The sequence below is a fragment of the Muscardinus avellanarius genome (assembly GCF_963383645.1).
Source record: "Muscardinus avellanarius genome assembly, chromosome: 11".
NCBI classification, from domain to species: Eukaryota; Metazoa; Chordata; class Mammalia; order Rodentia; family Gliridae; genus Muscardinus; species Muscardinus avellanarius.
The window spans coordinates 86,776,790-86,920,968 of NC_137797.1; the positions used below are offsets into that span (position 1 = coordinate 86,776,790).

General features: G+C 41.1%; 1 protein-coding gene across 1 annotated transcript; it reads left to right on the forward strand.

Annotated features, from left to right (window-relative positions):
- Window positions 1-8,608: 8,608 nt before the first annotated feature.
- On the forward strand, window positions 8,609-79,378 carry IPO8 (importin 8; the record flags this gene model as incomplete). Its single annotated transcript, XM_080704934.1, has 25 exons — window positions 8,609-8,868; window positions 16,126-16,207; window positions 25,785-25,941; window positions 31,505-31,663; window positions 33,241-33,397; window positions 37,134-37,223; window positions 39,418-39,512; window positions 40,812-40,896; window positions 42,976-43,110; window positions 44,939-45,038; window positions 49,454-49,530; window positions 49,856-49,972; window positions 51,372-51,461; window positions 51,694-51,859; window positions 53,670-53,830; window positions 55,562-55,687; window positions 59,334-59,400; window positions 60,056-60,181; window positions 60,775-60,872; window positions 65,667-65,762; window positions 66,871-67,091; window positions 70,167-70,372; window positions 72,896-73,114; window positions 77,733-77,849; window positions 79,281-79,378. The coding sequence occupies exons 1-25, from the start codon at window positions 8,785-8,787 to the stop codon at window positions 79,376-79,378; spliced, it is 3,129 nt and encodes a 1,042-aa protein (XP_080561060.1). The 5' UTR covers window positions 8,609-8,784.
- Window positions 79,379-144,179: the final 64,801 nt, after the last annotated feature.

Here is a 144,179-nt window from a genome sequence, read left to right on the forward strand (position 1 = left end):
CTGAAGGTTTATGGCAGCCTTCCACTTCCTTGGGAAATCTTTACACTGAAAAAGGCCCTGAAACTATCTCTGTTGTCTTGCTAATCTCCCTTGATGCCTGGAATCCTGTAGCTCCTTTCTCTGAAGCTCCTGGCTTCTTTACTACCAAAGATATATTTGAAAAATTGAAAATCTTTCCCGATACTGGTACATTAATACATTTTGAAGCCTTTTCCCAATACTGGTACACTTTTGTGAGTACAGATGTGGGTTTCCAGTTGTTCACTGGAAATACCTAGCTGTATAAACTAAAAGCTTTCCTTCAATATGTCCAAAGGCAACCTCAGCTTTCCTCCAAAATCTGTTTTATGTTTTCCCCAGCCCTTTCTCTCTCTTTCTTTCTTTCTTTCTTTCTTTCTCTCTTTCTCTCTTTCTCTCTTTCTTTCCTTCTTTCTTTTTCTTTCTTGTAACAGAGCCAAAACTATAATGGTGTGAGATGGAGCCCCACATTGGGGCTCCAAAAATGTATAGGTACTAAAACTGTAATGGTGTGAGATGGCAAGCGTGGGTTCTTGTTCTTAGCTAATTTAGAAAAAATAGCCAGAACTATACTACTGTAAGCTTAAGCAATTTTTATTATTACAAAGGCAGAAAGAAGGGACAGAATTATTAAAGCACTACATCAGAGAGGGACGTAGTAGAGTGCCTTGAAAATAAGACACTGAAGTTTTGGGATATAGAATAGTGTTTAAAAAGATTAATTATCTTCCATCTTGCTTAACCAGTAGTCTCCCTGACCTGACTAGGTGTGGACCCACCCATTATCTCTGGTACAAGCCTTTTGATATGAGGATTTACTATCTCTCATCCTGCTTGACCAAAAGCACTTCCTCCTGTCCTGATGCAGGTATGGGCCAACTCCTGTCTCTGGTGCAAGACTTTGTTAGGACCAAGATGTGCCCGGTGTGGTGGCGCATGCTTGTAATCCCAGCATTCAGGAGGCTGAGACCAGAGAATCACAGTTCGCGGACAGTCTCAGCTACTTAGTGAGGCCGCCCGCAACTTAGTGAGACCCTGTTTCAAAAATAAAGAATAAAAAATAGGGCAGGGGGTGTATCTTGGAGGTCGAATGCCCCTGGGTTCCGTCCCCAGACCCACAACCCACAATAAATAAATAAATAAATAAATAAACCAAGATGTGTTACTTGGTTTCCAGAGTCAGGGGTCACATGGTATCTGCCCCCTTCAACAAAGGCTTGTACCATCCTCCAATGTCCTTGGGGAATTTTAGCCAAATTAATAATAAATTTTAAATTTATTATTTAAACTTGTCTTTAAAATATGTAGGCCTGGGCTCTTTTGTGTACTTGCTGATCACTTTTGGTGCTGTGAACTCTGCCTCCCCATCCCTGCCTGAGTGTCTGCGCAGCACCCAGGCCCTGACTACTTTTTACATTTTGAAATTAATACCAAAGCAATTTTCTAATACCAGCACATTCCCCTCCCTCCCTTCCTTCCTTCCTTCTTTTCTTTCTTTCTTTCTTTCTTTCTTTCTTTCTTTCTTTCTTTCTTTCTTTCTTTCTTTCTTTCTCTCTCTCCCTCTTTCTCCCTCTTTCTCTCGGCTGAGGCTGGCCGAGAACCCGGATCTTCCTGTCTCAGCCTCTCAAATGCTGGGATTACAAGTGTGTGCCACCATACCTGGCTCCCCCAGCCCTTTCTGACGATTTTTGCTGGTCATCAAAGCTTGGAACCTTAGGATCATCCTTGGCCTCCCTTAGTTACTCTGGGTACCTCTCCACTTGGTCTCATGTTCCCCTGGATTCCACCTGGGAAACGTCTCCTCTCCATTCTCCTACAGGCAACCTGTTTCAGGTCCACCATCTCTCAGGTACACTCACTTGTTTATTCAGTGCTTACTGGTTGCTTTTTTTGTGCCAGGCATGTGGGGCTGTGTCTCATGACTCATCCATTGAAGACAAAATAAGGGTCTTTTCTCTCTTTTTAAATAGACTGCAATAGAAGTAGTCTATTTATTACAGGCATGCCTGTGATCCTAGAACTTGGCAGGTGGAGACAGGAGGATCGCAGGTTTGAGGCCAGCCTCAGCAATTTAGTAAGATATTCAGCAACCTAGCAAGACCCTGTTTCAAAACAACAAAAATAAATAAATAAAAAGGGTAGGTGTAGCCTACCAGGTGTAGCCTGGAGGTAGAATTCCCCTGGGTTCAATCCCCAATATCAGTAAGTAAGTAAATAAACAGAGTACAATAATAGTTCACATTTATTGCCTATGTCCCATAAACAGCATACCTTTCTCATTTAATTCTCATAGCACTCTTAGAAGCAGATAAAGAGTCACCGAGAGGTGAGGCATATATCCAAACCAAGGTAATACAACGGAACAATATAGCTGGTGCAAGCTACCTAAAACAAAGTGAGAGCTTCAGTAATATAGAAATCCTCTCAACAAAGTTAATACAAAAAGAGGAGCTCTTCAATATAGCTTAGGAAAAGCCATTTAAAACACATGTAAAAAGCTGGGTGTGGTGGTGAGTGGGGAGCCATTAAGGTTTTCCCCTAAAGGAATATTTCTGACTTAGCTGACTGTCCTTCGCCCAGTCAACAAGGTTCAAAGTAAAAGGTCTGGGAGAAGATCCGGTGGTGATGGCACGAGGGTATTGATTAACCTACCTGTAATGTATGTGCTTTGGATTGGTCTGTGCTGTATTCCGGTGGCGATAGCAGGAGAGTATTGATTGACCTGCAGCTGTATAAATACCCTAGGAGTAGGAATCAATGAAGAGAGATGATATTGACCCAGAAGTAGGTGTTGGCCAGTAGGTCGGCCCAGTAGAGAATATTGACCCAGGAGCAGTTGTCGGCCCAATAAAGAATACTGACCCAGGAGCAGGGGTCAGCCAGTAGAGATAGGAGGCTGGCGGCCCCCCACGTTAAAATTAAAAAAATTCTTGGAATCAAATTCTTAAGAGTTGAATTCTTCATCCTCACACCTCTCTTTGGAACCCGTACTTTTGCCGGCTGGCTCCGGCAGTGGCGCACACTTGTAATTCCAGTACTTGGGAGGCTGAGACAGGAGGATCATGCAGGTTTGAAACCAGCCTCAGCTACTAAGTGTTTCAAAAAATAAAAAATAAGGCCAGGCGTGGTGGCACACGCTTGTAATCCTTGCCCTTGGGAGGCAGAGACGGGAGGATCACGCAGGTTCAAAGCCAGCCTCACTGGCTTAAGAGACCCTGTTTCCAAATAAAAATATAAAATAGGTCTGGGAGTGTAGCCCAGAGTGTTTCCAGGAACCCCAGTACCAACAACAACAACAAAAAGTAAATAAAAAATAAAAAATAGGGCTGGGGATCAGAGGTAGAATGCCCCTGTGTTCTATCCCCAGTAATGCAAAATAAATAAATAAATAAATAAATAAATATAAAAATAAAAAAATTATATTTTAGCTGGGCTTGGTGGCTTGTAATCCCAGTACTTGGGAGGCTAAGACTGGAGGATCACAGGTTCTCAGCCAGCCTCAGCAACCTTGTGAGGCCCCCACAACTCAGTGAAACCTCGTTTCAAAATAAAAATAAATAAAACAGTCCTGGGAGTGTAGTTTAGAGATAAGATGCTTCTGGGTTAAATCCCAGTACGACACCTACACATATGATAAATTAAAAAATATTTTTTGGTGTTGGGGGCAGGCAGGCCCTCTACCGCCAAGCTATATTCCTAGCCCTTTTCTTATGTTTTTGAGATAACTGAAGGTTCACATTTAGTGACAGAAAATAATACAGATAGATCCCATGTACTGTTTTCCAAGTTTCCTTCATGGTAATATTTTGCAAAACTATAGTACTTCTTACAAACAAGATACTTACATTTAAGATACAGAACATTTCTGTCATTATAAGAAGCCCTAAAGAGTTTCCCTTTCATAGTCACACCCACTTCCTTAACTTTTTAGAAACCAATAACTTCTTATAATTTTTTAATTTTAAGGATTTTATGTAAGTAGAATCAGACCCTATACATTCTTTTGGCTGTGTGTGTGTGTGTGTGTGTGTGTGTGTGTGTGTGTGTGTGGTTAGAGACTGAATCCAAGGCCTTGTACATGCCAGGCAAGTACTCACCACTGAGTGATATCCTCAGCTCAATATAAATCCTCCCGGGATTGGCTTCTTTAATAATTAACTCACCACATTTCTCCGCAGATCGTCCAGATTGTTGCATGTATCATTCTTTTTTGTTTTCCAGTAGTGTTCCATGGCATAAATCGGTATCATGGTTTATTCAACCATTCACCCATCGAAGGACATCTGGATTGTTTTCAGTTTGGGACTGTGATGAATAACATTGCTCTGAACACATACAAGATTTTTTTTTTTTCAGTGCTAGGTCTCTGAGCATCTGCTGTACCACTAAACTATACCCCCAACTGCTGTATTTGTGAATACACTCCTGCCATTTGACAAGGCCCCAGCAGGAGGAATGCCTCCCCAAGGCAGAAGGGTGATTGATGACTGTCCTCATCCGGATGCTGCTGGTTTTATTTTTGATTATTTTGAGCCTTAGTAGATGTTGGTTCCAAAGGATTTAGTGGAGAATGCTGTTCACTCCATCATAGACAAATTTCTAAAATCTTAAATGCTAAAAACATGATTGCTAGGGAGTTCATGGAAAAATCAAGGGCTCTGGAATTGTCTGCTCCACAAGTTACACTATCAGTTCCGCTTAGGATTTTGCCAGGTAAGGGAATTACTAAACTTCCTGAAAGGCTGGTTGTTCCTACTGTTCAGGAAACACCTTGTGTAGCTTACAAAAATTGGTGGCCGTATATGATATCCACCTCAGGGAGCTAGAGCCATGTTTATACCCCCCCTTCTACAGACCCTCCCTTGCCAGATACAGGAGCTTATACAGAGGGGCGATGGATTGTAAATATAAAAGGAAAATGGGTGAGAGCGCAGGCTTTAAGTTTCATGGATAGGTTGGCTAGAGTTGGGCCCCTTCGGTGTTTAAGGAGTATTCATCAGAGAAGTAGTCTTAGGAGGCAGTTAGATACTTATTATAGGAAAATAGGTTGCAGGATTTGTACTAGAGATTATGAGTGTACCGCTTAGCAGTAGGTATTGTTAAGGTTAGGGGCCAGTAAAAGGTTGAAGGAAAATAGAAAGGTTAATGGTCAGCAAAAATAGGCTGCATGGCGTCCAGCACCTGGCCTAAAATTAGTATTTCTTGGTAGCAGCTAATAGACCAAAGGGCTGTGAGACGGGCAGAGCACTCAGAAAAGACACGGGAGGTCATTGTTTAAGCAAAGACTTGCAAAGGTGAGAATGTGTAAAGCCTTATAATTTTCTTTTTGAGGCTTTGGGGATGGAATCCAGGGGCATTTGGCCTCTGAGCTATACCTCCTGCCCTATTTTTTATTCTTTATTTTGAAACAGGGTCTCACTAAGTAGCTGAGGCTGTCCGCGAACTGTGATCCTCCTGTCTCAGCCTCCCGAATGCTGGGATTACAAGTGTGCACCACCATGCCTGGCTCTTAAAATGTTTTATAAAAACTAATCTGATGTTTCGGCCAACATGTCTTGTGCGAACTATACAGTTCTGGAAAAAATGAGATATTCTAAAATGTTAATAAGTTCCACCTGTGTAGAAGGGTCTAAAAATAAACTCAGAGGCATCAAGTGCAGAGACATCAAGCCTCCTGCCTTGCTGAAGAAGCCCGGTGTCTTGTGTCTTCATTCTGCCGACTCCACATCTCCTTCAAGGACCCCTGGCCTGGGTGGACTGACCTCAAACTCATGACCTTCCTGCCTCAGCCTCCCAAGTATTGGGGACTACAGATGCACAATGTCACGCCTGGCTTCCATGCAAATTTTGTACAAGCACAAGCCTTCATTTTTCTGGGATAAATGCTCAGGAGTATAATTGCTGGGCCATACAGTAGTTGTATGTTTAGTTTTTTCTTTTTTTTTTTTTTTTTTTGAGGTACTGGGGATGGAACCAGGGGCATTCTACCTCTGAGCTATACCCCCAGCACTATTTTTTATTCTTTATTTTGAAACAAGGTCTCACTGAGTTGCAAAGGGCGTAAGTAGCTGAGGCTGTCTGCGAACCGCGATCCTTCTGTCTCAGCCTCCCGAATGCTGGGATTACAGGTGTGCACCGCTATGTCCAGCTTATACTACTTTATATTCCAAGTATTAATTCAAATGATCCAGTTTCTCTGCACCCTTGGCAGCATTTGGTGGTGTCACTATTTTTGGTCTTCTTCGAATAACTGCATCAAGTCTATCCCTACTCCAAAGTGTTTTCTTTTCTCTTCTTTTTGAGACAGGATCTTGATAAATTGTTGAGGCTGGCTTCAAATTTGTGATTTTTTTTTTTCCTTTTCGGTTCTGGGGATGGAACCCAGGGGCATTCTACCTTTGAGCTACACTCCTAGCCCTATTTTTTTATTCTTTATTTTCAAACAGGGTCTCACTGAGTTGCAAAGGGCCTCACTAAGTAGTAGCCGAGGCTGTCTGCAAACCTTGATTCTCCTGTCTCAGCCTCTCGAATGCTGGGATTACAAGTGTGCACCACCACTCCCGGCCAAACTTGTGATCCTTCTATCTTGGCCTCCCAAGTACCGGGATTACAGGTGTGCGCCGCCATACCAAGCTCAGAGTTCATTTTTAGGTATATGCCTTTAAAAATTTGGGAGATGGCATACTCTGGTAGAAATGTATTAGGCATTTTGATGCACCTAATTTAACAAAAGAGACTTTGGTTAGAACTTTTGTGAGTTGTCTCTATTAAAGGGATGGTTAAAGATATAAAAATGGATGAAGTGATTCAAGCAGGATACGTGCTCTTGGAAAGATCACATTCCCTAAACTGCACTTTACTCATAGCCATCTTTACTAAGTGTAATTACCACCAGGTGTGCTAGCCTACACTGGTAATCCCAGCATTCAGGAGGCCGAGACAGGAGAATCGAGGTTTGCGAGGTTTGTGGGCAATCTCAGCTACAACTTAATGAGGCCTTTTGCAACTCAGTAAGACCCTGTTTCAAAATAAAGAATAAAAATAGGGCTGGGGGTGTAGCTTGGAGGTAAAATGTTCCTGAGTTCCATCCCCAGTAAGCCCCCACCCACCCCCCTAAAAAAGATGTAATTACCTGGGTGTCGTGGCACATCTTTGTAATCACAGTACTTGGAAGGCTTGGACAGGAGGATCAAAGGTTCAAGGGCAATTTTAAGAAGTAGTTAGACTCTCATCAACTTAGGTGGCGCACACTTGTAATCCCCGCGCTTGGGAGGCTGAGACAGGAGGATCTCACAGGTTCGAAACCAGCCTCAGCTACTTAGTGAGGCTCTCAGCAACTTAGTGAGACCCTGTTTCCAAATAAAGTATAAAATAGGTCTGGGAGTGTAGCCTGGAGGTAGAAAGGCCTTGGGTTCCACCCCCAGTACTACAAAAATAAATAATAAATAAATAAGTGGTTGGAAACAATGTAACTCTTCTCCTTTCATTCTACTTTTATGAGAGGGTGATGAATTTTTCTGAAGTCTCAGGCTTGTAGTCTCTCTGACCTCTGTTTTTCCACACTTCGAAAACACAATTTGTCTCTTTATATTTGTATTTTCTCTCAGCTTGCGAGCTCATCTGTACTAGCCTGCAGAGAATTCTTCTTGTTATAGTGTGATGCCTCAGAGTCCTAGGATTCTGGTTAAAAAAATGTATGTTTAAACTGGGTGTAGTGGCACATGCTTGTAATCCCAGTACTTGAGAGGTTGAGATAAGAGCGCCACAGGTTCAAAGCCAGCCTAAGAAATTTAATAATTTAGGCTCGCAGCAATCTAGAGACATAAAAAATTGGGCTGAGGATGTAGCTGGGAGATAGAATGCTTCTGGGTTCAACCCCCCAGTACACAGTATATAAAAAAAAAGTATGTTTAACAAATGTTCAGTGAGCGCATAAATGAATGAATGGACCACGGCTCCTGCACCCCAGGGAACCCCGACCTCTTGGATGCTGCATGATCTTAAGGCCCCAATAAGCCTATCCTGGAACAGGCTCACTTGTGATGCCCAAACAGTTCTCAGACTAACAAAAAGTGCAACTCCGTCTAGATGCCTTTTCTTTTTGTGCGTCTGTTACTGGGGATTGAACCTACGGTCATTCCGCCTCGGAGCTACACCTCCAGCGAGCCCTATTTGTTTTTAGTTTGAAACAGGGTCTCCCTAAGTTGCAGAAGGCCTAAATTGCTGAGGCTGGCCACAAACCTGCGATCCTCCCGTCTCAGCCTCTCAAGTAGTGGGATTTCAAGCGTACACCACGATGCCCGGCTTCAAATACTCTTAATTTGTAAGTATTTGTAAGGGCCGGCGCAAGTGCTCCCCACTAGTGAAGAAGAGGGAGACTGTTTCCGTACAGCAGCATGGCAGCCGCCTGCAGAGGCTCCGCCGGCGGTTCCCCTCGGGGTCAGACGTCACGGTGCCGTCCGTACAACATCATGGCGCCGCCCAGGGAGCCGGCCGCCGCCTCGCGCCTGGGGGAAGAGGCCGCCGTAAAGGAGTCACCGCTTCCTCTTCTTACTTCTCCCGCCTCCCACCGGCTGTCGTAAAAGGGTGAATGGAGAGCGAGTTGTGGGGGGGAAGGAGGGAGGACGGGGCGCGGAGTCGGAGTGGCGCAGCAAGTGGCTGCAGGTGGCGGCCGCGGCGGGGGCGCGGAGCCGGGGGCCGGGCGGGTCCGAGGAGCCTGCAGCCGCCGTCCGGCCTGCGGTCCGGCGTGCGGAGCCCGCCGGGGCGATGGACCTCAACCGGATCATCCAGGCGCTGAAGGGCACCATCGACCCCAAGCTGCGCATCGCCGCCGAGAGCGAGCTGAACCAGGTGAGGGCGGCGGGCGCACCTGTTGGCCGCCGGCCCCGGGCCCCGGGCCCCCGGATCGGGAGCCCCCCGGCGGCCGGACGAGCAGCCCGAGCCCCAGCCCTCGGGTGCAGCCGCGCGAGACCTGCGGGTCGCCATCCCGCGACCGGCGGCCGTGGTGACCCCGAGCACGGCGCCGCCGAGCCCGCCCGTGCCCCGAGGGCGACCGGGTGCCCGGGCTCGGCGAGCGTGCCGGGGTCTCCGCTGTCCTGACCTTGTTCCAGCGTTGTGCTCAACATTGCAGAATTGGAAGGATCCCCAGCTCTAGCTTATTTATTCCCTCCGTTCCTGTAAGAGTGAACCATACAGCTCTTACTAAAAAAAAAAAAAATCTACCCCTAGGCCGGGCGCGGTGGCACATGGCTGTAATCCTAGTATTTAGGAGGCTGAGACCGGAGGATCGCAGGTTTGAGGCCAGCGTCAGCAACTTAATGAGACCTTGTTTCAAAAGCAAAGCGCTGGGGCTGTACCTTGAAGGTAGGGTATCCCCACTATCCAGAAAGGACCAAATTACCAAAAAGGATCCGCCCTTAAGATGGATGGGATGACTGCTGCTTGGGTTGTACTGATCCCTAAACGCGAGGGAATATTCCTAAATTAGTTGTTCTCTGGACCAGCAGCCTCAACATCCTCTGAGAACTTTTTGGATATGCAAATTATGGGGCTTCGCTCTAGATAGAAAGATTCAGAAACTCTGGGGGTGGGGGCCAAGTGCCTTCAGCGAGCCCCCCAGGTGATAAATTGTGATAAAGACTGCCTTACCTAAGTAAAGGGTTCTGTTGGACTTGACTTTAAGCAGCAGATAAGTGTTGTGGATCTTTGAAAGGGATTATCTTAATGGGAAATCTGTGCGGAGTTTGGACTCCCAGGAGATAAAAGGGAGAGCGAAGACACCTGACGGGGGAGAAGGGGCTGTGTGGAACCGAAGCCCAGGGCGACCATGGTTCTTAAGGAGGACCAGCGCCCAATGCGGGAAAGTGACAGCCAGCACCTGTCCCAGGCGTCTCAGGTCGAGGTTCTGCATGCTGATTGGCTGGAAGAAGAGTAATCCAGGGGCGAGCTAGGAACAACAAAACAAGAGCTGAACGCGCAGTCCACTAGCATGACAGGGCAGTTGGCCTGTTTGTGACCCTTCCCTCTCCGAGGCCAGAAGTTATGTGAGAATGAACAGAGATCAGGTCTTTGTATTGTTACCCTTTCCAGCCCCATCAGCCTCACCTGCCTTGGTTCTGGTGTATCAGTATCAGGTAATTCATCTGTATTTAAGTGCAGTGACGTCTGGCACAGAGGTGCAGAGCCTGCAGAACTCGGAGACATTTAATATTCACTCAAGCTTTTTTTTCTTTTTCCATGTTATTTCAGTCCAAATCCATTCCATTTCACTCTGCTCCGTCCCATATCGCTCCAACTTACCATAGACTGTTTCCTTGCAACTTCTATTAAAAAAAAAAAAATTTTTTTTTAGGTACTTGGGATGAAACCCAGAGGCATTCTACCTCCAAGCTACACCCCCAGCCCTGTTTTTTATTCTTTTTTGAAACAGGGTCTCACGGAGTTGCAAAGGGCCTCACTTAAGTAGCTGAGGCGCTCTGCAAACCGAGATCCTCCTGTTTCAGCCTCTCAAATGCTGGGATTACAAGAGTGCGCCACCACACCTGGCTTTATTTAAAAAATTTTTTTTGTGGTACTGGGAATGGAACCCAGGGGCATTCTACCTCCGAGCTACACCCTAGCCCTATTTTTTATTCTTTATTTTTGAAACAGGGTTTCAGTGAGTTGCAAAGGGTCTCACTACTAAGTGGCTGAGGCTAGCTTCGAACCAAGTACTGGGATTACAAATGCCTGCGCCACCACGCTCAGCTCTGGTATCTTTTTTTTTTTTTTTTTTTTTGCGGGTCTGGGGATGGAACCTGGAGGCATTTGATCTCTGAACTACACCCCCTGCCCAATATTTTATTCTTTATTTTGAAACAGGGTCTCACTGAGTTGCGGAGGGCCTCACTAAGTAGCTGAGGCTGTCCTCGAACCGCGATCCACCAGTCTCAGCCTCCAAAATACTGGGATTACAAGTGTGCGCCACCATGCCTGGCTTCTGATATCTTTTAATAAGCCATCTTCTACATATTTTTAGTAGGGAATAAAGATATTTAATTTCATTGCCAAATTTTGAGATTCCTTTCTATGTAGTTATACTTTTTTTTTGGCAATGGTATGAATCTAACTTGATGTCACACACGCTAGGCAAGTGCTCTACCACCGAGCTAAACTCTAGCCCATACTTTATTTTTGGATAGTACTGGGGATGGAATGTACCCTCAGCCCTATTTTATTTTCTTTTTTTGAAAATAGGGTCTCACCAAGTTGCTGAGGTTGGCTTAGAACCTGTGATCCTACTGTCTCAAGCCTCCCAAGTACTGGGATCACAAGCGTGCACCATCACGCCCATCTCATTCCTTGTTATTTTAGTTTATTATTATTTTTTTAAATAAAAATTTTTTTTTGTGGTACTGTGGGTGGAACCCAGAGGCTTTCTACCTCTGGGCTATACTCCCAGACCTATTTTATATTTTATTTGGAAACAAGTTCTCACTAAGTTGCTGAGAGCCTCACTGAGTAGCTGAGGCTGGCTTTGAACCTGTGCGAGCCTCCTGTCTCAGCCTCCCAAGCGTGGGGATTACAAGCCTGCGCCACCACTCCCGGCTTATTTATTTATTTTTTTTTTGCGGTACTGGGGATGGAACCCAGGGGCATTCTACCTCTGAGCTACACCCTCAGCCCTATTTTTATTCTTTATTTTGAAACAGGGTCTCACTGAGTCGCAAGGGCCTCACTAAGTACCTGAATCTGGCCATGAACCGTGATTCTCCTGTTTCAGCCTCTGAAATGCCTGGATTACAAGCCTGCGCCACCATGCCCAGCTGTTTCTCCTTTGTTAGCACAACTTTTTTTGTTCTTTTTTTTTTTGTAGTACTGGGGATTGAACCCAGGGGGATTCTACCTCCAATCTACACCCCCAGCCCTATTTTTTTTTTTTTTTATCTTTATCTTGAAACAGGGTCTCACTAAGTTGCAGAGGGCCTCACTAAGTAGCTGAGGCTGTCCGCTAACCGCAATCCTTCTGTCTCAGCCTCCCAAATGCTGGGATTCCATGTGTGTGCCACCACGCCCAGTTTATCCCTTGTTATTTTGAGACAAGGTTTTAGTTTTACTAAGTTGCCCAGGCCGGTCTCAATCTTGGGATGATCCTTAAAATACAAGGGGTAAATCAGGCATGGTGGCGCACGCTTGTAACCCAGTACTTGGGAGGCTAGAACAGAAGGATGGCAGCTTTGAAGTCAGCCTCAGCAATTTAGCAAGACTTGTTTCCAAATAAGAACAACAACAACAACAACAACAAATCCGCTGGGGGTATAACTTGGGGGTAGAATGCCTCTGTGTTCAATCCTCAGTAACACACACAAAGTACAAGTGGTAGCAAAAAGAGGCATCCTGAGTATGCACATGGCAACAATGTTGAAATTAAATAACTGCTTTCAAAGAAGTAACATTAATCTAGGTTTAAAGATTATTTTGTATTTATGTGTGTGTGTGGGTGTGTGTGTGTATAATTTTTTTTTTTGCGGTACTGGGGATGGAACCCAGGGGCATTCTACCTTCAACTCCGAGCTACACCCCCAGTCCTATTTTTTAGTCTTTTTATTTTTTGAAACAGAGTCTCAGTGAGTTTCGAAGGGCCTTGCTAACTTGCTGAGACTGTCCGCAAACTGCGATCCTCTGGTCTCTGTCTTCCTAATGCTGGGATTACAAGCATGCACCACCACACCCAGCTTATTTATGTATTAATTTTTGTAGAACTGAGAATTAAACCCAGGAGCCTTCTACTTCTGAGCCCCACCTAAAGCCCTATTTTTATTTTTTATTTTGAAACAGTCTCACTAAGTTACAGAGGGCCTCACTAAATTGCTGAGGCCAGTCAGGAACCTGTGATCCTCCTGTCTCAGTCTTCCAAGTACTGGAATCACAAGTGTGCACTACCATGCCCGGCTATATTGTATTTTTATTTATTTTTATTTGTACTTTTTTTTTTGTGGGTCTGGAGATGGAACCCAGGGGCATTTGACCTCCGAGCTACAGCCCCTGCCCCTTTTTTTTATTCTTTATTTTGAAACCGGGTCTCACTGAGTTGCAGAGGGCCCCACTAAGTAGCTGAGGCTGTCCGCGAACCGTGATCCTCCTGTCTCAGCCTCCCGAATAGTGGGATTACAAGTGTGCGCCACCACGCCCGGCTATATTGTATTTTTAAAATGTTAACTGAAGTCAGTTTTTAAGATAAAATAAGTGATACGGATTTTTTAATCTCAATTTGTTATAAGATCTTACAATATTTAAAAAGCTACAAATTGGAGTTATTTTATAATGTATACAGTGAAGTTGTAGGAGACTGGGCTAAATCTATATTAATTTGCTTCCTGTAATTTAAGCTCCTGAAGACTGCAGGATGAGAAGAAAAATAATTATAAAAAAAATCCAAAATTTTCTTGGAGGATAGGGAAAGATTTGAAAAGCACAATGTTTTTTTTTTTTTTTTTTTTTTCGGGTCTGGGGATGGAACCCAGGGGCATTCGATCTCTGAGCTACACCTCCTGTCCTATTTTTTATTCTTTATTTTGAAACCGGGTCTCCTGCCGGGCGTGGTGGCACACGCTTGTAATCCCACTATTCAGGAGGCTGAGACAGGAGGATCACGGTTCGCGGACAGCCTCAGCTACTTAGTGAGGCCCTCTGCAACTCAGTGAGACCCGGTTTCAAAATAAAGAATAAAAAATAGGGCAGCGAGTGTAGCTCGGAGGTCAGATGCCCTTGTGTTCCATCCCCAGACCCGAAAAAAAGAAAAAAAAAGAAAAAGAAAAAAAAGAAACAGGGTCTCACTGAGTTGTAGAGGGCCTTACTAAGTAGCTGAGGCTGTCTGTGAACTGCGATCCTCCAGTCTTCATCCTCCTGAATGCTGAGATTACAAGCATGCGCCTCCACGCCCGGCTCAAGCACAATGTTCTTTGATAGAAAGGGTCAAAATTTTAAAGATGTCAGTTTTTTTCATACTATTATTATTATTATTAGCGATATTAGAGATTGAACCCAGGGGCATTCTACCTCTGAGTTACATCTCCAGTCCTATTTTTTATTCTTTATTTTGAAACAGGGTCTCACTAAGCTGCGGAGGGCCTCAGTAAGTGACTGAGGCTGGCTGCAAACATGTAATCCTCTGGTCTCAGCCTCCCAAGTACTGGGATGACAAGCATGTACCGCCATGCCTGGCTCCAAATTATTATTATTACTATTTTTTTTTTTTTTTTTTTTTTTGCAGTACCGGGGATGGATGGAACCCAAGGGCATTCTACCTATGAACTACACCCCCCATCTCTATTTTTTAAAATTCTTTATTTTGAAACAGGGTCTCACTGAGTTGCAGAGGGCCTCACTAAGTAGCTGAGGCTGTCCGCGAACCGCGATCCTCCTGTTTTATCCTCCCAAACGCTGGGATTACAAGCATGCACCACCATGCCCGGCCCAAATTATTTTTGAATGAAATATTTACCTTGACATATGCGATTTTATTGCGATAGGAAAGGTGATTAAATAAAAAGTTGTGTGCACAAACCTAGCTGTGTCTTGAAAGGGATGTGCCATAGATCCAGGTCCTAGGATAAGATAGCTGTTCTGACTCGGGAACATTGTCAGTGAGACTCGGCCTCACTGAGAATTTACAAGTCTTTTCAGGGATTGTCAGTGGGCAAGCCGTATGTTGGCTCTGGGATGTGGCAGGGCTAAAGAGTGTCCAGATACTAGATATCGCCATAGGAAATGGCAGGGCGAAAGAGTGTCTAGATACTCAACATTTACCTAGAACTCCTCTGGAAGGAGCTCGCTGCTCTCTAGTTTTTTGATTCTGAGGTCACTGTGGTTACACTCAGGAGCAGATCAAATAGAACCTGTGGGTGAAACGACCCAGGCAGCAGGGTACAGCGGAACTCGACCCGCACAGGCTCCCCTAAGCACTGTCAAGTATAAGCACGCTGCTGCAGCAGAGGGCAGCTGGCGATGGCAGCTCTCAGCCCTGTCTGTGAGTCACGCTCTTCCAATCTGGCCTGGCTCCTCTCCCTAGCGCGTGCATTATTTAACATTGCCTTGTCTGTTTCGCCGTACTGAGCCTCCTGCCTTCTGTAGCTGATGTGCTCTGTTTGTCAAGAATATCCTAAAGAAAATTGAAGTGCAAATGATATGAAGAAACACTTGTGATGACTACTTCAAAATCAAGGTTGAGATTTAACATGCACAGGTATCTCTTAGGTTGATGAAGAAAACATGAAAACCTCTCTGGAAGCAATGGTGCACACCTATAATTCCCAGTACCTGGGAGACGGAGATAGGAGGAGCACAGGTTTGAGGCCAGCATTCAGAAACTTAGACCCTGTTTCAAAATCAGTAAAAAGGGCTGGGGGTGTAGCTTAGAGGGCCTAGGTTCAATGCCCAGCACCACATGCAAGGAAGGAAGGAAGGAAAGGAAGGAGGAATTTGTAGAAGCCAGGAGCCTACAAAAGAGGATAACCCCCCAATCTTGTAAGTAAGAGAGGAAATGAATTTTAAAATATTAAAAAAGGCTTTAGCCAGGCGTGGTGGCGCACGCTTGTAATCCTCGCGCTTGGGAGGCGGAGACAGGAGGATTGCGCAGGTTCGAAGCCAGCCGTGCTGGCTTAAGAGACCCTGTTTCCCAATAAAGTATAAAATTAGGTCGGGGAGTGTAGCCTGGAGGTAGAAGGGCTTCCAGGAACCCCAGTACCACCAAAAAAAAAAAAAAAGAAAAAAAGAAAAAAAAAGGTTTTAAACTTTTAAAGAAATGGTAATACTGTACCTGTATTGGATAGTCACTCACATATTAACTATTGGGGTGCAAATTGGCATTCTCTTCCTGGCTATATATATATATATATATATATATATATATATATATGTATATGTATATATATATATAGTATTTATACCTTTATTCATTAACTCATCCTAAGGAATTTTTTTCCTTTTTACTTGAAGCAGTTTAGTAATTTTCATTTTGCCATGGAGAATTCCTTTAAGAGCTTTTCTTTCATTTGAACAGTAATGTATTCACTAATAGGTGCTAATAGCCATTCATAACGTCCTCTTTTATAAACATTTGTATTTCAGTCCTACAAGATTATCAATTTTGCCCCCAGTTTACTTCGGATTATAGTCTCTGACCATGTGGAATTCCCAGTACGCCAGGCAGGTAAGATGGTTTTTATTCTTAAACCTTTATAAATGTATTTATAGCTTCTTCAGAGCTGACGAGGAACGAGGGCCCTACCTAACCAGCGATCAGAAGGCTCTTGCGGAGTGCCGTAAAGGAGGCTGGGAAGGTTAGGGTTTGTTGGCTGTAGAATCGTCATCCTTTGATGTTAGCCCCTGACAAGAGTAAACCCAACAACAGAGAAGGATTACACAAAGTGCACTGGCCAAGAAAAGGAGAATTGTATTCCACCAAGGTGTTCCAGAGGACCAGGAGCAAATCATCAGAACTCAAGGCAGAACCAGACATGTTATTAATGTGAGAGGGAAGGTCTTGTGATGTGGAAGGTACGCTCTCAGCGTTATCAGGGATGTAAACAACGTTCTGTTCTGACAATTGCTTAGGCTCCTCGTGCTGTAGTTGACATGTCAAGGGCCATTTGGTTTTATGAGAAGGGCTTTTCCATCATTTCCATTTCATTATCAGTGATATGCTGTCGGCTGTGTGCGCGCGCACGCAATATTGGGAATAGAACCTAAAGGATTATAAGTGTGTCACCAAACCTGGCTTATAGCTCTTTTTAAATGTTTACTTTTTGTGTATGTGCGGTACTAGAGATGGAACCAGGCATTCTACCTCTGAGCAACACTCCCAGCCCTGGTTTTTATTCTTTATTTTGAAACAGGGTCTCACTGAGTTGCAAAGGGCCTCACTAAGTAGCTGAGGCTGTCCACGAACCATGTTCCTTCTGTCTCAGCCTCCCAAATGCTTGGGATCACCATGCCCAGCCAGGGTCTGATTTTCCTTAGGCAAAAATCCTCTAAAGACCCTCACCTTTAATCTCCAAAAGGCCCACCATATTACTTCTAATGGCTCACCTTTTCACCTAAAATTTCTGAGATGTTTGGTAAACAAAAGATCCCTAAGGAATATCTGATACTTGGTCAAGCCCAGTTGTCACCCAGCCGCCCACCAATAGGACATCAGGAACCTGAGGATTCTGGAAAACAAACAAACAAACAAACAAACAAACTAAACCCTCTATCCTTGCTGTGCCCTCTACCCTCCCATTCTTCCTTGAACATTTATCCCCCACTTTCCTAAATAAACTTCTTTGTCTCTGAAAAAAATATTTAAGGGTGAATATAGAATGAGGATTTTATTCTCAATATCTGTCATTTTTTGAAAAATTAGGACGCACACATGAAGTATTTCTTTTTTTCCTTTTTACGGTACTGGGAATGGAACCCAGGGACGTTCTACCTCCAAGCGACATCCCCAGCCCTGTTTTTAAAAAGTAAACATATTTAGCTGGTGTGCTGGCGCACACTTGTAATCCCAGCATTTAGGAAGCTGAGACAGGAGGATCAGGGTTCGTGGCCAGCCTCAGCTACTTAGTGAGGTCCTCAGCAACTCAGTGAGACCCTTTTTCAAAATAAAGAATAAAAAACAGGGCTGGGAGTATTGCTCAGAGGTAGAATGCCTGGTTCCATCTCCAGTACCGCACATACACACACACAAAGTAGACATTTAAAAAGCGCTTATAATCCCAGTACTAAGGAAGCTGAGATAGGAAGATTGTAGGTTCGAGGTCAGTGTGTAGTAACTTACTGAGACTCTGTTTCAAAATAAAATAAAATGGGGCAGGGAGTGTAGCTCAGAAGTAAAATGCCCCTGTTTCAATTCTCAGCACCCCCACCGAATCAATCTCTTTCTCTCTCTCTCTCTCCCTTTCCCTCTCCTCCCTCTCCTTTTCTCTCTCTCTGCTTTTCTCTCTCCCCCTCTCACATTCTCTCTCTCTCTCTCTCTCTCTCACACACACACACACACACACATTATATACAGTCATATATGGCTTGATGTTGGAGACATGTTCTAAGAAATGCATAGATCATGCAAACATCCTGGAGTGTACTACTCAACCCTAGATGGAAGGCCTACTATACCCCTAGGCAATGTAGTGAAACTTGTATATGTGATCTGTTGTTGACTGAAATAGCATTATTTGGCAGAAAGCTGTATATGATTTCCTGAAAGAGTGCTTTGTGGTTAAGATAAAAACCTATAGGACAGCATTTAGGTTGGAAATACTACTTACTTTAATAAGGTTTGTAAGAATTCTATTTAGCCAGGTTTGGTAGCACACGCTTTTAATTGAAGCCAGCCTCAACAACTCAATGAGAATGGCAGCGACTTAGATTCTGCTTCAAAATAAAAAATAAAATAGAGCGGAGCGTGGTGATGCACGCTTGTAATCCCAGCATTTGGGAGGCTGAGATGGGAGGATCACAGGTTCATGGCCAGCCTTAGCTACTTATTGGGGCCCTCTGCAACTTAGACCCTGTTTCAAACTAAAGAATAAAAAAATAGGGCTGGGGGTATAGCTCGGAGGGAGAATGCCCCTGGGTTCCATCCCCAGTAACACACACACACACACACATAAAAGCTATGTAATTGTTTTGAAAACTTAATAAAAGAATTCTGTTTAGATTATTTGCAATCAGCTAGGTATGGTGGTGCACACCTGTAATCCCAGCATTTGGGAGGCTGAGACGGGAGGATTGTGGTTCGCGGACAGCTTCACTTACTACTTAGGCCCTTTGCAACTTTGTGAGACCCTGTTTCAAAATAAAGAATAAAAAAATAGGGCAGGGGGTGTAGCTCGGAGATAGAATGCCCCTGGGTTCCATCCCCAGCAACACACACACACACACACACACACACACACACACACACACACACACAAAATTGTTTGCAGCCTTAAATTTCAGTTGTTTAATCTTGTTCTTTTTTGTATATAATATAGAGCTATTTCAAAACATTCTTTTAGGCCGAGCGTGGTGGCACACGCTTGTAATCCCCTCACTTGGGCGCTTGGGAGGTGGAGACAGGAGGATTGAGCGCTGGCTTAAGAGACTCTGTTTCCAAATAAAAAGAAGAGTATAAAAATAGGTACTGGGAGTTTAGCCCGGAGGTAGAAGGGTTTCCAGGAACCCAGTACCACCAAACCAAACAAAATAAAAAAACCCAAAAAACCTATTGTTAAATAGAACTTATTTTAATAATTCTAGTACTTACAGGGCCATTGTGCAGTTCCTATGAAGCTTTTTTTTTTTTTTTGATATTAGGGATTGAATCTAGGGGCTGTCTACTGCTCAGCTTCAGCCTCAGTTCTAGTTTATCTGTCTGTCTGTCTGTCTAGCTAGCTCTCTAGCTATCTGCACTGAGGATTGAATCCAGGAACATTCCACCTCTGAGCTACACCCCCAGCCCTGTTTTATTTTGTTTTACTTATTTTTATTTTTTTGTGGTACTGGGATGGAACCCAGGGGCATTCTATCTCTGAACTACACCCTCAGCTCTATTTTTTATTCTTTATTTTGAAACAGGTGTCTCACTGGCTTGGAAAGGGCCTCACTAAGTAGCTGAGCTGCTGACAGCCTCATTGAATTGTTGTGGCTGGCTTTGAACCCAAGACCCTCCTGTCTCAACCTCCTAAATATGGGATTATAAGTAAGGGCCATTAGCCAGAAACAGAAAGACGGATACCATATTTTCTCACTCATTGATAGAAACTACGACGTCAGCCTCATAGAACAGAATGGAATAGTGGTCTTTAGAGGTTTTGGAAGAACGGAGGAGGAGGAGGAGAAAGAAGTTCAGTAAGGGGCAACAAAGCACAGTGGAGGAATTACTTCTGGTTCTTCTCTAGCTTAGTAGGATGGCTAGCTATAAGTTAAAATTCTCTATGGCATATTTCAGAATGATTAGATAAGTATGAACTTCCCAGCATATAAAAATGTTACCTGGCGTGGTAGTGCAAGTCTGTATCTCAGTACTAGGGAGGCTGAAATGGGAGGATCCCAGGTGTGAGGTCGGCCTCAGTAATTTAGCGAGACTCACAGCAACCTAATTAAACCCTGTTTCAAAATAAATAAAATTGGGCCCAGGGTGTAGCTTGGAGGTGGAACACCCCTGGGTTTCATCCCCACTACCAAAAACAAAACAAAAACCCACCAATGTTTGAATTGTTGGAAATAAGCCAGGCGTGATGGCGCACGCTTGTAATCCCCGCGCTTGGGAGGCTGAGACAGGAGGATCGCACGGGTTCGAAGCCAGCCTCAGCTACTGAGTGAGGCTCTCAGCAACTTAGTGAGACCCTGTTTCCAAATAAGATATAAAATAGGTCTGGGAGTGTAGCCTGGAGGTAGAAAGCCCCTGGGTTCCACCCCTAGTGCCACAAACAAACAAACAAACAAACAAACAAACAAAGAGTTGGATTATTACATGATTTGATTATTACAGATTGCATATGTGTCTTGTATTACTATAATGTATTGCATAATGATGTACAGATATTGTGCTTCAAAAATAAACAAATTTAAACTTAAGATGCATGAAATGTTAAGTGGATTTTGTAGGAAAAATGAAGTCTAATACTTCCCTTATGCATTGTGTTAAGATGATATTAGTGTTGTATACATAAATGACTAAAGGGACGTTTTTAGATTATTAATATGCTTACAGTTACCTTTGGCAGTTTTCCTTCATTATCTTTAGTAATCCTTGGCTATAAGAGAAATTAATATTCTATTTTTAATTAATTAATTTTTGTAGTACTGGGGATTGAACCGGAGGCATTCTACCTCTGAGCCAGCCCAATTTTATTTTTATTTTGAAATGGTCTCACTAGGTTGATGAAAGTCTCACTACTTGCTGAGGCTGTCCTTGAACCTGCAATCCTCCTGTCTCAGCCTCCCAAGTGATATTACCACCATCCCATCTAATATTCTATTTTTATACTCTTGCCTTGAGTTCAATTTTATTTTAACTAAAGTATACATTTATTTAACCTTGTACAAATGATGCCCCATAATAAAACCATTTTTGGTTATAAAATTAGTAGCATTTAGCTGGGCGTGGTGGTGCGCACTTGTAATCCTAGCATTTGGGAGGCTGAGACAGGAGGATCACAGTTTGAGGCCAACCTCAGGTACTTAGTGAGGCCCTCTGCAACTCAATGAGAACCTGTTTCAAAAATAAAGAATAAAAAATAGGGCTCAGAGGTAGAATGCCCCTGGGTTCTTTCCCTAGTACTGCAAAAAAAAAAAAAAATTAATAGCATTTAATTATAAATAAGTTCATGAATTTATCATGCCTTTCTCTTTACTGTCTGAAGATTGGTTTTCTTCATTTTCAAGATTAGTGCTGTAAGCCGGGTGTGGTGGTGCACACTTGTAATCCTAGTACTTGGGAGGCTGACATAGGAGGATCGTGCTTCGTGGACAGCCTCAGCTACTTAGGCCTTGTGCAAGTCAGTGAGACCCTGTTTCAAAATAAAAAACAGGGCTGAGGGTGTAGCTTGGAGGTAGAATGCCCCTGGGTTCCATCCCTGGTACTGCAAAAAAAAAAAAAAAAAAAAAAAATTAGTGTTATATGTTGCGGTTGAAATGGGTTTGGTGTGTGAGGGGAGAAGTAATTCCCCCACCACAATCACACAAACAGGAAAACAGAGAAAAACCGTGGATTCTTGTTCTGAGCTAAGTATAAATACACATTAGCCCGAACTCTTGCTGAGGATTTAAAGAAGTTTATTAAAAGATGGAAATACAGAAAGTAGAAATACAGCCCCATGCCAAAATGGCATGAGGGGATGACTCGAATGAGTACACCAAAGGGATCACACGTGGACTCGGCCTTTTTTATACCCATGACCTCCATCTCGTTCACGCAACCCTGAAAGGTACCTCCCCCAACCAGGTGTGGCAAGGCAGCTCCTTTCCTGAAGGGCAAGATCAAACCCTGCCCTATCCTTCCTAGATCCTCTCTAGATCTCTATGGAAAGCAGAAGTCCTAGCTCTCCTCTATTGACTTGGTAATTATTTTGAGCTAGGTTAATTTACATCGGAAAAACTGTTTTAGAAGAGATCAAGTCCTCGCACAGATCTGCCCCTCACCCATGTCTGCCGCCATTTTGATACAACTATTTTTCAAATATCAATCATCTTCTTTTGAAATATATTAATAATCAGAGCTTTCCCAAATCTTCCTAGGCCGTTCCCAACACTGGTACATTATAGAAATTGAAATAATTTAGTGTATAGTGTGGTTGATTTTTCTTTTTACAAAGATTAATGAAATCAATTTGAGCTATTAATAGGTTGGCCCATATCTATCTTAGTCAGCATTCTCACTGCTATAATCTAAAAGACTTGACCATACGACTTAGAGGAAGGAAGAAAAATTTTTACGCACAGTTTCCTTGGAGATTTTCGGTTCGGTCCATGTGAGGCCAGGGACGGCGGATCTCACTCAGGGCATGGCGGTGGGGAGTGGAGAGAGGGAGCTCAAAGCTCACATGGGGAGGCCAGAAGCAAGGGAGCATTCAGGACATTCAGGGAGCATTCAGGGGCCTTCTCCAGCCACACCCCACCCGCTCTGGTACCACCCAGTGAGTCCATTCATTACACTTAGCCCTGAGATTAGTACTGTCCGTAGCCTAGCTCATTCACTCATGTATTCTGAACTGCCTACACCTTTTCTTCCTCTCTCCCTCCCCCATCCTTCCTTCCTTCCTTCCATCCATCCATCCATCCATCCATCCATCCATCCATCCATCCTTTCAGACTGGGGATGGGACCTAGGAGCTTTCTACCTCCCAGACCTATTTTATACTTTATTTGGAAACAGGCTCACTAGTTGCTGAGAGCCTCCCTGAGTAGCTGAGGCTGGCTTTGAACCTATGCAATCCTCCTGTCTCATCCTCCCAAGCACTGGGATTATAAGCGTGCACCACCTCGCCTGGCTACACATTTTTTTTGAATGTCCACTTTGGCCAAATACAAAAAGGAGTATGTATTAGTTAGCTTTCATTGCTATGACCAAAATGCCTGACAGAAACAACTTGGAGGAGGCAGGTTTACTAAGGCTTACTACAGCTCTGTTGCTCTGGGCCTGAGGCAGGCAGAGAAGGTGTGAGGGAAGGGCAAGGGCTGCTGGGCTCAGCAGAGGGAGCCCCAGGCCACACCCAGTGACCCAGGCTCTAGCCACACCTTCCTGCCTAGAGTGTCTACCTCCTCCCAGTAGCCATTCACAGGATTGATCCATGGAGGAGGTCGGTGCTCTCAGGGTGCTCCTGACCTCTGGATGGACTGCCTGGAGGCCAAGTCTTCAACACAGAGCTTGTGGGACCCTCCGGATCCAGACTCTAACTGAACATAGGATTATACTGGGATAAAATAATTTACTTAGAATTGAGTCAGGTCTAAATTAAAAACTAGTAAGAAAAAACCCCTTAAACAAACAGAAATGCACACATGCACATTTACACACACACACACACACACACACACACACACACACACACACACTCACATTCCTTTCCTCCCTCCCTCCCTCTCTCTCTCATCCCTGAATAATTTTTGTTTTTACCCAAACAAATTGAAATCTTAGGCAGAATAGTTCTTTCAGATCTTGGGTGAATCAAAACTAGTACAAAAGAGCTGGGCATGGTAGCACATACCTGTAATCCTAGTACTTGGGAGGCTGAGACAGGAGAATTGCAGAGTTGAGTCCAGCCTCAGCAACTTAGCGAGGCCCTCAGCAACTTAGCGAGACCCTGTTTTCAAATAAAAAATCTAAAATTAGAGCTGGGTATGTCGGTGCACCCTTGTAATCCTAGTACTTGGTAAGCTGAGACAGGAGAATTGCAGGTTCATGGTCAGCCTAAGCTACTTAGTGAGGGTCTCAGCAACTTAGACCCTGTTTCAAAATAAAAAATAAAAAATAGGGCTGGGGTTGTAGCTTGGAAGCAGACTGTCAGTGAGTTCAGTACTGGGGAAAAAAATCAGTCTGAGCGTGTAGCTCAAGGTAGAATGGCCCTAGCTTCAATCTCCAGCAACACACGCACGCACGCACGCACACGTGAAATAAGAGCTAATAGAACATGTTGGTATGTTCTATTTTTTACCAGCCAGTTTAGATTTTTACCATCCAGTTTAGATTTTTACCAGCCAGTTTAGTTTTATACTAAATATAGGGTGAAGGGAGGGTTAATTGGGGAAGAAGGCAAGGAGAAGTTCAAAGGAAGAAAGCTTTGGCGCTTTAAAGATCACATCTCTTCAGCTGGACATGGTGGCGCACACTTATGATCCCAGCGCTTGGGAGGCTGAGACAGGAGGATCGCACAGGTTCAAAGCCAGCCTCAGCTACTTAGTGAGGCTCTCAGCAACTTAGTGAGACCATAATAAAGTATAAAAAATAATAGGTCTGGGAGTATAGCCTGGAGGTAGAAAAGCCCCTTGGTTCCACCCCCAGTACCACCAAGAAAAAAAAAAAAGATCACATCTTCATATATTTATGATTGAAGATATATGATCTATAAGATAAATGAAAATGTATATATGTATATGCACATATTATTATATATAATACAAATATACATTTATATTTACCATAAGCATTCATCTGGAATAGTTGAAAAGCTTCACATTTCTTCTTAAAATCCTATAGCAGAGCTCAGAGTGGTGGCACATGCCTAGAATTCCAGTGTTTGTGAGGCTGAGACAGGAGGATCACAGGTTTGAGACCAGCCTTAGCAACCTAGGGAGACCCGCAGTAATTTAGTGAGATCCCGTTTCAAAATAAAATATAAGAAAAGGGCTTGTGGTGGAGCTCAGAGGTAGAATGCCTCTGGGTTAAATTCCTAGTACCCCCCACCCCCAAAATAAAAGAAAAGCTTTTTGTTAAAAGCTGAATAGAAATAGCTGGGCATGGTTGTAATCCCAGTACTTGGGAGGCGGAGACAGGAGGATCACAGTTTCTGTAGCCAGCTACTTAGTGAGGCCTTCTGCAACTCACACCCTGTTTCAAAATAAAGAATGAAAAACAGGGCCTGGGGTGTAGCTCAGAAGTAGAATGCCGCTGGGTTCAATCTCTAGTTCTGCCAAGAGAGGGAGAGGGAGAGGGAGAGGGAGAGGGAGGGAGGGAGGGAGAGAGAGAGAGAGAGAGAGAGAGAAACAGATTAAAATATTTCCTGAGATTTTCTAAAAATATTTGAGGGCCAATTCTATTTTCCTATTGGTTATGAAAAATAAATATATCAAAAGGTTAGATAAAAATGACCAGTGCTGTAACAAGCATAAATATTTTAAGATGCTAGTGCAGGAGAGTAGGCCGTGAAAGAAAATAAATAGGAAAAACAAGGGCTTCACCTGTTGCCAACTCGCATTAGGTGTTATGAAAAGTGTGGTTTTATGATCTCAGGGTTTGTTTCATACCGCTCCATTTAGACCCCCTTGTTTAGTCTAAGAGTATATGTACACGACTCTGAGATCATTTTCCCGTATTTTCTTCTTTGGAGCTTGATTTGGCAAGATGTTTTTGGCTTAGATTATCTACAGTGGAACCTTTACGTTCTTACCCATTTGTGCTTCTGAGCTTGGCTATTTATCCCTTAAAACCTTTCCATTTCTGCCGGGTGTCATATTCAGCACTGTAGGGTTTAGCCTTCTGTGCCCTGTACAGCTGAATTAAAGCCAATCTTTCAATACTGTGTGGGCATTTTTCTCACACTCAGCTGCCATCTACCTAAAGAACATGGTGACACAGTACTGGCCAGACCGAGAGCCTCCCCCAGGAGGAGCAGTATTTCCATTCAACATTCATGAAAATGACCGTCAGCAAATACGAGACAACATTGTGGAAGGGATCATCCGGTCTCCAGACTTGGTGAGGTATGTAGCGCTCTGTGTGAATACCAGGAGGCACGAAGTATTTGAATCTGGGAGTGGGAGTCCGTGAATCTAAGTCTTAAGTTCATTTTTAAGGAAGGAAAATAATGAAGATGGACATTCTTTGCCTCAGAATATTTTAGAAAACATTTAGTTGCCATAAGTTGCCTCATAAAAGGTAAGGTAAGTCTGGGTTTGGTGGTGCATGCCTGTAATCCAGTGCTTGAGAGGCAGAGACAGGATCCCAGGTTTGATGCCGGCCTCGGCAGTATGGTGAGAACGTCAGCAACTTAGTGAGACTCTGTTTTCAAATAAAAAATAAAATAGGGATGGGGGTATAGGTGAGAGGTAGAATGCCCCTGGTTAATGAAAAAAAAAAAAGTAAGGTAGAAATTATACTTAACCAAAATGATTGTGTAAGTCCTTGTTAAGAAATAACCTATGTTCTTTGTCATCTTTTGAATTTTTTTTTATACTATTCTGATTTTCTTTTCTTTGGTACAAAGGGGACGATTCTGGGAATTCTAAGCTACCACTTTTCTTAACCCTTTACCTATATTTTTAGTCATTCTTGAAAAATGAACAGTTTCTCTTTGCACAGAGAAGACAGGATGGAGTAAATTTAAACTAGAAGGATTTGCACTGGGTTTTCAAATTCATAGATTAGATGATATACATATAGTAGTACTGTCCAGTAGGAATTTTCTGCAATGCTAAAAATGTCTCTTAACGCTGGGTCCATCCCCAGTACCGCCAAAAAAAAAAAAAAAAAACAAGTTTCTTACCCTGGCTGTCCAATATTTAGCTATGTCTCATCGGTTGCTTTTGAACACTTGAAAACGTGGCTAGAGTAACTGAGGGACTGCATTTCAGATTCTACTTAATTATGATTCATTTTGGTTCATTCACAGTATGTGTGTGTAGCCAGTGGCTGCTTTATTGAACAGTGTAGCTGAAGAGTCATCCAGACTTTGCAGTCTTATGCTGAGTTTTTGTTTGTAGTACTAGGGGTTGAACATTGGGCCTTGTGTATACTGAGCTCTACAACTGAGGACCCTCTGCTCTCTGCCACTGAGCTACTCCCCAGCCCCAAATTTTGCAATCTTAAAACAAATTTGCTTCAGTGTATGAGCCAGCGCTTTTCTTTTGAAAATGGAGGGACAAACCAATGAAGCTGTGCCTGGGGAATGAATTGTTTAGTGGTGAGATTCTTGTTATGACATTAGCTCTGAGTGCCTGCTAAACATTGTGACTTAAGCAGTGGGAAAAGAAGTGTGAGGGGAACGGTAACAGGAAGGACAAACATCGACCTCTCTGTGTAGTTACTCTGTTAGTTAAGAGGAGAGAATAGGCGTGCAGATTGAAGAGAGCCATTTTCATTGGTTGCCAGTCATGACCCCGATAACGCCTGCATTGCCATTCCTGTAGTCATTTCTTCCCGAATGCTCACATTTCCCCAGTCTCCTTGAATCTTCTAATGGTTTTGTACAGACACACACAAAGGACAGCCTTTCATAGTAATCCTCTGGTTGGTTGGAATAAGAAAAGATCAAGAGGTCAACCGAAGATGAGAGGTTTTATTTTTATATGGGGATTGAACCCAGGGATATTCTACTTCTGAGCTTATATATAACAGTCCTTATATATAACAGTCCTTATATATAACATATACATATATATGTATATATATGTATATGTATGTATATGTATATATATGTTATATATATGTGTGTGTTTGTATATATATGTATATATATATATGTGTATGTATTTATTTATTTGTGGTACTCAGGATGGAACTTGGGGGAATTCTACCTTTGAGCTACCCCCCAGCCCTATTTTTTATTCTTTATTTTAATTAATTAATATTTTTCATGGTACTAGGGATGGAACCCAGGAGCATTTTATCTCCAAGCTACACCCCCAGCCCTATTTTTTTATTCCTTATTTTGAAACAGGGTCTCACTGAGTTGCAAAGGGCCTCACCAAGCAGCTGAGGCTGTCCGCGAACCATGATCCTCCAGTCTCAGCCTCCCAAATGCTGGGATTACAAGAGTGCGCCACCACGCCCGGCCTTCATTCTTTATTTTGAAACAGGGTTTCACTGAGTTGCAAAGGGCCTCACTAAGTAGCTGAGGCTGTCCAGAACCATGGTTCTCCTGTCTCAGCCTCCCGAATGCTGGAATTATGAGAGTGTGCCACCACACCTGGCTTATTTTTATTTGTACTTTTTGGTACTAGGGATTGAACCCAGTGGTATTCTACTTTTGAGCTATACCCTCAGTTCTTTTTATTTTTAATTTTGAAGCAGGGTCTCATTAAGTTACTGAGGCTAGACTTAAACCTGTGATCCTCCTGTCTCAGTGTTCCAAGTACTGGGCTCACGGGAATGTGCCACCATGACCATCTTTATTTTTATTTATTTGTGTTTGTGGTGCTGGGGAGGGGACATAGGGCCTTGTTTGTACCAGTCAGGTGCTCAAGCTACACCAGCAGGCTGCCAGGCTATACTCTAAGCCCTGAAGATAAGATTTTTTTTTTTGGAGGGGAAAGTAACTGGGGTTGGAACCCGGGGCGGGGGTCATTGTACCTTCGAGCTATGCCCCAGCCTTATTTTTTATTCTTTATTTTTGAAATAGGGTCTCACTGAGTTGCAAAGGGCCTCACTAAGTAGCTGAGGCTGTCCGCAAACCTGGATCCTCCTATCTCAGCCTCCCAAGTGCTGGGATTACAAATGTGCACCCCCACACCCGGCTGAAGATAAGATTTTAAAAAATGAAAAGCTTCAGGTTTTTTTTTGCATACAAATATGACCTAGTTGTTTAGAGGACACAGAGGAGATGGGTTTTTGTTCTAAAATTTTTTAACTTTGCTCCTTATAACCCTTTAACATTCAACTGTGATCACCCGTGAAGACTTATTTTCTTCCTCTTCTCCAACTTTGTCTAAAAGTATTGCAAGGAAAATTTTCAAATAGATTTGGTAACATAAGAACAAGTCATTATTTTGTTTAATTTTACCAGCTTCTGTGAATCCGAGTTATTCTCTCTTCAACTTAATACTTTCTTTTTATTTCATACTGTGGAATTCTAATTTTGACAGATTAACTTTCTGGCCATCTGCAAGTGAGCATTTAAGGACATATTTGGTAATAATGTTGATAGTTTGTGGAAGAGAAATTTTCCCCTTTAAGTTTCAAGTATAGTTGAAACGATCACTGATCTAAATGTTATAACATCTTTTATCCCTTCATCTTTGTGGTTTTATTAAAGCCGTATTTTCTTTTTCTGTTTTAATCCTGTTACTTGTTTCATTAGTATTCCTCTTTAGAAATTGCCTTGACAATACAGTTCTTAGATTAAAAAAGTGAGATCTTAGCTGCTTTTTTTTTGTGTGTGTGGTTCTAGGGATTGAATCAAGGAGCATTCTGCAATCTCTGAGCTACCCCCAGCCCTGTTTTATTTTTTTGTTTTGAAATAAGGCCTCACCAAGTAGCTAAAGCAGCTACAAACCTGTGTCCCGCCTGTCTGTCTCCCGAGTATTGGGGTTACAGGTGTGGGCCATCATGCTTACCCTTTAAGCTGTTAACAGGTGCTACACATGCTGCTGTCGGGGTACTGATGGGAGGATGGGTTGGGGAGTAGTTAAAAGTTTGGTCCACAGAGGAGCTTCCCACAGTTATGTAGGCCTCTGTTTTACTCTTACCATCTGTGAACTAGGTCTGTGCATTTGAAATGATGAACTGTTTTGCCTCCCCCCCCCCCCTTAGAGTATAGCGGTCAAAATATAAAATATAACAAGCTGTGACACTGCATAGAGCTAGGGTGGATTCACTTTTTATTCTTTTTGTGGTACTGGGGATGTAATACAGGGGCAAACTCTGGGTTACACTCCCAACCTATTTTATATTTTAATTGAAAACAGGGTCTCATTAAGTTTCTGAGAGCCTCACTAAGTAGCTGAAGCTACCTGCACAATTCTCCCATCTCAGCCTCCAAAGTACTAGGATTACAAGCATGTACCACCATGCCTACCTGTAGATTCAATGTTTTGAATTTGATTTTTTTTTTTTTTGTATGTGTAGTATTGGATATTGGAACCAGGGTGCTTGCTCTACCACTGAGCTACTTCCCAAGCCCTTTATGCTTTTTATTTTTGATAGAGTCTCACTAAGTTTCCCAGGCTGACTTTGAACTTGTGATCATCCTGTCTCAACCTCTCAGGTTATAAATCCCAGGATTATAGATGTGCCATACCATGTCTAGCTTTGTTTTGAAAACTTTTAAATAAATTTATAAGTTCATTTTTTTTTCAGTACTGGGGATGGAACATAGGGGTATTGTACCTCTGAGCTACAGCCCCAGCCCTATTTTTTATTCTTTATTTTGAAACAGGGTCTCACTCAGTTGCAAAGGACCTAAGTAGCTGAGGCTGTCCATGAACCACAATCCTCCTTTCTAAGGCCACCAACCCCAGCTATAAATTCTTTTTTTTTTTTTTTTTGGTGGTACTGGGGTTCCTGGAAGCCCTTCTTCCTCCGGGCTACACTCCCAGACCTATTTTTTTTTTTATAATATATTTTTATTTGGAAACAGGGTCTCTTAAGCCAGCGTGGCTGGCTTCGAACCTGCACGATCCTCCTGTCTCCGCCTCCCAAGTGCGGGGATTACAAGCGTGCACCACCACGCCCGGCTATAAATTCATTTTTAAAAAAGCTATTATTAAGCCGGGCATTGTGGCTCATGCTTTTAATCTCAGAGTTTGGGAAGCTGAGACAGGATGATCGCACAGGTTCAAAGCCAGCCTCAGCTATTTAGTAAAACCTTGTTTCCAAATAAAGTATAAAATAGGTCTGGGAGGATAGCCCGGAGGTAGAAGAGCCCCTGGGTTCCACCCCCATTACATACACACAAAACAGCTATCTGTAGAGCCAGGCATGGTGGTGCATGATTGTAATCCCAGCATTTGGGAGGCTGAGACAGGAGGATTTGGGTTCATGGACAGCCTCAGCTACTCAGTGAGGCCCTTTGCAACTCTGTGAGACCCTGTTTCAAAATAAAGAATAAAAAAATAGGGCTGGGGGTGTAGCTTGCAGATAAAATGCTCCTGGGTTCCATCTTTAGTACAGAAAAAAAAAAAAAAACTATCTTTAGGATAAGACACTTTGAAAGATTTTATACAGTTTTAGGATATTCGCTGTTCAGTTTATTTTCAACTAATTGAGAAGGTTTTCTTTAGGACTAGTTTTCTTTTCACCCCCCATACATACAGTCATATGGTTATAACAATAGTTTCAGTCAAACATGTAGACAATGGTGGTTTATAAGGTCATATCAACTAGTTATGTGACCATCTTATTTAATGGAAGTTCACTCAGTATTGCTTGTATAGCTATGAAATTGCATAATGATGCAATTCTCAGAACATTATCCACATTGTGAAGAAATGCATGACTGTGACTATCTTACATAGGCAAATAGGAGTTAGAATATTTTCATATAAAATATCAGAGGTTTTCAGCGCATTATATCTACTGAGATTTTGACCTTTTCCCTGCACCTTATAGAGTCCAGTTAACAATGTGTCTTCGTGTCATCATTAAACACGACTTTCCTGGTCACTGGCCTGCTGTGGTCGACAAGATTGACTATTACTTGCAGTCACAGAACAGTGGAAGTTGGCTTGGCAGTTTACTATGTCTGTATCAACTGGTGAAGACTTATGAGTAAGTTGATTTCTTTGGGCTGAAGAGAGCAGCTTTGTGCTGCATGGAAGGGTCTGTAGGGGGTGTTCTGTAGAATCAGATTGATTTGGAAAATGTTGGATTAAATATAGTTAAACAGGTTTATTTACTGCAGTTATTTAAAGAAACTTTAATTTTCTAACATACATTGCTAATTTCTAAGGCAGAGATAAATGTACAGAGAACCATTTTTTAACAGCTTTCCTTGGAAACTCTAATATAAGGGTACCTTACATTTGTCTTTTTAGTAAGCATATTGTTAAATAAATCAGATACCTTTCTGGATTCAAGATAGACAGTATTAAAGTTTCTTTGCTAGTGAAATTCTTTTCTTTTTTTTTTTTTTTTTTTTTTTTTTTGGTGGTACTGGGGTTCCTGGAAGCCCTTCTACCTCCGGGCTACGCTCCCAGACCTATTTTATATTTTTTGAAACAGGGTCTCTTACGTCAGCACGGCTGGCTTCGAACCTGCGCGATCCTCCTGTCTCCGCCTCCCAAGCGCGGGGCTTACAAGCGTGCGCCACCACGCCTGGCAGTGAAATTCTTTTCTATAAAAGTTATTTTGGAGGTGGGACTAGTATCACACTTAATGATATTTCCTGGTTTCTGAAAAGATAATCTGCTTTTGCATACAAAATCCCGTAGTTTTCCCTCTTAAACTGGTTATTTCAGATTCTTATTTGTAGAATTTTTATAGATATTTCAGATTTATAGTGATTCAAGTAAAAGCAGCTGAATTTGGAAACTATTTGAACTTCTCAATTTAGAGTAATATAAGAAAAATATTTCCCCACATTATTTGCTGTGTAATATGAATATCTTTTTAAACTAGCAATAGTTTTTAAACTATCAATTTGTATTTGGTTGCCGAAAATCAATTTAAATACTAGAAAAAATTATGTGAGAGACCTGCAAAATAGCTATAGATTCTTTTAAACTAGTCTAACTTTTTTTTTTTTTTTTGAGAGATTTAGGTATTCTGCCTAGAAAATGTACTTTGTTTTGTTTTGTTTTGCAGCACTGGGGATTGAACCCAGTAGCATTCTACCATTCTACCAGTGAGCTACATCCTCAGCCTTTTTTATTTTTTCCTTTTATTTATTTATTTTTTTTAGACAAGGTCTTAGTTGCTGAGGCTGATCTTGAACTTGAGATTCTGTCTTAGCCTCTCAGGTACTGGGATTACAGGTGTGTGCTATACTTTTTTCTTTTTTTAATGTGGCACTGGAGATTGAATCTCTGAGCTACATCCCCAGCCCTTTCTACATTTTTGTTTGGAAACAGGGTCTCTCTAGGTTATTGATAGTCTCACTGTGTTGTCGAGGCTGTCCTCAAACCTGTGATCCTCCTGTCTCAGCTTCCCAAGTACTGGGATTACAGTCGTCCACCACCATGCCCAGCTAGGACATGTACTTCCTTAAAGTTTATTCTACCAATCCAGACAAGTGTAAGGCAATGCTCTGCATTCTGTTTTGCATTTTTATATAGTTAAAAATATTTTCCATTCACTGGGGAAGAGGGGAGAAACTGTTCTTCTTTCTTCATGTCTTTGTTATGTAGATATAAGAAAGCGGAAGAAAGAGAACCTCTTATAGCAGCAATGCATATATTTTTGCCGCGCATTCAGCAACAGATCATGCAGCTCCTTCCTGATTCCTCTCATTATTCGGTATTACTGCAGAAGCAGATGCTGAAAATCTTTTATGCACTTGTTCAGGTAGGTGTCTATTGCAGAAGACCAGTATGGGGCCTATCATGAAAGTGCTTAAAAACTGTTGGCTATTATTAAAATTATTATATATTCTCACATATGTTTCCTTAAAAATTCCACATGAGAAACAGGCTCACAGATATTAGCTGCCCACAGTTGTGTGGGTGAGAGAGGTGAGGCTCAGTATCTGTGCCGTCACTCCACTGTCTGAAGGCCTGGGTAAACAAGCACCAAGGTATTACGTATTCTAAAACGTCTACTAGACATAACTGTCCAAAGCATAGTTAGGATTATAAGAGAAGAGGAAAAAGGGGGAGAGAGTTTCTATTTTATTGAGAAATCATCTACATGGTAGTTTCTCTGTCTTCAGCTCACCCTAAAGGTAACAAAGGAGAATTGGTGACTCATATTCCTTGGTTTAAAATGCTTTCTTTTAGCTGAGCATGGTGTCTCAGGCCTATAGTCCAAGTACTTGGGAGGCTGAGACAGGAGGACTGCAGGTTTGATCAGCAATCTAGTGAGACCCTCTTTCAAACCAAAAATTATAAAAAGGTTTGGGGTGTAGCTCAGAAGTAGAACATCCCTGGGTTCAATCCCAAGTACTACATTCACATTCAGAACTACATCAAGAAAATAGTACACCATGAATAAGTAGGCTTCATTCCAGGAATGTAAGGCAGGTTCAACATACGCAAATCAACAAATGTAATCCACCCCAGTAATAGAGCTAAGGACAAAAATCATGTGATCATTCCAATAGATGCAGAAAAAGCATTTGACAGAATCCAGCACCTTTTCTTGACAAAAATGTTGAAGAAAAGCTGGGTGTGGTGGTGCACGCTTGTAATCCAGCATCTTTGAGGCTGAGATTGGAGGATCCGGGTTCACAAACAGACTTAGCTACTTAGTGAGGCCTTTTGCAACTCAGTGAGACCCTGTTTCAAAATAAAGAATAAAAAATAGGGCTGGAGGTAGAATGCCCCTGGGTTCCATCTCCAGTGCTGCAAAAACAAAACAAAACCCTCAACCAAACACACTACAAAGTGATAGTAATAAAAACAGCACAGTATTGGCACAAAACCAGACACATAGTCCAATAGAACAGAATAGAAGCCTCAGAAACGAAGCCTCATATTTATAAACAGTTGCTTTTTTTGATACTTGGAATTGAACTTAAAGGACTTTTACCTCTCTGTGAAATTCCCAGCCCTTTGATTATTTTAGTTTGAAATGGGATCTTGCTATGTTGCTGAGGTTGGCCTGGAACCTGCAATCATCCTGTCTCAGCCTCTTAAGTACTGTAATTATAGGTATGCACTATCACACCTGACTTATTCAGTTGATTTTGGTCAAGGTGCCAAAAGCATACGCTGGAGAAAAGACACTTTTCAACAAATAGTGCTGGGAAAACTGGTTTTCCATATGTAAAAAAATGGAATTAAATCTAAATTTCTCAACCTGCAGAAAAGTCAACTCAAGGTAGACCAAAGACTTTCCTTAGAAGTTAGACCAGAAACTTTGAAACATACTAGAGGGGATTGGACCAACACATAGGTACTGGTAAAAACATTCTCAGTAAGACCCCTAAAAGCTCAATAAATTAAAGGAAGAGTTAATAAATGGGATGACATTAAATTGAAAATATCTGTATAGCAAAAGAAATCCTCAGGAGTCTACAGAGAGGTCCTACAGAATAGAAGATCTTTGCCACCTACCCCTTCTGATAAAGGCCTAATTTCTAGAATATACAAAGAGCTTAAAAAACTTAACACTAAAAAAACCCAAAAAACAACCCAATCACAATGGGCAACTGAACTGAATAGACACTTCTCAAAAGATGAAATAGAAATGGCCAATAAATATGTGAAAAAATGTTCAAAATCATAGCAGTCAGGGAAGATAGATATAGACTGTGCTTAAAAATATAAAAATATTTATCATCAAACTCTTGAAAGACTTGGGTAAATTGTTGATGTTGATTTGGAACAAGAATCATTGTTGTCAGCCTGACTGTTTGATGGTGAGTGGATGAAAACCCCGTTGCATGCTTTTTTGTTTAGAGTGACAGAGGGCTTTGTTGGGCTAGAGAACCAGGATAGTCTGGGTGTGTTCTTGGTACTATTTCAGAATATTTCAGTTCAATGCAGATATATAGTTGTATTAAAGTCTCATCTTTGTACTTTTTTGGTAGTTATTGGGAATTGAACCCAGGACCTCACACATACCTGGCAAGTGCTTTACCACTGGGCTACATACTCAAACCTACATCTTTTAAACGTATAGTAGAGACAGTTTGAGGCTGATTTTACTTTTCAATTCTGCTTTTTTGATGGAAGAAAAGGGAAGGGGGAGGGGCAAATATGAGACAAGAGGAGAAACTAGGATATTAGGAAAATATATCTCCCTTCTTTTTATTTTGATGTAATAGGAAATAGGAGTTTTTTTTTTTAAGTAAAGGGAAGGGAAGATGCATGGTATTTTTATTTATCAAAGCAATATTTAGAAATCTTCCTCAAGAGGATGATTAACTCTGAAGCAAACCTTTTATTCATTGACATGTTTTGCCATTGATTTGGTCAAAACCCATTTATTCAGGGCCAGACTTGCCTTTCCTAATGTGAGAGACATCACTAGGCATCGGGCAGTAAGACAGAGCCTGGCCAAGTAAGTTTCCTAAAGCCTGTTCCTCTACTTGGTTTGTTAAGGGGACAAAATCTCAAATCTTCTCTCTTAACCTGGACAAGTGAAAAACTCCTCAAACAGATATGAAAAACCCTCAACATTTTTAACCATTTGGTAATTTTTTATGTAATTTGGTCCTCTGGAAGCAAAAATTTATAGGATATAAGAGGTGGTTGCAATAATAATGTAAGTAGAACATGGCTGAGGAATTGATTTTACAAGTCTGCATAGTGAGATTGATTTTTGTCTAAGTAGCATTTCTTTGTACAGGGCAGTTGTATATTTCATGCTCACCTTAGAAATCGCCATTCTCTGCCTAATTCTTAGCCTGCTCCTTCTCTTTACCCTGCTCAAACCCGATTGCATCCTCAGGACATTGGAATAAAGTGTGAACTTAACGTAGCCCATCAGCCCTTCATTCCTTGTCTTCATCTTCTACCATTCTTGCCTTTGTATGTATGTATTTATTTACTCAGCTGGACTGTAAGCTTGGGAGGCAGTGACTCTTTCTTTGTTATTGTTATGTCCTTAGCACGTAGCATGTTTTAGACTGAATGGTTATGGAGGTCTTGTCCCTCTCCTCCACGGCCCCCAGTGTAGCAGGGGAGGCACAGGAGGAAGGCAATTACTGAGGTAATGAGGCTTTCATTAAAGTGGTTACAGGGAAAGTTTGACACCCAAAGAGGTAAATGGTAAAAACCATCTACTTAGAACTGACATTCCAGGTAAAGTATTGGCCCACAGAAAAACTTCTCACGATGACGTAGGTCCCATTTGACTTACTTTTACTGTCTTTGGGCTAGGTTTGTTCATTTGAAATAACACATTGTTATTGAATAAGTGAGATTTTAATGATACTAAAAGTCTTTTGAAAATATACATGGCATGAGTAATTCTAAATTAATACAATGTATAGATATGCTTATAGATGTATTTCAAGTTAAATTTTAAGTTGTGCCATATGAAACTGCTATGTTCATACTCATCTAGTAGCTTTTTTACATATTTGAACTTGCCGGTATAGATAAAATAGCGACTTTCGCTGTCTTCTATTTTCCAGTATGCACTGCCTCTTCAGCTGATGAATAACCAGACCATGACAACATGGATGGAGATCTTCCGAACCATTATTGACAGGACAGTCCCTCCTGTAAGATCAGGGTGTTTCTAAGAGAGCATGGGTTTGGGGTACTTATCTTGGGCTAATTAATTGTTCCAGCCTGCAATAAGAAAAAAAAAATACTACTGTAATGTTAATAAAACATTTCATAATACTCATGTTTAGAAAACTCAGATAAGCAAAAAATAAACTTTTTTTTTTTTTGGTATTGGGGATGGAGCCCAGGAGTATTCAACCTCTGAGCAACACTGCCAGCTCTGTTTTATTACTTTTTTAAATTTTGAAACAAGGTCTCACTAAGTTGTGGAGGTTTCTTGCTAAACTGCTGAGGTTGGCTGTGAACCTACGATCTTGTCTTAGCCTCCCAAGTACTGGTACATATACCATGCCTAGCTAAAAAAAAAAAAAAAAAAAAAAAAAAATTTAAAAAACTTTGTATTTATTCTTTTCGTCTTTTTTTCTGCATCTATCTACAGTATTTTATTTATAAAGATAATACGTGTAGATACTATTTTGAAATTCATTTTTTCACCTAAAATTTAGTGTAAGCCGGGCATGGTTGTAATCCAAGCATTTGGGAGGCTGAGATAGGAGGATCATGGTTTGCAGATAGCCTCAGCTACTTAGTGAGGTCCTTTGTAACTCAGTGAGACCGTTTTATTTATTTATTTATTTTCGGCACTGGGGATGGAACCCAGGGCCATTCTACCTCTGAGCTATAACCCTAGCCCTATTTTTAACTCTTTATTTTGAAACAGGGTCTTACTGAGTTGCAAAGGGCCTAAGTAGCTGAGGCTGTCTGAACCATGATCCTCTTGTCTCAGCCTCCCAAATGCTGGGATTACAAGCGTGCGCCACCATGCCTGGCTAAGAGACCCTGTTTTAAAGAATAAAAAATAGTGCTGGGGGTGTAGCTCAGAGGTAGAGTGCCCCTGGGTTCCATTCTCAGTACTGCCAAAAAAAATTAATGTAAATATTTTTATGGTTATGAGTGTTTTATACTGTATCATTTTTATTAGATGCTTCATTTGCTGAATGTTTCAGTTGTCTTAATTTTTTAGTTGTTTTTTTTTGCGGTATTGGAGATGGAACTCAGGGGCATTCTACCTCCTAGCTACATGCCTAGCTCTATTTTTTATTCTTTTTTTTTTAAACAGAGTTTTACTGAATTGCAAAGGGCCTCACTAAGTAGTTAAGGCTGACTGTGATCCTCCTGTCTTAGCCTCCCAAATGCTGGGATTATAAGCAGTCGCCATCATGCCCAGCTAATTTTTTGTTTTGTTTTGTTTTTGGTGGTACTGGGGGTGTAACCCAGAGGCTTTCTACCTCCGGGCTATACTCCCAGACCTTTTTTTTTTTTTAATTATTATTATTTTATTTGGAAACAGGGTCTCACTAAGTTGCCGAAAGCCTCACTAAGTAGCTGAGGCTGGCTTCGAACCTGTGCGATCCTCCTGTCTCAGCCTCCCAAGCGCGGGGATTACAAGCGTGCGCCACCACGCCCAGCTCCGAGCTAATTTTTTAGTGTTTTAACTATAAGAATGCAGCTAGTTTTTTTGTGTACAAATCTGGTTATTTCCTCTGAATAAATTCCTAGAAATATTTAGGTTATGACAGATCTTGCAAAGTGATCTCCAGAAAGTGTGCCTTGGTTTAACTCTTTTGTTTTAAAATGTACAGAATTCTTTCCATGGCCCATACCTTTTTTTTTTTTTTTTTTTTTTTTTTTTTGAGAGTTGCTGGAGATTGAACCGAGGGTATCATGCATGCTAAGTATGCTATCAGTGAGCTGGAGCCCTAGCTCCATTGTCTTTATTTGAAACATAGTATTTAAAGGTTTAACATACCTACACAGTGCATAAAACTTAGTACTACCATTTCAGTGAATTGTGAGAACATAAAATTGTGTTACCATCACCCAGATTAAAACAGAGGGCCTTTTCATCCTCTCAGAGAATTTCAACAAGGAGTCATGGTGTTTATATTTTGTTTTCTACTTATTTGGTCCTTCTGAAGATAGAGATGAACGTGAACAACTGCATTGGGTAGTAGAAGTTTGCTTACTTTACTACTCTCTAGCAACCCATAAAGTAAGAGCTTGCCTTCATAGAGCAACGGAACTTCCCGTCTAACAGGACTTGATCTGAACCAAGGCTTGCTGCTCTTGTTGTCCGTGTACATCCTTTCCTTGTGCAGGCATCTGACTGGGTGTCTGTCCTCCCAGGAGACTCTGCAGGTCGATGAAGATGACAGACCAGAGCTGGTGTGGTGGAAGTGTAAGAAGTGGGCGCTGCACATCGTCGCGCGCCTCTTTGAGCGGTAACTGTGCTATTACTCCCACAGTGTCACAGTCAGCACCTCGGTGTGGTGTGTAAGAAAGCTGGATACTTCTCTCATGCTTCTACACCTTGTGATGATTTGTCTTTAAAGCCATAGAGGGCAAAGAGTTGCCCCCTGATTAAAGTCATGTAGGTTTCATTGTGATCGTTGGCTCTGAGAGCAAAATAAGGTGGGCTGTGTTTTGGGGTTTTTTTCTATTCTTCTGTGAAAAATATGTAAAAATAGCATTATTTAGTCCATTGGAAATACCCAAGAATTATGCAAGAAGGTATATGGCCACTTAGTGCCATAATCAAATCAAATTTAATTTTTTATTTTTTTGTGGTGCTGGGGATGGAACCCAAGGGTATTCTACCTCCAAGCTACACCCCCAACCCTACTTTTTTATTCATTATTTTGAAATAGTCTCACTATACAGAGGGCCTCACTAAGTAGCTGAGTGCTGGCTGCGAACCCAGATCCTTCTGTCTCAGCCTCCCAAGTACTGGGATTACAAGTGTGCGCCACCATACCCAGCTCCAAATTTAATTTTAAAAGCATTTATTGAAAGAATTTGTTACACGTCTGATAAACATTTTTATTCCTAACACTGGCTGTTTAGATGCTCTTGGAATAGAAGGTAAAAACTTCTTTTTTTTTCCCCCTCAATACTAGGGATGGAACCCAGGGGCATTCTACCTCTGAGCTACACCCCCAGCCCTATTTTTTATTCTTTATTTTGAATTAGGATCTCATTGAGTTGCACAGGGCCTCACTAAGTAGCTGAGGCTGCCTGCGAACCACGATCCTCCTGTCTCAGCCTCTCAAATGCTGGGATGACACACATGTGCCACCACGCCCGGCTTTAGAAGGTAAAAACTTCTATACAAAATTTTAAGTATGGCCTCATCTAAGAAAAGCGCCTCCTGATTTCATTTTGTGACTTGTGAAAGAGGGGCATGTATTCTTTTACTGCCCAAATAGAATACGTTCTTCAGTGATGATATGTACACTAATGAGGATGCTTTGTTTTTAAATTGTACCATAAAGCCGGGCGTGGTGGCACACACTTGTAATCCCCACGCTTGGGAGGCGGAGACAGGAGGATCGCGCAGGTTCGAAGCCAGCTACACTGGCTTAAGAGACCCTGTTTCCAAATAAAAATATAAAATAGGTCTGGGAGTGTAGCCCTAAGGTAGAAGGGCTTCCAGGAACCCCAGTACCACCAAAAAAAAAAAAAAAAAAAAAAAAAAAATTGTAAATTGTACCATATTTGAAAGTTTTCTCTTTGAATTTTAGATATGGAAGTCCTGGAAATGTCACAAAAGAATACTTTGAATTTTCTGAATTCTTTTTGAAAACCTATGCAGTGGGAATTCAGCAGGTAAAAAACTATGCTATTATTCTTATTTTTCTTCTTATTTGCAGTACTGGAGATTGAACCCAGGCACATTCTACCTCTGAGCTACACTCCCAACCCGATTTTTATTCTTTATTTTAAAACAGAATCTTACTAAATTGTGGAGGGCCTAAGTAGCTGGATGATCCTCCCGTCTCAGCCTCCCACGTACTGGGATTATAAGCATGTGCTACCATGCCCAGCTTAAATTTGCGGTTTTTAAAATAGAAGGATGGTAGCCGGGCGTGGTGGCGCACGCTTGTAATCCCCACGCTTGGGAGGCTGAGACAGGAGGATCGTGTAGGTTCAAAGCCAACCTTGTTGGCTTAAGAGACCCTGTTTCAAAATAAAAATATAAAATAGGTCTGGGAGTGTAGCCCGGAGGTAGAAGGGTTTCCAGGAACCCCAGTATCACCAAAAAAAAAAAAAAAAAAAAAAAGAGAGAGAGAGAAGGATGGTTGTTACTGCTTAAAATTTTTATCTGCCAGCCAGGTGTGGTGGCGCATACTTGTAATCCCAGCATTCAGGAGGCTGAGACAGGAGGATTGTGCAGGTTTGAAGCCAGCCTCAGCTACTTTTTTTTGAATAATGTTTCTTTTCCAATTTGAAAGTTTTTGGTTTTTTTTTTTCAATACTGAAGATCGAACCCAGGGGCATTCTACCTTCAAGCTACACCTCCAGCCCCATTTTTTTTTTCTTTATTTTGAAACAGGGTCTCACTAAATTGTGCGATTCTCCTGTCTCACCCTCCTAAGTACTGGGATTACAAGCATACGCCACCACGCTTGGCTTGAAAATCTTTATTAAGTAGAAATATCTTTTTGTACTGTCCCTTGCTAATGGAAGGTTTTTTTTTTTTGTTTTGTTTTTTGGTGGTACTGAAGGTGGAACCCAGGGGCTTTCTAGCTCCAGGCTATACTCCCAGACATATTTTTGGAAAAAGGTCTCACTAAGTTGCTGAGAGCCTCACTAAGCAGCTGAGGCTGGCTTCGAACCTGTGTGATCCTCCTGTCGCAGCCTCCCAAGCGTGGGGATTACAAGCATGCGCCACCACGCTCCACTAGATGGAAGTTTTTTGTAATGTTCATTCAGTCAAATCTTTTTTTTTTCCCCTTTGATACTAGGGTTTGAACCCAGGGACATTCTATCTCCCAGCTATACCCCCATTCCTTTTTACTTTTTTTTGGAAGTAGGGTTTTGCTAGTTTGCTGCCGTCCTTGCTTTGCTGCTGAGGCTGGCCTCAGTCTGCACTCCTCCTGTTTCAACATCCCAAGTACTAGGATTATAGGTATGTGCCACCACAGGCAGCTTATATAAATGGCATCATCCTCTGGGCATGGTGGCGCACGCTTGTAATCCCAGTACTTGAGAGGCTTGAGTATCACGGCTCCCAGATAGCCTCAGCTACTTAGTGAGACCCTCCAAAACTCGTTGAGACCCTCTTTCAAAATAAAGAACTGAAAAAATAGGGCTGGGGGTATAGCTCAGAGGTAGAATACCCCTGGGTTCCATCCCCAGTACTGGAAAAAAAAGGCATCATCCTTTTTTCTGAGGATTGAAACATTTTTCTGTATGTGTGCAGTACAGGGATTGAGGCCCTGTACTCCAGCCCTGTGGTTTATTTTTGGTTTTTGTTTTTGAGATGGAGTGTCACATGTTTCCCAGGCTGGCCTCAAACTTGCAATCCTCCTATCTTAGCCTTCTGAATAATTGGGATTACAAATGTGTGCCACCATGCCCAGCACAAATATGTTTTTATTATTTTTTAAAAACAAAAGCCTTAATTTATTTTAAGAGCTAGCAGTAAAATAGCACTTAGCCTTATGCTGAGTAGTTCCACAGGTTAGAAGCAGGACCAACACCTGCAAGTCACAGCAGGACACCTTCAGTTCATACAACAGGGATCGATCTAGCAATTAAAACTGCCCATGTGTGCATATTGATTTCCTCCCAAATCTGTTCATTTTTATCTTTATATGATGTTCTGGATTTTATGTTATGCCTAACATGCTCCTACTCCCTTTCATCCTAAAGTGTTTTCCCATATTTTCTCTTTTCCAATAGGTACTATTAAAAATTCTAGATCAATACAGACAGAAAGAATATGTAGCCCCCCGTGTTCTTCAACAAGCATTCAACTACCTCAACCAAGGGGTTGTTCATTCTGTAACATGGAAGCAGATGAAGCCACACATACAGGTTAGTGTCAGAGGGTCCTTGCCCTCCGTGGGTTGAATTGGCTTCTCTAGGTCAAGTGAGTATTACTAGTCCCATTTTTATATTGAATATTGCTTTATTTCTTCTAATTATTTATTTTGCAACATATATGACAAAGGTTTAATGTTCCAAATAAAGGAGAGCCATATGGATAGAATAAAGCAACACCAGATAAAATTGTACAATAGGAGGCACACGTCTTCAAATCTGAACACAAGATTTCTCCTAAAAGTGGTTCTTTCCCAAAGCTCCCTGGGAAGGTACCTCCACCAGTCCTGCAGCTAGAAATCTCGCAGTCTTCCCTGCCTGCCTCCGGTGACCGGTGTTTCACCTCATTCTGAATGCCCAAGGGTTCCCAGGTCTACTCTCTTCTCTTTAGCTGTGTTGACCCCACCTTGGTCTAAGCTACTTTTTTTTTAGGCAGCTGAGTTAGCCTCTGGAGGAGGCTACCTGCATCCACCTGGTGCTCTCAAACATTTCCCAACCTGAAGCCAGAGTGATTTTTTTCAGAACAAATCTTATATGACCCTCTTGTCTATCTTTTAGTTATTTTTAATATGTACAGTCTTATGTCTGTTATAAAGGGCTTGGACAATTTAATCTTCTGAAAAGAGTGAGGCATTCGAGTTCAGTGAGTTGGAAGACTTGGATTCAGTTATCTTGTTTGAAATTTGACTTAAGCCTCAGTTTCTCCTCTATTAAGGCAGATAAGAGATAATCTCTTATCTAAAGATTGCTAGGATCAAGAAGTATTTTTGTAAAAGCATCTTGAAAACTGTCAGCAGGGTTGTTAAGGTAATATTTTGCAGAAAACAAAATATGATATATGACCATTTTTTTGGTAAGTGTGAACAAAGGATTTTTATTTCTTTATTGGATCAAGTTCTTGAGTAGATGTTGACTTTTCTTTTTTGCGGTACTGGGAATGGAATTCAGGGGCATTATACCTCCGATCTACATCCCCAGCCATATTTTTATTCTTTGTTTTGAAACAGGGTCTCACTAAATTGCAAAGGGCCTCACTAAGTAGCTAAGGCTGTCCTGAACCTGGATCTTCCTATCTTAGCCTCCCAAATGCGGGATTACAAGTGTGTGTCATTGTTAAAGAACAAATGAGAATAGAAAATTACGGGCCATTAATAAATAAATTACTATTTATATATATAAATAACTCTGAGTAATTTAAAGACATCAGGATCTGAATCTCTACTACCAGACCGAGTTCTTAAAATCTATAAGCTGGTATGTGCCAAGAAGATAAATTGTGTCCCTTTGTCTTTGGTGTTGCTGAGTTGACCTTTTCTTCCTTAATGAAATCAAGGTCTCTCTTTTTTTTTTTTTTGGTGGTACTGGGGATGGAACCCTTCTACCTCCGGGCTACACTCCCAGACCTATATTTTTATATTTTTATTTGGAAACAGGGTCTCTTAATCCAGCGCGGCTGGCTTTGAACCTGCGCGATCCTCCTGTCTCTACCTCTCAAGCGCGGGGATTACAAGCGCCACCATGCCTGGCTTAAGGTCTCTTTAGTGTTGGTGTGCTGGTATAACTTTGGTATCTCTGTTGTTGCTTTGAAGAACAGCACGTCTCTGTGTCTCTTTCTCTGTGCTCATGTTGACTTGCTGTTCAGAAGCAATCCCATGGTGCTCCACTTCTCCCAGCCTCCTGCTCGCCTGCTTTCACCATAGTGATACAGGCTTAAAAGAATGGCTAACTGTTCACTGATCTCATAAAGGCCGCCAATAAGGGCATTATTGGTACCCCTGAGTTTGACTGTCCTGTGCACATTGGTTGTGTTGTTTCCTCTTAGAATATCTCTGAAGATGTGATCTTTTCTGTGATGTGCTACAAAGATGAGGATGAAGAGCTGTGGCAAGAGGATCCGTATGAGTACATAAGGATGAAATTTGGTAATTGTGTTTTCTTTTCCTCATCGTTTCCTGAATATGTAAAGTAAGATGATGAAATAATGTAGATAAAACATTTGTAGTGGAGATTGAACGCAGGAACATTCTACCTCCAAGCCACCACCACCCCCTAATTTTTATTTCTATTCACTGTTGCAGAGGGCCTCACTAAGTAGCTGAGGCTGGCTGTTAATCTGTGATCTTTTTGTCTCAGCTTCCCAAGTACTGGGATTACAAGCGTGCACCATCATGCCTGGCTACCCCCTGCCCTTTTATTTTATTTTTAAATTTTGAAACAAGATCTTGCTAAGTTGCTGAGGCTGACTTTGAACCTGCTCTCCTCCTATCCCAGCCTCCCGAATACTGGGATTACAGGCATCACCACCATGCCCGGCCCTAAATTTATATATTTTAAGCAGATTTTATATTACTTTGTTAAATTCCTCAAATTCTCTTTTGCATGATGAATTCTGAAACTCAGCAGAGTTCAGTGTCCTTTTAAACTAAAGAACTTGAGGCCGTTGGGTATAGGAGGTGAAAAGCTGCCATGTTCACCTCTCTTCTGGTGCTGAAGTGCTCATGGCACCATCTGTTACTCAGGCTCTGTGGTTTCCACCTGCAGAGCCCTTCCTTCTTGTGTTCTCCAGGATACCCATGCAGAGATTGGCTTGTTCCCAACTCTGGAAGGTCCTTTTTGGATGTCTGCACGTTTTATTTTATTTTTATTTTTTACAGTACTGGGATGGAACCCAGGGGCATTTTACCTCCGAGCTGCACTCCCAGACCTATGTTTTTAATTCTTTATTTGAAACTGAGTTGCAGAGGGCCTCACTAAGTAGCTAAGATTGTCCGCGAACCGCGATCCTCCTGTCTCAGCCTCCCAAATGCTGGGATTACAAGCATGCGCCACCATGTCCGGCTGATGTCTGCATATTTTAGGAGCACCCACATCTGGTTCATCTCTCTATCCTATGGACTATGTGTTCCAAAAGGGAAGAGGATATTCTTTAGTAGACCCACTGTGTGTTGTGTGTTGCCCAGTTCTCTGTGGCTCATCTGAATTCAGGAACATTATATTACTTGCTTTATCTTGCATTCTTTATCCCTTTCTCACTTCTGTATCCCTCTGCCAATGCTTGGCTCAGTTTGCCTTCAATAAATGTCAAAATAGGTAACTGCTGGACCAGCACCCAGGCCTTGACGGTGCTTGACAAAGCAGTGCTTCACGTTTGGTGAGCCAGGTGTCCCTAGCTGCCCCAGTTAGCTTCCTGGATGGATGCTAGATTGTCATTCGGTGCTGTATTTTTTTTTTTTGTGGTACAGGGGGCTATACTCCCAGACCTATTTTATATTTTATTTGGAAACAGGGTCTCACTAAGTTGCTGAGAGCCTCACTCAGTAGCTGAGGCTGGCTTCGAACCTGTGCGATCCTCCTGTCTCAGCCTCCCAAGCGCGGGGATTACAAGTGTGCGCCACCACGCCCAGCTTCAGTGCTATTTTTAAAGGGCTCTGTGTTAGTTTATTTGGTAATATATCTTCTCTTGGGGAAAAAGAGCAAAAAAAGCAAATAAGTGAAAAATAACATTTACCATCTCTCCATTCTACCTTTGTTTTAAAAAAAATCATTACTTACATAATAGGATTTATTATTTTCCTTTCTATATACCATTATTTTCTTAGTTATTATTATTATTATTTTTTTGTGTGTGTGGTACTGAGGGTGGAACCCAGAGGCTTTCTACCTCCGGCCTATACTCCCAGACCTTTTTTATATTTTATTTGGAAACAGGGTCTCACTAAGTTGCTGAGAGCCTCACTCAGTAGCTGAGGCTGGCTTCGAACCTGTGCGATCCTCCTGCTCAGCCTCCCAAGCATGGGGATTACAAACATGCGCCACCATGCCCGGCTATTTTCTTAGTTATTTTGACAGAACAGAATGAGTAGCTAATTTTTCTTACATATATAAAATATACATACATACATATATATATGTGTGTGTGTATATATATATATATATGTATATGTGTGTGTATATATATGTATATGTGTGTGTATTTTATATATATATAGTCCTAGGGATTGAACTCAGGGGTGTTCTACACCCCAGCCCTTCTTTTTGTTTTATTTAGAAACAGGGTATTCCTAAGTTGCTGAGGCTGTCCTTGAACCTGTGATCTTCCTGTCTCAGCCTCCTAAGTACTAGGATTACAGGGGTGTGCCACCATGCCTGGCTCTTCTGTTTTCTTTTATTGTTTAGTTGTTCTCTGATACCTGTATGTTTTTCTAATGTAAAAAGTATTTGTTTAGCTTTTAGAAAGCTACAACTTATTTATTTTTCATATCTGATAAGACAGTATCTCAGCTTTAAGAAAATGTAAGGAGGTAAGTATGGTATCCTAGTACTTGGGGGCTGAGACAGGCGGCTCTTAGGTTTGAGATCAGCCTAAGCAACATAGTGAGAATTTCAGCAACTTAGTGAGATTCTCTTTCAAAATAAATAAATAAATAAAAAGTAAAACGAGCTGAGGGTGTAGCTCAGAGGTAGAATGTCCCTGGGTTTAATTCTCAGTACCAAAGAAAACAAAACTAAACCAAACCAAACTGGACCAGTGTCATTATGAGCGTGTTTTGATTAAAAGTGGGATTTGCATTTTATTGATTATTTAGAAGATGGTGGGAGTAATTCAGATGGCGGGGTTGGGGAGGTGCTTTCCCGTGGGGGCTTCCTTCTGTGGACCGCAGTGCAGTGGCTGCTCTCAGGCATGGATATGCTTCGGGCAGTTACAGTGAGCAATTACTGTAGCTTTTTTTTTTTTGGTCACTTGTAGTTGACTTGAATAAAACATTCCTGTTCAACTGTTTTGACGGATATTACCAATAATATTTTATTTATTCTTTCTTTCTTTTTATTGTATTCTTTAATCACCACCTCATCATTTCCCCCAGTACAAACTGACGAGCTTTGGCTTGGATTTTAAGACAGCCTGGATAAGAGGCTGGCTTAGGTGCTTACTTTTGTAACTGTAGGCAGGTTACTTAACCTTTCTAAGTGCAATGTTTTCAGCGAAGAACAGGTTATACTGATAATATTAGGAGGGTTAAATGGGATAATACACAGGAACTAAAATTATACTATAAAATTGTATGGTAAGCTGGATGCACTGGCACATATTTGCCATTCCAGTACTTGTGAGGCTGAGACAGGAGAATAGCAGGTTTGAGGCCATCCTCAGCAAGTTAGTGAAACTCTGTTTCCAAATAAAAAATAAAATTGCACTGGGGGTATAGCTCAGAGGTAGAACAATCCTGGGTTTAATCTCTGCTACCACACACACACACACACACACACACACACACACACACACACGGGTACACACACAATACACTAACAAGAACGTTTTACTGTAAAATTGTACTATCATACCCAGAACAGAGTGAATATTAAAAAAAAAGTTACTAGTATTATTGTATTTATATTTTATATCTTGAGGAAAAAAACTTAGATTTGATTTCACTTTTTATATTTAAACAAGGAAATATCATATATTTAAGTTGAGGCTCTTAATAAAATGCTTATTCTGAAATTGTGAAAATACTAATGATATTAAAAGATATCTTAAGATTTCAACAAATGTCTGTGAGTACTTGCTGAACCTGCCTCTTGACAGGGCTGCACACTGTCCTAGTAATCCCCCGAGGCCCTTACACTTGCGTTTCCTCTGCGCAGAGCACTTCTCCTTAGACTTGCAGTGTTGGCTTTCTCCTTCATTCATCAATTTCTGCCTAAGCGTTACTTAACAGAGAATCCGAGGGGCTTTCCCTGACACTGTTCAAACCAGCCGCCTGTGCTCTGCACCGTCTCCTTACCGTTTGTTCTCAGTCTGACCTGCTGTGCACGTATGCGCGTATTGTTTGTTTCTTATGCCCACCAATCAGCTCCACAAGAACCCGTTTTGTTTGACCTTTTTTTTTATCCCCAGAGCCTAGAATAGTACCTGATATATGGTATGCTCTGAATAAATTTTTGTTTGTTTGTTTTGTGGTACTGGGGATTGAACCCAAGGGCATTCAAGAACCTGTGATCTTTCTGTCTCAGCCTCCCAAGCATCAGGATTACAAGTGTATGCCATCACACTCAGCTTCTGAATACATTGTATTTTGATAGATAAAGCAGTTTGCCTATGAAGCAGATATGCTAGTGTGTCTGTTGCTCCTCACTGTGGTTGTATGAAAGGATGACCTGGCGTGTGATAAATGTTTTCTGCCTGAGAACACTGGCAACACGTCCTTAGCTGCATTACGCTGTCAGGATCCTTTGGGCCATTTTATATCTTGGTGTGGGGTAGTCAGTCAGGTTTAAAGTCTATATGATAAGTAACTATGTTTTTACTAACTGGATTAACCTTTTGGAATCTTAGATATTTTTGAAGATTATGCTTCTCCTACCACAGCAGCCCAGACTCTCTTATATACTGCTGCAAAGAAAAGGAAAGAGGTATATAATTATTCTCTTTAAATAAAAAACTAAAAGGTGCCTGTGTTGATTTGATGTTCTAATATACCTCAAGTATTTGAAAAATTATATTGTTATTATCATCTTTTCACTTGAAGAATTTATTTTGTGTGTCCTAGTAAGGGAAAAGGGTGAGGTACTTTTGTTCATTTATTTTTTCTTAAATTGTACCTTTGTTATTGGAGCTTATTGTTGCTTGATAAAACACAGTAAAATGGCTTTTTAAAAACATTGTATATAATATTTAATACTCTAATAAGACAATGAAAATTTATGTAGACTAAAATATATTCTTCTATTTCTTTAGGTGTTGCCCAAAATGATGGCCTTCTGTTATCAAATCCTAACAGACCCGAACTTTGACCCTAGGAAGAAAGATGGAGCCCTGCATGTGATTGGTTCCCTAGCTGAGATTTTATTGAAGGTTAAGATTATCAAAATTTAATTTACTTAAAAAAATTATGAAGCACAGGAAAATAAGAGAGCATAGAAGTAATGTAATTTACACTGATAGCTACTAAGCCGGGCGTGGTGGCGCACACTTGTAATCCCCGCGCTTGGGAGGCTGAGACAGGAGGATCGCACAGGTTCGAAGCCAGCCTCAGCTACTGAGTGAGGCTCTCAGCAACTCAGTGAGCAGTGAGACCCTGTTTCCAAATAAAGTACAAAATAGGTCTGGGAGTATAGCCCGGAGGTAGAAAAGCCCCTGGGTTCCACCCCCAGTATTACTTACACACACACACTATGCTAGTGTGCTAGTGTGTCACACACACACACACACACACACAAAAAAAAAAAAAACTGATGACTACTTCAGGCTGATCAAGTTCACTGTTTTTTTTTAAATTAAAAGTGAATTTGCATGGGTATGGTGGCACATACCTATAATCTCAGTACTTGGGAGACTGAGGCAGGGGGGAATCCCAGGCTTGCAACCAGCCTCCGTTACTTAGGCCTTCAGCAACTTAGTGAGACCCTGTTTTAAAACACAAAATAGGGCTGGGCGTGGTGGCGCACGCTTGTAATCCCTGCGCTTGGGAGGCGGAGACAGGAGGATCGCACAGGTTCGAAGCCAGCCATGCTGGCTAACAAGACCCTGTTTCAAAATATAAAAAAAAAAAAGGTCTGGGAGTGTAGCCCGGAGGTAGAAGGGCTTCCAGGAACCCCAGTACCACCAAAAAAAAAAAAAAAAAAAACCCACAAAATAGGACTAGGGTATAACTTAGAGGTAGAATGCCCTTGAGTTCAGTCCTTAATACCACACATACAAAAAAAGACAAGTTGACTTTTGTCAGTTTTCAGTATGAAACTTGCTCTATAAAAAAGATATGAAAGAGTTAGGCATGGTGGCACATGCTTGTAATCCAGCATTTGGGAGGCTGAGACGAAAGGATTGCAGTGTGAGGGCAGCCTCGGCTACTACTTAGGCCCTTTAGAACTCAGTAAGACCCTGTTTGAAAATAAAGAATAAAAATAGGGTTGGGGGTGTAGCTCAGAGGTATAATGCCCCTGGGTTCCATCCCCAGCACCACAAAAAACAAAACAACAACAAAAAGATAGGAAAAGAGTTTAGTATTATTTGTGCAAAAATCAGTCAATAGCAAATTGATCTAAGGTACTATTTCTGTGTTTTTTTTCTACTACTTCTGTGTTTAAGCCTCAGCAATTTAGGAAGGCCCTCTGCAATGTGTAGGTCAGTTTTACAAAATTGTGAATCTGAGTATATTAAATGCAAGTCATAATAAGCATACTTTATTACAAGGTGATTCTTACAGAGGAGAGAGCCATTGATAAACTGAAATTTAATTTCTGTTTCCTAACAGAAGAGTTTATTCAAGGACCAAATGGAGCTGTTTCTACAGAATCACGTTTTTCCATTATTATTGTCTAACCTGGGATATCTTCGAGCTAGAGTAAGTTTTCCAAGTAGCCACTATATATTTTAAATTCTTCCTCTGTACGATAATACTGAAATACACATACTATTTCACTAAGACATTTTCGTGTGAGGGTTGGGTGTAGTTCAGTGGTAGCATGTACGAGGCAGTGAGTTCCATCCCTAGTTCCAAGAAAAGACGTTCTTGTATGTGTGACATCATTTCAGTGTTGTAACTAACAGCTCCCGCTCGCGCCCCTCTGATGCAGTCGTGCTGGGTGCTCCACGCCTTCAGCGCTCTCAAGTTCCACAACGAGCTGAACCTGAGGAGCGCGGTTGAGCTGGCAAAGAAGAGCCTGGTGGAGGAGAAGGAGCTGCCTGTCAAAGTCGAAGCTGCCCTTGCTCTGCAGTCACTGATTTCTAACCAGACACAAGGTAACGCCCAGACACCTTTTAGAAGGCTTCTTCTGGATTTCCTAAGATATCTTCTCAAATAATTTAGTTTACTTCTTTTTCTACTAAGAGGGAGATTTCTAATATGAAGGTTCAGGATTTGGATTCTTGGGCTTTTGTCCTCTCCAAAAGTTATATCAGTTTATTCTTGCCCCTTTTAGGGGTTTCTATTGACTATGGTTTCTGGATTTTTTTTTCAGTACTAGGAAGTGAACCTAGGGGCATTTTATACTCCTATTTTTATAGCCCTATTTTTAAATTTTGAAACGGTCTTTCGCACTCAGTTGTGGAGGGCCTCACTAAGAAGCTGAGACTGGCCACAAACCTGCAATCCTGTCTCAGCTTCCCAAGTATTGGGATTGCAAGTGTGCGCCACCATACCGGGCTGGGAAAATTTTATTTATTTATTTATTTATTTACTTATTTATTTACTTATTTGTTTGTTTGTTTTGAAGATTTAAAGAAGTTTATTAAAAAGATAGAAATACAGAAAATAGTTAGAGCCCCTTGCTAAAATGGCATGACGGGGGGAGGGTGGCCCGGGCCAACTCACCACTCCCCCGGAAAATTTTAGATTAAGAAATAAGTTAGAGCCGGGTGTGGTGGCGCACGCTTGTAATCCCAGCATTTGGGAGGCTGAGACCAGAGGATCGGGGTTAGCGAACAGCCTCAGCTACTTAGTGAGGCCCTCTGCAACTCAGTGAGACCTGGTTTCAAAATAAAGAATAAAAAATAGGGCAGGGGGTGCCGCCTGGAGGTTGAATGCCCCTGGGTTCTATCCCCAGACCTGCGGGAAAAAAAAAAAAAATAAGTTAATAATTGCTGGATATTAGGGCAGGCTGGGAATTGAGAGATGGGGTCCAGTTTTGATTGTGCTGCTAACCTGGTATGTACAGCTGAGTGAGGCTCATGACCTGCCAAGCTGAGCCTTCCATATGTTTAAACTTAGGAGGTTAGACTGGCGGATGGCTTCAAGATTCCTTTCAAAGTTGGATGTTCTGGCGCACACTTGGGAGGCTGAGAAAGAGGACCATAGGTTCATAGCCAACCTCAGCAACTTAGTGAGGCCGTCCACAACTTAGTGAGACCTTGTTTCAAAATATAGACTAAAATGGGACTGAGAGTTTAGTCTAGAGGTAGAATGACTCTGAGTTCAATCCCGAGCACCCCCTACCCCCAAAAATCCTTTTAACCCCAGGATCCCATGGTTCTATCAAGTTCTGAAAGTAGCAAGCAATATTTCTAGTAATTGATAACACAATTTTTGTTTAGAAGAGTCTTCCGTTCAAAATTGAAGTAAACCTTTGCTAGTCAATCCAGCTTTATGAAGAACACGAGCCTTGTTTCAACAGTGTTTTAATGGGAGGATTGGATATTGTGTGAGGAGGGTGTGTTGGAGGACGGTTGGTAGAGGGCTTAGGGCAGGGAATGGGCCCTGTCCTGCAGGCGTGGTCTTTGAGTGCATGATGTCTTATACTTGTTCCCAGCACTTAGACTTGTAGTAGGATTTATATTTTCCAAGTCATGCTGATGACAGCAACGTATGTGCGAGTAGCATTTCCCAGTGGTGGCTCTTAATGTCTGGAGCAGGGCAATCCTTTCTTGTGCAGCAGCGTAGTGGTGACCATTACGTGGCACAGCTTTGTAACTTGTTCACCAGAGAGTGAGTACAGGAGGACCTAAAACCTTATCTAGTTGTTATCTGTGTCACTTGACCGTGTGACCACATGAATGCCTTTCATCATCTGTGAGGGGCTGATCCTTACTAATTTATTTTGTTTTATTGCACTAGCTAAGGAATATATGAAGCCACATGTGAGGCCCATTATGCAGGAGCTGTTGCACATAGTTAGAGAGACAGAAAACGACGATGTTACTAACGTCATCCAGAAGATGATATGTGAGTACAGTCAGGAGGTGGCCTCCATCGCCGTCGACATGACCCAGCACTTGGTAAGACGGGGCAGTTTTATGATGTTTTGGTAGAAACCTTGAGTAATCTAAATTAATGAAACTTCAAACTGGAGTACAGTTTTATTTGTAACTGAAATATTAACATAAAATATCTGCTCTAAGCCGGGCATGGTGGCGCATGCTTGTAATCCCCACGCTTGGGAGGCTGAGACAGGAGGATCGCACAGGTTCAAAGCCAGCCTCAGCTACTTAGTGAGGCTCTCAGCAACTTAGTGAGACCCTGTTTCCAAATAAAATATAAAATAGGGCTGGGAGTATAGCCCAGAGGTAGAAAGCCTCTGGGTTCTACCAGTAAAACACACACACACACACACACACACACACACACACACTCTGCTCTAATCATTTGGGTGTTCCTGTAGTTAGACTTTAATAATATTTAGGATGATCTTGTCATCTACAATATCCTGAGATTCTTAGTGGTATGCCTTGATGCCTCTAAAGTTTCATTTTCTGAACTATGAATTTGGAATCTCATTTCCTTTAGTTTGAAGCACATTTTGTGCTACTTCTCTGATAAATCTCCCTACTGCTTTTTCCATTGTTCTGTTTCCCAATGTGCAGTATCAGACCTGGATTGTCTCTAGTTTCCTTACTTTTTTCCGTATTTTTTTTTTGTTTCTTTTCTGGGTGATCCTTGACTTTATCCTCTAAATGTCATATCACATTATTATTATTATTATTATTATTATTATTATTTTATTTTTAAAATTTTTTATTGGTGCATTTTAGTCATATACCTTAATGGGATACAGGATGGTGGAGCCCTTACCCATTTCCTCCCCTTCCCTCCTCATGTTTGGCTTAGTGATTGACATTGATATGTTTGTTAAAGTACATCATGTGCATTGGAGAATTTCCCTCTTCCCCGCTCCCATTAGGTCACCGTGTTTGCTTATCTATAGTATAGAGTTCCTCCTATGATCCGTTTTCTCCCTAGCTTCAGCATATTAGGGAGAGCATCCGATTTCTTATTTTTGTGCTTGACTAATCTCACTTAGCATAATGTTCTCCAATTCCATTTTTTTTTAAGCTGTTACTTGAGTTTGTTTTTTTTTAGGTTTTGGTTTTATTATTTGCTTAATGACACTAGAAAAATGTTAGTGGTTGTAGTAGTTATTGTATATTCTAACCTAGTGACTAGATAAGGGAAAATGGCTACTTTTTTTGTGTGTGTGTGGCACTGGGGATGGAGCGCAGGGGCATTTTATTTTTTTTGTGGTACTGGGGATGGAACCCAGGGGCATTCTATCTCCGAGCTACACCCTCAGTCCTATTTTTTAGTTTTTATATTTTTTGAAACAGGGTCTCACTGAGTTGTGAAGGGCCTCACTAAGTAACTGAGGCTGTCTGAGATCCTCTGGTCTCCACCTCCCGAATGCTGGGATTACAAGCATGTGCCACCATGCCTGACCCCGCAGGGCATTTTACCTCTAAGCTACAACTCCAGCCCTATTTTAGTTTTCTTTGGAAACAGGGTCACCCAGGGGCTTTTCTACCTCCGGTCTATACTCTCAGACCAGAGTCTCACTAAGTTGCTGAGAGCCTAAGTAGCTGAGGCTAGCTTTGAACCTGTGCGATCCTCCTCTCTCAGCCTCCCAAGCACTGGGATTACATGCATGCACCACCACGCCCGGCTGGTCTTTTGCTGACTTTATAATGGGGATAGAATTATAATAATTGTTGAATATTTTAATGTGATTTCCATAGGCTGAGATATTTGGCAAAGTTCTTCAAAGTGATGAATATGAAGAAGTCGAAGACAAAACAGTAATGGCCATGGGAATTTTACATACCATTGATACTATCTTAACAGTTGTGGAAGATCATCAAGAGGTGAGAATTCTTTGTGTTTTATTATGACATACTAGTAATAGTAACTGAAATTTTATATGAACAGTGGGCATGAATTGTAAAGTCTTGGTTTTTTTTTTTTTTTTTTTTGGTGGTACTGGGGGTGGAACCCAGAGGCTTTCTACCTCCAGGCTATACTCCCAGACCTATTTTATACTTTATTCGGAGACAGGGTCTCACTAAGTTGCTGAGAGCCTCACTAAGTAGCTGAGGCTGGCTTCAAACCTGTGCGATCCTCCTGTCTCAGCCTCCCAAGCGCGGGGATTACAAGTGTGCACCACCACGCCTGGCCAAGTCTTGGTCTTTAAGTTGCTACTTAGTTATATTATTAGGTTTTAAAATTGCCCTCAGCCAGGCATGGTGGTGCACGCTTGTAATCCCTGCTCTTGGGAGGCGGAGGCAGGAGGATCGCGTAGGTTCGAAGCCAGCTATGCTGGCTTAAGAGACCCTGTTTCCAAATAAAATATAAAATAGGTCCGGGAATTTAGCCCATAGGTAGAAGGGTTCCATCCCCAGTACCACCAAAATAAATAAATAAGTAAATAAAAAAAAATTGCCCTCAAAAATTTTTTTTTGCAGTACTAGGGATGGAACCCAGGGGCATTCTACCTCCAAGCTACACCCCCAGCCTTATTTTCTGTTCTTTATTTTGAAACAGGGTCTCACTGAGTTGCAAAGGGCCTCACTAAGTAGCTGAGGCTGACCGTGAACCGTGATCCTCCGGTCTCAGCCTCCCGAATACTGGGATTATAAGCGTTCACCACCATGCCTGGCTTGCCCTCAGATTTTAAAGAAGCATATTCATATGATTGAGAGGAACCAGTACAGGTATACTTAAAGTATCTAATGTATCCCTTGTATTAAACTGAGTTTAGTTGATCACTTCTGCTATTTCCAGGCAAGGTTTCTGGGGAAAACAAGTAAGACATGAGCCCTTCTGTGACACAAAAAATAATAAAAATTAAAAGGGTAATAGCTTAAGCTGAGTATTAGAATATACTTGAAAGTTGAAATTGGACACTTACATTAAAAATTACCCCTGATAGATTTTAATTTTTACTTATTAAAAATATTTAATGTAAACATATGTTGAATAATTTTGGGGGGGGAGGGTCTGGGGATGGAACGCAGAGGTATTTGACCTCCGAGCTACACCCCCTGCCCCATTTTTTATTCTTTGTTTTGAAACAGGGTCTCACTGAGTTGCTGAGGGCCTCACTAAGTAGCTAAGGCTGTCCACGAACCACGATCCTCCGGTCTCAGCTTCCCGAATGCTGGGATTAATTTAAAAGCTCTAAAAAGATATCTGGTGAAATTTCACCTTCTCTCTCAGCTCTCCAGTCAGCTAATTCTCTCTCTCTCAGAAGGTAGCAAAAATTTTTCTTTTTTAGTTTTTTTGTACTCTTCCAGAGAGTCTTCTGGAACAAAACACAAAAAATGGGTGTACATATTTTTATTTTATGAAAATGATAACATACTATATACAGTTTTTAGCTGCCATTTTTTTCTTCCTTTATCCTCTCCCGCTGCCTCCCCCTCCCCCCCCGCCTTCTTTTTCTTTATGTAGTACTGAGTATTGAGCCCAGGGGCATTCTACCACCAAGCTTAAAACCCCCAGCCTTATTTTGTTTTATTTGGAAACAGGATCTCACTGAGTTGCTGAGACTGGCTTTGGACCTGCGATCCTCCTGCCTCAGACTCCCAGGTACTCGGATTAAAGGAGTGTGCCGCCACTCCCAGCTTTAGCTGCCGCTTTCTATTTAATGTATCTTGGTGCTATACCCGTCAGAAAACATGTTAATGGCGGCATAGTGATCTCTTGCATCATGTGTCCAATTTATATAACCAACTCCCAGGTAGTGGATATAATTAAACGGTCCTTGTTAATGGAGAGTGTTAACAAGCGTTGTTTCTGTGGACAGTTTTCCTGTCATTTTGCACGCATATGGATGTGTCTGGAGGAAGGGCTCCTTAAAGTGGAACTGCGAGTTTGAAGGGCGCTGCTGAGGTGCCCTTCACCGTGTGCGCTCCTTGACTCACTGAGCCAGTGTCTTTCTTGGCAGCTCTGTACTTTTGATCATTGCCAGTCTGATAGGTTGCAAGTGTTTTCGTGTTGCCTTTGAAGTTGTAATCTTACTGTGAGCATGTTTTTATAAGATTAAGGAGTGTCTGTATTTATTTTTCATAACCTTTGTCTATATATATATTATTTATTTATTTATTTTTTTGTGGTACTGGGGATGGAACCCAGGGGTATTCTACCTCTGAGCAACATCTCCTGCCCTATTTTTTATTCTATATTTTGAAACAGCGTCTCACTAAGTTGCAGAAGGCTTCACTAAGTAGCTGAGGCTGGCTGTGAACCGTGATTCTACTGTCTCAGCCTCTCAAATGCTGGGCTAAGTGTGCATCACCACACCTGGCATATTTGCCTGGTTTTTTTTTTTTTTTTTGGTGGTGGAACCCAGAGGCTTCCTACCTCCGGGCTATACTCCCAGACCTATTTTATATTTTATTTGGAAACAGGGTCTCACTAAGTTGCTGAGAGCCTCACTAAGTAGCTGAGGCTGGCTTCGAACCTGTGCGATCCTCCTGTCTCAGCCTCCCAAGCACGAGGATTACAAGCGTGCACCACCATGCCTGGCTACTCCTGACCTATTTTATATTTTATTTGGAAAACAGGGTCTCACTGAATTGCTGAGGGCCTCACTAAGTAGCTGAGGCTGACTTTGAACCTGTGCGATCTTCCTGTCTCAGCCTCCCAAGCAAGTGTGATTACAAGTGTGCGCCACCACGCCCGACATTTTGATCTTTGTGATACCATTTGATAATACTCGTTCAAGTTTTCATTTGGGTCCCATGCAGAGAATTTTATTTATTTATTTATTTATTTATTTATTTATTTATTTATTTATTTTTGCGGGTCTGAGGATAGAACCCAGGGGATCTGAGGATAGAACCCACGCCTGGCTTAGAATTTTAGTTTTGTAATCAGATGGTTCAGGGTTTTTTCCCCTCATTTCTTATTTCCAGGCTTTGAGTCACTTTCCTTCTGTAGAGTTATTTAGAAATTCTCTTCATGTCTCCTAGTATTTGTATGTTTTAATGCTTTATATTGAAATCTTTATCCATTAGAAATTTATTTTGGTGTATAATGTGAGTTAAGTACCTAATTTAATTCATAGTTTTATTGTGGGTTTACCCTCATTCCCATTGTTGGTCTACATTTTGGAATTTTCTGTACTTTTGTGTGTTTACTTTTTCACATGAAGATTAGAATTAACACATCAGGCTTCCCTTTCAAAAATATCCCACTGCTGAGCTGGGCATGGTGGCTCATGCTTGTAATCTCATTACTTGGGAGGCCGAGACAGGAGAATCACAGATTTGAAGTCAGCCATGGGAACTTAATCAGGACCTTTGCAACTTAGTGAGATCTTGTTTCAAAATAAGAAATTGGGTTGGGGGTATAACTCGGAGGTAGAATACCTCTGGGTTTCATTCTCAATACCAAAAAAAAAAAAAAAAAAAAAAAAAGCCCCATTGGTGTTTTTATTGGGTTAATACTATTTTATATGTTAAATTAAGGGTTATGATGAATTTTAAACTATTTAAAATGTGTCTTTAGATTACACAGCAGTTGGAGAATATCTGTCTACGGATCATTGATCTTGTTTTACAGAAGCATGTGATCGGTAAGTTCAGAGGTTGAATAAAAAGGTAAATTTCCACCGGGCGTGGTGGCGCACGCTTGTAATCTCTGCACTTGGGAGGCTGAGACAGGAGGATCGCACAGGTTTGAAGTCAGCCTCAGCTACCTAGTGAGGCTCTCAGCAACTTAGTGAGACCCTGTTTCCAAATAAAATATAAAATAGGTCTAGAAGTATAGCCTGGAGATAGAAAAGACCCTGGGTTCCACCCCCAGTACCTCAAAAAAAAAAAAAAAAAGTGAATTGAGATTTTTTAATTTGATAAACTCAGAGTGCATTTTTAGCCCTTCAAATGTAAGGAAATGGACAATTTAGAGAGAGAAATTTGCATGCTTTTCTATTTTTAAGACATTCTTTCTAATGTGAAAAATCTGTATTTTCACTCAAAGATAAATTTGTAAGATATACAGTTAAGACTTTTTGGCCTTGGAAATTTAAAGGACAGAGATTGGAAAATTGTACTCTTTTAAAAATGTCTGAATGTTCGGTGAGATGACTTTAATTTGGGTTGGAAAAGTGATTAGAAATAGACATATTTCTTCCCACAAGTGGGAATTAGTTGTTGTGTGTCTCAGTCCTCCTCTGTGGTCCTTGTATTTAAGTTTTGCTTTTTCCTAGTTTTTAACTATTTTTCTTCTAGAATTCTATGAAGAAATTCTTTCACTAGCATACAGTTTAACCTGCCACAGTATTTCCCCTCAAATGTGGCAGCTTCTTGGGATATTATATGAAGTTTTTCAACAGGATTGCTTCGAGTATTTTACAGGTATGGCTATGACCGTACGACATTTTTGCTTTTCTGTGTTTAGATATTACTTTTCTTTGAACACTTAGCAATGCATGTGATTCCAATACTAATCAGAAAACGTTCTTAGTTCCCTGTCAAATAAAAGGTGGGGCTGTTATAACTGGTTCTGGTTCTAGATAGAGACAGAGGAGGCCAGCTCTGTTTCTCATTGTACTTTAATTTAGTTTACAAGCAGAGCATGTGTCCGTATGTTAACTCAGTAAGTATTTTCCGAACACCAGCTGTATTTGCAGCACTATCCTGAGGTCCGCAGTAGGACAAGGAACTTCAGGAGCCCTTTCTACGCTGGCATTCCAGTGTGGGGAGGAGATGAGGAAGCTCTCAGGGAGTTGGGAGGAAAACGGCTAGTGTGTCAGATGGTGAGCGTTTAAATCTTTCTGAGCCACGGGTTCTGCATCTCTAAATAGGGCAGATGCCTCACTTTTCTTTCTAGCATTTTGTGGTTGCTAAGGTAGATAGTAATATGTGGGGGCTGCAGAGGTGGATTCAGCGCGAGTAACTTGTATCTACTCCTACTGCTCAAGTCTCGTTGGGATTTTGAATTTTTTCAGACATGATGCCTCTCCTGCATAATTATGTGACAGTGGACACAAACACTTTACTATCAAATCCAAAGCATTTAGAAGTGCTTTTTACAATGTGTAGAAAGGTAAGATATCCTGTCAGAGTGGTTCTTAGTAATATTTTAGTGTTTCACTTGGTTTCTTATATGTCTGTTTTACCTTTATCAACATATATTTGTCAACTTGCAGTTTCAAAATGAACTTAAGATTGTTATAATTTGAAAGTTTCATGATCTGTATTGTGCTTAAAAATGTTCACCACCTAGCCGGGCGTGGTGGCGCACGCTTGTAATCCCAGCATTCGGGAGGCTGAGACAGAAGGATTGTGGTTCGCGGACAGCCTCAGCTACTTAGTGAGGCCCTCTGCAACTCGGTGAGACCCGGTTTCAAAATAAAGAATAAAAAATAGGGCTGGGGGTGTTGCTCAGAGGTAGAATGCCCCTGGGTTCAACCCCCAGTACTGAAAAAGAAAGGAGAAAAAAGTTCACAATTTGACTTATGTTTACTTTATAATTCTTAAGGTAAATACAGTTGTCCCTCAGAATACTTGGGGTATTGGTTTCAGGACCCTTCTGGATCCAAAATTAATTGGTTCTCAAGTCCCTTGAATGACATGGCATAGTATTTGCATATGGTCTACACATTTATTTATTTATTTATTTATTTAGTACTGGGGATTGAACCCAGGGGCATCCTACCTCTGAGCTACACCTCCAGCCCCATTTTATTTTTATTCTGAAACAGGGTCTTGCTAGGTTGATGAGAGTCTCACTACCTGCTGAGGCTGTCCTTGAACCTTTGATCCTCCTATGTCAGCTTCCCAAGTATTGGGCTTAAAAGAATGGGCCACCATGCCTGGCTTCAACACAGTTTACGTTATCTCTAGATTATAATACACAATGCAAAAAAGCCCGGTGTTGTGGCTTTTTTTTTTCAAATTTTTTCAAATCTTTTCAAAAAAATTTTTTTTTTTTTTTTTTTGCGGTACTGGGGATGGAACCCAGGGGCATTCTACTTCCGAGCTACACTCCAGCCTGTTTTAATTAAAAAAATTTTTTTTATTCTTTATTTTGAAACAGTCTCATTGAGTCCCAAAGTCTCATTGAGTCACTAAGTAGCTGAAGCTGTCCACGAACCCCGATCCTCCTATCTTAGCCTCCCAAATGCTGGGATTACAAGCATGTGCCACCATGCCCGGCCTTCAATACAGTTTTTTTAAAAGTATTTTTGACCCATCATTAGTTGAATCCGTGGATGGAAAACGCATGGATATAGAGCGTCAATTATACTTTTCTTTCTACTCTTTTCTCTCAGAAGTATGAACTTATTACTCAATTGAGATAAAATGCACCAAACTAGCTATATGACTTGTTAATCTGTCATAGAATGTCACTGATATTTTTAATTTTAATATATGCATACATTAGAAACTGCTAGATGTAGATAATTTTTGTCTTATTAATATAAGACAAAATAGTTTCCTTTTTTCTTGTTGGTACTGGGATTGAACTGAGGGCTTCACACATTCTAGACAAGTGCTGTACCACTGAACTATATCCTAACCCAAAATAATTGTAGTTGTTGGGAAAAAGTGTCATTTAGCTTAGTACAAGGTAGTTGATAAACCTCACAATGGCTGTTGTTATATTTAGACACCAATGTGGTGGCCTTCTGTTGGTTATATCTTAGAATCTTTGATGACTAGTGTTATCCTTATTCCTTAGGTAAATATCTGTCTATACATAAATATAAAGCTGTCTTACATGAAGCTGACAGGCAGATTCTAGCTAAGTAGCCAGAAATCAAAAAGTTTAGCTATAAACTTTTTTTTTCTTCTTTTTTTTTGTGGTACTGGAGTTCCTGGAAACCCTTCTACCTCCAGGTTACACTCCCAGACCTATTTTTATATTTTTATTTGGAAACAGGGTCTCTTAAGCCAGCGCGGCTGGCTTCGAACCTGCGCGATCCTCCTGTCTCCTTCTCCCAAGCGCAGGGATTATAAGCGTGCGCCACCATGCCCGGCGACCATAAACTTTTTAAAAACTTGAAATAAAATCACAAGTGTTTATCACAAGTGAAATTCCCACTGTTCTCACGGGAAGAGGCATGTGCTAGGATCTGGCAAGAGCTCTGAACCTCACTGATTTAGGTCCCAGTTCAGTTATAAAGAGCCTGGGACATTTGGGGAAGTCAGTAATGCTCTTCACATCTAAGCTGAAGGATCGAATTGTGGTTTTAAAAGTTTTAAAAGACCCAGCCGGGCATGGTGGCTCACCGCGCTTGGGAGGCTGAGACAGGAGGATTGCACAGGTTCGAAGCCAGCCTCAGCTACTTAGTGAGGCTCTCAGCAACTTAGTGAGACCCTGTCTCCAAATAAACTATAAAATAGGTCAGAGAGTATAGCCTGGAGGTAGAAAGCCTCTGGGTTCCATCCCCAGTACCCCCCCCCTACACACACACACAGTTTTAAAAGACTTTTAAAACATTCTAAAAGATGTTAGCTCTGTGATAACCCATCTTGTTAAATCATAAGTGCCTGATATTTTTCCCCCTCAATTATAGCAGCAGTGAGGGATGGGAAAGCAACAGGTAGAAAACGAAGTTCTTTGTATTCCATCAGTGACTTTGCTGTGCTACATTATAGTAGATACAGTACAATTAATTGACAGTCACCGTGATGGCCTTATGCTTATCAAGCAGCAAGACATTTTTATATTCTCAGTCTTAATACTAGCTCATATATACTGAATCCTTACAATAAACCACATATTTCTTTACATATTGGCTTGCTTAATTTTTATAGCATTATGAAGAAGGTGTCATATTTTTATCAGGGAGGAAACTCACTGTGACTGCAGTTTAGATTGTGTGTGTGTGTGTGTGGTACCGGGGATTGAACCCAGGGACAGTCAACCTCTGAGCCACACCCTCATACACCCTCAGCCCTTTGTACTTTTTTGTTTTGAAATAGGGCTCACTAAATTAGAGAATCTCACTACATTGCCAAGGCTATCCTGGAACTTGTGATCTTCCTGTCTCAGCCTTCCAAGTACTAGGATTATAGGCATGAACCACCATGCCCAGCTTAGTACATTGTTTTAAGTCACAGAGCTGCTATGTGTTGGAACCAGATTTGAGCCCAAGGTAGTCTGGCTCCAGGACCCAGTTTTACATTGATTTATTTACTTTATTTATTTATTTATTTATTTATTTATTTATTTATTTATACATACTGACTCATTTTTACATTAATGTATTTATTCATTTGTTTATACTCACTGACCCATTTTTACATTTATTTATTTTTTACTTTTGTGGTACTGGGGATGGAACTCAGGAACATTGTACCTCTAAGCTACACCCCCAGCTCTGTTTTTTAGTCCTTTTATTTTTGAAACGGTATCACTGAGTTGTGAAGGGCCTTACTAAATAGCTGAGGCTGTCTGCAAACTGCGATCCTCTGGTCTCGGCCTCCCAAATGCTGGAATTATAAGGATATGCCACCATGCCTGGCTTGCTTATTTATTTATACATACGTACATACATACATACGTACATACGTACGTACATACTTACATACTGCAAATCAAACCCTCAGACATTCCAACTCTGAGCTGCAACCCCAGCCCTTTATATTTTCTATTTTGAAGCAGCCTTTTTTTTATTTTGAGGGTCTTGCTAAGTTTCTGAGACTGGCCTGAACCTGCAATCTTCCTGTCTCAGCCTCAAATTTCATCTCTCATTTAAATTTTTTTTAGATTAAATCACTTGTTTTTCTTTTGGTTTGTGTTTAGACCCTTAGTTTATCGATTTTTCATCTTTCTTAATATCTAATATAGGCATGCTCTACTCTCAGAACCTTTCTTCCAGGGATCATGAAGCAGTCAACTTAAATTTTACATATGTACATGTTCATTGTAGAATTATTTATGATAGTAAAAATACAGAATTGAAAATAGTGGGAAAGTCTGGTAACTTTGGTATAACCATCTACTATCATACTATATAGTCTTGAATAGTTATAATATCCATAGTATTTCTAATTAAGAGGGCCAAGTGGGGAAATTGAAAGTTGTGAAATTACAGTTGTTAATCAAAAAATAGGTACATGTGGACAAGACTTCCCAAGGTACATAAAAATAGTTTGCTTTAAAAAGTCATTTTCCAGTAGCCGGGCGTGGTGGCGCACACTTGTAATCCCCGCGCTAGGGAGACAGAGACAGGAGGATCGCGCGCGCTGGCTTAGGAGACCCTGTTTCCAAATAAAAAATGTAAGAATAGGTCTAGGAGTGTAGCCCGGAGGTAGAAGGGCTTCCAGGAATCCCAGCATCACCAAAAAATAAAAAATAAAAAATAAAAAGTCATTTTCTACCAAGCGTGGTGGCACACACTTGCAATCCCAGTACTTGGGAGTCTTTGACAGGAGAATTGCTGGTTGGCAGACAGCTACATAGTAAGGCCCTCCACAACTTAGACCTTGTTTCAAAATGAAGAATAAAACATTGGGCTAGGGGTGTAGGTTGGAGGTAGAAAGTTCCTGGGTTCAATCCCCAGTACTGCAAAAACAAAAAAGAAAGTAATTTTCTTTTCATTATTCTGTTTTGATGCTTTTGAATGGAAGCTTCATTTATCTGAACAATTAACGCATATGGCTTACTTTATTAATTCAAAGTCACATAAGTGAATTATTATACCTTAGAAGGAATTAGATACTGGAGAAGGGGGATAGACTTTATTTTGACCTTCTTTCTTTGGGTCGACAAGGTGAAGTTGAAAAACTGATTATTGTGAGTGAATTTGTGTGGGATATTTGTGTCAAGTGGCCTTGACTGAACTCCAGTGCTGCCATGCTCTCTGGAGCTAAGCTGTGATTACCACAGGTACTGTGTGGAGATGCAGGAGAAGATGCGGAGTGCCATGCAGCCAAGCTTCTTGAAGTCATCATTCTTCAGTGCAAAGGAAGGGGGATTGACCAGGTAGTACATGGTGGGAAAGTATCTTACTAGACGTTGGCACCTAAAATTGACTGGCCTGATTGACATTTTCTGTACAGTTTTACTCTTAAGATGATCCTAAGTGTTTTATTCTTTTTGATGCTATTGTAAGTACAACAATTTTCTTAATTTGACTTTCATGCTCATTGCCAGAATGTAGAAATACAAACATGTTTTGTATGTTTATCTGGTATCATATCTGCTACCTTGCTGAACTCATTTATTAGTTTTAATAGTGTTTTAGTAATTCCTTAGGATTTACTATATACAATATTAGATCATCTAGAGATAGTGTTTTACCTTTCCAATTTGATTATCTTTTATTTCCTTCTCTTGAGTAATTGCCCTGGCTAGAACCATGAATACAGCGGAGAGAGAAAAACATCTTGTCCTTAGTCTTAGGAAGAAAAACATTTGGTCTTTCGCCATTAACTCTAGTGTTAATTGTAGGTTTTTCATAGATGCCTTTTACCAGATAAAGAAAGTTCTTGAGTATTGTTAGAGTGTTTTTATCATGAATTTGAATACATGAAGTTGAATTTTGTCAAATACTTTTTTCTACATTTATTGAGATGATCATATGATTTTTGTCCTTTATTTCATTGACTTTTTCAGATATTAAACCAACCTTATATTCCTGGTATAAATCTCACTTAGACACAGAGTATAATCCGTTTTGTATTTTCTAGACTAAGGTAGCTTGCTTGCTTCTTTCTCTCTTTCCCTGTTACCTCTCCCTTCCTCCTTTCCTTTCATCCTTTCTCCCTCCCTTCCTTTTCTAGAGTCTCAGGTATGCTAGAGAATCACTTATACCTCCAGCCTTGGTATTTTTTAAACATATTTTTATATCTATATTCATAAATACTGGTCTCTAATTTTCTTGTGATGTTCTTGGCTTGCTTTGATATTAGAGTAATGCTGACCTCATAGTAAGATTCAAGAATAGTGCCCTCCTATTCTTTCAAAGAGGTTTGAAAACAACTTAAATAAGCATTTTATTTTTATGACTCTTACTTGTTGATAATGCTCATCTTTCTGTAAGCTACTTGGCAGTTCTGTGTATAGTTGACTCTTTCTTTTTGTCTTCTAGTGCATTCCACTCTTTGTTCAGCTTGTTTTGGAGAGATTAACTCGAGGGGTCAAAACTAGTGAGCTCCGTACAATGTGTCTTCAGGTTGCAATCGCTGCTTTGTACTATAACCCTGATTTGCTGCTACATACTTTAGAACGAATTCAGTTGCCTCACAACCCCGGACCTATCACTGTACAGTTTATCAATCAATGGATGAGTGATACAGATTATTTTCTTGGGTATGTGACTTTTGGATTTTACACTGCTTTTCTGTTTCTGAGAAATTTCCTTTTTAAAAAATACACATATGATACCATGTACAAAGATAGTTGTTATATCTTAGAAACTGTTTTTAGCCGGGCGTGGTGGCGCACGCTTGTAATCCCCGCACTTGGGAGGCTGAGACAGGAGGATCGCACGGGTTCGAAGCCAGCCTCAGCTACTTAGTGAGGCTCTCAGCAACTTAGTGAGACCCTGTTTCCAAATAAGATAGAAAATAGGTCTGGGAGTATAGCCTGGAGGTAGAAAGCCCCTGAGTTCTACCCCTAATACCACAAAAAAAAAGAAAGAAACTTTTTAGTGTTTTAGTGTTTAATTTTTAGTGAATTAATAATGTGTTTCAGCAGTATAATCTAGTAGAAAGAATGCAGGCTCTGAAAATTAAATATAGTCCTTCCCTACTTGTTTTTGATTTATGTGTATGACTCCAGGCAACAAGAATTAACTGTCCATCTAGGTTCCATGACTATTAAGTGCCTGTGGATAAACATCCTAAATGGGGTCAGGTTTCTAAAAGGTACTGGTCTGCAGAAGACACTGGACGTCCCGGATGTTCAGTTATTTGCAGGTCTCTGGTGTGGGGTCATAGGGTTGTTGGTGTTTCCCTAGTAGGAGAGTTGGGCCTTGTGTGAAACGTTCTGCTACTTTTCAAACACAGGAAAAGTGAGGTCCATCTGAAGTCATCAGACATGTTAGTGGCCATATTAATACCAGAATTTGAGAAAGATTGTTGTCTCATTTTTTTTAAATGATAGAAATAACTAATTATCTTTTTAAGTTTTTAACGATATCACTTAGAAAATTCTACTGAGGGGTGTAGACATGTCATCAGAAGTAGTCAGGACACTGCCGTGCGGTGGGACATAGTGGAGGCCTGGAGTAGGGTGATAGAGAAGGATGGGTGACTGTATTTACAAGATGCTGTATATGTTTTAATTTTTCTACTTGTAGGATCCTGGAATTCGGTCCTGACTGAGATTTGTTGTTAAAACCTTGAAGGGAAAGGCATACTTTAAACAGAAATTGTGAACCAGGCATGGTGACACATGCCTGAAATATCAGTACTTGGGAGAATGAGACAGAAAGATTGCATGTTTGAGGAGCCTCAGCGACATAGCAAGATTCTCAGCAACATAGGGAGACCCTGTTTCAAAACATGAAATAAGGCTGGAGATACGGTCTTGACGATAGAAGGCTCCTCAGTTCAATCTCCAGTACTACACAAAAACAGAAACAAAACTCAAACAATTACTGAAAGCTCTCTCAGACAAAGATTTATAGAGCAGAGATTTGTTCATGTAAAGTCATGCAGTTGGCATTTTTAGGCTTTTATCAGAATCTGTACGCAGTTTTTCAAAGATAGACCATCTCTCAGTTGTTGTATAGATGGGGCATCCTTGGATTGTGCTTCCTTGATTCTTTAGATACCCACTTGGTGATCCATCACCTTTCCCTTGGATCCGTAGACACCTGGTGGCGCGGCTAGCTCAGAGCTACAAGAATGAGAAAGCCCTTGGGTCAAGGCCATTTCCTGTGTCTCTGCAACTTGGGTGTCAGTTATTTACATGAAGCAAGCAGTGCAGATAATGAGGAGTAACAGAAGCTTGTAAAATAGTCATTGCTTCATATCATATCATATCATATCATATTCATCAAGTTGACTCTTGCAGTACTGGGGATTGAACCCAGAGGCATTCTACCTTTGAGCTACACTCCATACATCTTTTATCTTTTTTTTTGGTCTTTTTGGACTGGGGATTGAACCCAGGGCGGTACACTTGCCAGGCAAGCGCTTTGCCACTGAGCTACATCCCAGCCCCATACCTCTTTTATTTTTATTTGGAAACAGGGTTTTGCTAAATTGGTGGTGCTAACTTTGAACCTGTGGTCCTCTTAACTCAGACTCCTGAGTACTGGGATTATAGGCATACAACACCATGCCTGCCATATGTTGTTACTTTATTTTATTTATTCATTTATTTTCAGAACTGGGGACTGAACCCAGGTATATTCTACCTCCAAGCTACACCCTCAGCCCTACTTTTTATTCTTTATTTTGAAATAGGGTTTCACTAAGTTGCAGAAGGTCTCACAAATAGCTGAGGCTGGCCTTGGACCTGTGATCCTCCTGTCTCAGCCTCCCAAGTACTGGGATTACAAGCATGTACCCCCACACCCAGCATATTTTCATTTTAAATTAGTTGAATGACTATGATATCTTATTTTGTTGATGCTTGCAAAGTTTAAGTAAGAGTGTTATGCTAATATAATAGTCTATTAACTCTTAATATTCTAATTTTAAATGACTTCTAAAGGAAAATATAGAAAAATATGTCTAATATAAATTGATGAAACATTTTCCTTTAGAATTAAATTTTCCTTGTCTTGAGTTATAGCAGAGGATGCTAATAAATTTACTTCAGCTTACTAGATGCTGAGGTAGTATTTTTGTTTTTATTGCTTAATCTTTTTGGTACTGGGGACTTAACTCAGGCATTCTATCTATGAGCTACACCTCTAGCCCATAAACCTATGATCCTCCTGTCTCACCCTCCCAAACACTGGAATTACAGGTATGCACCGCTGCCTGGCTGATGCTGAGTTTTTGTAGCAGCTCTTGGCACATGGGGTTCAAGTAGAGTGTATATGTCAAGGAACCGTGAGGACCAGTCTAATGATTTAAGTACATGGGACACTATTTTTTCCCCCATTGTGTATTTGCCATCAAATACAGGTGTTTCTGTTTCAATGAAACCCATTGTGCCAAAACTAAGGTATAGCACTTATATTAATCATAAATGGATATAGCAGGATTCGCCATATTAATTGCAGACTCCCATTGGTCTTTGGTGATAATGGGAATAAATTTGTTTTATGTAGGGCTTCATTTAGCATAAAATGGGAGCTATTTCTAAATAATTTAAGTGAATAAACCTTAGATTATACCTTGGACATTTCTTTTTGTAATTTCTCTGGACTGTGTCTTTTCTTGCATTTCTCACATCTACATTTTTCTTTCCCTTCAAAATCTACAGGCATCATGACCGGAAGATGTGTATAATAGGACTGAGCATTCTTTTTGAGTTGCAAAACCGACCTCCTGCAGTAGATGCTGTGGCGGGACAGATTGTTCCCTCAATTCTTTTCCTTTTCCTTGGCCTAAAGCAGATCTGTGCAACTAGACAACTGGTAAACCGTGAAGATCGTTCAACAGCAGAGAAAGCCGACCAGGAAGAAAATGGTAAAGCCTTCTCATTGCAGTGAACGCTAGAACTGAGTTTAGCATATGTTTTCTGTGAATTTTAGTCTGGTATCATTAAACAGATTTACATTGTTTGACTTGCTGATCATTTAACAAGTATCCTGGGCTTAGTTAACTTATTAATTATATCATGTGGGATAAATTTATTTTTGTGTTCCTCTTGAAACCTAAAACCCTTACTGATATTTAAATCGGGCTTGATGTTGTTATATCTCTGGAAATATATTTATAATGAGATAAAATGGTTTTGATACAGGTAAGCAACTTACTATTTCATTTTCTTGTTTGTGCTAACAGATTCAGTGAAGACAGCAGCCATGAATTAAAAGATCCACTAGGTTAACAACAGTCGATTGATAGAGATTGATTGTTTTAAAAAATGTTCTTAGAGTCCGGGCCTGGTGGCGCACGCTTGTAATCCCTGGAGCGCTTGGGAGGCAGAGACTGGCTTAAGAAACCCTGTTTCCAAATAAAAATATAAAAAATAGGTGTCTGGGAATGTAGCCCAGAGGTAGAAGGTTCCAGGAACCCCAGTACCCCCCCCCCAACACACACACACCACAACGTTCTTAGGTTATTCATCTTCAAAAACTATAAATGAGAGATATATTTGTTGTTTAAAGTACACAAATGACAGTGATTTGTGTAATCCAGAATAAGACTGTTAGAGCTGCATGTGGTGGTGCACACTTGTAATCCCAGTACTTGGGAGGCTGAGACAGGAGGATAGTAGGTTTGAGGACAGCTCCAGTCACTTACTGAGACCCTCAGCAACTTAGATTTTATTTCAAAATAAAAAATAAAATAGGGCTGGGGGTATAGCTCAGAGGAAGAATGTCCCTGGGTTCAATCTCTAGCACACAAAAAAAGTGTTAAGAATATTAGATTATTATGTTGTCTAGTGATAAGATTGTTAAACAGCTTGCTCAGGCTCAGCACTGTGCTGTGCCAAATGGAGTTTTTCCTCTTCTCATTAAAAACATGCACTTCCTTAGTTGGGAAAACTCAGAATTCTTCCTGGAAAACATGCAGCTCTATTTTTTTATGCTAAATTCTGTGATTTCAGCAAGTATAGGTTTGAAACGTTTACTTTTTGTTTGTCTGGTATCCCAGTTTGTTCATATACAGGGAACTTTATTTTATTTTATTGGTGATACTGGGGGTGGAACCCAGAGGCTTTCTACCTCCGGGCTATACTCCCAGACCTATTTTTGGAAACTGGGTCTCACTAAGTTACTGAGAGCCTCACTAATAAGTAGCAGAGGCTGGCTTCGAACCTGTGTGACCCTCCTCGTATACAGGGAATTTTAAACTACCCTTCTTTCACCCTAATACAAAAGTTTCTGAGATTTTGTTTTGAATTTTAAGTAATATTTCCTTCTAGAAGTTTTTTTTTCTTGCTAAGCATATACCAATAACTAAAGAATTCTTTTTTCATTATGTTCTCTAATTTCTTGCTTCGCTATTTATTGTCTTGTAATTATATGGCTTGAAGGAAAATTTTTTAGTAATATACCCAGTTGTCGAATTTCCTACTAAAGTATGGAATGATTAACAATCAAAGGTATTTCTTACTATCTTTGTAATTATGCCTTTGCCATGGATTTTTTTTTAACACATCTGGCACAAAACTATGTTTTCTTGCCCTGTCCTAAATCTACCATGCAGTTTGATCCAGCTGTTTCAGTGTGGTGTGTTTTACTGAACTGGTTTTAGATTAATAGTGCCTGGTTTGGGTTTACTACAGGCTTTTCCTCTTACGTTGATATTTGTTCTTTGTTTATTGCTTTCTGGTTACAATATTCCAGCTACAATATTTGCCTAACTACAGGATCAGATCAGCACTAAAACTAGGTTTTGTGTAATTTGGCTTTTAACTTTTTAAGTCATAGGCTGATGTCTACTCTAGTCCTTACTTTTTGTGTGTGTGTGGTACTGAATTGGAACCCAGGGGCCTTCTACCTCCAGGTACACCCCAAGCACTATTTTTTTTTTTTTTTAAATTTGGAAACAGGATCTCACTAAGTTGCTAAAAGCCTCACCAAGCTGAGGCTGACTTTGAACCTTTGAATCCTCTTGTCTTAGCCTCCCAAGTATTACAGGCATGCGCCACTACGCCGAGCTACAGTTGGGTACCTCTTGGCAGCTCATTCTCTTTAGTTAATTGATAAGAGGCCTGAATTCTCAATGGGAGATCATTGTTCTTTGAAACACATGTACTGATTACACAATCATTTTGTTCCTTTTTTTTTTTGGTCAAAAAATTTATGGAGAATCTAAAGCTAAAGTAGTATTTTTAAATTAATGAGGTGATATTCATCTGGACTACAGATTTAGGGAAATTATTTTCAGGGAGGAGAATAAAGCCATTCTCAGTTTAGCAAATGGTAGTAAAGATCAAGTTTCTTTTTATAATTGGAAATTTTGTGTAGCTATTCCATTTCTAGCATGTGTTATGATCCTTGTGATTTGATTCCTTTTGCATAATTAACGGATGCACAGAGGAGATTTCTAGTGACGAGGAGGAGACAAATGTGACCACGCAAGCCATGCAGTCAAGTAATGGGAGGTGCGAGGAGGAGGAGGAGGAGGAGGAGGAGGAGGAGGAGGAGGACTGGGACGAAGGGGTCCTGGAAGAGACCGCCCTGGAGGGGTTCAGCACTCCACTGGACCTCGACAGTAGTGTGGACGAGTATCAGTTCTTCACACAGGCGCTGTTAAGTATGTCTTTACTCCCCGAATCATCAGATATTCTTCTAACCTTCTTCATATCTTCCTGTTAGAAGCTGTCCGAAAGTTGGTCTGGATTCTTTCAAATATTTCTATTTTTATTATAAAAAACCCCAAACATATGCAAAATGAAGGAGATTAGCCTAAGGAATAGCTCATCGCTCTGTCCTCGGGTCTTCCGGATTGTAGAGTAGCAAGGTGAGGTGTTGGTTATCCCACAGGCTGACCTGTACACGGACTGCTGAACCTTGAAGCGTAAGCAAAGAGAATGAAGTATTTCAGGCATATGTTGCTTAAAAATTATGGCTACGAACCTGTTGGTAATTCACAATCCCTACAGGAAGGAAGAGAATGCCCAGCTGCCTTATGAAAGCAGCTCTGTACTACTTATGTAGACCACCACTCTATACCAGGGACACTGTGTGCAGACTGGGAGAGGGTACTTACTCTCTGTACTGGAAGCTTAAGATGCTCAGTATCTGAAGGCCTTCTACCAGTGAGTAAGACCAGTGAACTAGTATAAACATGTGAGATGGAAATGGAAACTTAAAGAATAAAAATAAACAATAAACCAATAAAAATATTTAGAAGATAATAAATCAAAGAAATTATATTGGAAAATTCCATTTAATATACATTATTTATTTTATGATTAGATGGTATTTCTGTGATTGTATTATAATTTAACTTATATTTACAGTTGGACATTTAAGATTATTTGCAGCTTTTTTTAATTTTGTGGTACTGGGCATTGAACCCAGGGGCATTCTACTAAGTTGCAGAGGGCCTCACTAAGTAGCTGAGGCTGGCTATGAATTTCTGGTCCTCCTGTCCCAGCTTCCCAAATTCTGGGATTACAAGCATGTGCCACCATGCCTGGCTCTTGCAGCTTTTATATATATATTATATATATAAAAATTTATATATATATATAAATTTATATATATATAATATATATATTTTTATATATTTATATATTTTTATATATTTATATATCTTATATATATATATATTTATAGGATTGAACCCAAGGGTGTTCTGTCTCCAGGTTACATTCTAGCTCTTTTTTTTTTTAAATTTATTTATTTTTATTGGTGCACTGTATTCATACATCATAGTAGGATACATACTTTTGTAGACATACATGCACGCTTTTCCCAGTCAGCCCCCACCCAATCCCCACCCCATTCTCTCCCTATCCCTCCCTCCCATGCTTGGCTTAGTAGTTGACATCTAGTATTATGGCAATTTATCTAAAATTAAAAATGATAATCTCACATAACAGTTTCATTTGTCTGATACCAAGCTTTTGATGACTTAAAGATAACATTTTAATATTTCTTTTTGCTTTCTTTCTTACCAGAGAATATTTTTTTTCTATTTTTTAGGTGAAACTATCATATATATATATATTTATTTTTCAGAAAAAAATCTATCCTAATATGGAATATGGACTCTAGGTACCCAAAACGATCTTGAAAAAGAACAAAGCTAGAAGATATATATTTTCTGATTTCAAACCATATAAAGCTACAATAATTGAAACAGTGTAGTACTATTCTAAAGGCAGATATATAAACCATTGGAGTTAAATAAAAGCCTAGAGCTAAATTCTTCCATATATTGTCAAGTTATTTTTGACAAGGTTTCCATGAACATTTGGTGGTGGAAATATTAATCTTTTAACTAAATATTGTTAAAAATAATAATTACATGGAAAAGAATAAAATTGGACCCTTACCTAATCCCATATACAAATATTAACTCAAAATAGATATAGACCTAAATATAAATCTTAAGACTATAAACTTTTAGGAGAAAATCTGGGTCATTAAACCTCACAACATTGAAATTGGCAGTGATTTCTTGGTTATGATTTCAAAGGCACAGGCAACAGAGGAGTATACAAACTCCCTAAAAAAAAAAAATTGTATATCCAAAGACAATGTAAACAGAGTTAACAGTTACTAATAGAATGGGATAAAATATTTCCAAATGCTATATCTGAAGGTGTATTAATATTCCAACTAGGAATCCTAGAAATTAACAACAATAAAGGCAAACAATACCCTTTAGAGATAGGTAAAAGACTAACATAAATAATGAATCTCCACAGATAACCAATCTTAGTTGTCTGTTGGATGGAAAATCTTGTTTCTCTAGTTCTGGAGTGTGTTACCTATTTCTTCTTTGTAGTTAATCTCTTTGAGTATTTTCTCTAGTGCTGGTTTTGAAGACATAAATTCTTTCAGTTTCTGTTTGTCATGGAAGCTTCTTATTTCTCCTTCTATTTTGATAGAAAGTTTTGCTGGGTAGGAAATTTTTGGCTGGAAGTTGTTTTCTTTCAGAGTTTGGAATATGTTACTCCAAGCCCTTCTGGCTCTCATAACTTGGTTTGGGAAGTCTGGAGTGATTCTAATTGGTTTGTCTCTGAATGTCACTTGGCCCTTTGCTTTTGTTGCCTTTAAGATTCTCTGCTTGGCTTCCACATTGGTCATTTTGACAATTATGTGGCGTGGGGATCCTCTTCTCCGATCCTGTCTAAAGGGAGTTCTATAAGTTTCCTGGATCTGTGTATCGACCTCTTGCTCTATGTCTGGAAAATTTTCTGCTATTACTTCCTTGAAGAGATTGTTGATCCCTTTGGTTTCACTTTCTTTTCCCTCCTCTATTCCAATTATTCTTAGGTTAGCTCTCTTAAGATGGGCCCATATTTCTTCAATATCAGATTCCTGCTGTCGGATATTTTTTCCTAGATTAGAAACTATGTGTTCATTTTTGGATTGCTCATCTTCTAAGAGCGAGATTCTGTTCTCCATGTGTTCTAATCGGTTGTTTGTGCTTTGAATTGAGGCCTTTACTTCATTAATTGCATCCTTTATCTCTTTTTGGCTCTCTCTGAGTTCTTTTCGAAGCACCTCTATTATTTCTACAGTTATTTTCCTGATTTGATCTTCTAGAAATCTCTGATTTTCAGTTTTATCGGGTTCTGATGTTGTGGGGTTGTGGGCATTTATTGCTCCAGTATTATTCCTCTTTCCCATGTTTTCGGATGTTTGTGCCTTCTCTGGGTTCTTCCCTTGGGTCACTATGACTTCACTTAAGGTGCTCTGGATCTCGAGTCAGTAGTATCTCAGACCCCACTACTCCTTTACTGGGTTGTATCACAGAGTCTCCGACCCAGAGAGTCAATAGAGGCTGCTTTAGACTGTGGGGGGTGCCAGGTTGCACGTTCTCCTATGGTGTGATATCTCGGCCACCGCCCCTCCCCCACTGGGTCAAGTCCCAGGGAGTACAGTACTGGGATTTCTCCTCTGTGGCCCACAATTTGACTCACTGTTCTTGAGTATGCAGATGTAGCTGTACTGGCCTCGCTGGATTCGGTGCTGCTGCCGCCGGTGGCAATATGGCGCCGCTGCTCGGCTGTGGGGCTGGTGTTTTTCTTCTTGTTTTTGGTTTCCACTCTGAATCCCTGCAGCGTGTGCTGAGCTCGGCCACTGGGAACTTTAGATGCTCTCTGCGCGGAGAAATCCCGCCTGGCTGTTCCGCAGTGGCTCACCTCGGCTTGCTGTAGCCGTCCCGTGAATTCGCCGGCAGTATGGCGCTGCTGCCGCCGCGTCTGCCGCGTCCTCGGGCGTGAGGCCGGTTATCTCCTCTGTGGCTCTGTTCTCAGTCCGCTTTCTCTCTGGAGCCTGGTGATTTTTTGTTTCACTGGTGATGGTGTTTTCTGGCTATGAAAGGCGCTGATTTTGTGGTAACGGAGGTTTGTTGTTAGCGCGGCTCTTAAGCCCCGCTTTTCTCGGTCGCCACATTCTAGCTCTTTATTATTTTTTGTTTTAAAATGGGATCTTGCTAGGTTGCTGAGAGTCTTACTGTGTTGCTGAGGCTTTTCTCAAACTTGCAATCCTCCTGGGATTGTAGGCACATACTACAACACCTGGTTAATTTCTACCTTTTTGTTGTTACAAATCATACTGAGGTGACCATGCTGTGTATAAAATATTTTAACTTAGACATTAGTACACGTATAGTTAATAAGATATTAGAGAGAGAGGCACAGGATGGGGCTTGGTCAGAGGTGTTCAGGGTTACCTGGGAGACTGTAGAACTAGCGATAGGTAGAACTGGGAAAAAGAGAGGGCTGGGGCTTGGAAGGAAGATGCTAGATTCGGTTGTAGCTGTTCTGTTTGGGTGGAGAAGTCCAGTGCGCAGAGGGAAGGTGCTGCTAGCTGTGCAGATCTGAGTGTTTGGCTGCGGGTGGCATGAGGTCTCTAGAGGAACGTGGCAGCAAGTGAGAGTGGGCTTCCCAAGGTCTGCATTTTGAGACATCCACAGTCAGTCTGGCATCCACGCTAGGGAGAAAGAGGAAGTGACGAAGGATGGGGTGATCCAGAGTCTGCAGTGTCTTGGCCCTCCTGTGATGCCTGCAGTGTTGGTACTATGTAGGTGTTCAAGAATAATCCTCTGCAGGATACGTTTTTTCTGCTCATCTCTTACTGTCTGAAATCACTTCATTGTAATTGGGTACATCACTAGTTTTTTTCTGAGGTAATAGTTTTCTTCTTGGTCTCTCTTCCTCCCTCTCCTACACACCCCTGAAATACAACAGATGTGCAGAACCGGGACGCTGCCTGGTACCAGCTGCTGATGGCACCGCTCAGTGAGGACCAGAAGAGGGCGCTGCAGGAGGTGTACACGCTGGCGGAGCACCGGAGGACGGTGGCAGGTGAGCCAGTCGTCTCCCAGCGGATGGCCTGTGTCGAATGTCAGTAGTCAGCCTCTTGTGATGAGCCGGGAGGCACCTGAAGACAGCTTTTGTCCTAGAGAACAACCATTCATGATAATGAGGAATTGTCATTATTGCACGGTGGTTCTTATTGGTGCTGGAGATTCAACCCAGGAATATTCTTCCTTTGAGCTAGACCCTCAGCCCTATTTTAATTTTTATGTTGAAATAGGGTGTTGGTAAGTTGCTGAGGGTCTTGCTAGGTAAATGAGACTGGCCTCGAACCTGCAATCCTCCCCCAGCCTCCCAAGCACTGGAATTAGAGGCATTTGCCATCATGCTCAGCATGGTTGGTCTTTGTAAATCATTCCTAATGTCTTAGGTCTGTTTATCATTGGTGTTCTCATTCACATCCTTATCTTAGAGCTAAAAGTAAGAAATAAGGGTTGGGGTGAGTCTTGCTGAGGGAGACTTAATCATCTGGACACCCACCTAAACATCTCAACACAAGGTGAACAAAGGTACTTCTTGAATTCTTACAAGGAGCTTGTATTCTTGGAAATGAAATGCTGTAGCAGTCATCTTTCCATTTCTGTGACAAAATACTTGAGAAAACCAGCTCCTAAGGAGGAAAAGCTCATTTGTCTCATCCATTCAGAGATGTCGGTCCATGGTCACTTGGCCCCGTTGCTTTTAGGCCTGTGGTGGCAGAAAACTGCTTGGCCCAAGGTGGCTGGGAAGCACAGAGAGACAGACAGACAGACAGACAGACACCAGAACCCTAGCGTCCCTCTCAAGTGCACGACCCCAGTGACCTGACTCTTCCCATGAGCCCACCTGGTACAGGCTTCACCTCCTCCACTGGTGGCACAGGCTGGCAACCAGACCTTTAGCACATTTATGATCTAAATCATAACAAGTTCTCTCCATTTATATGATTTTGGGGGCTTTATGTGTTTGTGACTCGGTTGGCTTTCAGCTCTTAAGCTAGAGAAGTTATTTTATGTTGAGATCGTCACTTCTGGATTAACAGAGAAAAAAGATTCATGAGTATAAAGATACTTTATAGGAAGCACCACGAACAATGCATCTCGAGTCCAGGCTCTGGTTCTCCTGTGTACACTTAGGTCTTCAGGCCCATCTCAGCCCTCCTGCCGTGACAAGTCTGGGCTCCTTTCAGCAACAGACACCGTGAAGCTTTGGAATCCAGCTTTGAGACTTGTTTTCATTTCACTCATGTTTAGCAAACAGTTTTTCTATGACAGTAAACAGAGCTACTTACTGACGTGGATCTGTTACAGGCGGCATTCAGTTCGGTAGAGTGATGAATACCGTGAGTCCCGTTTCCTTGCAGTTCTACGTACATAAGGCATCTGGCTCGAGATTATTTCCAAGTAATCTTCTTTTCTGTTTCTCTTTTTTAACTGCTAGAGGCAAAGGAGAAGATTGAACAAGAGGGAGGCTTCATGTTTGAAAACAAAGGAGTTCTCTCTGCATTTAACTTTGGGACTGTGCCCAACAACAGCTGAAGGAAGGAGGTGGGCCGGCCAGCGTCGTGGCTGTTGTACTTGGCGAGGGGGCTGAGGCCGAGGGTCCGCGGGGCGCTTTGCACCTCCTGCTGTCACATGCCCATCTGGCGGCAGCAGTGCTCTACCCACTCTCCCTCTGCCCTCTGGCTGTTCTTACCCTGAAGTGTACATTTTCAACAGCTACTTTGATGTATGGAATGAAAGAGAAACGGAATCATGCATTGACAAGGACAAGCCACGCGCGCCAAAGGCTGAAAGCCCAGTGGTTTCTAGAGGATTGGATCGACTTGCGGGTCTCAGGTTCTCACCAGGCAGAGTCAGTGGATTTATGCAGATAACAGTGCCTTCTGTCGTACATGAATTACCAGAAACTTTTTTTTTTTTTTTTGGTGTGCATTGCAATTTTTTAAAACATAAGACACATTTCTAGATATAATGTAAACCTTGGTTATCTGTCGACTTATTCTGCATTTTACTCTGTGAATTGACTAGTAGGCAGTTAGCTGCAAGTCACTCTGGTTTCAAAAACATCACTGCTCCCTCCGCCCACCCTCTGCAGGGGCTTTCTTCAGGGGTTATAAATACGCACTGGCTCTGGTTGTCCTCAAGCTCTTTTGTGGCTTCCTTAACAAGTGTCTTATTCCCTCTTCCTTCATATGTTTCTGCTTTGAAAGCAGTGGTATTTCTTTCAGGAACAACACATATGCATATCAATTTCCTTCATAACTTGGCAAGTTTAGAACACAGCAGTTTCTTGGCAGCAGGTGGCAGGGGCTCTTCAGTTGCTGCAGTTATTAGCAAGCCTGAGTGTATGTGGAATCATGGACTTGATTATGCAGTGAAGTGATGATCATACCTTAAGCACACTGAACTTTTGGGAGGCCAGTGCTGCATAACACGCTGTCTTCCAGCGGGGGCTTGCATCTTCAGAAACGCATCATTCCACCTGGGTTGGACCAGGGTCCGTATCATTTTATCAAGATTTTTATTTTAATTTAGCCACAAGACCCAAACAATTCTTGCTTCCTCACAATTGGATTTTTCTCCAACCTAATTTGTTTTTGCTTTAATTATAGCTCATTTTGGCTTCTTAAATTTTCCAAGGATTGGGTATATTGGCTAGCTGTGTTCTTAGATGGGAAATGTAAGAGGGCATGTAGGAATAATTGCAGATGGGATTATTTCCTGTTCAAGACCAGAATATCTTAGTGTTTTAATTCCGTACAATGAAAATGTATCTTTAGAAATTACATATTACTGGATATGATATAGATTTTTCATTTTTTGTGAAATGTCTACAAATTACCCATCAGTGACTGGCGGGATTTTTTCCAGGGACTTCCTATATTACAATCTCTTAATCACAGTAACTCCTTTTTTTAAAAAAATTCTAGACTATTTAAGTAATTTTTACAGAAGTAGCCTGAAAAGGCATGAGTTTCAGAATTAAATGACCCACTGCTTTTCCATCCCTTACTTCCTAAGGAATCGAAGTTGAATCTTATGATGGTGTTGAGAGAAATTTTAGAGAGCTTTGGAACTCTTTTTTTTTTCTCCTCATATTTCATTTGGTCTGATTTTAACACAAGTAATATGCCTTTACACTGGGTTGTAAGAGGCATATGATTTTAAATATTTTTTTTTCTTTGTGATGTATTCAGTATTAAAGGGAAAGAAGTATTAATGTGCATCACCCTCTCTTATTTTCGAAGCCAGGGAAGTTGTATGGTTTTGTTACCAGCAGTGCTAACCTGAATGTGATCTGGTTACTCGGGAAATGCAGGAACTTACATGAATGTACTGTACAATAAAACGCGGACTGATTCCCAAGACTCTGAACTCTCTTTGTGTGGAATGTTTTTTGAAGTCTGTAGGCGCTTTAAGCAGGCAATAGAATCTCATTAGTACGTTTTCTTGACCTCTGGGGGCCTGGAGCACAGCGAGTCTTGGTCTGGGGTGGGGGCAGCGGGGGCTCCTCTGCGCTGACACAGGCCACACCAGGAGTGGCAGGGAGTCGGATGCCAGCTCGTGAGCCTGGGTGTCCAAATGGCAGAAGCTTTGCAAAAGCAAAGGACATTGGCCTTCACAGGAAGGGGACGGGCAGGAAGGGGAAGCGGCTGCCATCAGATTAGGAGTGGTCTAAACTGGTGGGTGAATTCTGGCCTGGATCTCAGAGCTTCCCTTTTGAACAGTGTGAGGGACAGTACGAGCCTTCTCCACACCTCTAAAGTATGTTAACCCCGAACCAGTACCTTGTAAATCAGTGAAAAATTTTAAGATAGAGAACAATTCTTTGGGAATTGTCGCTTAGGCAATAGAATGAACTGCAATACAGTTTTCTGTTCAGCAAGAGACTGAAAACTGTTAAATCCATGGAGGAAATCAAGGGGAACTTGACCATGTAGTAAGGACTGCCTCTGCGTGTGTGCACACATGCGTGCACACACACACACACACACACACACACACACACACACACATCAAAAATGATGCTGGGTGTGGTGGCTCATGCTTGTAATCCCAGTACTTGGGAGGTGGAGACAGGAGGAACACAGGTTCGCAGCCAGCCTCGCCTACTTAGGCTCTCCGCAACTTAGTGTGAGGACTCTATTTCAAAATAATCAACAATAGGGTTGGGGGTGTAGCTCGGAGGTAGAATGCCCTGGGTTCAATCCCCAGTACACTGTCCCCCAAAGTCTTTCCTCTCCTTACTTTCCTGTCTCCACTGAGGCTAATGTGCAGTGCTGACTGGTTGTGCTGGGAACTTGGGCCGCCTTGCAAGAAGAAACCAGTGTTTTCTACTTTGTGGATGTGCTAAGCTTGAAGCAGAGGGCAAACAAATGTGGTGCATTTGCTAGCTAAGAGGCACGTAGACAACAGAAAGCGTGCAGCCAGGAGGCAGGGAGGCCGGGCCAGGCAGCAATGCTGGTGGAGGAAGGGCTCTGCTGTCTGGGGATGAGAATGGGTGCACGCGCTTCCTGCAGGGCAAGTGAGACCTTGGAGGTCACCTAACTTGAAAAAGCCATTTCCCAAGTAGATGGGTCCCTCCCAAGATTTTCCAAAGGATTTGGACTATGCAAGGGTTAAGATCAGCCAGGAAAGGGTGATCTTATGGAGAATTTCCCTTCAATGAAGCCCCAGACTAACCTGGGAAGGATGGAACTTCATAGCAAGCACCTTCCAGCTATGGCCCAGGGTCACAACAGTGCCCTCTGTTTCTCCTCTTTGACAGTCATGCTCTCCTGGGAGTTTCCTGAAGCTGGACCTTCACCCTTGGCTGATTCCATAGTCTCACTCCTCTTACCCTATCTCAAGCACACCGCTGGACCAGAATTCCAGTCGCATTCCAGTGCCTGCGGCTCTGCCTGGAGTTGCTCACACTGCTGGGTATTGGCTTGAGGACAGAGATTGCTTTAGAACCCAGGGGCATTCTACCTCTGAACTACATCCCCAGCCTTATTTTACTTTTTATTTTGAAACTGGGTCTCACTAGGTTGTAGAGGGCCTTGCTAAATTGCTGAGGCTGGCCTTGAACTTGTGCCTCTCCTCTCTCAGCATCCCAAGTACTGGGATTATAAATATGTGCCAGCACACCCAGCCTTGTCATATTTATAATACCCTGCTTGAAGTGGCCACGCATGGTTAGTAGAATGGACAAATGGATATCTGAGGTTCTGCCAATGAGCTTAGGAGTTAGAGACATCTCACAGGCCATTCCCAGAGACTCCAGAATGGAGCCTTGCGCTTTGATTTTAGTCCGCCTAGGACATTTTTTGATTTGTTTTGCTTGTGGCAATGGAGATTGAACCCAGGGGCATTCTACCTTTGAGCTATATACCCTGAGCTCGCTTTATTTATTAATTTATTTATTTTAGTTTTTTGGTGGTACTGGGGTTCCTGGAAGCCCTTCTACCTCTGGGCTACCCTCCCAGACCTATTTTATAATTTTTTAAAATTATTTTTGGAAATAGGGTCTCTTAGCCAGCGCGGTTGGCTTCGAACCTGTGAAGGTCCTCCTGTCTCCACCTCCCAAGTGCGGGGATTACAAGCATGCGCCACCATGCCCGGCTTATTTTTTATTTTGAAACAGTCTCACTAAGTTGCAGAGGGCCTCACTGAGTTTCTGAGGCTGGCCGCAACCTGCGATCTTTCTGTCTCAGTCTCCCAAGTACTGGGATCACAAGCATGGGCCACCGTATCTTGTTTGGGATTTATGTCTACAAGAGTAAGATGATAAATTTGCCTCATAAGCCATTAAGGGAGTGGCACTCTTTACAGTAGCAGTAGAGAATAAATATGCAGGCCCTGGTGAGGGACAGGTACAGGAGAAGTCTCAACTTGGAAGTATTACGTGTTGTGGGTTGGACATTTTGATTATTCATTTAAGTTCATGTTTTGCATTATAGAATGATTGTGACTTATTATTACCTAAAGTTTGAGGCCAGCCTCAAACTTGAAATCCTCCTGTCTAAGCCTTTCAAATACTGGGATTGCAGGCATGCACCACCATGCCTGACTCTGCTAAGGGGTTTTATTTAAAAGCAATAAATTAAATGTAAAAAGAGAGTGGAAGATAAAATTGCATTTTGATTATATTCTGTGGGTTGTGAATGATTACTGTACTTTTTAGTATAGTATCTAAATATAAACTGTTACCAAATCATTATATTTATATTTATTTAATTTTTTTATTTAAAATTTATTAAGTCACCCAGAAAATATCTTGACATTAAGCTTTGTGCATTTCTGAGAGTTCTGTGAGAAACTTAAGATCCGGTCATTAAATTCTTTTTGTACTTGGATTAGCTAGAGCTGGATGCTGTTTCTTGTACCTAAGAAGGTTTCCTGAGGTAGGAGGGAAGAAGCATTTTGCCTCTGGAGAGACACCACACTCTTCTTTGCTGGGATATGCAGCCTCCAGCCTGGCCCCCCTGACCTTGCCAACCATGAGTAAGTCCCTGTCGCGTGGCTCTGCCCGTAGTGTGTGAGGGAGAGGTCCCGCTTCATCCCTCTCAGGATCAGGTGATGAGCACCGTGACTTGGGTCGTGGGTGCCCTCTCTCTCTCGGGCTCTCTCACATCATTTGCTCGGTGGAGGCACCTCCTGAGCAGCCTAGGGCTCGTCTGTGGGTCTGACTGAAGCCCCGCCAAAGACACACAGGTACACCTGGAGCAGATGCGTCCTCCTCGTCAGGTCTGCAGTCTGCAGCCTTGGGACAGCTCCTTAGTCACCATCACCGACCCTCTGATACTGGAAGACAGGAAGACTGGCGTTTTGAGCTTCAAACTGAGGACGATTTGTTTCGCATAGATAAGCAATGCACTGTTCATGGATCCAATTTGAGAGGAGACAGGCAGGGAAAAGGATGTAATATTTTTTTATTTCCAAAAATATTTTATTTTTGGTTTCAGGGATTGAACCCAAGGGCATTCTACCTTTGAGGCACACTCCTCATCCTTTAATTTTTACTTTTTAATTTATTTTTATTTTATTTTATTTTTTGGTGGTACTGGGGTTCCTGGAAACCCTTCTACCTCTGGGCGACACACCCAGACCCATATATATATATATCTATATTTTTTTTGGTGGAAACAGGGTCTCTTAAGCCAGCGCTGCTGGCTTCGAACCTGCGCGATCCTACTGTCTCCACCTCCCAAGTGCGGGGATTACAAGCGTGAGCCACCACGCCCAGCTTGCTGTTAGATCTTGGTGCTACCCTGTAGGCTCTTGGTTCTGCCTCCTGAGATGGCTGGGCATGGTGGTATGCCTCTGTAATGCTAGTACTTGGGAGGCTGAGACAGGAGGATCACGGGTTTATTTTTGTTTTTAATTTTATTTATTTTTGCGGTACTGGGGATGGCACTCAAGGGTGTTCTACCTCCTAGCTACACTCCCATCCCTATTTTTTGTTCTTTATTTTGAAACAGGGTCTCACTGAGTTGCATAGGGCTTCACTAAGTAGCTGATGCTGTCTGTGAACTTGGATCTGCCTGTCGCAGCCTCCATAATGCTAGGATTACAAGAGTGTGCCACCATGCCCATCTAGGATTACAGGTTTGGCTTTTTTGGGGGGAGGGGTTGTGTGTGTGTGGGTCTGGGGATGGAACCCAGAGGCATTCAACCTCCGAGCTATACACCTTGCTCTATTTTTTATTCTTTATTTTGAAACAGGGTCTCACTAAGTTGTGGAGGGCCTCACTAAGTAGCTGAGGCTGTCCGCAAACCACAATCCTCCTGTCTCAGCCTCCCAAATGCCGGGATTACAAGCGTACGCCACCACACCCAGTTTAGGATTACAGGTTTAAAGCCAGCCTCTGCAATTTAGCAAGACCCTGTTTCAAAATGTGCACACCTATAATCCCAGTACTTGGGAGGCTGAGATAGGAAGGTCACAGATTTAAGGCCAACCTCAGTAATTTAGCAAGAATCTCAGGGACTTGGCAAGTTCCTGTTTCAAAATAAAAATTAAAAAGGGCTGAGGATGTAGCTTGGAGGTAGATTGCCTCTGCGTTCAATCACCAGTACCAAAAAACAAAACAAAAGTTACACTAGTTAAATCAGGAAGGAGGTGATGGTCTTTACCAGGCTAGCAATTGTGTGGAGATTATCCTCTTTATAAGAATTTTACCTGACACCAGGCCTCTGGGAACATTTGTTCACTTTAAAATATAAATTAGACAAACACATTGACATCATTGTCTGCCCTAAGGGATTTTTCCTTTATCATGATCTTAATGAAAAATTACCACTTGGTTCTCCTTCAGCAGGCAGAAGTTGGAGTGTATAGATGAGATTTTTCATATACTTAGAAATTGGTTAAAAATAAAAGCTTTGTATCAAGCCAGGCGTGGTGGCGCACACCTTAATCGAGAACAGCCTTAGCAAGTAGTGAGACTCAGCAACCTAGAAGACGCTGTTTCCAAATAAGAATAAAACTCCCCACCTCCTTTTCATAAATCCCATGTGCCCTTGAACCTGTGTTCCTCCTGTCTTAGCCTCACAAGTACTGGGATTACAGTGGTGGGCTACCTTGCTCCGCTATTTGTGTATGTGTTTTGACTTGTACCATCTCAAAATCCTAAGGAAGGTGAACAATCTCAAGATAAAAGAGCCAGTGTGTCCAGAATAGTGTCCCATGGCTGGCTATGCCTCTTTCTTTTAGATCTAAAACCCTATCCAGAGCCGGGTGTGGTGGCACACGCTTGTAATCCCAGCATTTGGGAGGCTGGGACAGGAGGATCGTGGCTCAAGGACAGCCTCAGATACTTAGGCCCTTTGCAACTCAGTGAGACCCTGTTTTTTAACTAAGTGAGACCCTGTTTTTAAATAAAAAATAAAAAAATAGGGCTGGAGGTGTAGCTCAGAGGTAGAATGCCCCTGGGTTCCATCAGTACTACAAAAACCCAAAAAACAAACCCACAAAACCAAAAAAACCCCAAAAAACTATCCATATTGCTTGATTGATAGAAAATGCTTCATTCAGACTTGTTAAGTGAAATCTGGAATCTATATGAATAAACACACATACATAAAATATAATAGGAAATAATATCAATGCACATATATAAGATATAATAGGATATAATAGGAAAAAATTGGATTTAAAATAGCACTTTTAATTTTGACATTTGAGTAAAACTATGAGAAAAATAAACCAAATAAACTAAGAAGTCTAGCTGGTAGAAATGAGTTCAGGACTGCTGCTAATGATGCACCCTGAAAGTCCATGTCTGTGATGAGCAACATCGTGGCGCCCCATTAATGCACCTTCTCATATGAGGAGGATGGACTCATGGTATCAACATTTCCGTAGCCTAAGGCAGGCACGCACTGCTTATTTCACATTTAAAATCTATGTTTTTGGCCGGGCGTGGCGGCGCACGCATGTAATCCCCGCGCTTGGGAGGCAGATACAGGAGGATCGTGCAGGTTCGAAGCCAGTCGCACGCGCTGGCTTGGGGGACCCTGTTTCCAAATAAAAAATGTAAAAATGGGTCTGGGAGTGTAGCCCAGAGGTAGAAGGGCTTCCAGGAACCCCAGTACCACCAAAAAAAAAAAAAAAAAAAAAATCTATGTTTTTGGACTTCAAAGAATTCCATTGAGGTTATAGTTTTGATAATCATTTAAGAGAGAAGAAATGCAGAAAGAGACAAAAAGAAAGAACTGTTTCCACCAAAGTGTGTTGTTTCTTCTGACCTGGAGTTGGGCGCTGCCGAGTTCCCCAGGCCTGCCCTTGATCTGGGCTTAGTCCCATGGCTGCTCTAGGTCTAAATAAACACCTTCAGGTGGCATTACAGGCTCGTGGAAATCACGCCCTCCACACATGAACATTCAAATGGTTAACATCATCATCACTGTTATTTTTATTATTTTTCAAATAATGGGAAACCAGTCACTATCATTTTCCAGAGTGCCATGCACCAACAAAATCATTGATTCTAAAGTGCAGGAAACTGGAATGTGTAATTTCCCTGCAGAGATAATGTAGAGGACTTGAAAAGATTGGAAACAATTGAAATGTAGGGACTCCAGGTGATCTCTGTTATCATGCATCATTTCCTGCTGGCCTTGACCTAAAGGAAAACAGTGCTTTTCTGTTCTTAGAAAAACTGCTTCATGGAGCTGTGAAGGAAACCTTGTTTTTTTCTTCCATTTTTTTTATTGTAAAATGCATACAACGTTTATCATCTTACCTATTTTTTTTTTTTTTTAAATAGCATCTCACCAGGTTGTTGAAAGTCTCATTACTTACTGAGGCTGTCTTTGAACCTTCTTTCCTCCTCTCTCAGTCTCCCAAGTACTGGAATTGCAGGTGTGCATCACCATGTAGTATAGTTTAAAATCACAGGTATTGTGATTTCTTAAATCCTTAAATCACAGGTATTGTGATTCCTCCTGCATGGTTTTTGTTGCTGAGAACTACTTTGGCTATTCTGAGTTTTTTGTTGTTCCAAATGAATTTAAGGACTGATTTTTCTATGTCTGTGAGGAATGATCGTGGTAATTTAATGGGTATTGCATTGAATCTGTAGATCACTCTTGGAAGTGTGGCCATTTTGATGATATTTATTCTGCCTATCCATGAATATGGAAGATCTTTCCATCTTCTAAGATCTTTGATTTCTTTTTTCAATGTTTTATAATTTTCTTTGTGGTACTGGGGGTGAAACCCAGGGGCTTTTCTACCTCCAGTTATCCTCCCAGACCTAGTTTTATACTTTATTTGGAAATAGGGTCGCACTAAGTTGCTGAGAGCCTCACTAAGTAGCTGAGGCTGATTTCGAACCTGTGAGATCTTCTTGTCTCAGCCTCCCAAGTGCTGGGATTAAAAGCATGCACCACTAAGCCTGGCTTATAATTTTCTTGTAGAGGTCTTTTACTTCTTTGGTTAAGTTTATTCCTAAGTATTTTATTTTTTTGTGGAAAATCTTGAGTGGAAGTGTTTTATGAATTTCTTTTTCAGTGAATTTATGGTTGGTGTACAGAAAAGTTTCTGATTTTTTAAGATTGATTTTGTATCCAGATACTTTGCTGAATTTGTTGATCAGTTCTATAAGTCTTTTGGTTTAGTTTGTTGGGTCTTATAGGTATAGTATCATGTCATCTGCAAATAGTGAAAGTTTGAGTTCTTCTTTTCCTATTTGTACTCCTTTGATTTCCTTTTCTTGCCTTATTGCTCTGGCTAGAGTCTCTAGTACTATATTGAAGAGAAGTGGTGATAATGGACATCCTTGTCTCGTTACTGTTTTTAGGGGGAATTTGCGAAGTTTTTCCCCATTTAATATGATGTTGGCTGTGGGCTTATTGTAGATTGCCTTTATGATGTTGAGATATGCTCCTTCTATTCCATTTCTCTGCAGTGTTTTTTTTTTTATCATAAATGGATGTTGGATTTTATCAAACTCTGAGTCTTCTTATAGTTGATTTCGAATTTCATTCCATTATGGTCTGAAAAGACACAGGGAAGTATGTCACATTTTTAAAATTTGCTAGTGCTCACTTTGTGGCCCAGGATGTGATTGATTTTGGAGAAGGTTCTGTGGGCAGCTGAGAAAAATGTGAACTCTGCTGTAGTTGGAATATTCTATATGTGTCTAACAGGTCCATTTGACTAATGGTGTTCTTTAGGTCTAAGGTGTCTTACTGACCTTTAGTCTAGAAGATTGATCTAATGGTGCGAAAGGTGTTTTGAAGTCTCCTAGTATTATTGTATTGGGATTTATATGTGACTTAATATCACCAAGAGTTTGTTTAATGAAAATAGCTATACCTATGTTTGGGGCATAAATGTTGATTATCATTATTTCCTCATACTGGATTGTTCCTTTTACCAGTAAAAAGTGTCCCTCTTTGTCTCTTCTAATAAGCTTGGGTTTGAAGTCTAACTTATCTGATATCATAGTTACAACTTCTGCTTGTCTTCGAGTTCCATTGGCATGGCTTACCTTGCTCCAGCCCTTTACCTTAAGTTTTTTTCTATCTTTACTTGTAAGGTGTGTTTTTTGCAAGCAGCATATAGATGGATTCTGATTTTTAATCCATTTTGCCACTTTATGTCTTTTTTATTGGGGAGTTTACATTCAGTGTGATTATTGAGAGATGATTTTTAATTCCTAACATGTTGAGATTTTACTTTTGTTTTAAATCCTATTTGTTCTTCTCTTCTTAGTTGTGTGCTGGATACAAATTCTTGTTTCTCTGGTTCTGGCATGTATTACTTATTTCTTCTTTGTAGTTAATCTCTTTGAGTATTTTCTCTAGTGCTGGTTTTGAAGACATAAATTTCTTTAGCTTCTAGTTTTCATGGAAGGTTTTATTTCCCCATCTAACGTGTGAGAGAGTTTTGCTGGGTAGGAAATTTTTGGCTGCAAGTTGTTTTTCTTTCAGTTTGGAATATGTTACTCCAGGCCCTTCTGGTGGCTTTCATGACTTGGTTTAGGAAGTCTGGAGTGATTCTAATTGGTTTCCCTCTAAATGTCCCTTGGCCTTTTGTTTTTGTTGACTTTAAAATTTTCTCCTTGGCTTCTACATTGGTCATTTTGACTATTATGTGGTGTGGGGAACCTTTTTTCTGATGTTGTCTAAAGGTGGTTCTATAAGTTTCTTGTACCTGTGTGTCAGTCTCTTGCTCTATGTTTGGAAAATGCTATTACTTCTTTGAAATGATTGTTGAGCCCCTTGGTTTTACCTTCTTTTCCCTCCTTTATGCCAGTTATTCTTAGGTTAGCTTTCTTAAAATGGGCTCATATTTCTTCAATGTCTAATTCCTGCTGTCGAATTGTTTTTTCAATGTTAAAAACTATGTGTTCAGTTTTGGAGTGATCATCTTCTAGAGTGAGATTCTACTCTCCATGTGGTCTAAGCAATTGCTTATAGTTTGAATAGATGTATCCTTTATTTCTTTCATACTCTCTCTAAATTCTTTTCAGAATTCCTGTATTATTTCTACAGTTACATTCCTGATTTGACCTTCTGCAGATTTTTGCAATTCTGTGTTATCAGATCCTGTAATCGTGGAGTTGTGGGAGCGCATTGCTCCCTTATTGTTTCTTCTTTTCATGATTTCAGAAGTTTGCCTCTGCTCTTTTGATAGATTTCTCTCAGTCTCTAGGTGTCAGCTGGTATATCCAAGGGCAGTTTGTATTGCATTCAACAGTGAAGGTTGAGGAAGGAGGGAAGTGAAGGAGTAAATGGAAGAATAGGTTAAAATCTCAGATAAAGTAGAATAGAATGAGAGTATGAGTTTGGTAAAATAGTATATACTAGACATTAGAGATAGTAAGAATGAAGTAGTATTCTAGTAACCAGTGTAGAGTTTGTAGTATAATGATATAAAGTGGATGTGATACAAGACAAGGGAGAGATAAAAAGTAGAAAAAAGATAGGAAAGGAATAGTGAGAAGAGAGTTGGTATGTACAAAGGAAGAATTTGGGAGATGGTTTGGAAATAGGTTAAAAACAAAAACCAAAACAAATAAAAGAAACAAACATAAAAACCACCCAGGCATACACACTCACACATAACAAAACAGAACAAAAAACTCAAACAACCTCAACAATGAATTAATGCAACTCTACAAGTAAATGACGACTCAGCAGATAGGTCTGCTGCAGTCTCTCTCTGTAGATACTGAGTGCCACCGGCACCCTTCCTGCTGTGAGTTTGTTTCTCTGAGAATCTCTCAGTCTCTGTAGATGGCTGATACCACTGGGGCTGGGTTAAGTATTAAGCGCAGGTCACCCTCCACGCTTTCTACTGGTTTGGGGTCTCTGTCTCACCCTGTCACTGTTGGTGATGGATGCCTCTGAGACCAAACTCAATGAAGGAGTCTCTGTTCTCCACAGCTAGGGCTGGTCTGGTCTGACTTTTCCCCATTCGCCACAATGGGGAGGTCTGTGGTGATCCCAGAGCGTCTCTTCGTTGGTTCAAGCTAGACCCCTCCCCCCCCCTTTCCACTGATCAAAGCCCGAATCTGTCAGACCTTCTGTTATGTCCAATAGCAGCCCCCTCTCCCACTTTCTCCAGGCTGTATGGGAAATCTCAGACCTGGGGTGTTTATCAGGGCAGCACGAGTCCCTGGGGGGGCCCGGCTGGGCATTTTTCCGTGGGGACTGCGACCTCACTTGTAGTGATATTGAGTGCAGTTCTGAGTCTCTGGAGGGTGTGGTTGTCTCTGCCACCACTCCTTCTTCACTGGGTTGAACCACAAGATCTCAGACCCAGGGAGTTTATCAGGGCTGTGCGAGTCCCTAGGGGCACAGTGCTGGAAGTTCTCCGGTGGGGCGGAGCTTTACTTATGATTTTGGTGCCCGCAGGTCTGGGACTCTGGGGGGCGTGGTCAGCTCGGCTGCCGCTGGGGTGATGGCGCTGCGGCGGTGCGGTGTGAGACTGGGGCTTTCTATTCTGGTGTTAAGCTGCGCTCTGGGTCCCTGGAGGGCTTGGTTAGCTCCTGGAAGCTGTAGCAGGCCTTTGGGTGGGATGACTTACAACCTGTGGATCTGCAGCTGCTCACTTCAAATCCTTGTTTTCCTTTTCAATTCTGAAGTGCGGTGCTGTGTGGGAAGATTGTGCCGCTGCCAGCGCCCACCACCATGTGGCGGACGGGTTTTTTTTTTTTTTTTTTTCTCTCTGGTCAGTCTGCTAATCTTCTTTTTCTTTGTCCCATGTGTTTATTGTTTTTATTCCTCTACTGATAACATTATCTGGCTTTGTAGAGTGCTGTTCTTGAGGCAATGGAGATGAGTGTCAGCAGGACTTGTACACGCTGCTACTCTAGGTTGCCATCGTCCCCTTCTCCCTTCAACCACTCTTGTGACATGGTGTTCTCCCTCATTACTACAGAACCAGCAACTACTCACTTGGTAAATCAGCATGCTGGTAGAACGTTTCTCCTTGTGGGCGTCTGACTTTACCACTTACTTCTATCCTCAAGGGGAATAATCACAAAGCAGCAACAATAATGATAATGATAAATTTTACCTATAAAAATATGCATGAAGCCAGGAGGCTGAGACTGGAGGATCACGGCTCGCAGACAGTCTCAGCTACTTAGTGAGGCCCTCCATAACTTAGTGAGACCCTGTTTCAAAATAAAGAATAAAATATAGGGCAGGGGGTATAGCTTGGAGGTAGAATACCCCTGAATTCCATCCCCAGACCCACAAAAAATGCCTGGTTATACAACATCATTATTATTATTATTATTATTATTATTATTATTATTATATGTAATAAAAATTAAAACATCTTTTTTGCTTTTTGAGGTATTTTATAGGTCAATATCCTAGCTAATATGATATTTTGAGATGATTACGGATATTTATTTGTTCAAGTTTCTCTGCATTCTATAAGAGAAATGAAAGAATTGAATATAGTGCCAAGCAAAAATCATTCTGTAGCAATTTCTCAGGAACTTTATTAAGTACTATATGAGAACATGTAGCATTTGAAGATATTTCTCTGTGTGTGTGTGTGTGTGTGTGTGACTGAACCCATAGTCATTCTACATCCCCCAGGCCTATTTAAAAAAATTTTTTTTGTGGTACTGGGGATGGAACCCAGGGGCATTCTACCTCCAAGCCGCACCCCCAGCTCTATTTTTTATTCTTTATGTTGAAACAGGGTCTCATTGAGTTGCAAAGGACCTCATCTGAGGCTGTCCGTGAACTGCGATCCTCCTGTCTCACCTCCCAAATGCTGGGATTACAAGCATGCGCCAAGACTCGCGGTCTATTTTATTTTTTATTTGGAGACAGGGTCTTGCTAAGTTGACAAGGCTGGCCTTAAAACTGTGATCCTCCTGTCTCAGTATGCCATATAATGGGATTACAGGCATGCACCACCACTCCCGGCTAAGATGTTGCTTTAATGTATTTCAGGGCTTGGACATTTTTTTAAGCTATACTTTTTTTTGACTGGAGAATAAACCGGAGGCATTCTACCTCTGAGCCATACCTTAGCACCCCCCCCCCCAACCCCGGCCTTTGGCACCAAGGATTGAACTGAGAGGCTCTCTACCTCTGAGCTACCTCCCCTAGCCTTTTTGTTTTTTATTTTGAAACAGTGTCTCACTAAGTTGCTGAGGTTGGCCTTGAACCTGCCATTCTTCTGTCTCAGCCTCCCAAGTACTGGGATTACAGGTGTGCACCACCATGTCCGGCTATCTCACTCATTCATACCCTCATTCACATTTATTTATTTATTTATTTATTTATTTATTTATTTATTTATTTATTTATTTATGGTACTGGGGTTCCTGGAAGCCCTTCTACCTCCGGGCTACACTCCCAGACCTATTTTTACATTTTTTATTTGGAAACAGGGTCTCCTAGGCCAGCGTGCGTGGCTGGCTTCGAACCTGCGCCATCCTCCTGTCTCTGCCTCCCAAGCGCGGGGATTACAAGCTGCGCCACCACGCCCGGCTTGTTTATTCTTTTGAGACAGGATCTTGCTGAGTTGCTGAGGGCCTCACTAAGCTGCTGAGACTGGCCTCACACCTGTGATCCTCCTCCCTCATCCTCTCAAGTGCTGGGGTTACAAGCATGTCCCACAGTGCAGGTTTAAGGCTATAATTTTATCTTACTGGTATCTACTTGAACAGGATGTTTAACCATACTGTGACAATAGCATTGTTGCTTTTTTTAGTGCAGGATATAGATTAAGACACTTGTTTTTGTAATGTCATATAATCCTAGCAGGTACTTTAAAAATCACTTAGCTACCTAAAACCCCTTTGACTCATACACAATAGAAACCAAAAGACAAAGATTACAACTTTACAGATACAGAGGTAAAACACAAAGTGTTCCCGAGCTAGAAGAGTGGGCAATCCAGAGCAGCAGCCAGGCTCCGCCATGGAGGTTGAGTTCAGGTCCCACTGCGGATCCCTGCGTGAGGTCTGAACTGGGACGGCTGGACTCACACACTCTTCCCTTAGTGGAATGATTGTTTCTTTTCTGTACAGTACGTTTGACTGGTAGGAAACAAGAGATACCCCACAGACAGCTCCACACAGCAGCAACTTGGGGATTCCATAAGTGGGAAAACCCAAGGCAAAGAGGGAGAGTATTGCTGGCAAGATAAATAGAGTGGGAGCCGGGCATGGTGTCGCACACCTGCAATTCCAGTGCTTGAGAGCCTGAGACAAGGATTGCAGGTTCGGGGCCAGCCTCGGCAACCTAGCAAGGCACTCCACAATGTAGTGAGAACGAGTTTAAAAAAAAAAAAAATGGAATAGAGCCGGGAGTGGGGGTGTAGTTCAGAGATTGAAAGCCTCTGAATTCAGTCCCTATGGGAAAAGAAAAGCTTGTGGATTGATTTGGAAGTTTGAGTGGTATTGAGTAGAAGGAAGATTAGACTAATCATTTCCTGAAGTCTATTCTAGTTTTTAATTACTTAATGTGTATAGCTCCTAACTTGTATTATGTCACTTATAGATCAGTAGGTAAGATTATCTAACAAATTTATGTGCAAGAATAGGAGCAGATTTCTTAGCAATTCAGTTTTTGATGAATCTATAATATAATCTGTGTTCTAGAAAAATAGAAAAGCCTCATTGTAGTAGAAAAGACAAATTTCTTTGACCTTACCACACTGAAAAAATAATTAAAACAGAATTTTTCTACAGGCAGCTGGTCTATTAGTCAATAAGAATGAAATCATGTTCTTGTATTAAACTCAACATGTTTCTTTTAATTATTCATAACTTTTCATTACATGCCCAAAGAATATGGTGCTCTGCACACATCACAAAAGTTTCCACTCAATATATTTTACATTAAATGAGATGCAATAAATGTATTTTATATATCACCTGCTACTCAACATATTTATATTAATTATGACACAATAAGTATTTTATATACAACCTGCCACACGAGAGCATCCTGTCAATCTCACTACTATGAGGTATATTAAAGAAGGAAAGAGAAAATAATTCTGAGGGTTTGTATCATCTGTGCAAAGTATCTTCTGCCACAACTAAATTAAATGCAGGGGCTATTGTACTGTTGTACTGATACATCGCAGGATCCTGATTTACATATTTGCATAAGCGCTACTAAAAGCAGAATGTTACTTTTGTATCATTTGTGCAAAGTATCATCTGCTACAACTAGATTTAAATGCAGTACTGTTTTACTGTTGTACTGATATACTGCAGAATTGTGCATTTACAAATTTGCATAAATGCTACTAAAATCAGAATGCTACTTTCTAAACCATCAAGCCACGAGCCTTCACCTGCAGAGTTTTCCTTAGAGGCATGATTAAAGCAACCAGGCCAATGTTATTGAGCTCAACTTGAAGAATCGGAGATGTCCTGGTCTCGAGGTGCAGTGTGTCTTCAGCAGGGAGGGCCTGCCAAGCCCAGGGGCTATGTCGTGGGCATGATTTGGGTGACTGCTGTTTTCCTGGTGGATGGAGCTGATCAGCATTATCTAACCTCAAGAGAACAGGTTCTCCTGCATTGCACTGCCAGGGCTGATGAAGAAAACCCTGTAGAAATTCTGAGATTTCTAGAAGTTCTTTATTTCAGACAAATAAATTTCCTCAGTGTCTCCAATTTTTCTTTAAATCCAAATCCAAAAACAAAATGAGGGCTTTAAAAAAAACAAAACTAAAATCAACGTGATAAAAAAAGAACTACCATACTGAGTGCCTAGTGCACACCCGGTGCCTTGATGAACACTTGGCACGCTTCACAGCATCACCTAAGCAAACATCTCCTTGTGTGCTGGCTTTGAGTGTGGTTACTGAAATGATTGAACTCGTTTCTCAACAAATATCTTAAGAACGCATAATCTACGCCTAATGGAAAAGGAACTTCAGTCAATTTTCTCTTTCTTTTAAATCACACGAGTATCTCTTTTATTCACAACAAGAAGTAAAAGAGTGAGATCAGACTAATTTCTCAGATGACCTGGGTATGTCATCTCTGCAGAGCTCATGATGCTTTTTATTTTATTATTTTATTTTATTTCCATACTATATCGGTGCATTGTAATTATGCATCATAGTGAGATCCAAAGAGATGCAGTCATACATGCACACAGCACTCAGTGTCTTTCCCTCCGCATTCATGTTAGCAAGGTTGGTAGTGATACTTTCATATATGGACAGGACATCATTTTAACTGTTCTCTTCCTGTGGGGAGCCATTAAGGTTTCCCCCTTATCTTTACTAAAAGAATACTTCTGATTGTCCTTCACCCAGAGTCAACAAGGTTTGGGGTCATGGAGGGTTCAAAGTAATTAAGGTCTGAGAGAAGATTAGGTTCGTGTTGTTCGTGATGGCACGAGGGTATTGATTGACCTGCCCGTGATGTATGTACTTTGGATTTGTCATTATTATTCCGGTGTTATTTTTATTTGTTATTATTTGTTTGTTATTATTTATTTGTTATTATTCCGGTGTAACCTGAAGTGAGAAACTGTATAAATACCACAAGAGAAATAAACCCGGGATTGGCCAGTGGAGATAGCGACGCAGGTGTTGACTGGCGATCCTCCCATGCTTGAATTGAATTCTTTGAATTGAATTCTTTGATCCTCACTCCTCTCTTCGGAACCCGTGCTTTTGCGGGCTGGCTCAGGCATCTTCCTCAGTCTTTACTTTTCTCCTTGCCCTCCCTCCCCCATCCCCTTTCACGATTCTCTTGGTCTTTCTCCTCCTCTATCTGAGTCTCTTGTTTCCTGTTTATCTCTGGCTCCCACATGTGAGAGACACATGTGACCCTTGACTTTCTGAGACTGGCTGCTTCACTTAACATAATATTTTCTAGTTCCATCTGTTTTCCTGCAAATGACATAATTTTGTTCTTCTTTATTGCTGAGTAAAATGGTTTTTTAGGAATCAGCAATTGAATGGATTAGGGAACTTGTGTTAAAGCTTTTCATGGTTTCAAATTTTTATGTTCTCTCTATGCACTAATAAGTTATCCAAAGAAATTAATAAAATAATTTCATTTACAAAGTACCACAAGTATAAAATGCTGAAGAACAAATTTATCTAGGGATGTGAAAGAGCCGTACACTGAAACTACAAAGAAAAAAAAAGATGAAGCCAGGTGTCGTGGTGCATGCTTGTAATACCGGTACTTGGGAGGCTGAGACAGGAGGATTGTAGGTTCATGCCAGCAGCTACTTAAGTGAGGCCCTCTGCAACTTAGTGAGACCCTGTTTCAAATAAAGAATTAAAAACAAATAAGTCTGGGTCATATCTTGGAGGTAGAATGCCCCTGGGTTCAATCCCCAACACACACACACACACACACACACACACACACACACACACACACACACTACCCATACTATCCAAGGCAACTTACAGATTCAATGCAATATTTGTCCCTATCCCAATAACATTTTTTCATAGAAACAGAAAAAGCAATTCTAAAATTCATATGGAACCATGAAGGACCTTAACTAGTCTTAAGCATAAAGCTGGACTCATCAACTTCTCAACTTCAAATTATGTTATGAAGCTACAGTAACTAAAACAGTATGGTACGAGAGTAAAAATTGACATATAGACTAATGGAATAAAACAGAGCCCAAGTAAACCTGCAAAGACATGATCAACTAATCTTCAACTAAGTGGCCAAGATGCTCGATGGGGAAAGAAGAGTCTCTTCAATAGATGGTGCTAGGAAAATTGGATATTCACATGCAGAAGAATGAGACAATGCTCACAACTTGTACAAAATCAATGTAAAGTTAATTAAAATTATGATGTGGTATCACCTCACCCATGTAAGAAAGGCTTTTTTCAAAAGATCAGTGTTAGAAAGGGTGTGGAGAGAAGGGGACCCTTGCACACTGTCAGTGAGAATACAAATTGCTACTGTGGAACATAGTATGGAGAGTCCTCAGAAAGCGAAAACAGAACTGCTATATGACCCAGTGACCCTGTTCCTGGGTGTGTATCACAAGGACACAAAATCACTGTGTTGAAGATACCAGCAATGTCCGGCTCACTGAAACATCATCATCATTATCATCATCATTATTATAATTTTGCAGTTCTGGGGATGGAACCCAGGGGCATTCTACCTCTGAGCTATTTTTTTAATTCTTTATTTTGAAACGGGCTCACTAAGTTGCAGAGGGCCTCACTAAGTACCTGTGGCTAGCCAAGAACCCACGATCCTTCTGTGTCAGCTTCCTCAGTACTGGGATTACAAGTGTGTACCACCATGCCCCGCTGCAGCATTAATTATAATAGCCAAGATTCAGAAACAACCCAGCATCTCCTGACAGGTAACAGACAAAGAAAATGTGAGATAAGAATGTTAACAATATCATTATATATTATATATTATATTATATATTATATTATAGTACATATAATATATTATATATTATAACACATTGTATATTATATATATTATTATATATTTTATATATATTATACATTATATATAACAATATACATAACAAAATATATAATATGTATTGGTAATGTTACATATTTTGCATATATTTTACATGTAATATATATCATAATACATAATATAAATTATTAATTATAATTATATTAATCATATGTGATGTCAATAATTATTTTATACAATGTATAATATATAATAATATGTAATATATAATAAGTTATACATTATATATAATGAAATATTCAGTCTTTTTTGTGATACTGGGGATTGAATCTAGAAGCATTCTACCTCCAAGCTATACTCCCCTAACCCCATTTTTTATTCTATATTTTGAAACAGGGTCTCACTAAGTTGCAGAGGGCCTCACTAAGTAGTTGTAGCTGGCCATGAACCTGCATTCCTCCTGTTTCAGCCTCCCAAGTACTAGGATTGCAAGTGCGCATCACCACACCTGGCTTTATTTTTTATTTTGAAACAGGGTCTCCCTAAGTTGTTGAGGATGTTGGTAAATTGCTGAGGCTGGCCTTAAATCTGTGATCCTCCTGTCTCAGCCTCTCAAGTACTGGGATTACAGGTGTGAACCACCACGCTCGGCTCATTAATTTGCTTTTGAGAGGGAGTTTTGAGGCAATTCCAGTGGGGCATTCTGGGCAGCCCTGCTTTCACCAGGTGCTTGATTAATCTTGTCCTAACCTGTAGTAGGATAGTGCCACCGACCAGCAGGCTGATCAGGGCCAGTGAGCCCCAGCTCCGCGCCTTGTCTCTGTGCCACCTGAGACCACTACTACACCACAGATGGCCCAAGACATGGAAACCAGGGGTCCTGGAGGGGCTGCTTTCATTCTCCCCCCAAAAATTATGTCTGTAGCAGTGGGGTGCAGCTCCTCACAGTGATTCATACCCCACCTGGAGTTCCTGGTTAAATACATAACAACTAGCTGGGTGTGGCAGTGCACACCTGAAAGTCCCCGGTCTTGAGAAGTAGAAATAGGAAGATCACAGGTTGGAGACTCCCTCAACAACCTAGTGAGACACTGTTTCCAAATAAAAATAAAAAGGACTAGGGATATAGCTCAGAGGTAGAATGCCCCTGAGTTCAATCCCCACTGCCCAAACCAAACTAAACCAAGGAAACAAACAATAAACAAAAGTCTACTATGTTGCCAGGGTCCAGCCTTAGCAAGAGTTGAAGTTCGTGTGCTGGTGAGAGGAGAGTGGAGGTCGTGAGAGAGAAGACACTGACACACGGGACCAGATGGCAGCTTCTCAAACTTTATTCTGATGGAAGCGTCTCCAGCTTCTCTTTTACTTCTTTCTTTCAGGATTTGTTACAGTCTTTATAGTCATGCACACAGAAACTTCAAGGACAGAAAAAAGTTTTTTACAGACTTCAGGGCAGGGTGCCAGACATTTAAATAATCATAGAAAGTGTGCTTTGTCTCATCACAAGGCCAACTTGAACCTAATCTTATATATTGGCCCAAACTAAGGTCAGTTTGAACTTAATCTTTGGACCAAACTTTATCCTTGGGAAAAAAATCTTTGCTGCCTGAGTCTCTCACAAGCCACTGCCCATCAATTTTTAGTTATAATGCTTATACATAAAATTCCAATTATACATATGGATCCAAATAATACTAAAATAATTTTTTGAAGAAGGAAATGCTAGACATACTTCATGGGGGATCTACGCCTTTGTGGGTCCCCTGATGGAGCTTTCTCAAGATCTGCATGAGATGCTGTAGCACTATGTAATTATAATTACCGTATAATATTTTAGGTCTTTAAAAATACTTTTTTAACAGTGTTTTACTAAGTTGCAGAGGGCGTCATTAAATTGCTGAGGCTGGCTGCCAACCTGCAACCCTCTTGTCTCAGCCTTCCAAGTATTGAGATTACAAATGTGCTACCACGCATGGCAATATTTTAGGTTTTACTTTTTAAATTAATTAATTATTTTTTTCAGTAGTGGGGTTTGAAATCAGGGGACTTCTGCCTCCAAGCTCCACCCCTCATCCTATTTTTAATTTTTATTGCAAAACAGGGTCTCCCTAGGTTGATTAGGAGTCTACTTGCTGAGGCTGTCCTAGAACCTGTGACCCTTCTGTGTCAGCCTTCCAAGTACTGGAATTACAGGTGTGTACCCTCATGCCCAGCAATATTTTAGGTTTTAAACTACACCTTTTTCAGAGCTAAGGTCATTTGATGACTTTTTTTCACCTCTCCATTATAGCTGGCAGGTCTGTATTAATAGCTTAAGCGATCAACTTAACCAGGACTCGATGATTTCCTGACATCGTAGTGTATCTCTGAAGACCACGAACAGTCAGGTCATGCGGTGTGAGTTCACAGCAGTGTTTTCTCTAAGATTCTGGGCATTTTGCATAACTGTATGATGATGTGCTCCTCTGGCGCATTCAACCAGAAAAAACAAGAGGGACTGTAGGGCGATAATTAAACTAACAAATTCTCAGAGATGACACATTTACTGGCTAGGACAAGAGTGTTAGGAATTTGCATTAGGTGTTGTCAAAATCCAGGCAGCATCCCCTCCTACCGCACCTGTTATTAGCTCCAGGGATCTGCGAACCACAGAGGCGCTTAAAAAGCCTCGGCAAAGATTCCAGGAGCGTCTTTTAAGCCAAGAGATGAGTTGAAGGTGTTTCTCTTGAAAAGATATATTAAAATCAATTCCCTCACATTTACACTTTCAGAAGAAAATATAACAGTAAACAATAGTGATTCAATGAGCAGTGACTGACTTGGTTTTACTCTTCCCTACTTTTTAAATACTTAACATAGGCAAAGATGGCTGGGCTCACAACTGGGATGCCAGAATCCCACTTAATTCTGAGGCTGAGACAGGAGTGTGGAAAGTTCAAGTTCAATTTAGTGAGACCCTTTTTCAAAGTAAAGTAAAATAAAATAAAGTAAAAGGGCCAGGGTGTAGCTCAGAGGTTGAATGCCCCTGGATTCCATTCCAAGCACTAAGACACAATATAAAACAAAACTGCAAAAAAGAGAGGCAAACACATTATTATATCTTTTAACCTAAAATGTAATGCTCCCATTTCTGGATATATGAGCTGGTCAACTCTTTCTTTCTTTTTTTTCTTCAATTTGAGACATGGTCATGTGTAACTCTGAGGTAGAATGCCCCTGGGTTCAATCCCCAGTTACACAACAACAACAACAAGCAGAGAGTGAAACGGAGTGGATCAGAGTCCCCACTTCTTCACACCCTCGCTAGCATCTGCTGTCGTTTGTGTTTTGAATGACTGCCATTCTAGTTGGGGTTAGGTGAAATCTCAGGGTAGTTTCAATTTGCATCTCTCTGACTGTTAATGATGTTGAACATTTTTTCATATATTTATTGGCCTTTTGTATTTCTTCATTTGTGTAGTGTCTGTTTAGTTCACTTGCCCATTTTTTTTTCCTGGAAGCCCTTCTACCTCTGGTTTATACTCCCAGACCTATTTTATACTTTTTTTTTTTAATTTTTGGAAACAGGGTCTCTTAAGCCAGTGCAGCTGGCTTCGAACCTACGTGATCCTCCTGTCTCTGCCTCCCAAGCGCGGGGATTACAAGCGTGCGCCACCACGCCCAGCTTCATTTGTCCATTTTTTTTTCTCTTTTTGGTACTGGGGTTCCTGGAAGCCCTTCTACCTCCGGGCTACACTCCCAGACCTATTTTTTACATTTTTATTTGGAAACAGGGTCTCCTAAGCCAGCGCGGCTGGCTTCGAACCTGTGTGATCCTCCTGTCTCTGCCTCCCAAGCATGGGGATTACAAGCATGTGCCGCCATGCCCAGCCATTTGTCCATTTTTAAAAACTGGGTTATTTGTTCTTTTTGGCTTTGAGTTTCTTGACTTCTTTGCATATCATAGGTATCAGTCCTCTATCAGAGGAGTCGCTGGCAAGATCTTTTCTCATCTGGTTGCCTCTCTGTTGAGGTTCTTGAATGTCTCCTTTGCTGCACAGTTCTTGAGTTTAATGCACTCCCACATTGCATTAAATCCCACATAAGAAACTAAAACATCTCTTGTTCTAATTTCTTGTGCCTTTGGGATCTCATTGAGGAAGTTTTTACTCGTGCCTGTATGTTGGGATGTTGGTCCTATGCCTTCTTCAAGTTACTGCAAATTCTCTGACCTGATTCTGGGTCTTTGATCCATTTTAGGTTGACTCTTATGCACAGCAAGAAAGTTAGGTTCATCTCCATTTTTCTGCGTATGGAATGCCAGTTTTGCCAACACCATTTGTTGAAGAGGCTATCTTTTTTCAAAGTAGGTTTTGGGCTCCTTTGTTAAAAACCAATCTTTTTTCCAGAGTATGTTTTTGGCTCTTTTGTCAAAACCAATTGGCTGTATCTGTGTGGATTTGTTTCTGAAGTCTTCTGTTCTGCTCCATTGGTCTGTGTGTCTGTTTTTGCACTAATGCCATGCTGTTTTTATTACTATGGCTCTGTGATATAGTTAAAAGTCAGGTATTGTTATGTCTCCTACATGTTTCTCATAGATGAGAATTATTTTGACAATCCCTTTGGAAAGCAATGTAGAGGGTTTTCAGAAGAATGGGAATGAACCTACGATATGATCCAGCTATACCACGCCTGGGCCTCTACCCAAAAGAACTCAAAACAGACTACTACAGTAATGCATGCATACCTATGTTTGTGGCTGCACAATTCATAATTGCCAAACTGTGGAACCAGCTAAGATATCCATCAACAGAATAGATTATAAAATTATGACATAAATATGTATAATAAAAGTTTGGACCAAAGATTAAGTTCAAACTGACCTTAGTTTGGGCCAATGTATAAGATTAAGTGTAAGTCAGCCTTGTGAAGTAAGACAAAGCATACTATGATTATTTAAATGTCTGGCACCCTTGCCCTGAACTCTATAAAAAAATAAAACTTTTCCTGTCCTTGGAGATCCTGCTTGCATGGCTATGCCCTTGCTTTTCTGCCAAAATAGAAAATACAAAAATTGTAACAAATCCTGAAAAAGCAGAGAAGTTTGAACCTGAAAAAAATCTGTATAATAGAATTATACTAGACCATAAAGAAGAACAAAATCATGTCATTTTCAGGGAAATGGATGAAAGTGGAGAATAATAGGCTAAGTGAGATTAGTCGGTCACAAAAAGTGAAGGTCGGATGTTCCCCCTCATATGCAGAAGTCAGAGAGAAAATGGGACACAGGAGGGATTCTAGACAAAGAGGAGAAACAGTGGAGTGAAGGAAGGGGCCTAACTGAAGGAGACAGGAAGGGGAGCAAGACTCAGAACCGGAAACACCTCAATGAACACGATGTACACACACAAGCCTATCAAAGCCAATCACTGTGTTGAGCACGGGGAAGAGGGGAGAGAGGGGAATGGGGCGGCACTGGGGAGGGCTCAGTGAGTACTGTGTGCAGGTGTGCCTCTCTCACCCTGACCTCCATCTAGATGCATGGTTACAAAGCACCAATAAACAGAAGCTGAATGGAAATGAACATTTGCCTAATTACTGACGCTGGATTTGAATATGCACCTGCACGTCTGGACTGTTCTTAGTGGGGTCTTTCAGTAACTTGGTACCTTCATTTTTCTTCTGGGATCCACAAATTATGGAGAAGGGGGACTACATTAACATTTCCCTGAGATACTTTGAGAATCTTTTAAAATCTCATTTGTTTTAGCATAGATTTACTATGAATTTTCATGGAAAGTCAAACCAACTAGACTTTGTGAAGGTGTTAACAGATTTTCTGTCTCTGAATCCTCAGTAGAAAGGGATGTTAAATTAAGTGGAACTGCAGGCAAACCTCTGATTTCTCTACCTGAAACCCGCAATGTGTCTTGGGAATTTGGTTAGCAGTACAGAAGCCATTCCTGTGACTTCCACTTGATCTTTAGCAGAGCATCTTCTGGGGCACGGCCAGTGGCACAGGCACCGGCTTTCCCAGTGCCCTGGACTGTGAGCAGACGCCGGGACACACACCACTCCGCTGCAGACTGTGCCCAAGGAGGCTGAGGCGAGATCTCGGGCCTGGCCCTACACTGAGGATGGATGAATTTCACACTCAGGTCCTGGACCTGGGAGGCATATGTGATACCAGCAGAAAAGAAAGGCCAGCTATTCCAACATCATATTTTTATTGGAAGGAGCTGGCTCTGTCCTCTGCTGCTGGTCAGGGATCCTTAGGGCCTCAGTCATCTGGTGATGATTTGCACTTGGTAGGACACCAGGCCTCTATCCAACAGGAATTGAGCTGCTGTGCCTCTGACTGAACTGTGCTGGGCATTGTCTCAGGTAGAGAGGAATAAATAGTGTAGCTCTCTGAGCCAGAGAAAGCACCTAACCTGTGCTTGTTGTTTATAGTCAGCATTTCCTCAGCCTTGCTGAGGAAAAGCATTCTCCTGGGCTTTTATAGTAAATGATTCATTAACTCTCAATGAGTATCTCATGAACTGTGTATTGATATACTCTGATGACATTTTCCCCAGGGACTGTTTAGACTCAGGGCAATGAAGCAACTCATGTGTGGTCTCAGAGCAGGCCCTCGCACCCTCACCTGCCCGTCCTTAAGAGGCCCACCTCATCCCTAGGACCTCGCTGCCCAGCGTGTGGCCCACTGATGCCTGTGTTGACATCATCTGGAGCTCGTTATAAATGCAGGGGCTCAGGTACACTCAGACCTACTGAACCAGACCCTGCTTTTCTACAGTGTCTCCTGAGGCCACAGGCATGCGGTGTTTCAGCAGAACTGCTCCCAGAACTAGCAAAGACAGCTGTGAGCAGCACCTGCTAGAAGCCCCAGGGCTCCAGACTCTGCAGGAGGAAGTTCTAGAGAGGCAAACTGATTTAGGCTCCATAAGCTCTCATTCTGAAGTGCCCCAAGCTGCTTGTTCCCAGGCAATTTTATCCGGAAGGCGGTTTGCTGTTATAGACCTTGAAAAAAATGATATTTCCCACAAATAGTTCTTGAGTTTAGCAAACATTTATCATTGTCTATTCTGTGCCAGGCACTGAATAGAAGCAGTGCAAGTCTCTGATTTCCCAAGGTAATGACTGTCCCTGCTACTTCCTGTTTGCTGTGGTTTGGCCCACTCCTGTTTTTTTTTTTTTTTTTTTGGTGGTACTGGGGTTCCTGGAAGCCCTTCTACCTCTGGGCTACACTCCCAGACCTATTTTATATATATAAATTTTTTATTTGGAAATAGGGTCTTTTAAGCCAGCAAGGCTGGCTCCGAAACAGCGCCATCCTCCTGTCTCTGCCTCCCAAGCACGGGTATTACAAGCGTGCGCCACCACGCCTGGCCACTCCTGGTTTTAAAGTTGCATGTTTATAATGAAACTGCATCTCTACTTCTCTTTGTTTTCAAATATATAATGCATTATTATTAACTATAGTCAATAAATGTACAATAGGTTTCTGGCACTTATTATTATTTTTATTTTAGATTTTTATTGGTATATTGTATTTATACATCATAATGGGATAAAAAACTTGTGTAGTCATAAATGCACACATCACCCAGTCAGCCCCCACCCAGTCCCGACCCCACTCCCTCCCCATCCCTCCCTCCCATGCTTGGCTTAGTGGTTGACTACGATATGAATAAGTACATCATGCGCTTTAAAGAGTTTCCTTCTCCCCCCTCCCATCCCCACAGTGAGGTTGCCTTATTTGCTCTTCTATAGAATCTCCTTTTTCATCTGGAGTTCATCCTATGACCTTTTTCACCTTAGCGTTCACATATTAGGGAAAGCATCCGATTCCTTACTTTTTGTGACTGACTAATCTCTCTTAGCACAATGTCCTCAAGATCCATCTATTTCCCTGTAAATGCTGCAATTGTGTGTTTTTATGGTTGAGTAAAATTCCATTGTGTACATATCCCACAGTTTTGTAATCATTCATCTGTTGATGGGCATCTTGGCTGGTTCCATAGTTTGGCTATGGTGAATTGTGCAGCTATGAACATAGATACACATGCATTAGTTTGTTAGTTTGGTTTCCTGTCTTTTGGGTAGATATCCAGAAGTGGTATTGCTGGATCAAATGGTAGATTTGTTCACATTCTTCTGAGGATTCTCCATATTGTTTTCCAAAGTGGTTGCACTAACTTGTAATCCCACCCACAATGTCTTAGAGTTCCCACTTCTCCACATCTTTGCCAGCATTTGTTGTTGTTTGTATTTTGAATGATTGCCATTCTAGTTGGGGTAAGGTGAAATCTCGGGGTCGTTTTGATTTGCATCTCTCTGATTTTCAATGATGTTGAGCATTTTTTATGCATTTATTGGCCATTTGAATTTCTTCTTTCATGAAGTGTCTATTTAGTTCACTTGCCCACTTTTTTATTGGATTATTATTATTATTTTTTTTTAGTGTTGAGTTTCTTGAGTTCTCTGTATATTCTAGATATTAGTCCTCTATCCGTGGTGTAGGTGGCAAAAATCTTCTCCCATTCTGTTGGCTCTCAGTTGAGGTTCTTGACAGTTTCCTTTGCTGAACAGAAGCTCTTCAGTTTCATGCAATCCCATGGTTTTTAATCCATTTTGCCACTTTATGTCTTTTTATTGGGGGAATTGAGGCCATTTACATTCAGTGTGATTATTGATAGATAATTTTTAATTCCTAACATGTTAAGATTTTATTTCTGCTTAGTTGTCTGCTAGATGGAAAATCTTGTTTCTCTGGTTCTGGTGTATATTACCTATTTCTTCTTTGCAGTTTATCTCTTTGAGTATTTTTTCTAGTGCTAGTTTTGAAGACATAAATTCCTTTAGCTTCTGTTTTTCATGAAAGCTTCTTATTTCCCAATCTAATTTTAAAGATAATTTTGCTGGGTAGGAAATTTTTGGTTGGAAGTTGTTTTCATTCAGAGTTTGGAATATGTTATTCCAGGCTTGTCTGGCTTTCATGACTTGGTTTGGGAAGTCTGGAGTGATTCTAATTGGCTTGTCTCTGTATGTCCCTTGGCCTTTTGTGTTTGTTGCCTTTAAGATTCTCTGCTTGGCTTCCACATTGGTCATTTTGACTATTATGTGGTGTTGGGTACCTTTTTTTTTGGATCTTGTCTAAAGGGAGTTCTATACATTTCCTCAACCTATGTATCTATGTTTGGAAAATTTTCTGCTATTACTTCTTTGAAGAGATTCTTGGTCCCTTTGGTTTCACCTTCTTTTCCCTCCTCTATGCCAATAATTCTTAGGTTAGCTCTCTTAAGTTAGGCCCATATTTCTTCAATGTCCAATTCCTATTGATGAATTGTTTTTTGTATGTTATAAATTATGCATTCGTTTTTGGAGTGATCATCTTCTAAGAGCGAGATTCTATTCTCCATGTGGTCTAATCGATTGTTTATAGTTTGAATTGATGCCTTTACTTCAATGACTACATCCTTTATTCCTTTCAGACTCTTTCTAAATTCTTTTCTAAAATCCTGAATTATTTCTACAGTTACATTCCTGATTTGATCTTCTGGAGATCTCTGTATTTCTGTGTTATCAGGTTCTGATATTGTGGGGTTGTGAGAGGTCATTGCTCCATTGTTGTTCCTCCTTCCCATGATTTCAGAAGTTTGTACCCGTTGCTTTTGGTAGATTTCTCTCCAATTCTAGGTATTGGGCTTGGCTGTTAAAACTTTTAGTCTGTCTTTGTGCTGAAAGAACTGCTGAATTACATCTGACTGGGCTCTAACTCGTCGCTTCAGCCCCTTTCCTTTTCCTCCCTGGTGTCTGGTTCTGCGAGGCAAGATGGTGTTGGCATGGCAGCCAAGCCCATCACGTTCTTCAGAAATTCAAAGCCAAGCTCAAAATCAGAAAAGAAATATGCCAGCCTCAGGGCCGAGGGTGTGGTGGTGACACCTTCTTGCCAGCAACGAGGCAAGTCACCACACCCGTGAGAGCTCCAGCCCAGCACACTCTATAATCCTTCTCCCTTTGTACATACCTCCTTTCTCCTTTCTGTCCCTCTTCTATATTTTTTCTTCTTTTTATCACTCCCTTGTCTTGTATCAAATCCAATTCATATCAGTACACCAGAAACTCTACATTGGTTACTAGAATCCCATAGAACTGAAATTACAAGTGTATGCCACCGCACCTGGCTCCTACACTTAATGTCACTTTCTAGATCATGTAGTCAAACATCTAATTCATCTACATACTGAACATCTTTTGGTGGTGTAAAAAATACTCTAGAAAGTCATTATGTATGTATGTATGTATGTATGTATTTACGTGTGTCTGTATGTTTTTTAGTATGTATGTGTGTGTATGTAAAAATTTTTATATATTTAAACCAGGCGTGGTGGTGCATACTTGTAATCCCAACATTTGGGAGGCCGAGACAGGAGGATCATGGTTTGCAGACAGTCTCAGCTACTTAGGGCCTTTGCAACTCAAATAAGACCTTGTTTCCAAAGAAAAAATAAAAAATAGGGCTTGGGGTGTAGCTTGGAGGTAGAATGCTCCATCCCCAATACCGCAAAAAAAAAAAAAATGTATATATAAAATTTTTATTCTTACCCCAAATTATATCCTATAATTGTTTAATGGGGACAAGTTTAAAGAAAGATTTTAAAAATCCTTATAATTTTACTATGGGTTTTATAGTTAGCAGGACTCTGAGATTTTAAAATATCTTGATAATTTTACTATGAGTTTTATAGTTAGCAGGCTCTGCCTCTGAGATTACTTAAGTCTTTATCAACATTCACTTAGGGATTTTCTTTATGTCTCAAGAGAAGATGTAAACTTAGGAAACTGAGTTAATACCTCAGGCACACCATCTCCATCTTAACTGGGCTTGAGTGCTATTCTAAACCTGACAAGGAAACTTTTCTCATTATTTCTTATTTTCATTTCAAATGAAGCTTTGTAAGACTATATCAGGTCACAAAGAATAATTAGCACTTAGGATAGTCAATGAATACATGGGGTTTTCCAATAACATCCAAGTCATGTGCTGGGAAATCTGATTTTTATGGAAAACCACACCTCTAAAGAAACCTCAAGGGATGTCATATTCCAGAACAAACCATCTCATTGGGTAACTTCATTTTGTATGGAAATATTAAAAGATCACAAGACTTAAATATTTTTTTGTGGTACTAGGGATTGAACTCAGAGGCATTCTATCTTTGAGCTACACTACCAGCCCAATTTTATTTCTCATTTGGAAACAGGGTCTTGCTAGGTTGATGAGAATCTCACTACTTGCTGAGGCTGTCCTCAGACCTGTGATCCTCTTTTTTTTTTTTTTTTTCCTTCAGTGGTACTGAGGGTGGAACCCAGAGGCTTTCTACCTCTGGGCTATATTCCCAGACCTATTTTATATTTTATTTGGAAACAGGGTCTCACTAAGTTGCTGAGAACCTCACTAAGTAGCTGAGGCTGGCTTCAAACCTGTGTGATCCTCCTGTCTCAGCCTCCCAAGTGTGGCGATTACAAGCGTGCGCCACCACACCTGGTGAACCTGTGATCCTCTTGTCTCAGCCTCTCTCAAGTACTGGGATTACAGGCATGTACCACCATGCCTAGCTCATGACAAGATTTTAAGCATAAGATTTTTTTGTCTCTGCTCTCTAGGTTAATTCTACTTCTTTTGGAATAGTTTGGGAGTTATTAATTATTGAGTATTTGGGCTAACCTGATTATTGTATCTTTAAAAATGGTTTAAAAGATTTTAAAAAAGTCTTTGAGGTTGAGAAATTGATAGGTAGTAATTTAATATTTTAAAGCCAGATTCATTGGGAAATAATATATATGTGCTCAAATATACATTTTGAGTAAACGATTAAATAAGTTTTGATTTTTGTAACTTACCATTACAACAAAGATACAGAAATTTCCACAATCCCCCAAATTTCCTAATTTATTTTTATTTCATTTTTTAAAGTTTCTTTGTTTATTGAATGTTAATTCTCTGCCAGATACCCTGCTAAATGATCTGTTTACATGATCTGTTTTAATTTTCTTTATACATCATGGAACAAGCCCAGCACAGTGGTACACACCTGTAGTTCCAGAACTTGAGAGGCTGAGACAGAAGATCACAGGTTCCATACCAGCCTCAGCAATGTATCAAGACCCTGTTTCAAAAAAAAAAAAAAAAATTAAAAGGGCTAGGGGTGTAGCCTGGAGGTAGAATACCCCTGGGTTCAATCCTCAGGACCAATACATACATACATACATACATACAATATCACAGAACAGGTTGTTATGGGTTGAACCCCCCCCCCCCATTTATATGTTAAGGTGCTAATAGTATCTTCATATGTGACTGAATTTGGAGACAAGACCTTCAAAGAGCTGCTTGAGTTAAGGGTGTCAGGGTGAATCCTAAGCCAATCTGACTGGTGTCCTTGGAAGAAGAGGAAGTTTGAACACAGAAGCAGCAGAGGTCTGGACATCCGGAGGAGAGGTCGGGTGAGGACGCAGCAAGAGGGTGGGCTAGTGCGAGGCATGGAGAATGGCAGCGGGGATTCCAACTCATGTACCTTCGTGTTGGATTTCCAGCTTCTGCGCAGGGAGATGGAAACGTCTCATGTTAAAGCCACCCAGGAGGCGTGCAAGTGTGTGTGTGTGTGTGTGTGTGTGTGTGTGTGTGTGTGTGTGTTATGTCAGCCCTAGCCAATTAAGACCCAGGCATTGGTTTTGTTTATTTTAATTTTATTTTTTGCAATACTGAGAATGGAACTGACCTCAGGAGCATTCTACCTCCAAGCTACACCCCCAGCCCTATTTTTATTTTTTATTTTGAAACAGGGTCTCACTGAGTTGCAGAGGGCTTCACTAAGTAACTGAGGCTGACCGCGAACCGATGATCCTCCTGTCTCAGCCTCCCAAGTACTGGAATTATAAGCATGCCACCACATCTGGCTGGCTTTGTTTATTAATGACAAAAAATAAAATCAGGTGTAGGGATGCTGTAGAACTTGCACATAGTTACCCAGCTACTGAGCGGTGGAAAGTGGTTGGATCTTGGGTGTGTCTAGTCCTGTTCCATAATCTTTACCACCACACACTGACTTCCTAGGGGCTCAAATACCAGGATTCTAAATGGCAGCTGCAACTCCAGCCAGCCCTGCTGCCAGACTACACTCAGTCTCCTCTTCCAGTGGCGCTCTTGATTTTAGGCACCTGGCTGTGATGAGTGCTGGGTCATAAGCACCTGAGCAACTTGTCAACCTCAGCCTTCACCTTGATTACAGGGATAAAGATCTGCAGTCAGTCGCAAGTCAACACATGCTGGTTAAGTACAGAAAACCAAGTCCTATACTTTTGCCCTCTTTTCTAGCCCTTTGTTAAGTCTTCTTTATATCCTCCCCACCCCAGGTTGGGGACATAATACTTACTGGCTTCATGGCTCTGTAGCTTGCTTGGTTATGAGAGTCTTACTACTTGCTGAGGCTGTTCTCAAACCTTTGGTCCTCCTGTTTCAGCCTCTCAAGTACTGGGATTATAGGCATGTGCGAGTGCGTCTGTAATAGCATTATTTGAATTCTTCTTCCTCAGTCCTTCTTCCCCTCCTCCCTGTCTTGTTTAATTTTTGTAAGTCACCATTTAAAATGACTTACTCTCTTTTTAATATTTTTTAAAATTAAAAATATATATTGAGAACCAGATGTGGTGGTGCACGCTTGTAATCCCAGTATTTGGGAGGCTGAGACTGGAGGATTACAGGTTCACAGCCAGCCTCAGCAATTTGTGAGGCCCTTTGTAACTTAGTGAGACCCTGTTTCAAGATAAAGAATAAAAAATAGGGCTGGGAATCTTGGAGGTAGAATGCCTATGGATTCAATCCCCAGCACTGCAAAAAAAAAAAAAAAAAATATATATATATATATATATATATATGTATATACACATATATATGTATTGAAACCCAAATATGTATTATCTTTCCAGAGTTAAAACTATTCTGCAAAAAATTTAAATTAGGCATCAGAATAATTTTTGCGCCTATCTGATACCATAGATATTTTTAAAAATTTAAATAAATTTTACTGTACCATTAAACACACACAATAATAATGTTGTACTAATTGAAACTAATACCAGTAATAGAATCAGTACCCTTTGAAGCCTCCTTCTCAGGCAAACATGGAGGTGAGGAGGCCTACATGGAAGAATGCTGGTTCAGAATTCACTCAGCTGATGTTAGAGCCAATGAGCAGGTGTTACTAAATATTTTGTGGGTGATTTCTAAAGGGGAATACTTATGTTAGAACACACAGAAATAACATAAGTAAAATACTTATGTTAAAACACATAGAAGCCACTTGAAATCTTTATTTCATAGGGAAACTAAGCTAACTTTCTGGAAGGGTAGATTTTTAGGAGTGCCTAACTATTAAAAGGCTGAAACCCTGCAGGAAATTTCCAGAGGACACGTTGCAATTTCTTAGGTATGCAACTAGCCTGTCTACTCTGCTAATCCAGATCACCTCGAGGGGCCACAGGAAACGACTCAAAGCCCTGTCACATCAATTCTGGTTGTATAGTAAGTAGTTTGGGGAAACCAGAACCCAATTATGCATCTAAATCCCACTCATATAGGATTATACCATTAACCATTTTGGCTGAGTTGAGAAATTAAATTGGGAGAAGAAAATAAGTAAAATTAAAATTTCCTGATCTAACCCAAGATCCACGGGTGTTTTTTCCTATTAAAGGTCACACCTACGTTAATTACCACTATTAGTTAAGTAAAGAAGAGAGGCTAAATCAGAAGGTTAAAGAGCTGCAGGGGTGGGCGTCCCTGGTTTCACCCAGCCCCTTAGCTGAGGGAGCAGTCGGATCCTTTTTGAAAGTCACACTGCGGGGCCTCAGAACTTCTGGAAAAGATGTCAGCTAGCCCTGATGTGAGGAACTTCTGGTCAAAGAGGATAAAGGCGCGAGAGGGGAAAATGGCGCCGGGAGTAGGCAATCTTGCTGCCTCTTCGCGGCCGGTATTTCCTTGTTTGGTAAATAACTCTCAGGTGATGGTCTACCACCTATCATCTGGTAGTTTATCTGAGTTTACCTGAACTCAGTTTACCTGAAATTACCTGAAGTGTAAACTCTCTTACACATTAGGATTATCTGCTGAGCGATAAAAAAAATCCCAGCAACCAGGTCATACCCGACTCCCTAGAGTGTCTAGGGTGGGAGCCAGACATCAGTATTTTTAAGGAATCCCTAGATTATCCTCTTGTGTAGCAGCAAGGCTTGGCAATTGCTGCCAGGAGCTGGCTCACTTATCTTAACAAGAGGCTTTGGAAAAGAGTTTAAGAAATGTTAATTTGGGGAGAATTTAAGAAATGCATTATCAAATTAAAAGGATTTAGCAAACCACTTGGTGGCAGTAAACTCCCTATTAAACACTGTGCAGAGTCAAACCGCTGGGAGAATCCTTAATTTTGATATTTTGTGGTGCTATCCCCCAACCCCAGATTTATTATTATTAATATTATTATTGCTATCATTTTGTGTGTATTGTACTGGAAATTGAACCCAGAGGCATTCTACTTCCAAGCTTCTTCCCCCCACCACCTTTTTATTTTTTGTTTTGAAACAGGGCTTGCCTGGCAGCCGAGAATTTCCTTTGCTGCTTATGCTGGCCTCGAACCTGTGATCCTCCTGTCTTATAGCCTCCCAAGTATTAGGATTGTAGGCATGCACCCAGATTTTTTTTTTTTGATTCTCAAATATATCCCAAATGAAAAATAATCTGGTTTTCTTTTTTTCTGACAGACTGAATTATCCATAAAGTATAGACATTGTGACTGCTTATAAAAAGTTAAATTTTTAAAGTAAATTGTAAAATGTTAGAACTAGAGTATTTTTTTTTTTTTCAGAACTGGGGATGAAACGCAGGGGCATTCTACCTCCTACCCATACCCCCAGTCCTATTTTTTATTCTTTATTTTGAAATAAGGTTTCACTACATGAACCAGCAACTCATCTGTCTCAGCCTCCAAGTACTGGGATTACAAGTGTGCACCACCATGCCTGATAGGGCCTCATTTTTTGTAGTTCCCTTATCCAGACTGAGAAAACACTTCATGTGCCAAGAGAAGAAAATTGGGCTATGCTTGGCATAGCCCTAGGTGTTCAAAATGCCATGATAGCTTGCAAAAACATATATTTTTCTGTAGAAGTATCATTTAATTTAACCACAAAATTTGTCACAGAAGCTTCCCCATTTTGTGTTCATTTAAAGGATGAGCAATAATTATGAGTAACTAGATTAGGTGTTGGCATATTTGAGCTAAGAAATCTGAGCTTGGCCAATGGAAAACAGTAATTGCTGGGCATGGTAGTGCATATCTGTAATCTTAGCACTTGGGAAGTTGAGACAGGAGGATTGCAGGTTCAAGGCCAGCCTCAGGAATTTACCAAGACCCTCAGCAACTTAGTGATACCTTGTTTCAAAAATAAAAAGGGCTGGGGGTGGAGCTTGTAGGTAGAATGTTTCAGGCTCAATCCCCAGTAACCAAAACAAAACAAAACAAATCAAGAAACAAAAACACCATAACAGGTGCATTAATGGTGATGTAAGTACTTATGTGCTTATGCGAGTCCTGTGTGATGACAGTCACAGGAGTCTCTAGAACACTCCATTCCTGTCCAGAGTTTGCCACCAGCTGTTATAAAATCATGAGCAGGCCACTTATACTCCCTGAGCCATGATTCCTCATTTCAAAGTGATTAGGCTGGGCAAGAAGATTCTAGGGGTTTTTCCCCCTAAAGTAAAATAAATACTTAAGCTGGGCATGGAGGTACGTGCTTGTAATCCCAGCATTTGGGAGGCTGAGACAGGAAGATCACAGGTTTGATGCCAGCCTCAGCTACTTAGTGAGGCCCTCTGCAATTTAGTGAGACCCGGTGATTCAGGTTCTGAAATGTATGGATAAGCCCCCAACTCATTTCTATGGTACCGAGTGGCAATTTCCTCAAGCCGCTCCTCTTTTTCAATATCTAAAGTATCCTCATCTTCCTTAGGAAGTGAAAGCAAAGCGCCTTCTTATTCTTAGTTTCCCTAACACAAAGCATATCCCTTATCATATGTGCAAAAAACAAAAAACTAATCTTTTGACCCATTGTATATTACAACTCCCACGTTTCTCACCGCCACCATGAGTCTTTGAGTGCACTCTTTTTCTCTTCAGCAGTGTCCTTCACTGGATCCTCAGTTTCAGAATGTCCCTGTACGGGCCACCACCTGCCGGAGCCAGCCGGCAAAAGTACGGGTTCCGAAGAGAGAAGTGAGGATGAAAGAATTCGATTCTAAGAATTTAATTCAAAGAATTTTAATTTACTTCTCTTGAAGCACGGGAGGGTCGCCAATCTCTATTGGGCCGACCCCGGGTTTATTTCTCTTGAAGCATGGGAGGGTCGCCAGTCTCTATTGGGCCAACCATGGGTTCATTTCTCTTGAGGTATTTATACAGTTTCTTACACTGGAATACAATAATGACAAATCCAAAGTACCTTACACCACGGGCAGGTCAATCAATACCCTCGTGCCATCACCACCTGATCTTTTCTCAGACCTTTTACTTTGAACTTTCCATGACCCCAAACCTTGTTGATTCTGGGCGAAGGACAGTCAGCTGAGTCAGAAATATTCTTTTAGGGGAAAACCTTAATGGCTCCCCACAAATAGAGGGTGTGAATTTTTTCTTTTGGATAAGAGGGATTTCCATAAATGTCCTTAAACCAGATCACCAGTAAAGCTAGTGTTACTAAGAAGTCTCAAGGTGTGCAAAATTTACAAACACATAAAAAAATCATACCTTTAGAATGATTCTTCAACTGGATTTACCATTTTGTCTCCTTTCCCTCTTCTGCCATGAGGTAGACCCTACCTGATATAGTTCATGCATGAAAATCCTGGAAAATCACAAAAAATAAAAATATTAAAAAAAATTTTTAATTGGTGCACTGTATTCATACATCATAATGGGATAAAAAACTTGTGTAGACATACATGCACACATCGCCCAGTTAGCCCCTACCCCAATCCCCACCCCATTTCCTCCCCATCCCTCCTTCCCATGCTTGGCATCTAATATTATAGCAATTTATCCAAAACTAACAATGATAATCTCACATAACAGATTCATTTATCTGATATCAAACTTTTGATCACTTAGAGATAACATTTCAATATTTCTTTTTGCTTTCTTTCTTACCAGAGGATATTTTTTCTTTTTTTTTATTTTAAGGTGAAACTATTGTACATTTATTTATTTATTTTTTCAGAAAAAATCTATCCTAGCCGGGCATGGTGGCACACGCTTGTAATCCCCGTGCTTGGGAGGCGGAGACAGGAGGATCACGCAGGTTCAAAGCCAGCCGTGCTGGTGTAAGAGACCCTGTTTCAAAAATATAAAATAGGTCTGGAAGTATAGCCCGGAGGTAGAAGGGCTTCCAGGAACCCCAGTACCACCAAAAAAAAAAAAAAAAAAAAAAGAAAAAGAAAAAAGAAAAAATCTATCCTAACATGAAATATGAACTCTAAATACCCGGGAACGGGGGTCTGATCAGCGGTAGCAAATCTGTTCTGTGGTCCTGGCCCACTTTTTCGTCACTGAGCAGCATTTGCAGACGAGCGCTCATCCCATCCATTTCCCTGTAAATGATGTAATTTTGGAAATCAAGCCTGCGATGTGGCGATGGAGTCACGCTGGCACCATCTTGCCTCACAGCACCAGGCTCCAGAGAGGAAAGGTAAACAAGGAGCTGCTGCGGATCATTCGGCTGAAATTCAGCAGTTCTTTCAGTGCAAAGAACGTCTAAAACTCCCAGTGGCCAAGCTCATCATACCTTCCAGGGACTCAGAATGGAGCTCAAAACCAGAAAAGAAATACGCCAGCCTCACGGCTGAGGGCATGGCAGCGGTGCCATATTGCCAGCAGCCTCAGCCAGTTCACCGCGCCCGCGGCAGCTCCTGATCACTGCGCACAATAACTGTGAGTTAAATTGTGGCCCCTAAAGGAGAAATTCCTGTACTGCACTCCCAGGGACTTGCACAGATAATCTCCTTGGGTTTGAGATTTTGCAGTCCAACCCAGTAAAGGAGTAGCGGTGGCAGAGATACCAGACCATAGTCGCAGTTTCCTGTGGGAAAACGCCCAGCCTGGCACCCGCACAGTCTCACGCAGCCTCAATTAACTTCCTGGGTCTGACCCTTTGCGACACAACCCAGTAAAGGAGTAGTGGCGGCTGAGATTACAACAGACTCGAGATACAGAGCACCCTAAGTGAAGTCGTAGTGACCCAGGGAAGGCACAAACTTCTGAAATCATGGGAAAGAGGAACAACAATAGAGCAATGAATGCCCACAACCCCATATTATCAGAACCTGATAACACCGAAATTCAGAGATCTCCAGAAGATCAAATCAGGAATGTAACTGTAGAAATAATAAAAAAATAAAAATATGAAATAATGCATACTTTAAAAAAGGCTGACATTTCCAAAGTTCAAAAGCAAATGCAAAGAGGTCTGGAAGAAAAATCAATAAAGAAAACTGACATGGATGTAGAAGGCAAGGGAACAGCTTACTTCCTGAATCCTAATGAAGCCAAATGAGCATAGCTGTGGTTTAGACGTTGCTGCTACATTTAGAGTGGACACATTTGGCACTTTAATAGGTTTCCTCCAACTCTGTCACTCACGGAACAAAACTATGGAGCTGGCTTTGAATCTGGAAATACAAGACAGTGTCCAGTCCTAAGAGGGGAACCTTTGCTGGTCAGGTCCCTTGGCTAGCAATGCTGCGCTTGTCTCCTGCTCTGCCTTGTGTCAGGAGGTCACTCTGATTTTGGAGAAGTTCCTTCCAAAAAGCTACAGAAGACAAGGCACAGTCGTTTAAAAGGCTATGTGACAGTTGAGAGAGCCATCCCAAGAGGCAGCTGGATGAGGAGCACCGCAATGATACATCCTGCTCCTTCCTCATCGGGAACACCTGCAAATGACAAAGACAGTTCTAGGACCTTCTACACCTGCCAGCACTTGTGGGCAGTAACTGAGGGACAGCAAATCCCAGCACTGCCTCTGAGAGGAGCCAAAGGGTATTGTAACTTTGATGAGGCCAAAAAAATACTCATAAACTGGTCATGGTGGCACATTCCGTAAGCCCAGTACTTGGAAGGTTGAGACAGGAGGAATGCAGGTTTGAGGCCAGCATGCAGTAATTTAGGGAGCTCCTCAGCAATTTGGCGAGACCCTATTTCCAAGTAAATAAAAAATAAAATAGGGCCGGGGGTGTGGCTCAAAGATAGAACACACCTAGGCTTAATCCCCAGTACCACAAAACAAAAACATAAACGAAGTCGGGTATGGTGGCGCACGCTTGTAATCCCAGCATTTAGGAGGCTGAGACAGGAGGATCGAGGTTTGCAGACAGCCTCAGCTACTTAGTGAGGCCCTTTGTGACTCAATGAGACCTTGTTTCAAAATAAAGAATAAAAATAGGGCTGAGGGTACAGTTCAGAGGTAGAAAGCCTCTGGGGTCCTCCCCCAGTACTGCAAACAACAATAACACAACAAAACAACAACAAAAACAACAACAACAAAAACTCAATTGGCTGAAAAAAATCCTCCGTGTTTGTACCATGCCTAAAAGAGATCTGGGCCGCTCAGGCTCCAGAGCCACACTGTTACTTCCTTGATGTGAGTATAAAGAACAACTACTGGCCTGAATTTATGAGGTTATACTGAGCTCTGACCTCTAGTGAACAGAGAAGGGCGAGTCCCACTCTCACTGCTTGCCTGAGGATAAGTAGAAATAGACAGCAGACTTGGGACGTTTTCCTCCCTTTTCACAGAAGAGGTAGTTTCTTGAAACTTGATCTTTTCTGTATTTGGGTGTTTGAGGCCCTTGAAATACACATCTGAGGTGAAAGCACCCACCATGGGAAAGGTCAGTCTAACTTTTTATGTGCCACTGAGGACTGAACCCAGGGATGCTCTACATCTGAGCTACACCCCCAGTCCTTTTAAATTTTTTATTTTATTTTGAAATAGAGTTTCACTAAGTTGCGGAGGCCAGCCTTAAACCTGTATTCCTCTTGTCTCAGCATCCTGAATACTGGGATTACAGCAGTACTAATTCTAGGGGAGCTTGCATAGTGGACACATGTATGTGTTGAAGTGCCAGGGATGCTCTACCACTGAGCTACAGCCCAGCCCTTTTTATAAGTTGCTGAGGCTGGCCTTGAATATGCAATCCTTCTGTCTCAGCCTCTCAAGTACTGGGATTATAGGCATGTGTCACCATGCCCAGCTCATTTTTTTCTTTTTGATCAGAAACAGGAATTAAGTTTTCAAAGCCAGACAGGACTTCCGGGAAGATGGCGACCGAGAAAAGCGGGGCTTAAGAGCCCCGCTAACAACAAATATCCATTACCACAAAATCAGCGCCTTTCAAAGCCAGAAAACAACATCACCAGAGAAACAAAAAAAATCACCAGGTTCCAGAGAGAAAGCGGACTGAGAACAGAGCCACAGAGGAGATCCTCACGCCCGAGGACGCGGCAGACGCGGCAGCAGCGCCATACTGCTGGCGAATTCACGGGACGGCCACAGCAAGCGGAACAGCCAGGTGGGATTTCTCGGCACAGAGGACATCTAAAGCTCCCAGTGTCTGAGCTCAGCACACGCTGCAGGGATTCAGAGTGGAAATCAAAACCAAGAAAAAAAAAAAAACGCCAGCCCAACAGCCGAGGGCGTAGCAGCGGCGCCATATTGCCACCAGAGGCAGTGGCACCGAATTCACTACAGCTACATCTGCGTACTCAAGAACAGTGAGTCAAATTGTGGGCCACAGCAGAGAAATCCCAGTACTGTACTCACTGGGACTTGACCCAGTGGGAGAGGGGCGGTGGCAGTGATATCACACCATAGGAGAACGTGCAACCTGGCACCCCCCATGGTCTAAAGCAGCCTTTATCAACTCTCTGGGTCGGAGACTCTGTGATACAACCCAGTAAAGGAGTAGTGGGGTCTGAGATACTACTGACTTGAGATCCAGAGCACCTTAAGTGAAGTCATAGTGACCCAAGGGAAGAACCCAGAGAAGGCACAAACTTCCGAAATCATGGGAAAGAGGAATAATACTGGAGCAATGAATGCTCACAACCCCACAACATCAGAACCCGATAAAACAAAATCAGAGATTTCTAGAAGATCAAATCAGGAAAATAACTGTAGAAATAATAGAGGTGCTTCGAAAAGAACTCAGAGAGAGCCAAAAAGAGATAAAGGATGCAATTAATGAAGTAAAGGCCTCAATTCAAAGCACAAACAACCGATTAGAACACATGGAGAACAGAATCTCGCTCTTAGAAGATGATCATTCCAAAAATGAACGCATAGTTTCTAATCTAGGAAAAAATATCCGACAGCAGGAATCTGATATTGAATAAATATGGGCCCATTTTAAGAGAGCTAACCTAAGAATAATTGGAATAGAGGAGGGAAAAGAAAGTGAAACCAAAGGGATCAACAATCTCTTAAAGGAAGTAATAGCAGAAAATTTTCCAGACATAGAGCAAGAGGTCGATACGCAGGTCCAGGAAACTTATAGAACTCCCTTTAGACAGGATCGGAGAAGAGGATCCCCACGCCACATAATTGTCAAAATGACCAATGTGGAAGCCAAGCAGAGAATCTTAAAGGCAACAAAAACAAAGGGCCAACTGACATTCAGAGGCAAACCAATTAGAATCACTCCAGACTTCCCAAACCAAGTCATGAGAGCCAGAAGGGCTTGGAGTAACATATTCCCAATTTTGAAAGAAAACAACTTCCAGCCAAAAATTTCCTACCCAGCAAAACTTTCTATCAAATTAGATGGAGAAATAAGAAGCTTCCATGACAAACAGAAACTGAAGGAATTTATGTCTTCAAAACCAGCACTAGAGAAAATACTCAAAGAGATTAACTACAAAGAAGAAATAGGTAACACACATCAGAACTAGAGAAACAAGAGTTTCCATCCAACAGACAACTAAGATTGGTTATCTGTGGAGATTCATTATTTATGTTAGTCTGTTACCTATCTCTAAAGGGTATTGTTTGCCTTTATTGTTGTTAATTTTTAGGATTTCTAGTTGGAATATTAATATACCTTCAGATATAGCATTTGGAAATATTTTATCCCATTCTATTAGTAACTGTTAACTCTGTTTACATTGTCTTTGGATATACAATATGTTTTTTATTTTTTAGGGAGTTTGTATACTCTTCTGTTGCCTGTGCCATTGAAATCATAACCAAGAAATCACTGCCAATTTCAATGTTGTGAGGTTTTATGACCCAGATTTTCTCCTAAAAGTTTATAGTCTTAAGATTTATATTTAGGTCTTTTATCTATTTTGAGTTAATATTTGTATATGGGATTAGGTAAGGGTCCAATTTTATTCTTTTTCATGTAATTATTATTTTTCAACAATATTTAGTTAAAAGATTATTATTTCTACCACCAAATGTTCGTGGAAACCTTGTCAAAAATAACGACAATATAGGGAAGAATTTAGGTCTAGGCTTTTATTTAACTCCAATGGTTTATATATCTGCCTTTAGAATAGTACTACACTGTTTCAATTATTGTAGCTTTATATGGTTTGAAATCAGAAAATATATATCTTCTAGCTTTGTTCTTTTTCAAGATCGATGTGGGTACCTAGAGTCCATATTCCATATTAGGATAGATTTTTTTTTTCTGAAAAATAAATATATAAATATATGATAGTTTCACCTAAAAATAGAAAAAATAGATTCTCTGGTAAGAAAGAAAGCAAAAAGAAATATTGAAATGTTATCTTTAAGTCATCAAAAGCTTGGTATCAGACAAATGAAACTGTTATGTGAGATTATCATTTTTAATTTTGGATACATTGCTATAATACTAGATGTCAACTACTAAGCCAAGCATAGGAGGGGGGGATAGGGAGAGAACGGGGTGGGGATCGGGTGGGGGCTGACTGGGCAATGTGTGCATGTATGTCTACAAAAGTATGTATCCCACTATGATGTATGAATACAGTGCACCAATTAAAAATAAATATGGGATAAAAAATAAGTTTTCAAAGCCAGAAACAAAGATCCAGGAAGAAGGAGAAAGAAATAGATAGAGGAAGAAAGGAATGAAAAAAGAAGGAAAAAATATACAGCGGGTGAGCACAGAAGCCCTTACATATACATTATGTTCAGAGTGAGACTTTGTTATAACAAATAGCTCTGAACTAGAACTGGCTTTTTGGCATTTATTGTAACTTACTGATTCTATTTCCAAGCATAGTCCTGCATCTGGATAATAAATACATAGATTTTTTTTTTTATTATTCCTGGTAATAGCAAAGGTCTGCAAGCGATATCCTCTCTTTCTCTAGGTAACAATTTCTGCAGACATCACCCAACCAAAGGCAAGCAGTACATTATTTATGAAACAAAGCTGAATTTTATTAAAAATATTCTCCAATGACCAGGAAAAGCTATGGCTTTTGAGTTTTTATAAACTTAGTTTTGTGAGACATTTTGTTATATACTTATGCAAGAATAAACCCTTCTTTGTGTGTTTCTTCTTTCATTAAACATATGTTTGAATTATATTGAAGCTTGAGGTCTTCAGAAAAGTCAAATGGGGATTATATCTATTGAAAAAATGAATAAATCAAGAGATGTAAATGTTTCCATATCAGTTGTCAGAATAAACTTAAGCATATTTTAAAGCTGACTTTTACAGGTATGTTATGCAAAAAATTCTATTCAGAGTTTTTTTTTTAGAGCTGTCTAAAGAAAGTTAGAGTTCCATTGGTATAAAAAAAAAACAACCTGGCGTGGTGGCGCACGCTTGTAATCCCCGGGCTTGGGAGGTGGAGACAGGAGGATAGCACAGGTTCGAAGCCAGCCTCACTGGCTTAAGAGACCCTGTTTCCAAATTAAAAAAAGTATAAAAATAGGTCTGGGAGTGTAGCCTGGAGGTAGAAGGGGTTTCCAGGAATCCCAGTACCATGAACAACAACAATAGAAACAAACAAACAAACAAACAAACAAAAAAACCAAATACTTTACTGCATTAGAAAAGGGCAAGTGAACTAAATAGACACTTCACAAAATAAGAAATTCAAATGGCCAATAAATGTATAAAAAAATGCTCAACATCATTAGCAATCAGAGAGATGCAAATCAAAACTACCCTGAGATTTCACCTAACTCCAACTAGGATGGCAATCATTCAAAACATAAAGAACAACAGATGCTGGTGATGATGTGGAGAAGTGGGAACTCGAAGACATTGTTGGTAGGATTGCTAATTAGTGCAGCCACTTTGTATGGAGGATCCTCAGAAGAATGGGAATGAACCTACCATATGATCCTGCAATACCACTTCTGGGTATCTACCCAAAAGAATGGAAACCCAACTACCAAACTAATACATGGGTATCTATGTTCATAGCTGTGCAATTCTCAGTTGCCAACTATGGAACCAGCCAAGATGTCCAACAGATGAATGGATTACAAAACTATGGGATATGTACAAAATGAAATTTTATTCAGCTATAAAGAAGAACAAAACTATGTCATTTACAGGGGAATGGATGGAACTGGAGGACATTATGCTAAGTGAGAAATGTCAGCCACAAAAAGTAAGAAATTGGATGCAATCCCCAATATACAAAAACTAGGGAGAAAATGGGTCATAGGAGGAACTCTAGACAAAGAAGGAAAAACTATAGATAAGCAAGGCAACCTAACTGAGGGGAAGGGAGTGGGAAAGAGGGAAATTGCCTAATGTACACGATTTACATTAAAAAATATATCTGCCGCAAACAGGCTCAGTCGAGATTGGGGTGATCCCACTCGCGATCGAAAATCTCAGAAAAGATGGGGGAGGATAGGGTGTTGTACTGCAGCCGCTTATCTGCAGCGATTCTTTCCCTTCTAGGAAATAAATTTCTTTAAGTTCCTATTTACGGCACTTCTGGAAAGAATCTGACATGGACAAGAGCTTCTTGAGCTAATGACACTTTATTACAAGAACCCAGAAAAATTTATACCCTTCACCAGTAAAGTTAATAATAAGAGAAAAAGAGGTGAATGCAATCACTGTAAAACAATGGTGAATAACATGTAAACAAAGGTAAAAAAACTAGTCCGGCTTTCGGCTTTCAAAATATTAGCTCCGGATCTTCTCCCGGATCTTGCAGATAGGCAGTTCCAAAGGGCAACTTCCAGAAGAAACGGGCATGCCCAGGGCTTAGAGGCCTCTCAGGGAATCTTCTTTAACTTTTTTGGAACTTTCCATCTTTAGGGCTCAGTCCATATGGCAGGCATGGGGAGAAGTGGCGATCCAGGTGGATGTGATAAAATTCTCCCAGGTCTCGCTCGCCTTGCCTTCTAAAATCTGAAAGCTTAAACAAACTCACAACACAGTTTGGCAGACAAACACCAAAAATACCATGTAGTTTTTAGATTTAGTTGTTAGATATACTTCCTTAGCTGCAGAACACTTTTCCTCGAACGATAGGCCTATTAGAAACCTATTCACCTTATAAATAATCCATATTCCTTTCCCAGACCCTTTGCAATATCCTTTCCTTAGCCACGTGGCGCCTTCCTGCCTCGGGCAGGGCTCATACTGGGTGTAAAGGTCAAGAATCTTCCTAGTCTTCAGCTCCATTGTATTGGGCAGTATCAGTTGCTCATAAACTAGGTTGCTTTGATATCACACCCAACGTTTGTCTTCCTGTATCTGGGCAGGATCACAAAGAGAGGTAAATAGAGGCATCAGGTCGCCTCCCCCTCTAGGGCCTTTTTTTTTTTGGTAATTTAGTGATTAGGTTGAAGGTCAGAGATAGAGGGGAGATCTGCGTTTGTAATTATTGACTGGAATGCTGCCACTGCATCTAAATTTTAACTAGATTTTATTACCATTTAAACAAAGCTGAGGACGTTTAGAGGCTTAGACAAATTACCAGAAAGTTTGTTTTTCACGGACTCAGTTTCTCTCACAGTCCTGATCTTACACCACCAGAGCAATTCGTGTGGAGAGTTAAAAGAATCATTACCAAAAGAATAATAGTTATGAAAGAATATCTAAAAGTGGAGGAGTTTTTGGCCAGAGATGACGCCCTCTCTCGGGGCTAATTGCCAATTTGACTACGTGGGGGATTGTCACACACACGCAGATGCCGAGAGGAAGTAGGCGAGGTCTCGGCATATATCAAAGTCAATCACTAAGCCAAACAATGAGGGAAGGGCTAATTGGGTAATGTGTGCATGTATACCATCTTGATGTATGACTACAATGTACCAAATAAAAAATAAAAAAAAAGAAAAGACAGGCAAGTTTCAGTCAACTTTTGAAGACACAGTGTGAACAGTTTTCCTCACTCTCATCATTTTGTTTTTGTTTTTTTGTGGTACTAGGATTGAATCCAGGGGCATTCTACCTCTGAGCTCCACCCCAACCATTTTTATTTTTAGTTTTTTTGTGGTACCAGGGATGGAACCCATGGGCACTGTATCTCCGAGCTACACCTCCAGCCCTATTTTTTAGTCTTTTTTATTGCTTACTTATTTATTTATTTTTTATGTTTTTTAGTCTTTTTTATTGCTTACTTATTTATTTTTTACGGTACCCGGGATGAAACCCAGAGGCCTTATACCTCCAAGTCACACCCCCAGCCCTATTTTTTAGTCTTTTTATTTTTGAAACATGGTCTCATTGAGATGTGATAGGCCTTGCTAAGTAGCTGATGCTGTCCTCGAACCGCGATTCTTGGGTCTCTGCCTCCCGAATACTGGGATTACAAGCGTGTGCCACCATGCCCATGCTACTTTTTTTGTTTTGAAACAGGGTCTCGCTAGGTTGCAGAAAGCTTCACTGCTTGCTGAGGCTGTCCTCAAACCTGTGATCACTGGAAATCATTGTGGAGGTTTTACAGATTGAGAATGAAACTACCATATGACCCAGCAGTGGTGCCACTGGAATCTCCCCAAAGGAAATGAAATCAGGATTTTATAATGATACTTGCATATCCATATTCGTAGTGGCACAATTTATGATAGTGAAACTATTGAATAGCCTAGGTGTCTGTCAGCAGATGAATGTTATCACAGAACTTTGGTGTATACACACAATGGAATTTTACTTGACAATAAAAAAATCCACACCATTTTGAGGAAAATGGGTGGAGCTCATGAATATTGTATTAATTGAGTGTAGACAGTTTCAAAAACTGAGATGTTCTTTCTTATATGTGGAACCTAGAAAGAAAATTGGAAACAGGGCAACATCAGATATATGAGCAGGGACTCCAGGGGAGCGACTGAGGGGGATTAGGAAAGGGAGGGTAGGGACCAAGTCATAAATAATGCTATTAATGTCTACAAAATTACTAGTTCTAATTTCAAAGACATGTGTGGTAGAGGTAGGGGGGGTGCCCAGGGTGGAGGACACCAAGAGTTGTGTGTGTATATTTTTTGACACTCTGTATCCAATATGATGTAAAATTACAATGTACCAAATAAAAAAGATCTTGATGAGAAACAGGGCCTCACTAAGTTGCAGAGAACTTAAGTAGCTGAGGCTGGCCTTGAACCCGTGACTCTCCTGTCTCAGCCTCCCAAGTACTAGGATTACAAGTGTGTGCCACCATGCCAGGCTAGAGGCTCTCATTTTGCATCTAACAACATCTCATTAAGCAAAAGCAAAATAAGTAGATAGGAAAATTATTTTTTTCTTTCTAGCCATGATATTCAGTTAAGTAAGAGAAAAATGGAATACAGGAATAAAATAATTTCAAATGACTTAAAATAGTGGCAATGACATTTTATGCTTTCTTGCTTTTTGTAGCTTATAGAGTACGTCTCCAGATATCATCTCAATAAATTTTCCCCAGAATTTTAAAATAAATTTTGTTTATATATTTATAACAAGATGATGTTATAAGATACAAAGGTATAGTTGGGTGTGGTGGCACATGACAATACTCCCGGTGCTTGAGGCTGAGATATGGGGATCACAGGTTCGAGGCCAGCAACCCATCGGGACTCTCAGCAACCTATTGAGACTCTGCTGCAAAACAAAAATTAAAAAGGGCTGGTGTATCTTGGACGTAGAATGCTCTGGGTTTAAAAGGTACATAGGGATGGTAAAATGGCCATTAGAGTGAAAGGAACTGACATATCCATCCCTTCATACAGTTGCTCCTTTGTTCTACTTGGCAAGAGCAGCTTTCATGGACTCACTGAAGCAACCATCCCGAATACAACACACCATAGTCCTTACGTTGTATATTAGATCTTTCATGTGTTCATCCTACAAGCCTGCTGCTCTAGACCCTTTTTATCTGAATCTCCTCTAACTTTTATCTTTTCTGTTACCTCTAGTAGCTACTGACCACTGTTTTATTTTCTATCAATATATATTTAAAATATTTTGCAATACTAGGGATTGAACCCAGGGGTGTTCTACCTCTGAGCTATACCCCCAGGGCTATTTTTTTTTTATTTACAAATAGGGTCTCACTAAGTTACTGAGGTTGACCTCAAACCTGTGATACCCGTCTCAGCCTCCCAAATACAAGGATGACGGTCGTGCACCCCTGCCCCAGTTTTTATTTTATTTTATTTATTTTTTATTTTTTTTAAGATTCTACAAAGACGTGAGATGATACAATATTATTCTCTTTGTGTCTGGCTTATTTCGTTTAGTATAATGTCTGCCAGGTCCCAGTTAAAATGATAATTTTACCTACTTTACAGTTCAGAAAACCAAGTCCAGGAGAAGCTAAATAAATTATGAACCATAACAAACAAATGAAATGTCTATACCTCAGAAGAACTGCTTTCTACAGTGTAAAGAGACAGACAACTCTGGTAAATCTCCTTGTTTTCCTAAACAGTAGGAGCGAGGATCTGGCCTTCAGTCCAATGTTGACTTTGGCCCCTTGAGCTTCAATACAGCTCAGTAGTCAGGTAGTAGGTGCCGTATGTAAAAACATTGCTACCAACCTCTCTTCAGTGTGGGATGATCGCCGCTTTCCCCCACTGGCCAATCCACTCAATTGTCCCTGCTGTGGGGTCTCAAAGGGGAAGGGAGAGAACTGACCTACCACACATGACTAAAAAAAAAAAAAAAAAAAAAAAAAAAAAGATTCACTCACAAAACCTGGATTTTTCAGGACTAAAAAAATGCCCACAGTAGACTCAGTTTCAGGGAGCTGCACCACCTTCATATCACTTTTGTGCTTCTTGCTGGGAACAGGGGGCTCCTCCCTTGTCCTCAGGAAGGAATGATTAACCAACTTAAGCCTCTCATGGGTGACTAGAAAACCTTCCTCCTGTTTTTTTGGTAACATGATTTAAACGAAAATCAAGACAGTCCACACAGGGGCATCAACCCCAGTCAGTTGTTTGTGCAGACTCTTAAGAAGAGGCAGGAGATGAGTCCTGTGAACATGTGACTGACTACGCTGGTACTTAAGGCTTAAACCCATAAGTGCCTGAAAGGAGAAATTTATCTCATGGAATTCTTTTAAAAAGGAACTATCAAGCCAGGTGTGGTGGCGCATGCTTGTAATCCCAGTACTTGGGAGGCTGAGGCAGGAGAACCCGGGGTCACAGCCAGACTCAGCTACTTAATGAGGCCCTCTGCAACTTAGTGAAACCCTGTTTCAAAAATAAAGAATAAAAAATCAGGCTGAGGGTGTACCTTGGAGGTAGAATGCCCTGGGTTTAATCCCCAGCACCACAGGAAAAAAAAGGAACTATCACACTCCTTTGCCCTTGTAAACAAAATATTGTGAATATAACTTGAGCTTTTCTGTCTGGGGTAGGGTGGATGGGAAGTTGGTTTGGTTGAAATGGAAAGAGAACCTTCCCTAGGCTCTGTTAGGATTAGGACATGTTCCAGCTGTGTGGCTTGGGTTTGTGTCTGTGCCTTGGTTATTTTCTTTGTTGAAGTGGAACCAACCATCACATCCCACTGGGGAACCTCTGAGGTGACTTGTCTAAAAGTACCTATTGCTACATGGCTATATTCTGTTTAGCAAATGTGGTGTTTCTCATCTGAACCTACTCTTTCCATAAATGATGTGTTTTAGGGTCCTTGTATCTTTCATGTAGAGAAGGAGGGGAGCCCATGCAGCTGCAGGACCTCTGAATGCGGACTCAGTGGTTTCTACAGACCTAATGAAACCATGCCAGGACGAAACACCCAGCTCTCTGTCTGTCCTGTCACTTTCTGAGCCAAAGCACAATTTTGTTCATTGCTCTTAGTGGTCTTTGACTTGCTCCCATCAGTTGAAATATCATCTATTATTTTCCCATCACTAATAGCATGAATGCTCAAGACACCCTGCTTCCATCTGTTTCTCCAGACTGTGTGTGTTAGTTATCATTTTCACTGCTGTGACCAAAATACCTGTCAAGCATAGAGGAGAAAAGGTTTATGTGTTCATGGTTTCTGAGATTCAGTCCATGGCTTTCTGGCTCCAAGGCAAAGATATGATAGTGGCAGGAAAACTGCTCAGGGCAGCCAGAAACAGAAAGATCAAGAGGAAGGGACCAAGAACAGATACAGTCCCCAGGGTGGCATCTCTAGTGACCCATCTCCTCTAGCCATACTGCACGTCCTACATTACCACCCAGTAAGTCCACTCAGATGTCTAATCCATCAATGGACTTACCCACTGATGAGGTTACAGCCCTGGTTCGGTGATTCTGCCTCTGAACATTTCTGCATGGCCAGCACACGAGCCTCTCTGGGGATGTTCCCTATCTGAACCATAGCAGTATTCTTGGGAACGAAGGATGCAGGGATGTTCACTGTTGAAGGCACCTCCTGACATGGGTCAATCCTTTATCATTCAGAGCGGGCGATTCTCACAGACATCAAACTAATTTTTCTCTGTCTTTCTCTAAGATTTAAACATCAAATGGGATTTTAGATATGTGACATGAACTCCCTTCTGGGACAAGCCTGAGCCAAAACTGATGTAAGCCATGAATAGCATAGGACCATCTCATACTGAGGAGAAAGGGCCAGGACTGGAATTAGACAATAAAGGAAGGAAAAGAACTAGAAGAGGTTAGAGGTGGCAGGAAGCTTCATGACCCTATACACAAACCACAGACAGAGCTCAGTGTGGTCACAGAAACATCAACGTTACAATAGTACCTGGGGTAAATCCCATGTAAAGCAATTTACACCTAAACAAAAAAACAAACAACAAAAATAGTAGAATAACAACATTGCTAGATGGAGCACACCAGAGATACGCCCACAGCCCAGTTACAAATGCAGCCCTTGGCTGGGCGTGGTGACTCATCCAGAGATGGCGATTCTTGGGAGGCTGAGATAGGAGGATAGCAGGTTTGAGGCCAGCCTTAGTGAGACACTGTTTCAGAATACAAAATAAAAAGGGCTGGGGTGTAGCTTGGAGGTAGGATGCCAAAATAAAACAAAATAAATAAAAATTTAACTTATTATTTGAAAATGAGCTAAAGATGAAGCAAGTCATGAATAGCATAGAATCAGAATTAGGAAAAAACACAGAAGTCAGGTTACTGTATTCTAGAAAGAATTAGAAGTAAAAGCAAAAATGGAAAAACATATTTTAGAAAAGAAAGCTAGATTAGAAGAAACATGGAACAAGTAAAGACAGCAAGAAATGCATTATGAAGAGTGGAAAGCTGGGAGTGGTGGCACCAGCCTGCAATGCCAATACTTGGAGGCTGAGATAGGAGGGTCCCAGGTTTGAGGACAGCCCCAGCAAGTAGTGAGAGTCTCATCAATTTAGCGAGATCCTGTTTTAAAAAAAAGTAAATAAATAAAATAGGGCTGGGGTGTAGCTTAGAGGTAGAGTGCCCCTGGGTTCAGGTCCAGTGCCAAAACAAGACAAAACAAAAAACCCCAGCATTCATGGTCCAAGAACACACGTGCAGCATCCGGGTCAAGGGAGCTGGAGCGTCCGCGGCTAACAGGAGCCACGTTCTGGTAGAATCTACCAATAAGTAAGTGCCGCCGCCCTCCTAAGTGCTTGGCCCAAGTGCTTGGCATGAATGAATGAACGGGTTGAATTCTCACAGGACCTCTGTGAGCTAGATCCGCCGGCCGCCAACCCCACTTCAACAATCCAGCCCACATCCGGTCACAGTCGCCTCATTGATCCAAACAGAGCATCCATTACGCCAGTTTTTTCGTGTGCAAAAATGGTATAAAGCAAATAAGGTTCTTTTGAGTAAAAACTCTAGTGCTTTGGTTTTAAAGTGTCTTTTTTACAGGGGTGATCACTGAGTGGAGGAAAACCCTTGTAATTAATTAATTAATTAATTAATTATTTGTGTTACTGGGATTTAACTCAGGGATGCTCTACCTCCGAGCTACAACCCTAGCGCCCCCCCCCCCCTCCTTTTTTCAGGTCTGGGGATGGAACCCAGGGGCATTCGACCTTCGAGCTACACCCCCTGCCCTATTTTTTATTCTTTATTTTGAAACAGAGTCTCACTGAGTTACCGAAGGCTTCACTAAGTAGCTGAGGCTGTCCAAGAACTGCGATCCTCTGGTCTCAGCCTCCCAAATTTTGGGATTACAAGCATGCACCACCACGCCCGGCTTACCCTAGCCCTCTTTTACTTTTTATTTTCAAACAGGGTCTTGCTGAGTTGTTGAAATTCTTGCCAAATTGCTGAGGCTGGTCTTGAACCTGCGATCTTTCTGTCTCAGTCTTCCAAGCATTGTACCACCACTCCTGGCTCCTAGTTTCTTGATTTTTTTTATTTGGCGCTAGGGGTTGAATCCAGGAGTGTTCGATCTCTGAGATAGATCCCCAGCCCTATTTTATTTTTTATTTTGAATCAGGGTCTTGCTAAATTGCTCCTCAGCTAAGTTGCTGAGATTGGCCTTGAACCTGTGATCCTTTTGTCTCAGCCTCCCAAGTACTGGGCTATCAGGCGTGTGACACCTCCCCTGGTTTCTAGTTTATTTTATTTTTTTTACATAAAATAGTGCTTCTTGGATTTAGTGAACAAAACTGTCAGACTTAATATATAAGGTGGGATTACAATGTATGTCATCAACAACAAGAAGAAAAATAATGCCAAGTTTCCACTGAGTATCCTAGAGGATACTTGACTAAATGTGAGAACCAACCTAGATAGAACAGCGCTCCAACAGGCCAACCATCTCCACGTGCTAAACCCAGGCAACAGGAGGTATTGGAATTTTAATTCCTTCCAGAAACACATGGCAGCTGGCATCTAAGGCCATGTAGTTACAAGTCATCTTAAAAGTTCACTTGAAATAAGCTGTGTAAATAATGTGGTGTTTCCCCTACTGATTGGGTCTTTTTTTACAAAGTTCAAACTACACACATTATATTTTAGAAAATTTTCATAGGAAATATAATTGTTTTACTTAATTGTATGTAGGATATAAAAAAGTTGTTTCAGCTGCAACTAGCTTGCATTATATTTCATGATAGCTCTGATAATATGTTTCTTTAATGTTCACCCATTTCCTTCCTCTTGAGATAAATATTTTATTTTTGGTGGTACTGAGGATTGAACCCAGGGAAGTCCTACTTCTGAGCTATACCCCAAGCGGTATTTTTTGAGACAGGATCTTGCTAAATTTTGGTGCATAGACCTGGAACCTGGGATCTTCCTGTCTCAGTCTCCCAAATACTGGGATAACAGGTGTGCACTACCACGCAAGGCTAAAAAAAATATGTTTTTGGTTACTAAAAAGATGTATGTTCACGGCTTATGAAGTTGCCTACATAGGTTCCAACTGTGTACACAGAAGGCAGATTAAGTACTATATTAATGAGCTTTGTTAGCATAACAAGTATACATTAAAAAATGTTTGGATCCGAAATGTCTCCCAAAGTCCCCCAAATAGCCAGTGATGCTACTGGGTGGTGGGCCTCCTTGGAAGAGGCGGGTTGCTGGGGTGTACCTTTGAAGGGTGCCTTTTGTCCCTACCTCTCTCTCTGCTTTGGGGCTGCTGCTGGGTGAAGAGCTGAGCTCCCCACACCCTTCCTGCCTCGAGATTTTGCCTCATCACAGGCCCAGAAACAAGGAAGTCAAGCGATCATGGACCACACCTTCTGACACCTGATCCAAATAAAACCCTCCTCTGCCTTGTTTTCTTAGGCATATTGTCGCAGTGTTAGAAAGCTAACGTAATGAGTCATGATAAATGTTAGTCTCTTCCTTTATTATGTTTTAGCAAATTGAAGAGTGGCATGTACCAGGTGTAGTGGAGTATAGGAGGAACACAGGTTTGAGTCCAGCCTCAGCAACTTAATGATACCCTATTTCAAAATAAAAAATAAAATCAGGCTGGGGGTGTAGCTTGGAGGTAGAGCAGGAAGAGCGTCCCTGGGCTCACTCTCCAGTACCAAAAACAAGAACAAAAACCCCCAAGAGGTACAGTTTAATATGGGTAAAATAACCAAGATCACAGCCCTTCCTTTTTAGTTACACCAACACAGAAGGAAGTATGATCAGGAATTTCAATCCTGTTTCAACACCATTGTTGTTTTTTTCTTTTCAGGTTTTCTGTCTATAATCTCAGCACCAGGCATTCTGAGAACACACAAGGCCGTTCTGAGGGTCCCGCAGCTGCTCAGGCACCCTCAACCATGGGGCATGTAATGTAGCTCCTGTTTGACTGAACTCTTAGGGGAGAAAATCAGTCTTAGTTGATTTACTGTATATTTTGTGGTCAAACTGTGTATGTCTATCTGGGTGACCAATGATCTCGAAGAAAAGGGTAGAATCCTACAATGGTCTTAACATCTAAATATTTGGGACACACCAGCAAATATAACTAAACTATGCTGAGTGCAGCAGGGCATTATGGAAGTAGGGAAGTAGAAAAGACATCTGCGTGAAAAATAAGTGTTCAAGGGACGATGGGGTTGTGCTCTGGTGCTGTTGGAGAGACCAGCCTGACTTACCAGGCAGCACGTTATCTTATTCAGCACTCCTGGATGCAGGCTCCCTATCCCTGATGCTTGGGATTGAAATCAGGACCCCACGCGCCGGGCAAACCCTCTACTGAGCTACCTCCCCAGCCCCAGGCACAAAGTTCTTGACCAGTGGAAAATAAGAACTAATAATTGCCCTCTAGAGAGTCTGAATAATAGTAGAAACTATAGGTTTTACTATTTTACTTATAGTAAAATATTTCACCTTTAATAGAAATGCTCAAATAGTCTCCACTTAAAAGAGTCACCAGACCTGGGTATAGTGCCCCCTGCCTGTAATCCCAGTACTCGGGAGGCTAAGACAGGAGCATCACAGGTTTGAGGCCAGCCCCAGCAACTTAGTGAGGCCCTCAGAAACCTAGCCAGATCCTGTTTCGAAATAAAATATAAAATAGGACTGCGGGTGTAGCTCAGAGGTAGAATGCCCCTGAGTTCAATCCCCAGTACTAAAATAAATAAATAAATAAATAAATAAAATAAAAAAGTCACTAGATGTCTCAGCCAATATTCTCACTAGTATAATCCTAAAAGACCACACAATTTATAGAAAGGAACATTTATTTACTCACAGTTTTCTTGGAGACTTTGGGTTCAGTCCACGTGAAGCGGGTGTGCAGAGCTCAGGGCATGGCAGCAGGAAGTGGAGCGAGGGAACGAGCAAGGGGGCTGGAAGCAGAGTGCTGAGCGGGGATGGGAACCAGGTATAACCCCCAAGGCCCCACCCCAGAGAGCTCTCCTTACCAACCAGCTCTTCTTCCTACACTGCTACCTTGTTTCCATGAGGGCTGGGGTAACGTTCTGAATCCAAATCCCTCTGTGAAATTTAGGAGTTATACTCTCATAAGCACTTGAGGAAGTTTGCACACCTTTCCTAAGCTGTGCATCTGTCCTGATGGCTGGCTGAGTTGTCTGATTGGCAAGTCAGCTGTATTCTTTCCTAGTAAATTATTTATTTATTTATTTATTATTATTTTTAAAATTTTTATTGGTGCACTGTATTCATACATCATAGTGGGATACAAAATACTTTTGTAGACATACATGCACACATCGCCCAGTCAGCCCCCACCGGATCCCCACCCCATTCTCTCCCCATCCCTCTTTCCCATGCTTGGCTTAGTGGTTGACATCGAGTATTATAGCAATTTATCCAAAATTAAAAATGATAATCTCACATAACAGTTTCATTTGTCTGATACCAAGCTTTTGATAACTTAAAGATAACATTTCAATGTTTCTTTTTGCTTTCTTTCTTACCAGAGAAATTTTTTTCTTTTTTTTTAGGTGAAACTATCATATATTTATATATTTATTTTTCAGAAAAAAATTATCCTAATATGGAATATGGACTCTAGATACCCAAAATGATCTCGAAAAAGAACAAAGCTAGAAGATATATATTTTCTAATTTCAAACCATATAAAGCTACAATAATTGAAACAGTGTAGTACTGTTCTAAAGGCAGATATATAAACCATTGGAGTTAAATAAAAGCCTAGAGATACATTCTTCCATATATTGTCAAGTTATTTTTGACAAGGTTTCCACGAACATTTGGTGGTGGAAATAATAATCTTTTAACTAAATATTGTTGAAAAATAATAATTACATGGAAAAGAATAAAATTGGACCCTTACCTAATCCTATATACAAATATTAACTCAAAATAAATAAAAGACCTAAATATAAATCTTAATACTATAAACTTTTAGAAGAAAATCTGGGTCATAAAACCTCACAACATTGAAACTGGCAGTGATTTCTTGGATATGATTTCAATGGCACAGGCAGCAAAAGGGTATACAAACTCCCTAAAAAATAAAATATTGTATATCCAAAGACAATGTAAACAGAGTTAAAAGTTACTGATAGAATGGGATAAAATATTTCCAAATGCTATATCTGAAGGTATATTAATATTCCAACTAGAATTCCTAAAAATTAACAATAAAGGCAAACAATACAATTTAGAGATAGGTATAAGACTAACATAAATAATGAATCTCCACAGATAACCAATCTTAGTTGTCTGTTGGATGGAAACTCTTGTTTCTCTGGTTCTGGTGTGTGTTACCTATTTCTTCTTTGTAGTTAATCTCTTTGAGTATTTTCTCTAGTGCTGGTTTTGAAGACATAAATTCCTTCAGTTTCTGTTTGTCATGGAAGCTTCTTATTTCTCCATCTAATTTGATAGAAAGTTTTGCTGGGTAGGAAATTTTTGGCTGGAAGTTGTTTTCTTTCAAAATTGGGAATATGTTACTCCAAGCCCTTCTGGCTCTCATGACTTGGTTTGGGAAGTCTGGAGTGATTCTAATTGGTTTGCCTCTGAATGTCACTTGGTCCTTTGCTTTTGTTGCCTTTAAGATTCTCTGCTTGGCTTCCACATTGGTCATTTTGACAATTATGTGGCGTGGGGATCCTCTTCTCCGATCCTGTCTAAAGGGAGTTCTATAAGTTTCCTGGACCTGTGTATTGACCTCTTGCTCTATGTTGGGAAAATTTTCTGCTATTACTTCCTTGAAGATATTGTTGATCTCTTTGGTTTCACCTTCTTTTCCCTCCTCTATTCCAATTATTCTTAGGTTAGCTCTCTTAAAATGGGCCCATATTTCTTCAATGTCAGATTCCTGCTCTCGGATTTTTTTTTCTAGATTAGAAACTATGCATTCATCTTTGGATTGCTCATCTTCTAAGAGCGAGATTCTATTCTCCATGTGGTCTAATCGGTTGTTTGTACTTGGAATTGAGGCCTTTACTTCATTAATTGCATCCTTTATCTCTTTTTGGCTCTCTCTGAATTCTTTTCGAAGCACCTCTATTATTTCTACAGTTATTTTCCTGATTTGATCTTCTAGAAATCTCTGATTTTCTGTTTTATCGGGTTCTGATATTCTGGGATTGTGGGCATTCATTGCTCCATTGTTATTCCTCTTTCCCATGATTTCGGGAGTTTGTGCCTTCTCTGGGTTCTTCCTTTGGGTCACTACGACTTCACTTAAGGTGCTCTGGATATCGAGTCTGTGGTATCTCAGTCACCACTACTCCTTTACTGGGTTGTATCGCAACGTCTCAGACCCAGGGAGTCAACAGAGGCTGCTTTAGACAATGGGGGGTGCCAGGTTGTGCGTTCTCCTATGGTGTGATATCTCTGCCACCTCCACTCCCCCACTGGGTCAAGTCCTTGGGAGTGCAGTACTGGGATTTCTCCTCTGGGGCCCGCAATTTGACTCACTGTTGTTGAATATGCAGATGGAGCTGTAGTGGGCTCAGTGAATTCGCTGCTGCTGCCGCTGGTGGCAATATGGCACCGCTGCCATGCCCGCGGCCATGAGGCTGGCGTATTTCTTCTCTGTTTTTGAGCTCCGCTCTGAGTCCCTGCAGCGTGTGCTGAGCCCAACCATTGGGAGCTTTAGATGATCCCGCGCCGAAAAATCTGCCGAATCCCGCCGGGCTCTTTTGCAGAGGCTCACCTTGGCTTGCTGACCAGGCTCTTCCACAGCGGCTCACCTCGGCTCGCTGTCTGGGCTCTTCCGCAGCAGCTCACCTCGGCTCGCTGTCCGCCGCTCCTCTCTGGAGCCTGGTGGGCTGTTGAGTGTGTTGGTCTGTAGCCATAGCTGTCCGGTGAGCTTGCCGCTGCCACCGGCAGTAAGGTGCTGCTGCCGCGTCCTTAGCCGTGAGGCTGGCGTATCTATACTTCTGTGGCTCTGAGCTCCATTATGAGACCCCCTCCTCTCTGGGGCTGGTGATTTTGTTGTTTCTCTGGTGATGTTGTTTTCTGGCTATGAAAGGCGCTGGTTTTGTGGTAATAGAGATTGGTTGTTAGCGGGCCTCTTAAGTCCCGCTTTTCTTGGTCGCCATCTTCCCGGATGTCCCCTAGTAAATTTTAAATTGTTGCATCATTTAGTAAAAAATTCTATAAATGAATAAAATCTGCACATGATAGGAGTTGTACTTTCTATAAAAATAAATATTTGGCAAAGGTTATAAAGGTTAAGTGGCTAAAAGATATAAAACTGATGTTCAATTAGATATTGAGACACTAAAAGACTGGAGGGAAAAAATTGTGGATTTCCTACCCAACTTGCTTTCCAAGCATCTTTAAATTTTGGTTCCATCTTAAAGATATACAAACTGATAGCAGTTATAGATGATGCACTTTGGATATGGTTTGATGAAAATATGGTTAGAGTTTTTGACCAAATAGTACTAAAAGGCCTTCACCTGACTTTAGAATAAGGATGACTGAACGTACATTTGTATGCTTTAGGTAAAATCGAATGATCAAGGTTATATGTTTGCTTTATGGTTCTCTGCTTTAAATTTTTGAGTCAACCCACCAAGGACTAGCCACTTGGAAGTTCACTTAGTGACGTCTTCTGCATTTTATCCAAGCTGGGTCATGTATCTACTTCTGGGCTTAAAGGGTGAGTCACAGCTTGGGAGACCTGGGGCTGAATTGCTGGGTGGTCTCTGGACTTTCTCTTCCTATCACTTGAGGTGGAGTGACAGGAATCTTGGGTTTCTGAAGGGTCAAAGCTTTGGAGACAGATGTAGATACTCCAATGTGTTCTACAGTGTTGTAAAAATAAAATAAAAATTTTAAAAATGCAGTATATTAAGCCACTTTGAGAAACTGAAGCCAGCCAAAAAGCGATTGGCTGGCAATGAATATGTTTGCCCGACTTCACCTGCAACTCTAATTTTGCTGAGGTCCGACAGGAGCAATTTCATTTTTGTGTTATCAACTTTCACACAAGTGTTGGAACCTGTTGGGGAAATATATTTGGACAGTGAATATTTTAAATTTGAATTGTTTGCACCGTAGGACTCAGCCAGTTAACATACATTCATTGGGAATTTGGAGAAATCTCAAAGGCAGGACATGTTGGGAGTTAGAGTTCAACCCCAGGGAAACCAAGCACCTCAAAGTAGATAGATCCCAAACTTAGCAATAGCTGCTTCGTTGAGTTTCCATGTATGGAAGTTAGCTAGCAATGGATCTGAAAAATAATGTTTTCTAGTAGGGCACAGTGGAGCATGCCTATAATCCCAGGGCTAGGAAGGCTGAAACAGGAAAATCACAGATTCAAGTTGAAGGACAATCTTGGCAATTTAGCAAGACTCTTAGCAGCTTAGACCAGTTTGGGGCGTAGTGCAGAAGTAATATCCTCTGGGGTTGAGTCCTTAACAGCCTCCCCTGCTCATGTTTCTTAGAATAAATTAAGAATTTTCTCACAGGTGGTGGTAGAAATGGGTTTTCCAAAGTTTCTTGTTTTTATCTATAAAATTTTTTATCTTAAAGAGGGATTAGTGAGATGTAGTTTGCAGAAACACTTTAGGCCAGAAGATTACCTTTTCCTTAATGTATTTAAAAGCCTTTATTTTTGCACCACCGTGAATGCCTTTTTATTGGAACCCATCCTTCTTGTTGGGTTAGCACTTACGTTATGTCTTAAATGAGGATAGTCCTGTGGGATATGGAAAGATTAGAGCCCTGTCCCATGATGCCAAGAGGATGAAACCATTCTCCTCATTGCCAATCAGAACTGCAAGAGAAACCCAAGTCCCAAGGACACACCGTGTGCTCCCATTGTATTCTACTGTAAATGTTTTCCAGAATATTTTTTCCTGTATGTATTTATTATCTTTCATTTTACAATGAGTGATTTTTTTTGGTACTGAGGATCAAATTAAGAGGCATCCTACCTCTGAGCTATACCCCGGGCGAATTTTATTTCCTATTTGGAAATAGGGCCTTACTAAATTTCTGAGGCTGTCCTTGGACCTGTGTTCCTCCTGTCTCAGCCTCCCAAGTACTAGGATTGCAGTGTATACACTATGCCTGGCTCTACAATGAGCACTCTTTTAATGAGCAAATTGAAATGAGGAGAAAATGGAAACCATTTTGTGTATCTTTAACTTCCAAGGTTACTTCTATCAGAGTTGTGCTCTGTGTTAGCTTCCTTAATGCCCTGGGTCAGTACTTCTGAGAGTTTTAATTGAAATATGCAATTATTGACATTTTTCCCCACAAGGAAATGTAAAGATCATAAATTATTTTGGCAGATCCAAAAATCATTACTATAATTGCAGTAAGTCAAGATTATAATTAAAACCTTCCTTTTAACTTAGAACCTCATCTCTCATTTATTCACTACTTTGTTATAGAACTGTAAAAGGATAGAAAAACAAGTCCTATCAACTGTACCTTAAAGTTTTAAAAATACTAAGTTTTTCTTTTGACATGACTGAACAGAAGGTCAAGAAAACATTTTCAAACTCTAGATGAGGAAATAAGAGAGATTAAAGGGGGAAAAAAGAGGTAGCATTCAGCCAGAGCGTGAAAGGAGTGGAAAAGGAAAATTTGTTTCCCTCTAAATTTTGGACCCCTGCGACTTAGCCCCTAGTTTTGGCAATGGCTATTACTTATCAGAGCTGGCTCTTATGGAATTCTTATTAATCTGTGCTTTCAGCCAAATAGAATATTTAATTAAATTCTAGGGTTACTTAATCCTAGGAATGCTTCTGTCTCAGGAAGCATTCTCACTTCTGTGAACCAAAAAGCCTGACCACACACCAAGTAGAGGAAGATTTATTTGCTTACAGTTTTGGAGATTTTAGGGTTCAGTCCATGTTAGGCCAGGTTTGTGGTGGCAGGAAGGAGGGAGAGAGAGAGAGAGAGAGAGAGAGAGAGAGAGAGAGAGAGAGAGAGAGAGAGACTCTGCTCTCATATTACCAGGCGAGAGAGAGAGAGAGAGAGAGAGAGAGAGAGAGAGAGAGAGAGAGAGAGAGAGAGAGAGAGAGAGCGCTCGCACAAGGGGAAGAGGGACTTTTTATAATCTCCATGGCCACACCCCCAGGAACCCTTTCTCAGCAATACTTCAAACATGGCGGCCTGCCCTCCCTGAGGTCTTGGGGGACATTATAAGTCCAGACCATTGCAGCCTCTATGAGGTGGGTAATGTTATCATCATCTCTTTTTAAAGATGAAGAAACAGAAGCTCAGAAAGGTGAAGTTTTTTTCCCAAGATCACAAAGCTATAAAGTAGCAGAGCAGGAATTTGGACAAAGCTTCAAGCCCTTAGGATTATGTTTAACTATCATCTCCTTTTCATACATGATCAAAATCAGTCCTGAGACTGAGCCAACATTTGATGTGAGACCAAAGAGCCCCCAGGGGAACCAGTGACATTAGGATTTCTCTGTCACAGGGTTTAGCTTCACTGTAGCAGGAGGCCTTCTGCTCTATCCGCTCAGGAGTTCAGAGGAGAAAAGCAAAGAGGAAAGTGCTTTTGCAGAGATGGAGAACGAGCCAGGTCAAAGGGTGGGCCCAACAGTATATATGTTTTGCTTTGCAGGCCAGATGCCCTCTGCCTCTTGACTGGCATTGTAGCATAAAGGGGCCATAGAAAACACATGAGCAAGCAGGCGTGGCTGTGTTCCCACAAAACTCTACTTATAAAATAGGTGGAGGTCTGTATTTGGCCCAAAACTTATCTTTGCCAAACTTTGGTCTACAGCATTTTTTTTTTTCTTGTGGGGATAGAACCCAGGGGCATTCTACCTCCAAGCTACACCCTTAACCCTATTTATTAGTCTCTTTATTTTTGAAATAGGGTCTCACTGATTTGTGAAGGGCCTCGCCAAGTGGCTGAGGTTGTCTGTGAACTGTGATCCTCAGATCTCTGCCTTCCAAATACTGGGATTACAAGCGTACACCACCATGCCCGGCCTTACAGCATTATTTTTAGTACTAAAATATAGTGAGGGCAACTCTGAAGAAGCTCGTTGACTTTCTCCTAATAAATGGCCAACTGGGCAGCCTCGCTGTAGGGGAACTTCACCCTTGAGCCTCGTCTCCACCTCTGATAAAGGCTACCAGTCCTTAAACTGTGGTTCTAATTTCAGAGAGTCCATGAACTGGATATAAAAAGAGAAGTTTTAGTTTATGTCTTTCTTGGTATTTTGAAATCAGTGAAAGAAAACTCAATCAAATTATGCTCTTTCAGAAAACAAATGTAGCTGAGCATGGAGGCGCACGCTTGTAATCCCAGCATTCGGGAGCCTGAGACAGGAGGATCCGGGTTTGCGGCCAGCTTCAGCTACTTAGTGAGGCCCTGTGCAACTCAGTGAGACCCTGTTTCGAAATAAAGAATAAAAAATAGGGCTGGACGTGTAGCTCAGAGGTAGAAAGCTCCTGGATTCTGACCCCAGTACCGCAAAAAAAAAAAAAAAAAAAAAAAAAAGAAAGAAAGAAAGAAAGAAAGAAAGAAAGAAAAGAAAACAAAGGTAAGGTAGCATGTTTGCTGTAACTGTACCCAGGTGAGTACATATATTAATCACCACCCCCAGGTTGGGACATCAGATGGTTTGTAGCAAAAAATATTAAAGGAAATTCCTTGCAGCCTGATCATAATTACAAACATTCCTCTTTTTCTATCCTGGATTTAGTTCAGTCTGGGAAACATATAAATGAGAGTTGATGTCTGCATTGGCTTTTGAATTGGACATCTGCTGAAGTCCCAGTCCTCGTCTCCTCTTTGCTGTTCCATGCCAATTCTGTAGATTTCTCGCTCTCACTGTACCTCTGATTCCTCAGGTGTCAACTGGAATGATAAAGACTGAGTTACAATGTGTAGACCATTGAGCCCGTCATCCCAGTGAACGGAGCCCTTATTAACAGTGTTATGAGACCCTAGGCGACTCGGGTGACTGTGCACCTTGTGTGTAAGTTTCTTGCCCGTTGAACCCGCAGGGGCCATCAGCCGTCTCTCCCCAAAGTGCATTGGACAGTGGGATCTCTTTTGTGCAAAGACAAAAGGCTGGAACTTGACTGAAATTTGGATTTTCCCCAACACAAGAGGCTAAGCTGAGGTATTCTGCAAGATGGCTCGTCGTACTGCC